Source organism: Eubalaena glacialis, chromosome 19 (genome assembly GCF_028564815.1).
Source record: "Eubalaena glacialis isolate mEubGla1 chromosome 19, mEubGla1.1.hap2.+ XY, whole genome shotgun sequence".
NCBI classification, from domain to species: domain Eukaryota; kingdom Metazoa; phylum Chordata; class Mammalia; order Artiodactyla; family Balaenidae; genus Eubalaena; species Eubalaena glacialis.
The window spans coordinates 46,060,462-46,204,640 of record NC_083734.1 but is presented as its reverse complement, the minus strand read 5'-3'; the positions used below and the strand labels follow the sequence as shown (position 1 = coordinate 46,204,640).

General features: G+C 39.0%; 2 protein-coding genes across 2 annotated transcripts in view; both read right to left on the bottom strand.

Moving 5' to 3' along the window:
* Positions 1-10,526, bottom strand: part of KPNB1 (karyopherin subunit beta 1) — a 24,669-nt gene extending 14,143 nt beyond the window's left edge. The window contains exons 1-9 of the mRNA XM_061174764.1: positions 10,144-10,526; positions 9,982-10,040; positions 7,597-7,779; positions 4,921-5,121; positions 3,865-4,017; positions 2,145-2,204; positions 1,497-1,586; positions 1,034-1,144; positions 175-276 (exon numbers count right to left, since the gene is read on the bottom strand). Coding sequence (XP_061030747.1) covers positions 175-276; positions 1,034-1,144; positions 1,497-1,586; positions 2,145-2,204; positions 3,865-4,017; positions 4,921-5,121; positions 7,597-7,779; positions 9,982-10,040; positions 10,144-10,183 — 999 coding nt within the window. The 5' untranslated portion in view covers positions 10,184-10,526. The remainder of the gene's footprint in view (positions 1-174; positions 277-1,033; positions 1,145-1,496; positions 1,587-2,144; positions 2,205-3,864; positions 4,018-4,920; positions 5,122-7,596; positions 7,780-9,981; positions 10,041-10,143) is intronic.
* A 24,821-nt stretch (positions 10,527-35,347) lies between these two features.
* NPEPPS (aminopeptidase puromycin sensitive) lies at positions 35,348-133,036 on the bottom strand. The gene is made up of 23 exons (XM_061174615.1): positions 132,643-133,036; positions 122,441-122,525; positions 77,414-77,491; positions 68,941-69,062; positions 66,226-66,333; positions 64,766-64,966; positions 64,216-64,312; positions 64,069-64,102; positions 63,098-63,212; positions 60,079-60,243; positions 59,163-59,267; positions 58,675-58,735; positions 56,736-56,845; positions 54,540-54,603; positions 51,918-52,057; positions 49,942-50,076; positions 48,450-48,669; positions 44,281-44,423; positions 43,034-43,090; positions 40,086-40,193; positions 39,447-39,602; positions 39,124-39,171; positions 35,348-36,870 (listed from the first exon to the last, which is right to left on the bottom strand). The coding sequence occupies exons 1-23, from the start codon at positions 132,898-132,900 to the stop codon at positions 36,718-36,720; spliced, it is 2,763 nt and encodes a 920-aa protein (XP_061030598.1). The 5' UTR covers positions 132,901-133,036; the 3' UTR covers positions 35,348-36,717.
* Positions 133,037-144,179: the final 11,143 nt, after the last annotated feature.

Below are 144,179 nucleotides of genomic sequence, written 5' to 3'. Positions count from 1 at the left end.
CTACTCAGAGCCTAGAGGATCCTACAGATCCAGCTCAGCTCTTCCCGAGGCATCTATAACAGAACATCAACTAGTTCAAGAGTTGCTGAGTTCCTTCGTGGCAACTGTTCCACAGCAAACCAACCGTTAACAAGGCTTCACAGCTCACCTGGCTAGATTTGGAAGGTAACTCACCTGTTTAGTTAGTGTCTGTGTGAGGATTGGAACCAGGTACTGTAGTGCTCCCTTGGCATAAAACTTGCTGGTGTGCTCAGGGGGCCGTCCTTGTTCTGCTGCCTGAGGAGAAACATAAAGCAAATTCTGGACAGCAGCAAACAAGCTATGATACTAAAGGCATACAGTGAGAGCTGCCCACAGGTCTGTACAGAAATACATGGAGCACATGGCAACATGCAGTGTGTGTGGTCTTTGGAGGCGCTCATTTTTGGGCTACTTCAATGAGATTCTTTTAGGCCATACATATAATCTACCTTAAAGGACCAAGGCAACCTTAAGAATTATATTCTTTTTTCACTAAGTGACCTCTGGATGAAGAGATGTATGAAGTTTACATAAAGATGCCAAAGATTGTGCTTTTTGTAGGACATAAAGACAATCAAGTTGGAAACAAAGCTTGAATTCGAATTTGCAAGTGCAGAATTAACCCCTTTCTCTGTATCTAATTCCTTCACCAGAGTTAGTAAGCTGTCAATTATACATCCCATGCTTGCATTAGGCCTTCCAAAAGAAAATAATTCAGCATCAGATGTCACCTGGTTAAGATGTGACTTCCTGCTGCCCCCTTGTGTTCACAGTACTAGTATTTTCAACAAATCCCGACTGGTAAAAACAGGAGATGCTTCATTCCTGATCTGTCTCCCTCATGAGGGCCTTTGGCTAGCAGAAAACCCAAAATCTCTACAAATGGAGATACCCTCTAAGCCCGGTCACAATAAAGCTCTCCCAGAGGAAAAATAATATCCACAAAAGACGTAAGTCCCAAAGCGCAGTCAGAATAACAGCTCTCCCACCACATGGACTCTCTCAGGCTCACCTCTGAAGCTTCAATGGCCAAGTCCATTTCCTCATCACAGACATTGGACCAGAATTCTATCCCTTGTAGGGCCACCTCATCAATGTCACTTTTCATTGCTTCAATTGTGATCTTAAGAGAGAAAACACGACACCCCAGGCCCCAAATGAGTGCTGGTTCAAGTTCGACCCCTCCTATAACCACAGATACTCAAGTTTCAAAAATGTAGATTTATGAAAGCTAGGTCTGAAATCAAAGGTAGGAAAAAGAAACAGATTTTTAAAATATACTCTTATTAGTACAAAGGTAGCAAAAGTTTTCTTGGCACACTGCTGATGAACTTAAATCTAATACGCAGACTCAGGGAATTTCCTTGATTTCACAACATTAAATAAAAAATTACAGAACAGACGAAACAGCAACTAAGAATAATGGACTTCTGCAATTAGCTCTATGCTCAACTACATAAAATAGAAATACTTACTGCAAAAAGAGCAGGACCCATATATGTCTCCATGTACTGATAATATAAGGACATTATCTTCACCAGATTCTGTAAGGCAGCCACTCGTACCTTTTGCAAACATCAGATTAAACAGTTTACTATTTAGTTTAATAACAATGCAATCTGACAAAGGGAAATAACCACTTCACTCAAATGGGTTAATAATCTATAGGGTCAATTGAAGTGTATTTCCTTTCCTTCTTTTTTACTTTAAAGATATCTGTGGAACCCTTGGCAGGACTAAACTCACTAACACCCTCAGACTGGACGTTACTCCCACCGGCTTCAAGGGTCAAGGTTTAGGTTACTGCAATAGGAAAGCTGTTTCAATGGCTACAATGGAAAACAATCACTTGAACAACCTACAGCAATTAAATAGCAAGGCTGATCAAAAACCATTTCTCCCTTAAATCTTTTTTAAGAGGGTGGCAACTTCCATCATGTTAGCTTTCCAAGAACTATTCTTCCCTCTTCTCCAATTCAGTGAAGAAAAATTCTTATTTAATAACAGTATTAGTCAAACCTATTTCTGAAGTCACCAGATTCCAACATTTCAAACTACTATGCTAGAGTTAGCATTTCCTAGGAAAGATAGAAGACAAATTTTTCACATGACCTCTCACTTACCCTTGTATCTGGACACTGTGTGGCTTCACAGACCACCTGCATAATAAAGTGCCTTTCGGACTGCAAAAGAATAAAAATAAAGAAAAGGAGAAGAGTATAAACCACATACATGAAGGTTACTAGACTATCCCTTCAAAGAAAACCTCTCACTCTCTCAGGGACCCACACAACCCTGGACCAATCAAGCAGGTTTTCCTGACACAGTAATGGGACTATGAAGGCTCTACAGAGTTTGCCCCCAGTGTCTACTATATGACCTGCCCTCTAAGGAGGTCCTTAATCTTTTAATCCCCCAAATGACCTTCACTAACAAGACTTGAGGAAGGAAGCAGACAGGAAAATGTAGGTCACAGGATTTAAATAAAGATGGTTAAAACAAAACAAAATACCCCCCTACATTAGGAAAACCCCCTTCCTTGTATTTAAAATTTAAGAGAGGGACTTCCCTTGTGGTCCAGTGGCTAAGACTCCGCGCTCCCAATGCAGGGGGCCCGGCTTCAATCCCTGGTCAGGGAGCTAGATCACGCATGACACAAGTAATATCCCACATGCCGCAACTAAGACCCGATGCAGCCAAATAAATAAATAAATATTTTTTAAAAATTAAAAATAAAAAAAATAAAATTTAAGAGAATTCAAACAAACCCAGATCAAATGTGGTAAGATACAGGAGAAGACTAATGAACTACATTTTCCAAGCAATTAGAATTGCAGTTTGCTTTGGTTTCTTAGACCTCCCTACTTTGTCCACTCTAAGGCCAAGAAAAGGCAAAAAGCCCAACTAAAGCATCAACAAACACGCAGAAATGCTTTCAAACTATATCATCCAGCAATCGACTTCTGGGTATATATCCAAAAGAACCGAAAACAACTTCTCAAAGATATATTTGTACACCCATGTACACAGCAACACTATTAACAATAGTCACAAGGTGGAAGGAAGCAAACCAAATGCCCATCAACAAACGAATATAATGGAATTATTATTCAGCCTTAAAAACGAAATTCTGACACATGCTATAACATGCATGAACCCAAGACATGCTAAGTGAAATAAGCCAGTCACAAAAAGACAATTCAAATACTGTATGATTCTACTAACATAAACTGTCTAGAGTAAACAAACTCATAGAATCAGAAGTATAAAGGTGGTTGCCAGGGACTGTGAAGGGGAAAATGGGGAGTTAATAATATAATTTGTTTTGCAAGATGAAAAAGTTCTGGAGATTGGTTGCAAAACAATGTGCATATACTTAACACTACTGAGCTTTACACTTAAAAATGGTTAAGATGACAAACTTTATTTTATTGTACATTTTAACACAACTAAAAATTAATAATGGGGGAAATACTTTCAGGCAAAATAAACTTTATTTATATATTAATTTTCAAAAGCACTTTCCTAAGAAAATATGAAACAGCCCAATTTGCATAACATTAAAAAAAAAAATCCCAAAGCATACTCACACTTTGGACTGCAAAAGGGAAAACCTAAACCTAGAAACATTTTAGATCACATTATTCCCAAAAGCCTCATGAGAAATGGCAAACACCTACTCCATGGCCGTTTCACACAGCACACATCTTAACTAGATGGGAAACAAATGCTTCTAAACAGGATGGTACCTTCTAAGTCATAAACTTAAAACAAAACAAAACTTTTATTTAACTCTCACGCCTCACCCTCTGAACCTACACCTTTTAATCAACAGACACTTACCTCTTTGTCAAAGTTTGCTTTGGTGAACTCCAGTGAGTTCAGGAGTGCATTAGTAGCCGCTAGCTTCACATTATTACTAGGCTCTTCTTTCCTCATCCCCTGGATTATGGCAGTCAGAATCTCATTGGATTTATCCTGTAGCTGCTCTGGGTCCTGAAACAGCAGAGAAGTGCAGTGAATATAATAATTGAGCTCATGACTAATCAGCAGTCCTTTCAACTGTAAAATCTATTTGAGAGAGTATCATGAGACTTTCCTGATCTTTTCCCACACACTTCCATTTAGGGACAAACCACCTGCAAAATATCCCAGGGTCTGGTAGTCCAAAATTGAACTGTAACAAGTTAAACTCATCAACTTCATCTCTGCTTCTTAGCATAATGACTCTGGGCATGAAGTAATGCTGGCTTTTTTTTTTCCCCTTCTGTGCAAATGGAGATGGCAGTCTGGTGTTTTTTTCCAGGCCATCTGTACCAACTGAAGTAAAGCTTCAGAACATCTGAGGACCAAGGATCAACACCTGGGCACATCTATGGAGTCTAAGTCCAGGTCAAGTGCTGTGGACTTCTTTGCTTCATCAAATCTGTATATCAAAACAGACACCAAGAGTAGTAACCTCAGCAGCAACAACAGTCCTAGGAGGGCTGCATTTAACATACTGTGTTGTGGCTCCAGTGGTTAAACCACTACAGCAAAAGCTGGCAAACTGTTTCTGTAAAATAGTAACTGAAAAAGTAACACAGCATCCTTGGTACACTGAGGATCTTCAGAAAGCGATCATATCAAGGAGAGGAGAGAATATCTATGCCCCTCCATACAGGGATTTCCATCTTGAGTTTGTAAACCTTGAGTCTCTTTCCTTTAGGGCATGCTTAGCAATATGAGGATAAATTAACTATCTAAATATAGAAGTCTAAAATAACAAATAAAGCAGCCCTACTTTCAAAACACTCTGCAATAGCTTGGTTTTTTTCATGATGATAAAGAATAATTCTAATACCATGCATGTTACAACTAGAGGGAATCAGAGATATATAAGTTAGATATAGCACTTACTATATCTTGGCAAATGTAACCAATAGCTTCCAATGTCGACTCTTTCATGTGCTCTGTGCTGTTGGGGTTTGTGACATTGGCCACTAGCTGAGGAATGAGTTCTGGCCATTGGTTCACTGGGATCTCTGCACAAGCAATACCAGCCACACACTGCGAGGCAGAACTAGGCCGGTAAGTTTCTGTGCCCAAAGTCTGCAAAACCTGTACGCAGGTACACACACAAAAAGACAAAAGATCCAAATTTTAATACTACTTGAATATATTTTGCCTACCAGCATACCTCTTACATCAGTCTCTGAATTTTCTATAATACAGAAAAGTAGGAAAAGGCATATACAGTATAGGCCACCTGTTGGGAAAACAGCCAGCCTCAATACCAACAGCAGCACAATCAACACTGCCCCAGAGCCTAGAAATGAAACCAATTATCTCCTACTTCCAAATGGAATCTCCAAAGCCAGATACCTCACCTCAGTGTTCACCATAAGGTAAGAAAGTAGCAAAGGCATAGGTACAGATAAAGAATGAAGCCACAACTGACCCTGGGTTAATCATTACCATGATCAGCTAATTCAGTCAATGAACTCACTAAGAATCACCAGTCCACTCAAAAGGCAAACAGTTAACTGTTCCTGGCATGAACACAGGACAAAGAGTAGCTGCCAGATATTCAGGCCAGCTCTGCTGACTAGGTCAGGTCACTTAGTATCCTGCTTTGTAGCTAATAATAATGAAATCCCCATCCTTCCCCCTTATAGGGTATATCATCATCTCTGCCCACTCCCAACAGCTCTACCCAGTAACAGTTCTGATTGATTCTAAATGAAGGTTTTGCTTCCTAGGGCTACCAGAGCTAGACTGGACTTTAACAAAAACTGTTATGGGGAAGGGGGCAGGGAGCAGGGATGAGATGAATTGTCCAAAAGGGCAGGGGCTGAACAGGTATTAATCCAAGCCTGACTAAGAAATCCAGGGTGCCTTTATACTATATTGCACCATCTCCTAGTACATACATGACCATAGTGAATCCCATTCTATCTTGAGCTTTTCTCCTTTAAATTGCTTCTAGAAGACCATTAATTAATATTACTTGAGGTGACCTAGAGACTACAAATGTCTAAATCCTGAGTACTGAAAGTTATTTTTTTAAAACTAGGGGTGATCCTAACGATAATAGTCAATTATCAGAAATAAGAGGAGTAAGAAATTAGCTCTCAACTGTGTCCAGACCCACATTTAAAAAAATAACCACCAGCACTGAGAAAGTATTACCAGATGTGCTATGAGGGAAAAAAGCCCAAGATAACTGCTATTTTTTTTCATGCATGAAAGCTCAATAATGCCTATACAAATTCTTACTCAAAAATTTAAAAAAATTTGATGTTAAGATTGATGTGCCCCCCGCCAAAGTCAACTACAGTTCCAATCATGTCTTCTCTCATTTACTATTGTGTAATTTGAGGAAAACGAGAAATTGAATGAATACAGTTAAGTATCAAGATTTCCAGTGATTATGGGACTTCCCTGGTGGTCCAGTGGTTAAGACTCCACCCTTCCACTGCAGGGGGCATGGGTTCAATCCCTGGGTGGGGAACTAAGATGCTGCATGCCACACGGCCAAAAAAACAAAAACAAACAAACAACAACAACAACAAAAGATTTCCAGTGATTAATGGAATAAACTTCATTTATATCAAATTACTGAGAGGAAGACTAAAATGTTATTATATAAGGAAACCCAATGTGGATAGAAATAGCTCTACATATTCCAAAGAAGATTCAAAATAAGTTGGCTTTTGTAACCTAGTTTCCTGTCATGAGTTCCTCCATGCAAGAGCGAAGAGGGAAGGAGGTACATAATTAGAAAGAGAAGTTACTGCCGTAAAGAGCACTAATTTACCTAATGCTGACACCCAGAACCAGGAAACAGAAGATTGATGTGCAGAACCACGACTAGCACAAGTACAGACGTAGGAATCCCCCCACTGGTTTCTCCTCAAATACCAAGGACCAGCTGATGACTGCACACATGTTTGACTTACTACCCTCTGTGCCTTATCCATGTAACAAAGACCACTAAAGAACCCAATTAAAAAAAAAAAAAAAAAGCATATACGTCCATATATTCTGAGTTCTTTGCTGCAGCAAGAATTATGGATTTCTAATTCAGCAAGCAAATCACAAGAACTCCATAATGCAGTGCAAAACGTGACATTCAATTTTCCTCAAATAAATAAATAAATAAATAAAAACTAAAAATCCATCAGCTCACTTTTTAAACACCTTGACAAAAAGCCAGATGTTTCTAGAAGTTTCTCATTATTTGCTAAGTAGATAAAAACACGATTAATTTCATAATCTTATTTCACAAACTCTTTGGGCTTTGGGCTTGAAAGCCTCCCCTTCTGACTCCACACAGTGCCATGCTTAAATCACCAAACATTGAGAACTATCTACAGCAGAAGTTCAGCAAGAGCTAAGTGCTAGTTAACTAAGGAAGAATCATTTGGAGAAAGACAGTTTGAGAAAGAAGACTTATATCAAATACATTTTTTACCTTCAACTTAAGTTTAAATCCCAGACATCTATTGCACTATCAGCTCTTTCCCATGTAGATGACAAAAGAACTGACATTCCCCAGGCTAGTATGACCAAAAGGAGATGAAAGCTACTTACATAATTTTTGACTTCCCGTCGAGCATTAGCATCAATAGCAAGCCACCTCTGCTGATACTGTGTCTTGATATCTGGATCTTTAGATGTCAAAGAATTCTTGATTTGTAGACCAGCTGCAACTCTGGCAACCTGACTGTTTCCTGGATTTGCCAGCACTCTGGACAGTTCCACAAGGAAAGTGGGCTGTTAAGATGTGAATGAAAATACCTCTTAGGAATTTCACCAATTGAGAATAGCACCAAAAAACTGGGGAAAACCTGAAATTTTTAGGACATATCATAATATTTCGGAAAATGCCAAAATATCTACTTCAAGATTCCTATAAAAATGTTATTTAGTACATGAGGAAGTCATCCATCTTCTCACACAGACTCCATTTAACAAGGAGTTACAGGTTTTCCTATCAACATCAACTAAGAGTGCCCAAATCTTCACATTAGGTCCCCCAAAATTAAAGCAAGCTTGACAATCTGGTAGAGGATTCTTCTTCATACCTAGAACAAAACCTGGTACTCAGTAAATTATATTTGTTAAATGAATATGTTATGACAGGGTAGAAAGTAAAATTGTTACTTTTAAAATTTACATTAAAAAAATCTTAGTCCAAAAAGAATGATACCCAGGGTGGCTTTTGATCTCACGGAAGCATGTATAAGAGAGGGAAGTCCTTCTAAATGTAAAATATAGACTTAGGAGGCTAGTGTTCTCTAGTTTAGTTTTTCAGTGTTTCAGCAAAATGGTTAACAGTGAAAAAAGATTTATAAGGAAAAAGTGATAACAAATATTTAGAAACAGGGGACAACTAAAAGATTAAAATGTCAAGGAAAATGACTTCATGTTTAATAGGCAACAGTTAACACACTAAAGGTTCCTATTCCTTGAGTTGTACCTACTCTTGAGTTGTTTAAACATTACTGTAGATTCTTGAAAAGTATACTCAATCTTTTGTACTGCTCAGGTCCCCAGTTTGGTTTAAAAATTTGGTTTAAAAATTTTAACACACATTAGTCTTCCCTGCAAAAAGCTCTCGCCAATGGAAAAGCTAACAGGAAAAACTAAAAGCAGATAGTTTACCACTAACAAGTTCTGCAATCACAATGGAAAGTAATTCTTAAAAGTTTTACTAATTATGTACCACTAAAGAATGTTAGGAATGTTGGGAATAAGATAAAATATTAGGAATAAGAGAAAAGGCTCCTTGCAAATTCAGCAAAAGAAGAAAAGAGAAATATATAGCAAGTGGAAATAGTATCAGTCTATACTAGTGGATAAAAATCTTTTCTATGGAAAGTGAAGGATAAAAATATTAGTAATAAAAACTAACACATGGAAAGGCAAAAAAAAAAAAAACAACAAAAAACACAAAACTCCACAAAACACAAAAAACCCAAAAACCATTCAAAGGCAGTTTGTATAAAATAAAAATACGCCTTGTCACTTTTTTCCTTGCGTTATTTTGCCTAGGTAACACAAAAGAACACATCTGGTTACAGTGTTATTTAGAACTATTACCTTTAAAAGATATCTAGTATCATTCACCCTTCTCTCTGCTCCCCATCCCCCCAACAGGAGGGAATCCAAAGAGAAACATTACTGGCACATAGGTTGTTTCAACCAATACATCTCACGATTTTATACAGAGGTCCAGTCTCTAGAGGACTTAACATTCACTTCTTCTGAACCCTTTAAATTTGAAAATATGAAAAACGAGGAACTTTCCTCTGGAAACAGGCCCGATCTCAAGGATGAGCCTCAGCCTGTTATCTGGGTGCAGATTTAGTCTCTACTGATCCGGGGGGGGCGCGGGGGGTAAATACAAAAACCCGGGTGAGAAATGCCCAGTCAAGAAAGGGAGAAACACTGCCGGAAATGGGTTAAGAGGCATTCGGGTGCAGGCCTGGCCATGAGCACAGACCAAGGGAGACTGGAAACGGTAGAGCTCTGGGAAGTAGGCGGACAATCACAGGGGCCATGGGACAGGAAGGAGAAGCCGGCCCCGGTACGAACAAGGCGGGCGGCGGGGTTCGTAGCTTCCACATGGCCCCTAGGCCCGGCTCCCCCACCCCCACCCTTGCTGAACACGCAGCGCCGCGCAACCTAACCTCCCCTCCCTCCCTTTCTCCCTCCTGCTGCACCGCCGCCCTCAGGCTGCACGCCGATTGGGTGGCAGTCACCCCGGCGCGCCGCGCCATTGGCCAGCTGCCGGGCCCGAGGCGGGACACACCCACCGGCTTCCCGATGGCGGGGTTAGGTTGGACGGGGGGGGGGAGGGGGACGGGATGGGGCGGGGTGGGTTCCAGAGGCCTGGGCCTCCGGGAGGGCGGGAAGGCCCGCATGCAGGGGATGGGGAGACGGCGGGATGGGGGACGGCGGGGTGGCACGCACCAGGTTCTCCACGGCCGCACGCTCCAGGAACTTCTGCGCCGCTTCCAGTTCCAGCCGATCTGGGGGGAAGGAAAGTGGGAAAGGGGACAGGGTCAGAGGGGCCAGGGATTCCCCTCCCCCCACCCAATCACCTCAGTTCGACCCCCGGCCCCCGCGTCCTACCGGGAGACACGGTCTTCTCGAGGATGGTGATCAGCTCCATGGCGGAGGTGGTGGCGGCGACTCCTCTTAAGACGACGGCCCGGCCTCTCGGGCGGCGGCTCTAACTGGGGATGGGGGTTGGGGGTCGGGTGGGAAGGGAGGGTGGGGTGGGGGGCGGGGGTCACCACAAGCCCATTCACCGGCTCCCTCTTGGTAGTCGCTCCAGCTCCCCTTCCTTCCTCCTTTCCGTCTTTCCTCCCTCCTAATTTGCTACTGGCGGCGGCGGCAGCTGCTCCTCTGACGGCGGGGGAGGGACCCCGGGGGCAGCTCAGAGCGCGGCTGGTGCTCGGGTGGCGGAGGGAGATAGAAGGAAAGGGAGGCGGTGAGTGAACGGCGGCTCTCAGGGAGGGAGAGAGGGGGAGGGAGGAAGGCGGAGGGATATTCGGGCCGGACCTCTCCGCGGCGGCACCGCGCTACATGTCGATTGGCTGCCGCTGTGGCCACGCGGAATCCCCAATTGGCCAGGCGGTCAGCGTTGAAGGGCCGCCCTGCGCCCATTCGCCCGCTGGTTTCAAGGCCCGGGGTTGGCTGGGCGGGCAGCGGGATGGGGGCGCGGATTGGCCGAGGGGCGGGAGATTGGGCTGAGGCCGGCCAGAGCCGGCCGCTGATTGGATTGGCCTGGTAAAGGCCGTTGAGCTGAGGCCGTCTGGGCGCTGGGAGGAGGGTGGACCGAAGGTAAGACTCCGGGCCCGTGTGATTGGCTGGGATACTAGACGTTGATAGGATAGGGCACCCTAAAAAACTGGGGAGAGGAGTTTGGGGTCGGGGCGTCGGAAAGGCGGGAGGTGCCCCGCCGCTTTAGAAGCCCGGCGCAGTGCACGACGGGACGCCCCCGGGAAGGGGCGGAGCCGTGTCCGGGCCGCGGTTGGGAAAGCGCCGTCACTCCGAGGGGCGTGTTGAAGAGGGTTTCGCGGGCTCGAGCGGGGGAGGGGGGACCGTTAAAACCCTGCACCGCGCCCACAGGAAGCTGCTTTAATGGCTAGGCCTACTTGGTACCAGGCTCTCGGCTGGGAAGGACCTTGAAGACCATGCGGTTCAACTTCCAATTTGCAGATGTGGAAACTGAAGCCGAGAGAGGGTATGCACCTTGTCCAAGGTTACACAGCCGGTTAGTGGCCTTATTGGGACTGGACTCAAGCGCTCCTGACTGCTCTTGGCCTTACACGCATCTCCTCCAAGGAGGTGAATGCTAATGCGGTTCCTTTAGACCTATTTATAGTTTGAGGCCTGTGCTGTTATAAGGTCTAACTTATGTGGTTTGGACAATTGGATTCTTCTTACACCCTCATTCTTAGCTATCAGGTACTTGAAAGAATAGAAATGTTTCATCCTGCGAAGGTGGCCCTTTTATAAAGGCGCAACCGTGAACCAGAAAGAATGTGTGTACAGGCATAAAGGATCGTGGTTCTTAGCCTTTTTTAGTTATAAGCCCTCAAAGAAACTAATGAAAGCTTTTCCTTAGCAAAATGCACATAAAGAAAATGTGCGTACAGTTTCTTGACTTCCCCTTACATTGGTACAGGGGCTCCAGGTGAAGAATTTCCAGAATTGTTACATTTTCACCATATTATTCTAGGGTTAATTGGATGCAGCTAGCTTATAGAGCTCTTTACTGTATAGCTTCAGCTTGTGGAAAAATTGCCCTACTCTAGCCATACTGGGAAAGCCTAAGAGCAACTCTGTCCTTGCTGAGAAGTTCCAACCAAGTTAGGAAGTTTCCTGGTGGTCTAGTGGTTAGGATTGCGCGCTTTCACTGCCGTGGCCTGGGTTCAATCCCTGGCTGGGGAACTGATATTCTGCAAGCCACGCAGCGCACACACAAAAAAAGAATTAGGAAAGGTTGGCCACCTACCTTTATTCCTTAAAGGAAGACGAGATCTTTCTCTGCCAGAAATATCTGGAGTTCTAAAGCTGGAAGTGTGGGGACACCGTTCCTTACCCATCCTGTGACTAGTTGATTTCCTGTGGCTTAGCAGTCCTTTTAATCTCAGCCTTTTGCTTCATCTATCAGCTGATGAATAACTGCCCTGTGTGTGTAACTTTATTAGGAATCAATGAAGGTTAAGTGAGATGACGTCCATCAAAATCTTTGTATTGTCTTTATGAGGATTACCCATACTACAAATGATCCGCAAGTCTGTTTCACTCCAAGCCAAGTTTCTCCTGTCCTCTTATCAGTTTGCTGAGACACCTCCTCTGCTCAACATCAGTCATGATACTACCAGTGAGGGGAAATGGATTTTTAAAGTAGCTGGAATAAAATGCTGGGAAAATAAATGTTTTGCAGCAAAGTTCTAGTCAAACATAAGGTCCTTACCACAGCCAACTGAAATGATTTTTTAGTTGAGCTAAGATAGGTGCTATGTAGTCCCTATCAAAAACAGCCAACACTGTCATGCATTCAGCAGATGCTACTGGGCGCTATAATGTGAGTGCTTAGCACTCAGATTCCAGAAACTGACTGCCTGAGTTCATAACCCAACTCTGCCCCTTCTTAGCTTGTGTGATTTTCTTTGCTTTATGTAAAGTGGGGCTAATAATTGTACCTGCCTCATACACAACTTTTTGGAGGTCTTAGTGAGTTGATACATGTTAAGAGCTAGTAACACTGCCTGGCATCTTGTGTATGTTGTATATACATTGGCTATTATCTATTTAGCATGTAGTTTGTACGAAGCGAGTGGTTCTTGGCCCTTGGCCTATTAGGGAAGAAAGACTTTAATCAATTAATCTCACAAACAGATGTAAAGTTGTAAAAGTGAGAGCCACCAAAGAATGACCCAGCCAGGAGGCTCAGGGAAAACGTACTTGAGAAAGGGAAGAGTTATTCAGGTGGAGAAAGGAAGAACAAACATGTGCAAAGGCCCTGTGGTGGGAGGGAGCTCGGGGGATTATAAGAAACTGCAAGAAAGCCGGCACACCCAAAATACCGGGAACAAGGGATTGAGATAAAGCTAGAGTGTTGAGTAAGGGAAAGACCATGTGAGAGCCTCGCATGCCATGCAAATGCTTTTGTCTGTATCCTAAGACCAGAGGGCAGCTACTCAAAGGTTTTAAAAAGGTCGTTGGTTGCAATGTGAAGATTAAGACTGGAAAGAGGGAAGAGCAGATGCAAGGAAACCAGTTAGGAGGCCATTGCAGTAATCCAGATATGAGCTGATACTTGTAGAAAGGAGAAAGGTAGAAGGAAGAGTGGAAATAGAGATAGGTATTGAACTTGGTAATTGATTGGAAGGAGAGGGAGGTGTCACTGGTGCCTGCTAGATTTCCGGATGGTGATGCCATTTGCAGTGTTTCCCAAGTAGGAGGAATTGGAGGCCATGTGGTTTAGTGAATGTGGAGAGGTACACTGGGGCTTCAGGTTGTATTTCTTGAGCTGTGTATGGAGTCCATGGGTTTTAATATGCTGTTCTCTATAACAGGGATATTCATGTCCAATGAACAAATTCTGAAATTAAAGAGAGAAAGTGGATTTCAGTCTTACTCTGCCACTTCCTGCTGTCTGAGCCTGAGCAAGTTACTTAACCTCTTAGTCTTGTGAAATGGGAGAATCTCTGCCACACCATTGGGTGATCTGAGCATGAATGGGAGTTGTGAAAGTGCTCGGGTGCAAGTGTCTTATGCCGGGAGTTGTTCACCACTATCTATTAAACAATGAATTGGTGAATGGATGAGATCAGATGGCATTCTCCAGCTCAGTCCCCCCACTAACCCATGGTGCTTATGTGTGAGGAGACTGGCTGCGAGGGGAGAAGCAGTCACGCTATGACCTGATGCCTTTTCCTCCTGAGCAAAGCTGGCTGACCTCAGAGGGGTACATGCAGCTTGTCCTTATGGCCCGTGAGAAGTGATGGTCTAGCTTTGTAAAAGCCGCTTTGAAACTTAACTTCACCGTCTTTTCCAGTGTTATCCACACTAGCACCCATGTGTACCATTGGTCAAATCAAGCCAGTCATATCATTTCATCCTGCATGAGTGCTCAGCACTATCCTAGGCCTGTCCCCTGCCTAGGTTCCCTCCTCGTCTCTCCCAGTCTTCAAGTCATGCACAAGTTTGTTTCTTTGTTCATTCATTCAACTACATGAATTTATTAGATGTACCCCCACCTCCCAGGTTATTTCAGGTATAACATGGGGATGTGATAAAGTCCATAAGAAAGGTTCAAACCAAATGCTGTCATGGAGCTAAAATATCAGAGAAGGAGGAGAGATTTTTTTCCTGGCTTGTGAGAGTAGTTAGTAGACAAGGGGGCTTTGAGCTGAACCTTGAAGGATTGGAGAACTATGTAAATATAGAGTTTGCAATGAAGCCTTCTGTAACTAAGGTAGTGCACATTTATATCTTCACTTACTAACAGTGTGATCTTGGGAATGCTTATTTGATATCTTTGTGTCTCAGTTTCCTCATCTGTAAAATGGAGGTAATAGTTTTAGCCAGGGTTGGCTTATAGGTGTGAGACCTATACAGTCACACAGGTGCTTAGAAATGCTGGCCCCTCACTTGGTTTAATGCTCTGCTGTCACCATGTTGAAATTCTTAATAATTTTTGAACAAGGGGCCCTGCAAATTGTGTCCTGATCTTGCCTTGTAGGATTATTGCAAAGTCCTAAGAAGTTAATACATGTAAATTTCTTAGAACAGTGAGGGCCTGGCATATGATGAGGGTTCAGTAAGTGCTAGCTGTTGTTATTGTTATTATCCTCTGAACTCTTATTACAGTGTAGCTCACAGTATACCTCATAGTTTATTTAGCATTTAAATAACCAGCAGATATTTTTGAGTGCCTGTTCTATAAAGGTACTGGATGGGTCACAAAGATGAATAGGACAGTACTTCCTCCCCTAGTTGGTGGAATAAAGCATGTATTTTAAGCATACTGATTAGTAATAAATAATAAAATATGTCATACGATGAGTATAGAAATTTTTAAAAGTAGATTTTTGGGCTCCACCTTCAGAGACTCTTAGTAGCTCTGGTGTGGGGCTTCAGAATCAGTCCCCCAGGTGATTTTATTTATTTATTTTTTCTGATGTGGACCATTTTTAAAGTCTTTATTGAATTTGTTACAATATTGCTTCTGTTTTATGTTTTGGTTTTTTGGTCACAAGGCACGTGGGATCTTAGCTCTCCGACCAAGGATCAAACCCACACCCCCTGCACTGGAAGGCGAAGTCTTAACCACTGGACCGCCAGGGAAGTCCCCCCGCCAGGTGATTTTTATGAACAGGCAAGTTTTAAACCACGGGCATTAACTCCAGGGAGGTCATGTGGAATAGAGGCAAAAAGCTTGGCATTGGAGTTGGTCAGGCTGGGGTTCAAGTTCACCATCTACTAGCTCTGTTACTTTGCATAAGTTACTTAGCTTCTCAGTTTCCTCATTTGTAAACATTAAAACCATACTTTAAAGATTAAATTTTAAGATGGTTGAAAAGCTGAGCACATAGTGGACACTTAATTATGGGTTTTTTCCTCTAGAAGGGGGAGATGGTATCCCAGGAAGGGGCAGTCAAAGAGGGCTTCCTGGAGGAGAGGATAATCCACCCCCATACAACCAGTATGGTTTGGATGGGGAGAAAATCCTCTGATTACACACTCTAGCAACAGCCAAGATATTAGGTGAATATTAGAGGAATGCTAAGTCACAAAATAATTGATGGGATTTAGCGGCTGATTAGAGACAGAGGAGAGAGAAGAATGAAAGGTGAGTCCTAGGTCTCCAGCCTTGAGTATTTTTTTTTTTTTTTTTACTCTTTCATAAAGTTTTTAATGAGCTATAATTTTCTTACATGTACACTAGTAACCTTAAAAAGACAAATACTACCAAATGTTAACTACTGTACAATTTATAAAAAATATAATTTTAAGAATTTGGAATAATAAAGGGAAGGTACCTACTTCAAATGGATTAAATAAGAAAATGCCACTTTTTAAGAAATTTCACCAGGAAATGGGAAATTTCCACTTTGTCTAAAGGAACACCAAAACCTTTTACTGAAGTCAGAGACCTTGCTATTTTTGTTCAAGACTTCATCTACACAGTTTCAAATAAACCCTAAAAAATATTTTCCAGTACATATAAGGCCGCTACACAGAGTACATGATGGGAAAAAAGGACTCCGTCTTAATGAGAAGTCGTGAAGAACAGAGATATATCTTGCTCACCTTTACATCTCCAGTGCCTAGCACAGTGCCTGGCTCACGGTGAAAATGCTTAAGCAGTGGTTGTTGCTTTGCACTGAACCAGGCAGATGATACACCCTTCTACCTCTGGTTCGATTTTCATTCCATATTAAGCACGACCTGAGCTGCAGTCCTGGTTCTTGGCCCTTGACGTTAAATTGAATAAAGTAAGCCCATATGCATACACTTTCTACATCAGTTCTTCTGACAGGATCCTCACAGCCTTGAGTATTTTTGAGAGTAATCATTTTAAAAACAAGATCATGTATAGGAGCTGAGTTGGTGCAGAAAGGTGGGGTAGAGGTTGGGGGAGGGGTCGTGTGTATCCAGTTTTAGAAACATTTAGTCTTTCAGGTCATAAGGGGACAATCAAGGGAAACTGTACATTTTTTTTTTTTTTGGCTGGGCCGCCCAGCTTGAGGGATCTTAGTTCCCTGACCAGGGATTGAACCTGGGGCCCCGGCAGTGGAAGCTCTGGGTCCTAACCACTGGACCACCAGGGAATTCCCAGAAACTGTACATTCTTGATTGGGATTTGGGAGAAAGGCTGGTGCTTGGGAAAGAAGAAGTTAGAAGTCAATAGATCAGAAACAATCACTGAGCTCCCAAGGATAAATTATGTCTTAACATTCTATAAAGAGAGAAAGAAAAGCAAAAGATTTTGGAACTGGAAATGGGGTTACAAACTAGTAGGCACTAAAAGTGAGAGGGAGAAAAGAAGGAACAGCAGAGGTAGAAAAAGAAGTGGGAGAGTGGACTGTTCATAGCTGTAGTGGTCTGAATAATGTTCCCCAAAAGATATCCACGTGCTAATCCCTGGAACCCAAGAATATGTTACTTTACCTGGCAAAAGGGACTTTGCAGCTGTGGTTAAAATAAGGATTTTGTGATGGGGAGATTATCCTGGATTGTCTGGGTGGACCCGGTGTACACAAAGGTCCTTAGAAGAAGGAGACAGGAGGATGAGAGTCAGAAAAGGAGATGTGATGGCAGAGGTAAAAGCCTGAGTGATGTGGGGCCATGAGCCAGGGAATGTTGGCAGCCTCTGGAAGCTGGAAGAGGCAAGGAACAGATTCTGCCTTAGGGCTTCCAGAAGGAACACAGTTCTGCTGACCCATTTTAGACTTCTTTCAGAACTGTAAGAGAATAAATTTGTGTTGCTCTAAGCACTAAGATTGTAGTAATTTGTTACAGTAGTGATAGGAAACTACTGCAGTGGTTAACAACTGAAAACAACCTAAATACCTAACAGTGATGGATTGGTTAAATAAGTTACAATACATTAGTATGATGGACTATTATAATTGTAGTTAGCCATTAAAAATTATGCTGTAGAAGATAATTTAATCGTGTGGGAAATGTTCATAGTAGATTGCCAAGTACAGAAAACAAGTTAAAATATTGTAGGTATTTATGTGAAAAATTCATCAAGAGGTACACCTAAGAGTCATGCATTTTTTGCACTGACTGTATGTATGGTATACCTCAAAAAGTTTTGCAGATTGCACATAGATGTCCTGTTTGGTTCAAAGAAGGGAAGCATGTATTATACCTGTGTATTCATGAATAGAGAAAAGACTGGGAATGTATAAACCAAATGTTAATAATGGCTGTCTCTGGGTGGTAGGATTACAGATGATTTTTATATTCATTTTTTATTTTTCTCTGTGTATTCCAATTTTTCTTCAGCGAACAAGTATTACTTTTTTGATCAAAAAATATATTTAAAAAATTAGTTTTTAAAAATCAAGGGAAAGGGGTAAGGAGAAAGTCTGGAGAAGGATTTGCAAGCTCAAGGGCAAGGGCCCTGCAGCACCTGGCACAACCAAGCCTCTATAAACAATTCTCTGAAAATAGGTGATTTTATTTTGGCGGGGGTACCGGGGGCATGCCACATGGCATGTGGGATCTTAGTTCCCCGACCAGGGATCGAATCCTCGCCCCCTGCATTGGAAGCGCGGAGTCTTAACCACCGGACTGCCAGGGAAGTCCCAATAGGTGATTTTTTAAAAAATTGTATCCCCCCCCCCACCCCAAAGCAGAAAGGCACTCAGTACTGGGGACATAGAGAGAAGGAAGAAGAAGAAAAAAGGCAATATAGAGATAAAAGCTTCCTGGATCCTGAGTTAGGAGGGCCTCCAAGAGATGCGAAGGAAGTGGAGCAGATTGTCTAGTCTTACCCCTGCCCCCTTCTGTGTTTGCCAAAGAGTCTGGAGACAGACCAGACACCCTCAGCCGTTTTCTCCTTTCATTTATTCAGTCCTCCTTTATTTTCTTCCTTTGTTCTTTTTCTAATTATCAAAGTAATACATGCTTCTCACTGGAGAAGTTTGAAAAGCATGAAGAGTTAAGCAGAAATCACCTGTAATCCCAAATTACATCCACCACTGAAATACTGGCATACTTCTCAACGTAGTTCAATTTTAAATGAAAATTGAAGTATTACTATGTAACATTTTTGTCAACCCCCCCCCCCCAAAAAAAATGTACTTTCAAGAATTTTAAATTGGTTCAGCTCATTGTCAGGTTGCGTTAAAAATTAGTATGAACTAAACATATTTGGACTGGCTCTGAATGGGTTTTCATACTGGTAGCGCAGTGGAGAAGTAAGTGAAGCCTTTTAACGTGACTTAAGCTTTTTAAAAAGTACCAATAGAATAAGGTAAAAATTGAAAATCATTGAAGTACACCCAGTGGGTCACAAACCCTGAGGATCACTGAGGCCTCTTTACCTGGCCAGGTGTTACAGGGAATCCTGTGTTCTGGGCCAGTGCTCCTCTAATCTTTCTGTTCTTTTTTTCTTTATTTAATTGAGTACATACTCAATTTTGATTATCTGCTTTGTTGTTCTGGGGAAAACCCAGCTCTCTTCCTGTTGTGTGTCTCCTTTATTCTCACAACAGTTTCTGACATCAGATATATGGGGATTTTCCCCCACCAAGCAATTCTCTGATACTGAGGGTCAATTTAACTCAATTCTGACGCTGTCTACCTGGAGATAGATCCCACAGGTTAAGGGCGCAGTCCCATGAGACTGCCCCCCACTTCAGATGCCAATTATAAGTAGCAGGCCCCCAGGTTACCCAGAACTTCTGTCTGACTTGGCTACAAATCTGAGGCCTCCATGACCTCCTCCTTGGGGTCTGTTTATTTGCTAGAGTGGCTCACAAAACTCAGGGAAACACATTTACCAGTTTATTAAAGGATATGGTAAAGGATACAGATGAACAGCCAGATGAAGAGATACATACATAAGGTGAAGTCTGGGAGGGTCTGAGCACAGGAGCTGCTGTCCCCATGGAGTTGGGGTGCATCACCCCCCAGGTGTTCACTCACCTGGAAGCTCCCGAACCCCCTACTATTAGGATTTCTATAGGGGTTTCCTCATGTAGGCATGATCAATTATTAACTCCATTTCCAGCGCCTCTGCCCTCTTTAGAGAAGCTGGGGGTAAGAGGCAGGGCTGAAAATTCCAAGCTTCTAATTATGGCTTGGTCTTTCTGGTGACCAGCTGCCATCTAGGAGCCCAGCCAGAGTCACCTTATTAGAACAAAAGATGCTCCTAGTATTAGCACTTGAAATTTACAAGGGTTTCAGGAGCCCTGTGTCAGGGATGGGGTAAATGTGCCAGGAACCGGGGGCAGAGATTAATATATATATGTTTTTTCTGTTATCTCACATTTGTACATTTTGTATACACGTATCTTTTGTCCCCTATTAGACTATAACTCAAGGTTTCTCAACCTTGGTGCCATTAGTATTTTGGACCAAATAATTCTTTGTTGTGGGGAGCTGTCCTGTGCACTGCAGGATTCTTTAGCAGCATCCTTGCCAATAGCACACCCCCTCAAACCCTGACAATCAGAAAAATCTCTCCAGACCTTGCTAATTTTCCCCTCGTGGCAAAAATCACTCTCCTACTCCTGCGGTTGAGAACCACTGCTCCTTGAGGTCAGATGTTTTATAAATTCCTATGTTCCACATAGTAAGTTTATTGTCCAAACAGTATCATTGCCTCATAAGAATAATAGCTAATATTTATAAAGCCCTTACTCTTTGTACTGTTCTAAGCTCGTTACATATATTAACTCATTTAATCTTCACAACAACCCTATGAGATAGGTACTATTATTATGCCCTTTTTATAGTCAAGAAACTAAGACTCAAGAGGTTAGGTAAGTTGTTCAAGGTCACCCACCTGGGAAGTAACACCTGGGATTTGCCTAACCCAGGCAGTCCAACTGCAGATTCTGGGCTGTCAACCATTTTGCTATCTACTGCTTATAAATACAAAGAAAAATATTAACTCATTAAAAAAAAAGAAAAAAGAAAAAAAAGGGGGGGGGGAATTCCCTAGCGGTCCAGTGGTTAGGATTCCTCGCTCCCACTGTAGGGAGCAAGGGTTCAGTCCCTGGTCAGGAAACTAGGATCCTGCATGCCACGTGGCCAAAAGAAAAAAACAGCCGAACATTGTCCCTCTGCCCACAGAATTTGCATAGGCAAACACATGGTAAAAATGAAATTTTCTATTCTGCCGTTTTCACAAAACATAATATAGCAACGCATTTTGCCATGTTGCTAAAATTTTATCAGTTGTTTGAATGGCTGCATCATATTCTGTCAAGAAGACAGACAATAACATGACCAGTCCCTTCTTACTGGGCATTTTGATTATTGCGGATATTTCATTTGAAACATTATAATCAATTTTTAAAGTATAATTTACAGACAATAAAGTGCATCCATTTTAAGGGTACAGTTTGATAAATTTTGACAAAGGTATAAACCCATGCTACGACCAAAACAAGATATGGGACATTTTCATCGCCTTTGTTTCTTTCTGTAGTGGCATGCTGAAGATGGCTAGTACCCTAGTACCAGCTCAGGAGAACCAATTTTATGTACATCTCTTCTCAAATCTACATTTAGTGATATCACATTAGTAGCTCAAAATTGACCATGGTGGTGGGCTTCCCTGGTGGTGCAGTGGTTAAGAATCCACCTGCCAATGCAGGGGACACGGGTTTGAGCCCTGTTCCGGGAAGATCCCACATGCCGCGGAGCAACTAAGCCCGTGTGCCGCAACTACTGAGCCTGTGCTCTAGAGCCCGCGAGCCACAACTACTGAAGCCTGTGTGCCACAACTACTGAAGCCCGCGCACCTAGAGCCTGTGCTCTGCAACAAGAGAAGCCACCACAATGAGAAGCCTGCGCCTCGCAACAAAGAGTAGCCCCCGCTCACTGCAACTAGAGAAAGCCCGCGTGCAGCAGCGAAGACCCAATGCAGCCAAAAATTAAATAAATGAATAAATAAATTTATTAAAAAAAAAAAATTGACCATGGTGGGAATATTTACACCACAAAAATTGGTAAAGCGCCACAAATCAGGGCTTTAAAAAATTTTTTTAGAACCAGTTTACCAGTACCACAGCTTATGCCCCTTTGCAGTCAACCCTCCATCTTACAACCACAGTCTGCTTTCTGCCATCTTTCTTTTGCATTTTTAAAGGATTCTGGGGACTTCCCTGGTGGTCCAGTAGTTAAGACTCCATGCTTCCAACGCAGGGGGCACAGGTTTGATCCCTGGTCAGGGAACTAAGATCCCACGTGCCGCTCAGCGTGGCCAAAAAATAAAAAATAAAAAAAAGAATTCTATAAATAAAATCATGCAGCATATACTCTTTTGTGCCTAGCTTCTTTTGCTCAGTGTTTTATTTATTTATTTATTTTTTGAGATTCATCAGCATTGTTGCACATAGCAATAGTTCATTCCTTTTCATTGTATTTCATTGTATGGATATACAACTTGGCCAGAGCCTTTATTTTGGTTTCCACAGGAAGGAACAGGTGAAGCTGGGTAAGCAGGCTTAGGATTGGCTAGTTTAATAATTTCAGTGGGCATAGGGACTGTCTCTAGTTGTCTGGTATCTGGCCCTGGGGTGATAGGGCAGAGGAATAGTGACTCTGATTGTGAGAGCCTGATAAAGTAGGTGGTTGGAGTAAGGGTTTTGGATCGGTTGGTTTATACATAAAAGGTGCACTGGCAGGAGAATGGTTTACTATCTCTAAGAATTGGCTAGTGTTGGGAGGGCCAGTCTGTCCAGGGCTAGCAAAGCCCCAATATGTCAAATACAGAAAATTTTTGAAAACACGATTAATACACCTTGTTGAAAGGTTAATCTAGGGACTTCCCTGGTAGCGCAGTGGTTAAGAATCCACCAATGCAGGGGACACAGGTTCGAGCCCTGGTCCAGGAAGATCCCACATGCCACAGAGCAATTAAGCCCGTGCGCCACAACTACTGAGGCCGCGTGCCACAACTACTGAAGCCTGCATGCCTAGAGCCCGTGCTCCGCAACAAGAGAAGCCGCTGCAATGAGAAGCCCGCGCACCACAACAAAGAGTAGCCCCTGCTCGCCGCAACTAGAGAAAGCCCGCGTGCAGCAACGAAGACCCAACGCAGCCAGAAATAAATAAATAAATTTATTTAAAAAAAAAAAAAGAAGAAGGAAAGAAAGGTTAAACTAATCTAGAAAGAATCTGAACTCTGGGATGCTAAGCATAGCTGAAACAAGCCTACATAACAGATGGTGCGACCTGGCCCCCTTTGTCACACTTGGCCCTAAGATTCTCCTAGCCAGGCTAATACCCTACAATCAGTAGATTGGAGGATCCTTTGGGAAAACTGACCAGCTCAAGAAGAAATACCTATAGATACTATATTAGTCTCCTAGGGCTGTTATAACAAATTACCAAAATCTTGGTAGCTTAAAACAAAATAAATTTATTCTCTCTCAGTTCTGGAAGTCAGAAGTCTGAAATCCATCAAGTCTGAAAACATGTCAGCAGGGCCACATCCCCTCTGGAGCCTCTAGGAAGCATTTCTTTCTTTGCCTTTTCCAGCTTCTGGTGGCTCCAGGTGTTCCTTGGCATGTAGCATCATCACTCCAGTCTGCCTCCATCTTCACATAACTTTCTCCTCTTCTCTCTGTCTGTCCTCTGTGTATCTCTTATAGACACTTGTTATTGGGTTTGGGGCCCACCCAGATAATCCAGGGTGGTCTCATCTCAAAATCCTTAACTTAGTTAACATTTGCAAAGACCCTTTTTCCAAATAAGGTCACATTCACAGATTATGGGGATTAGGATGTGGATATATCTTTTGGGGGGGACACTATTCAACCCACTAAGAGCTGAGAGTCCCAAGTGAAAGTCAACTCGCTATAGTAATGTCCAACTGCGAAGCCCTGTCTCAGAACACAGAGCTTCCAGAAAACTTTAGTGCCTCAGTCTTAAACATGAATGGACTGTCAAAGATTACCAGGTAGCTGAAGAAAATCTCTAACATGAAAGACAAAGACCAAACAAATAAACAAGAAAAAAGGAACTTAGAGGATACAGAAACAGCACAGAGACCAGAACAAAACAAAGTATAACTTAAAAAGATGATTGGGGGGGGCGGGCTTCTCTGGTGGCGCAGTGGTTAAGAATCCGCCTGCCAATGCAGGGGACACGGGTTTGAGCCCTGGTCTGGGAAGATCCCACATGCCGCGAAGCAGCTGGGCCCGTGAGCCACAATTACTGAGCCTGCGTGTCTGGAGCCTGTGCTCCGCAACAAGAGAGCCCGCGATAGTGAGAGGCCCGCGCACCGCGATGAAGAGTGGCCCCCGCTTGCCACAACTAGAGGAAGCCCTCGCACAGAAACGAAGACCCAACACAGCCAAAAATAAATAAATAAATAAAGTTAAACACCCTCCTCTCACCCCTGCTGATCCATCTCCTGTCCCTATAATTAAAAAAAAAAAAAAAAGTGATAAGGGACTTCCCTGGTGGTCCAGTGGCTAAGACTCTGAGCTCCTAATGCAGGGGGCCCGGGTTCAATCCCTGGTCAGGGAACTAGATCCCACATGCATGCCACAACTAAGAGTTTGCATGCTGCAACTAAGACCCAGTGCAGCCAAAAATAAGTAAATATTAAAAAAAAAAAAAAAAAGATGATAGGTACTTCCCTGGTGGTCCAGTGGTTAAGACTCCACATTCCCAATGCAGGGGGGCCAGGGTTCGATCCCCGGTCGGGGAACTAAGATCCCACATACTGCAACTTAGCCCACACACCATAATGAAAAGCCCATGTGCCACAGCGAAGACCCAGCACAGCCAAAATAAATAAATTTATAAAAAGATAAATATTCTCAGGTATGGAGATGTTACGTCCAAGAAATAAGAACAGAAGGGTATGTATATTAAAAAGGAGTAAAACAGGGGCTTCCCTGGTGGCGCAGTGGTTGAGAGTCTGCCTGCCAATGCAGGGGACGCGGGTTCGAGCCCTGGTCTGAGAGGATCCCACATGCCGCGGAGCAACTGGGCCTGTGAGCCACAACTGCTGAGCCTGCGCATCTGGAGCCTGTGCTCTGCAACAAGAGGTCGCGATAGTGAGAGGCCTGTGCACCGCGATGAAGAGTGGCCCCCGCTTGCCGCAACTAGAGAAAGCCCTTGCACAGAAACGAAGACCCAACACAGGTAGAAATAAATAAATAAATAATAAAAATAAAGGAATTCCTAAAAAAAAAAAAAAAAGGAATAAAACAGATCTTAAGAATATGATAACCAATAACTTCAATCAAAGGGTTGGAAGATAAAATTGAGAAAATATCCTTTTTTTAAAAAAACGCTGGGGAATTCCCTGGCGGTCCAGTGGTTAGGACTGCGCTTTCACTGCCAAGGGCCCGGGTTCGATCCCTGGTCGGGAAACTAAGATTCCACAGGCTGTGCAGCCTGGCCCTCCCCAAAAAAATAACCTGGAAAATCGGCATGAAAAGATTTTTAAAAGCTAGACGTAGCCCAGGAGGATTAACATTCAACTAAGAGGAGTTACAGAGAAATAGAGAAAAGTGGAGGGAAAGCAATCATTGAAGGAATAATTCAAAAAATCAAGTCAAAACTAAATGGCCGGGCTTCCCTGGTGGCGCAGTGGTTGAGAATCTGCCTGCCAATGCAGGGGACACGGGTTCGAGCCCTGGTCTGGGAGGATCCCACATGCCGCGGAGCAACTGGGCCCGTGAGCCACAATTACTGAGCCTGCGCGTCTGGAGCCTGTGCTCCGCAGCAAGAGAGTCCGTGATAGTGAGAGGCCCGCGCACCGCGATGAAGAGTGGCCCCCGCTTGCCGCAACTAGAGAAAGCCCTCGCACAGAAACGAAGACCCAACACAGCCAAAAATAAATAAATAAATTAATTAATTAATTTAAAAAAAAAAATGTACTGACCCTACTTACCCTCTATAACAACAACAACAAAACCCAGAAACATGAATATGTTTACTTAAAAGCAAAGTAAGAATAAAGAGGACCTAAGGATTTTCAAAAAAAAAAAAAAAAAACTAAATGGCCTACATCTCCAGAATGAGAAGCCCACTAAGTTCCCAACATAATGGATGGAAAAGAAATCATAAATTTCAGGTCATCGAGTAAATAGAGGAAGGTTACTAAAAACTTCCGAGAGAAAAAGCGGTTAACATTCAAAGGAACAACCGTCAGAATGGTACCATGCTTCCCATCAGCCATGCTGGAAGATGGTGGAGGAATGCTTTCGAATTATTTATAACCTATAACTTTATGAATTAGCCAAATTGTGAATTCAGTAAAGTAAGCATATTTTCAGATGCGTGAAATCTTAAAAAATTTTACTTCCTACCCATGTGCCCTTTCTCAGGAAACGTCTGGAGGATGTGGTACCCCAAAATGAGAATAAACCAAGAAACAGGAAGACGTGATCCTGGAAACAGAATATTCAACAGAGGTGAGAAATGAAGAGAATCTTCAAGATGATGATGAAAGGAAATCCCAGGGTGACATAACCTGGCTGCCGGCCTTTGAGAGTAATCAGGACTGGGGCAGGAGGACAGAAGGGACGTCTCCAAGAAATCAGATGAAATGAATAGAGGAAAAATTTACACCTCTGGTGATGGTGGAGAATAAATTCATTATAGGGACATGGAAAACTAAGCAAAAAAAAAAAATTTTTGTTTTGTTTTGTTTTGTTTTGAATTAATGATTAACTCCAGGAAAAAAATGTTTTAAAAAACTGAGAAAGAAACAAAGCTTAATCATAGTAGACTAGCTTGGCTGTGGATAATATTTATGGAGGCGTAATTGTGTCAACAGAGTATGGATGTTGATCCCCACCAACCCCAGCACTTGTGGGCTTTCCTCCTTGTAGACTGCATTCCGGCCAGCAGGAGTGCTCTTTGTTCCAACTACCCAGGGCTTCTTTTATTTAAATGGGAGTTAAGTTAATTAAATTCAATTAGTAAATTAATACATTAATAGATTAAATTAATTGTTGAATTAAAATATCAGTAAAAAATGAGTCTAAGCAATACACACACATTTTTTTTCTTTTTTAGACTAAACACCTTGAAAAGACTATCAAGCTTTAAACTTGTGTTCTAACTAATTTGAGACTTTTGATTTACCCAAACAACATGTAGTGTATACCCAACCTTCATCCCATTAAATAGGGAAGTTAAGTTGTATGTATTTGAATCTGGCATATGTTAGGCTGACCTGTGACACATTATATTGTAATTTTTTTTCTAGTTCTGTTTTTATTTTTTCCACTAGTGAGCAGTTTGAGGGCAGGCTCTTGTTCTTTCCTCTGTAAGATTCTGGCACTTGACACAGACCTTCGATTTTTTTTTTTTTTTTAATCTAATTTTAAGTCACCACAAGAGACCACAGTTTGAGTTGATGACCACATCTAATACTTGCAGAGCGTTCCGTTGCTCACACAGCACTGTCACATCCGTCTGCCCCATACTGAGGTTGGTGTTTTTAGTATTCTCTCTTCTACCCTCGCATTTTGCAGACGACCTGGGTTCCAGAGAGTGCCTTGCCGAAGGTCGCACAAGTCAGCGTTGGAGCCTCTAGCAGAACTCAGGTCTCCTGACACCCAGTGATGCATTAAAATACTTTTTTAAAAACTGTGGTTAAAAAAAATTACCGTCAACCATTTTTAAGTGTATAGTTCAGTAGTGTTAAGTATAGTCACATGGTTGTGTAACAAATCTCTAGAACTTACTCATCTTGCAAAACTGAAACTTTATATCCATTGAACAACAACTCTCTACTTTCCCCTCACCCATGCCCCTGGCAACCACCATTCTACTTTCTGTCTCTATGAATTTGAGTACTGTAGATACCTTCTGTAAGTGGAATCACACAGTATGTGTCTCTTTGTGATTGGCTCGTTTCACTTAGCATATGTCCTCGAGGTTGATACGTTTCCTCCCTTAAGGCTGAACAGTATTACATTGTTTGTAGCACATTTTGTTTATCCATTCTTCCATCAGCGGACACTTGGGTTGCTTCCACCTTTTAGCTATTACGAATAATGCTGCTCTGAGCATGGCTATACACGCATCTCCTTGAGATCTTGCTTTCAGTTCTTTTGGATATATACTTGGAAGTGGGATTCCAGTAATGCATTTTTTAAATTCTCCATCTCATTCCAAAAATGATTTGAGGCCACTGTCCCAGCACCTTCATAAGTATTAAAAAAAAAAAAAAAAAGTTCTGAATTTCTAATGAATGAACAAAGGGGCCAGAATGGAACAGAGGAGACAACAGAAGGGAGTGGCCTATGAGAAGCCTGGTAGAAAAAAGCTTTTTACCTTTACCCTCGGGAAGTAGCTGCAAATAATTAAGATCCACCAGAGATGGACTTGAGTGGCCAAGGCTTGTTTTCTCATTTACATAAAGGTCTCCAAAACATTCCCAAAGTTGCATTCAAACAGAGTAAGCTCTGTGCATATGAAAGGGTCGCAAAGGAGGGATTCGGTATTCATGATACCTGGTCTGTACAGGGGTGGGTGCACAAACTCAGATATTCTGGGCCTGTCATGGGACCTTCATAAAGGATCTAGTCAGAGTGGGGACTGTGGTAGAGTATGCTGGTCATAAGTCTGTACTCAGCTCCAGACATTGATGTCAGATCTTCTGATTTTTCAAGAAAAACTAGATACACCTGAAACTAACACAACATTATAAGTCAACTATGCTCCAATAAAAAATTTTTTAAAAAAAGAAAAGCTGGAAGTCTGGATTTTTATGTGAAATATCATGATTTTTTAAAGCTGGCATTTAAATTTTCAAAAAGATTTAAAAGGCATTGTGTAAATCAAAGACAAAATACAAGTTTGCAACCTCTGGTGTGTGGTACTGTGGCGCATTTATGGTAGTTAAGTTCTCCTGGTAGCATATCTGTGCCGGTCAGACAGGAGAGGAGGGCCCCCAGTTTCGCATCATTTCTGTGAGATTCGTTTGTGCCTACTTCACAGAACCGCTGTAAGAATAAAACATCACAGATTTGGAAAGGTGTTGAATTTCTCGTAAAATGTAATGCAGGTGCTTACTGGGATAATTATCTTGCCTTGAAGAGCTCAGAAGAGTGTAATGTTTTGGGAACAGCTTCTACAAAAGCTGACCTAGGAGATGCTGGGCCCCAGCTGTGGCTGGAAGAAATGAAGGGGAAAGAATGTGTCAGCCGGTGTGCTCTGGTGGGTTTGAGAAGGAGGCAGAACACTGATCTTTCCTGGAAGTGGCATTGAGGAGTCAGTGCGGAGTTGAGAAATACATGTGGCCATAAATGGCATGACCCTGCTCCAAACAGCTCAGCTCATGCCTGGCTTCGTGAACCTCACACTGGAAGTTTCAACTGAAATAAACTTCTGACCTTTCCATCAGTTCCTTTAAGTCAGAGTTTTATATGTTATAGACTATTTCAGGGACTTCCCTGGCGGTCCAGTGGTTAAGACTCCTCACTTCCACTGCAGGGGGCACGGGTTTGATCCCTGGTCGGGGAACTAAGATCCTGCAAGCTGCATGGCACGGTCAGAAAAAAAAAAAAGACAATTTCATATTCACACTTAGAAAATTTGAACTGTTACTTCTGTTACTTAAGAAAGCAGCACTGCTTATTACTACTACTAATATCATAATGTTAGTAATATTCCTATCATGCTTTATAACTTACAAGACCTTTCACTTGCATTCTTCTCATTTTGTTTCCTGGTAACTCTGAGATTATTATTTCTCACTTTACAGGTAAGGAAACTGATGGTTTCCCATTGTCCTTTAGCTAAAGTTTAGAATCTTCAACGTGACCTAAGTCCCTCCCTAGTCTGGGCCTTGCCTACCTCTCCAGATCCCTCTTTCACTACCTTCCCAAGACCTCTCTTTGTTCCAGCTATTCTGGGTTTCTTTTGAGTTCCTTAAATAGGTCAGGTTCTCTCCAGCCATAGGCCTTGCGTTGCATATGCCGTTTCTTCCGTCTAGAACACTTTCCCCTGTCCTCTTTGCCTGGCTAGCAACTACTCATCTTTTGGGTCTCAGTTTAACACCATTTCTTCACGGGAGCCTTTCCTGAACATTGAGGCTATGTTGGACTCCCCAGTAATATCCTCTTATACCCCCTGGCACTTCCCATTCCAAAGACTCATCACACTTCAAGTTACTCATTCAATAATTCTTGTTCCTGCTGGACTGTAAGCTCCATGAGGCAGAAACCAAATCTGCCTTAATTGATTCTATAGTCTCAGTGCCTCGTATAATATACTTTTGCTCTGAAAGCTTTCGTAACGAGTCTGCTATCTGGATTCCATAGCCATGGAACTAATGCATCAAAACCTTGCCTTCAAGTCCAGTGCTGTGGGGCTTTTCTGACAGGCTTCTTCTGATATTTCAATAACCAACGTCCTTTGATTAGTGACCAAAATGCACACCTCCCACATCCAATAGCAGGTTGTAAGGTTAGAACACAGTGACACTGTATTCTTTGTTAATGACTAGAAAAGGCTGGTGCTGTTCTCACCTCTTCTGTTGTTTCTGTGATGCTCACATACCAATGAGAACCTTTGCCCAGCATCCTTTTGGAGCGGTCAAGGGTGGATCACAGATGACAGGGACATTAAAAGCTATTCAGGGCTTCCCTGGTGGCGCAGTGGTTAAGAATCCGCCTGCCAATGCAGGGGACACAGTTTCGAGCCCTGGTCCGGGAAGATCCCACATGCCGCAGAGCAACTAAGCCCGTGCGCCACAACTACTAAGCCTGCGCTCTAGAGCCCGCGAGCCACAACTACTGAAGCCCGCACGCCTAGAGCCCGTGCTCCGCAACAAGAGAAGCCACCGCAGTGAGAAGCCCGCGCACCACAACAAAGAGTAGCCCCCCTGACCCCGCTCGCCGCAACTAGAGAAAGCCCACGTGCAGCAACGAAGACCTAACACAGCCATAAATAAATAAATTAAATCTATTAAAAAAATTTTTTTAATAAAGGATTATTTTAAAAAAATAAAAAAACGAAAGCTATTCTGACTATTCGTATCTCAGGTCTTGGTTTGGTGCACACCTGGGTCATTTATAGTTGGATGGCACATTTGTTTTACTTGTTGGAAGCAGTGAGGTATAGTTACCAAATTAATGGTGCAAGCCTAGGAGTGGAAGTAATACAGTTGCTCAAGCTGGCGGGGCAGGCGTTAAGCAGGTAAGCAGGGTCCAGTGGGAGGAACGCATGGCCTCATTTCAACAGCTGCAGCAAGCTGAAGTCCCTGAAGTTTTTCAAGCCAGCTACATCTCTCCTCAGCACAGTCTTTATGAAATCTGTCACCATATAACTTCCTCAGTCCAGTTCACAGGGATCAAAACTTGTGGCTAAATACCCAGGCAGTGGCGTATAAGGTTGCAAATGTTAGTTCCAAATATAGTGCAGTTCACGTCGCCAGTAAGGAAAGAACATTGAATGAATTCATTACACGAACTGCTTAAACTAACTGAGCCCGAGAGCTTAAAGCCACATTCCTCAAATATGTGCACTCCAGAAAACTGGCACTTAGTGTCAGGCAGTCAGGCTGGAAAACAGTCGTGAACCAAAGAATCTGAACAAGGAAGAAATGCTCTCAAGGTATGCATTTGCCATATGTTGCTTTGTTCTCACGTCATCTTTGGTGATGAGCTCCATGACTTAAAGCATGACATCAGGCAGGTCTGAGCCTGGCACACTTGGCTTCATGAGGCAAAGACTGAAAATGTGTGGTACTGGTTACAAAGGGGAATAGGCAAAGGGGGCACAGCCTGTCTTTGTTACCAAAAATAATTAAGTGCATAAACTAGAGTATAAAAACATAGCTGGAAGAATATGCCCCAAACTTATCTATTAATCATGATTGTCTTTGGGAGGTGGGTTTATAAGAAGGGATAGTCACTTTGTAGGGTTTTTTTTTTTTCCCCTTCAAAATTTGGAAAATGGATCTGTATTACATTTTGTGAACAGAATTAACATTTTAAGTGGATACAGTATTCTCAGATGACTAGCAGATTGTTACAATGAGGTTGGTAAAGAAAGGCACAGACTGTAATTATTTTCTACCATACACAAAAAATACACTTGCATATACTAGATATAGAACAGTTCAAATAGAACTTTCTTTGGTGATGGATATGACCTATATCTGTGCTGCCCAATATGGTAGCCACTAGCCATGGGTGGCTACTGAGCACTTGAAATGTGGCTAGCGCAGCTTAGGAACTTATTTTTTATTTAATTTAAACTTAAATAGTGCATATGGCTAGTGTCTACTGCATTTGGACACACAGGTCTAGAACCTTCCATTTACAGGAAATAAGATTGTCAGCAGGGGCAGGGAGAGACCAGATTTGGTAGCCAAGAGATCTTCTGTAAGCCATGTTCTGTTATGCTGTCTATCCAGTAGAGTCTGTGTACTCTAGGATTGTTACAAGAATAGAGAGGAGGCACTTCTTTACACTTGTAAAGGCCACAGCATTAACTTCATCCTACCACACCCCTTCACATTCTCCTGAGTTTAACTGCTCCATTGATAGACGAATGAACTGACCTATTAGAAAAGCAACAATCATCTCACCCATCCTCATTCATCTCAAATATTTTAAATGTTTTGTATTTTTTTCTTATAAACTGTTTCTTTTCACCTCTCCTCCATTATCTTGTATTCTATGTTGTCTTGAGACTTCTCCCATTAAACCATCAGCCATTCAGTATACTGTTTTCTTCTTAATTTCTTTGTCAGTCTAATAAGCATTAAGAGTATATCCATAAGATTAGTATATATAATACAAGGTAGATAATCAATCCCCAAATAAATTAGAGTGCATTAAAATTGCAGTGTAATGTAATATACCTGTAGAGTTTGTCAAATTTATGATAAAAGTTAAGGTTGTTTGGGGGTGAGAGGAGGCGGCCGTCTCAGAGGACCATACTGGTATGATCAGCCAAACCATGGCAAAACTTAATTTTTATTTCTTTCTTGGTTGTCATTTTAATTGGTGTATAGCATGTCTGCTGGCAGCTGCTGGCAGCTTCCTGAGAAAGCACAGATTATGATAGTAAGCTATGTTCCTTCTCTGTTGCTAATCCCACCCCAGCGTTGGACCAGAAGTTCAGTAGTGAAAGCTACAGCTGCCAGGTATCAGCAATGAAATCAGAGGAGCAGAGTTCTTTACAAATGGCAGTAAGAACCCAATTGACTTTCTTTCCTGACACTGCCATCTATCACAGTTTGCCGTCAATCGTACTGTTAGAGCAAACTGATTTGGGTTCCTAGGGAAAGCAGTTGTTTGGCCCAATGTTTCATTAACATCAGGGTCTCCTGTCTCACTCTTGCATTGGAAACCAAACACCCTAACCACTTTGCTTGCACTAGGGTTGGTACAAGAAGGCATGGTCCATCTTGGGTGGGTATTTTCCATTACCACAAAAGATAAGAGAGTCCTATTAAAAACAACAACTCTGAGATCCTAAAACTAGTATTTAGTAAGAAGAGATTAAATTCTCATCAGCTGATTTTATTATTCAGTCAAAAATGATGCTGTAGGGCTTCCCTGGTGGCGCAGTGGTTAGGAATCCGCCTGCCAATGCAGGAGACACGGGTTCTGGTCTGGGAAGATCCCGCATGCCGCGGAGCAACTAAGCCCGTGCACCACAATGACCGAGCCTGCACTCTAGAGCCCGCAAGCCACAACTATTGAAGCCCGTGTGCCTAGAGCCCGTGCTCCGCAACAAGAGAAGCCACCACAATGAGAAGCCTGCGCACCACAACGAAGAGTAGCCCCTGCTCGCCGCAACTAGAGGAAGCCCATGCACAGCAATGAAACCCAATGCAGCCAAAAATAAAAATAAATTTATAAAAAAAAATGATGTAAGTATAGATTCAAAATTATAAATTTATTACCAAAAGCTTGTTTTTATTTTCTTGCTGAGAAAAAAATTACTAACCCTACAAATGTGGCTCCAAGTCCAGGACTCATTTGGATAATAGAGTTGAAAGACTTGATTTAAAGCTATAAAACCCCTCCTACCCCCCCAAATTGCACACTACAGAGAGAGACATTCTTTTCAAAGGGGTTCCTTGCTTCCTGAAATTCCTCCTTAGAAAATGCAAGATAAGAATTCACCCACAACTGCCTACTGTCCCAAAAGGCTTTACTGCTTCCCATTAATAAAATATAAAATAACATTCTCTGTAAGGAAATAACAACACATTCATCTTTCTTTCCAACCTTCTGATTTCCACTAAAAATTTTAACCGAAGAATATTAGGGAAAAGGAAAATGATTGATTGAATATCTTTAAAGCTATTGCCTGGGTCCAGTGTGACTGTATGATCTTCTAATTGTGGAGACCTAACAGTTAGCTGGGAGAACACAGGTTTTTGCAGACTGGCAAGCTTGCGTTGATCAGTAGTACTGAGAGTTATTTGCTGTTTAACTACTTTGCCTAATTTTTCGGTGCCTGCTTTCTCATCTGTAAGATGAGTGTATGACCTAGGATAAGGAGCTATTTGGAAGACAAATTAAAACATCTGACAGGGAATTCTCCGCCGGTCCAGTGGTTAATGTGCTTTCATTGCCGAGGGTGCAGGTTCAATCCCTGGTCGGGGAACTAAGATCCTGCAAGCCTCGTGGTGTGGCCAAACAAAACAAAACAAAAAAATCTGACATGCAAAATGTCGGATTAAGACCTTTAGAGACCAAAGCATCAGGACTGTGGTGCCCAGATCAATCAAGATATTAGTAGAAAACAGAATACACTAAAACTGGGTAATTTGAGAAAGGTTTAATAAAGGGACTGTTTACAAAGACATGGGCAGAGTTCAGAGAAACCAACAAGGAATAATGGAGTTATCCAGAGCTAGTAAATGAGTGGTCCTTTCTATCCCTAGATCTGAAGGGCCGAAGAGAAGGAGCGAGAAGCTAGAGGCTGCTTGATAGGAGTCGCAGTCCTTGGTTGAGGGACTCAAGACAACCTATGTGACCTGGCAGTTTAGAAGCCAGGGGAATAAATACTCTAGCTTCTAAATATCCATTCCTCAGCCTTTTGATCTTCTGAGGGTGTTACTAATTGGATCAACACAACCTGAAGTCAGAGGGCAAAGGAGCCTGTTAATGCAGTCCATGGGGGTCAATACCTCCTGGGACGCAGAGCAGGATGAAAAGCAGTTCTAAAGAGGAAGCGGAAGATACCTAGCGCAACCTCTTCCCCAACATAATTCAAACGGCTAAACCAGTATACACAAAACTTGCATGTATGCTGAAAGTAAAATAACTTCTTTCCAGAATTTGATTGTGAGTTCTTTAACTAAAGCAGAATTTCTTTTTGATGCCCCTGCTTTGCCGATGGCACATGCCTAGATAAAAGGAAGCCTCAATAAATGGGAACTGGCAGGCTCAAGTTAACTCCCGAATGCTGACTCTAAGAGACTTCTGAGTTAACCCAGAACTAATTTAGGAGGAATCTTAGGATTTTTCTGGTTAGGTACTATTCATTAGGAATTCAGCAACTGGATTTTCTTAGACTCAAAAAAATCCTATGGTAGTAAAACTTCTTATAATCCTACTGAATGACAGGAAAGGTTTTAGTTGCTTATCAGAGAGAATAAAGGACATCAGGACATCTATTTCACATTGACATTTTTATTAACGCCAACTGTTTTTTAATTATTATTTTTTTTAAAACAATAGCACAAAAATGTTTCAAGGAAGCAGTCTCACAATCTGATGACCTTCTGAAATACAGTTAAGCCACACCAAATATGAATTCCTGTTAATAACACACAAAAATATTTTTTTTTAAGAAAAAGAAAAGAAAAAAGGTAGAGAAAGAGGAAAGGAATGAGATTTAGACTTAAAATTTACTGGATTAGGTTGGTGAGGCTTGTTAGTAGGATACACTGTGGAAGCAGAGTGGCACACACAGGCTTATAGTCTTTGTTGTTTTTAAAACCAGTTACCACTAATATATAGGCCCTGCAGCAGTTACCAATGACTTCTTACATGCCCGAAATGAACCAGAAGAAGCCAGTGTTGATACTGTCATAAAGAGATTCAACAGTTGGCCTGTCAGACAACTAAGACCATTTGCAGCAGAGTAACTCCTTCAGAAAGGCCTGGATGAAAACCTTTCATTTCTATTGTCTCACCTATATGCATTTCAGGGTTCTTAAAAGTCATCTTAAAAAAGAAAGAAAAAAATAATGTATATCAGTTTCTCTTATTTAATGTGGCTATAAAAGATGTTTCCTTATTATTTCTTTATCTCTAAGAAGGACACCGGGGTGGTGGGTTGGGGATGGAACTAGGGGAGGAAAAAACCCAGACCAGGATAGGTTGCTTTTTTTAAACTTTTTTTTTTTTTTTTTTTTTTTTTTTTGCCAAGGGGTCACACAGAAGGGAAAGCAAGGAGGAAAACTACAATCCTTGGTTCAGATTGAGTTATGCAGGAAAATATATCTTCCTGATCAGTCCCCATGCCAAAAAAAAAAAAAAAAAACCCACTTGAGATTATGCACAGACTCTATGTTATACCAGCTATCAGCCTTTCATGTTTAACATCCCCAGCAATGGACACTACCCTTGGCTTGTAGGCTGCTTGTAGAACCCATTTCACAAAAATCCTCTTTACCCAGAAGCCTCTAGTTTCCTTTTGGTAGGTTATAAAAACAGAACATCTGTCATTAACAGGAGAGTGTTAAATACTTTTAACCACTGACAAGGCTTCAGGAAGTTTCACAGTTTCGTTATGCTCTATTTTATTACTATCATATTTACATTTTTTTATTTTTTATTTTTTTTGCTGAATTGCTGATTTTCCTTTTTCAATAGAATTTAATTCTGGAGTGTGAGCAGGAACCAGTTAACTACATTCATTGTCCAACCCCCACTGGCTTGAAAGAAGACTCCAAATTCTTGGCATATGAATCAGCTGTTCGCTTGCTCCACCTTATCCCTGCATGAAGCAGCAGAACCGCAGTGGCGGCATACTCCGGGTTCACGCTGTGGGTGGTGACGCCTTTCGCTGAAGGAGGTACTGGTGGATGCTCTCAGCATCACGCTTTAGCCAAGCAGCATTCAGCAAGATATTTTCACAACACTGCTGGATGGTACGCTCAGCTGAAGGAGCTGGGTGACTCTCGAAGAAAGCCTGGTAAAAACAACCCAGAATGTAGGATCATTACCAGCAATAGTAAGAAGCTAATATCACAGGCTATGAAAAAATACCCACTGTCTATAAAGGGTTCATAAGCTTCACTCATGAAAATTTACCACTGCCACCTCCAGGCTAAAAGAAAACAAGCAGCTCCTTGTACCTGCCTACAGGAATTCTCCTCCAAATATATTACATGCTTACAACCTAATCAAAAGTTAACAGTAAAGAGACAGAACCTACGGCCTTTCTTTTAAGTTCATTGTCCAACCAGCAAAAGAAAGTAAAAAAGAACTAATATCAAGGACCTACTCTGTTCCAGGCCCCCTGTGTTAGTTACTTCATCTAAACGACAATCTTATCACTTCATTTTACAGATGAAACTGGCTCACGGGGGTTAAAAAACCTACTTGAAGTCTGGGTTTTGGAATCAGCCTTGGGACTTGATCTAGGCTCCATCATGTACTAACCTGTGACTGAGTAAATTAACTGCTCTAAGTATGTTTTCTCATCTATGAGAAAATATTTACTCCAGAAGATTAAAGAGACAACCCATATAAACAGTTAGCATAATACTTGGCACAGAGTAGTTAAGGACTCAACACATTTTGGCTGCTTGAAATAAAGATTAATTTGTAAGGGTTGATAAAATTAAGAAGCTTAAGTTGCTTCTATATCCTAATAATTTAAAATTTTATAGACTCACATGTTTCATACAGTAAAACTACTTCAGAGTTTCTTGTAATTATCACAATGCTTATTGATTAAACGCTGAATAAACCATTTTCTAATGAAGTACACCTGGTTCCATAGAAAATACCAACCAGCAAAAGGATAGGGGTCTTTCCTTTGAGCTAGTCATCACAGGTATATAAGAGAGAATGACTAATTCATCAGATTAAGTCTAGACGTTTTAGAAATCAATAACTTTATTTACATGGATGACAATGGCTCCTGCTCCAAGGCTCCTATCACAGTTGGGTTCTTAGGGCCTGAGTAAGATACAAGACTTCCTCTCATTTCACCTCAAGAAACAGCACCACTATTTACATACCAGAAACCTGGGAATTATCCTTGACTCTTCCTTCTTCCTCCCCAGATACGTTCACAACACAGAGAAGCCACTCAGTAAATACTGGCTGAATTAAAGTTTAACAAAATCAAGCCCCTGACTTTCTTTCTTACTCCATCTTCTCCAAGCTACTAAATCATTTTTGCTTGGCGAGTTAGCTTCCCGACATCTTCTCTTCTCCTTTCCAAATTATGCATTCTCCACACTGCGGCCAGACTGAAATTTTTATCATATAAACAAAGGAGTGACTTGATCTGGTTTGTAAGCCATTCAAGGGCTTCCCATTCTTAGGAAAATTTTAATATGGCCTACAAGGCCCTCCTCGGTCTGGCCTCTACCTACTTTACCAGCCTTAGCTTAACCACTGCCCTCCCCTCAAACTAATTATACATATTTCTCCTTCAGGGTATTTATTACCTTTACAATAAAGTAATTATTTACACAATACAATACACAATGTAAACTAAATGAATCTTATTTCTAACAATGGCTCATAAAGTGAATCAAACATTATAGCTCTCAGAATTTCCAAATTCACACCTGATAACCCCCTTGCTTTCAAGAATGAAGGTGGAAGTGACACTTAAAAAATACTTTGCAATTAAATGCAATGAAAGGCCTAAAGTTAAGATTTTCCCAATCAGTGTAGATTTGTCCTCCAAACGCTGAACTGCCACTAAACTGATTATCAGTCTTTCTAAGAGCTAAGAGGAGAGTCCCTACATAGTCATCTTGTCTCATTGTGCCTACAAAAGACCTATGAAGGTTTTAGAAAAGGAAGAAGAACTAATATCAAGGACCTACTATGTTCCAGGCCCCCTATGTTACTTAATCTAAATAACAATCTTAACACCTCATTTTATGGATGAGGAGCCAGGCTCATAGAGGTTAAAAAAACTTGCTTGAAGTTACACAGCTAACAAGGGGCAGAGCACAGATTTATACCCAGGTCGACTGACGTCAAGTTCCACATTCTTTCAACCACACTTCAATGCCCCAAAGATGATTCCAACTCTTAAATTCTTCAAGCATTAAAGATACAACCTAACCTGTCTTTCTCCAAGCAAGAACATGGAGACCCTAAAGTACAACATCACCCCAACACTCTATCATTACAATTTGGTTAGTGTTTTTACTTACTGGATTGAAAAGTGAAAAGTAAACAGTCCTTTCCTTACCTTAACTTCTCCAGCCATTTTATCAACTGCAAATCCCTCAACTGATAGCTGAAAAAAAAATGGGTTATAAATAGTAAGAACAACTAAGAGTTTAGGAACAAACTTCCATTTACCATAAAAACAAATCATTCCATTCTTTCCCAACTTCAGTTTATTCTAGAGGGTACAGGATGGGTTATGGAGAAACTCTTTAGTAAAGCTAATAACTACTTAAGGAAACTCTTAAAAAGCAAAGGCCATAATCTATGGGTCTAGTGAATCATGGATGTCTCTCAATAATATCCATGATAAGCAAGCTACTCAAAATAAAAATTTTCACCTACCTTTATTAGTCTAGATATTAAGAATCCTCCCTGGTATCGATTATAAAGTTCTTCCCAGTTGTCTTTTATGAATTTCCAAGCAGCCTTCCTTCCATGCTTACTGCCTCCAGCCACTCCACCAATTACTGATACAGTGTCCTGTGGACGTACCTCTTCCTAAAAAGAGGAAGAGAACTAAAAGTCTACCATATCCAGAACATCGTCTGCTGCCAGAAAGGGCAAATGCTGTTGAGGTACCCAAGCAATCCCACGGAAGACACTTATTATTTTAGGAATAACTGGCACCAGAAGCTTCTAACAAAGAGGAGCATGTTTAACCTAAAGATCAGCCAAATTGAGAATGAAGCAATGGGATGGGTACAAACAGGCTGCTCAATAGATACTTGCTCTAGGGTAAACAAAGGGAGAGACAGAAAGGCACAGGGATGTGTCAGCTTTCCAGTTTATTTCCTCTCCCAACTATTCTGATTCTCACCACTAGAGGGAGAAACAGTGATTAGTAACAAAAGCTTATTCCAGTCCTCCAAGAATGAGGGAGCCTTTAGTCTAGGGTTAAGGCAGAGAATACTGAATCAAGGACACTTGCTACAGATCAGTGGGTAACAATTCCCTCTAAAAGCAGTTTTCATTGTAACTTACTGAAAGTGCAAACGTGAGGACTTTTTGAATCAATTCAGGTGAAAGAGTAGCCCCAAGGACTCTTTCAATCCGGTTTTTCTCTTCCTGCATATCTGCTTGTTTGTGAAGCTATAGTGAAAAAATACAGATAGAGATAATTAACTTCTCCCCCATTAAGGTGAAACTTTTGCTCTACATTCTTATTGGCTAAGACTGCAGGATATGAAATTAACAAAAGAATATTTTTCAAGATGTTTGGGCACTAAATTTGTCGTGTGCCCCCATAGTAAGACACTAGGTGTAAGTGCTTACTGTATGAATAGCTTGTCATCAGTTCTGAGCAGTTCAACATCAAGATCTAAGGCATCAACCTGTCATGACCAAATTCTTTACTCACTGATGTCTGACTAATGTTCTATGTTAGATGAGCAAAATAATAATTACTAATACCACTTCAATTTGTAATATTTTTCACTATTTACAATAGTGAAAAATATAAGATGCATTATTGAAAGTAATATTTTAAGAATATTTGATGACATAAACATGCTCTTGATATATTAAATGAAAGAAGAGAGACAAAGCAAAATGATTCTAAATTTTTAAAAAGTTAATGTGAAGGGGAAAAAAAACCTGAAAACACATCAAAATGTTAACAATAATAATGGTCTCTGATCAGTGGGATCATCACATTTTTTAACTGCAAAAGCAGCAGATGCTGAATGAAGAATATTAAGAAAACAGAAAAGCATAAAGAAAAACCAAATCAGGAATAAGATCATATTATACATGCTATATTTGTGACGTTTTTAAAATTACAGGTAAGTTCTGTTTTCTTCTTTATACTTTTCTAGTCTCTAAATCTTCCATGGTGAGTATACCAAAATCTTTTTTCATAATTAGAAACAAAATATTATTATATATATTTTAAAATTAGAACTACAAATGTATATGAGATACTTCTCTAGGACAACTTAATTTATAGACTCTCTTGACCTTTTTTCCCCTCTGAAGATTTAACACTGACCAGTGTCTGGAGACCCCATCACAGCTCCCAGTTTCCTCTTCCTTTCCTTTGGACTCTTTTGAGCAGCAGTGTAGTAAAATAGATAGGAGGTCAGAAGACCTGGGTTCTAGTCCCAGTTTTGCCTCTAACTAGCTGTGTGATCTTGACTAAGTCCTTAACCTCTCCGGGTCTCAGTTTCCCCATCTGTAAAATGAGTGGGGTGGACAGATGATTTCTAAGGTCCTTCTCAGCTCTAACACTCAAGGTCTGAACTCTGGCTTTTAGGAAGCATTCCCCACCCCACCCCCCTGGAGAACCTGTTACAGGAGTCCACTAGATGGCACCATAACACCACATTTCAAATACACTTTGAATTAAAGTTATTTATCCTGCTTCATTACTCCTAAATTACCAACAGAAAACAGTCTTCCTCATCTCTCATCAACTGGTTTCTTTGTTTTTTTTTTAAATTTATTTTATTGAAGTATAGTTGATTTACATTGTTGTGCTAGTTTCTGATGTACAGCAAGTGATTCAGTTATACATACATAATAATAGTTTGCATTTGCTAATCTCAAACTCCCAATCCATCCCTCTGCAACCTCCTCTGACTGGTTTCTTGAAGAACCCTGATTCTGCCTTCATTAGAGCTCTTTCCATAGTAAAGCTGAATCACTGTGAGCTCCCTTGTGTTAGATGCAAACATTTATTAAATAAACATACTAGTATAAATTCTTAAAAATATGCCATGACATGAAAATGTCAGAGTACCTCTCATGAAGATTTCAGAACCCCTATTTTTCCCACACCTTTATGGAATAGACAAAAAATACCAAGTACTTCATTTCATATGCAAAGAAATACATGATTTACAGTGCATAGGTTCACAGAATATTAAGAATGAGAAGGGACCTTAATGTCATTTAGTTGACAGATAAACCCAAAGTATATTTTTTTATGTTATTATAAAGGAAATCCTTATACAAGATAGGTAGTTAAAGCAATACAGTTTGAGATGTAGTTTCTTAAATAAAGTTTATAATATATATTTTTTAAAACATTCTAATCATTTAAATAGGATTTGTTTAGAACTAAAATACTAGAAATTAGATTTACAATTCTAATCCACTTGGGATAAGAAAAGTATTCTGATTAAGGGTAGAAGTATTAAAGCACATCCCATTCCCATCCTGTTTGTCTCCCTAAGTGCGGATCATTTAATAAATGGGTCTGATAGATGATTTGGGTATTTGGGCACATTTTGCACATTTTATTTAATGGTAATAAGTAGAATCAGCTCTCTCCACCTCTAATGCAACCAGATTGTCAAGTTATTTCTTAGACTACTAACTGCACGGACAAGGACTGGAGATAGCACTTGTTCCACAGCATTAGGACTTTCAAACAGATCGCTGCCGTTATAAGGACATGGAAAGTTTTACCTATATTTTTCTAAGTCGGAGTTTAATTATATGCCAACCACCCTGGGAAACTACAGAGGCTGTGAAAGCAAGTGAATTAATTTCCTGTCCATTCATAAGAGGCACTGGCATAGACCAAACCCTTGAGACACCTAATCATCTATCCCTTTTCTAAGCACAGAAACAAACCTTTTGTATAAAATGGGCAGAACCCCAAGTAAATTTGCATTGATGGGAAAAGTTTTAAGAACTTGACTTTTTAATCAAAATTAACATTTCGGTATTAAGATTTAAGATGCATAAATTCGTGAGTAAAAAAAAAAAGTGAAAAATTTAGATGACTTTTGGCACTTGTATTGGTAGTACAGATAAACAGATATTATATATTTCTCCCACAGTTTCCTAATATTTGCATGTCTACAGTATGCATATCAGCATGTATTTCTTTTGCCAGGACTTTTTTTTAACCACTCAAGCTCATACTCTCTATGTTAATTCAACTTAAAAAGCAGAAAATGGGAGCCCTTTCTAAATTTACTCACCTTCAGCATAATGTCTAAGGTAGTGCCATCACCATGCTTCAAAACAGTCAGATAGACCTACAAGAGAATACAGGAACAAAAAAGAAGGCATCTGATTAAATGTATCTTGTTCCAAATATTCTAATGTTCAGAAAAGACAGAAAGCAAGTCAAAAAAAATTGTGTGGATATTACATATTAATACAAATTGTGGCAAGGATCTAAGAGCCCACACGAACAACCAGAAAGGCAGATGGCAGGTAGTAAGTAACAGCAGAACACACCAGTCTCTCAGGAGAATGTGCACGGATAGTCAATCACCTTTCAGTACCCTAGTGCAGACTGAGAAGCTTGACATCAATGAGAAGCTGCCTACAGACCTCATAAGTGGTGTATATTGAAAGAATCAGGAGGGACTTCCCTGGTGGCACAGTGGTTAAGAATCTGCCTGCCAATGGAGGGGACACGGGTTCGATCCCTGGTCTGGAAAGATCCCACATGCCGTGGAGCAACTAAGCCTGTGCACCACAACTACTGAGCCTGTGCTCTAGCGCCCACGAGCCACAACTACTGAGCCCACGAGCCACAACTACTGAACCCACGTGCCACAACTACTGAGCCCACACACCACAACTACTAAGCCTGTGCGCCTAGAGCCCATGCTCCGCAACAAGAGAAGCCACCACAATGAGAAGCCCGCGCACCACAACAAAGAGTAACCCCCGCTCGCCGCAGCTAGAGAAAGCCCATGCAAAGCCAAAAAAAAAAAAAAATTGTAATAAAATATCTTAAAAAAATAAAAGAATCAGGGGACTTCCCTGGTGGTCCAGTAGTAAAGAATCCGCCTTGCAATGCAGGAGACGCAGGTTAGATGCCTGTGTACCACAACTACTGAGCTCGCGCGCCTCACCGAAGGAGCCGGTCTGCTGCAAACTACAGAGCCCACGTGCTCTGGAGCCCATGTGCCACAACTAGAGAGAGAAAACCCGCATGCCACAACTAGAGAGAAGCCTGAGTGCTGCAACGAAGAGACTGTGTGCCTCAGTGAAGATCCCGCATGCCGCAACTAAGACTCAACACAGCCAAAAAGTAAAAAAAAATAAGTAAGTAAAATAAATAAATAAATAAAGGAAAAAAAATAAAGAAAAGAATCAGACATGATTTGTGAGTCAATACTTAGGTCATTTTTGGTTACTATTAAATACATTCCACACTACACAGAATGATGCAGTCACCTAGAAATCAAGGTACTTTTTTACGAAAACCTACCGGACTCCTCAAATCAGCGGAGAGAATCTGTTTCCCTTCCACATGGTCCTTAAACCGACGACGGGCTTCTTCTAACGTTGCCTTATGTCCTGCCTTCCCTAGTTTGCCCAGAACCAAGCCCCTCAGGAGTGCATCTAGATGACCTGATTGAGAAGTAAAAGAGATACAGAACTACTTAAAAAGCTTATTTTTACAAATACGCCACCTGGATATCTTATAATTGTGTTATACCGTGTCTACAGTCTTGAACAAACAAAATCAATTACCTTAGTACTCGAGAGAACACTTGATTTAAATTTATCAAATAAGAATGAAATGAAGTGCTTAACACACTAGACAAGCAAATATGATGCCTCTGTCTATAGTTACAATGCCAACTGGATTTACTAAATGTTCACTCCATCTAGGTAATTACACTAATAAGAATTATGTGTGAAAGGAACAGACCTAGATCATGCAATTTTGACCCAAGATTTAGAGAAAGGTCACATATAGAACTAGTATGCCGGGTATATTACATTGAAATCTTAGATTTTTAAAATCAAAATCTGATAGATTACTCCAAAGATATGCAGATGGCCAATAAACTATCACTGGCCATTAGGGAAATGCAAATCAAAACCACGAGATACCACTTCACACCAATTAGGATGGCTAGAATAAAAGAGACAATAACAAGTGTTGGCAAGGACGGGGAGAAATTAGAACCCTCATACATTGCTGGTAGGAATGTAAAATGGTGTGGCCACTTTGAAAAACAGTCCAGCAATTCCTCAAAAGGTTAAACACAGAGTTACCGTATGACCCAGCAATTCCACTCTTCGGTATATACCCAAGAGAAATGAAAGTATTTGTCTATACAAAAACTTGTATACATATGTTCATAACAGTATTCATAACAGTCAAAGAGTAGAAACAATCCAAACATACATAAACTGATAAATGAACAAAGAAAATGTGGTATATCCATATAATACAATGGAATATTATTTGACTATAAAAGGAAATGAAGTACTAATACATGCTGCAACATGGATGAACCTTGAAAACATACTAAATGAAAGAAGCCAAATATAAAAGGCCACACAGGGTATGATTCCATTTATATGAAATGCCAGAACAGACACATCCATGAGACAGCAGATTAGTGGTTGCCTGGGACTGGGTTGCCAGGGAATAGAGAGTGACTGCCAATGGGTATGGAGTTTCTTTTGAGGGTAAAGAAATTGTTCTGGAATTAGATAGTGCTGGTGGTTGTGCAACATTGTGAAAAAAGACTGAATTGTATATTTAAAAGAGTGCATTTTGTGGTATATTGATTATACCTCAAAAAAAAATAGTTAACCTAGCATACAAACTGATGGACTGCAACAGCACAATGGACAAATAAATTGTGCTATATTCATACAATGAAATAGCACTCAGCGATAAAAAGGATGTATCTCTAGAACATTATACTGAGTGAGACAAGCCAGATAAAAGAACAGACTATATAATATGATTCCATTTATATAAAGTTCTAGAAGAGACCATATTAATCTAGGGTGAAAGAAGTCAGAATAGTGTTTGCCTGCAGGGGATGTGAGGGTTGGTGGGGTGGGTAGAGTGGCAGGGACTGGGAAGTGGCCTGAGGGCAACCTCCTGTGGTGATGGAAATGTTGTATGCATTTGTCAAGTCACTGAATTGAACATGCACATTTTGCCATATTTAAATAGTAACTCCATAAAAAATAAGTTTAAGAAAACCATAAGAAATCAATAGATAACACGACGCTAGTGAAGGTTCTTATAAGAACCAATTTATAATTCTGGTGCTGATTTGCTGTGTTGATACAGGCAATAATTTTATTATTTTGCTATGTTTGATTCTTCCATCTATAAAGCTGGGAAACTAATGACATTCTCCCTCTTTCAAAAAGGCGTTTTTTAGCCCCCAAAGTTTCACATATTATCATCATGAAAGAAAAGTGCAACATCCACCAATTTACCTGCATCTGTGTCCATATACTTCCTGTCTTGTTCTTATGGATCTGCTGTATTCCTACCTAAAGCCAACTCCTCCACTTGTGCAATGGATCCTGACTCCTCTCGATTATTCAGCCATCACTCCAGCAATTACCTCTCTTTCACATCATGAATTTTTCTATTACTGCATCATTTTCATCAGCACAAAAACATATTATAAAGTCTCCCACTTTAAAAAAAAAAAAGCCCCCTTGACCTCACATCTCTCTCCAGACTATCCCCTTTTATCTGATCCTCTTTTTAGCAAAACTCCTTTAAAAAGTTGTCTAAAAGTGCTGTCTCCTTTTCCTCTCTTCCCATTCTGGTGTTGTTCATCACCACGCCACAGAACTTGGCCAATGCAATCATCAGTTCTTCATCATTCTGCCTGACTTAGAGCAGCATTTGTTACAGATGATCACTTCTCCCTCTCTACGGCTTCTTTAAGGCTTCTGGGACACTCCTCTCCCTCCTGTCTCTCCTACCTTATTGTCCAGTCAATCTCCCTTGCTGATTCCTCCTCTTCTACCCAATCTCTAAATCTTCAACTGGCCGTGCCCTCATCCAATCTTATGGCTGTAAATACCATCTACACATTAAATGTATCTATTCAGCCTGGACCTCTAGGCATGGGACTCCCCACTTGGATGTCTAAAAGGACCTCAAATTTAAGATGTCCAAAACCAAACTGCTGATTCCCTTTTGTACCCAAATCTGCTTCTACAGCAGTCTTCCCCGTCCCTGTATATGGTAACTTCACTCTTTCAGTTCTTCAGGCCAATATTTGATGACTCCCCTCTTTCTCTCCACCACACAGGCCACCACCAAGTATTTTCAGTTCTACCTTCAAAATATACCCAGAATTTACTACCTACAAGTGCTACCTGCAACCAACACCTAACTGGATTACTGAAATAGCTTTCTAACTTGTCTCCCTGCTTCCTCTTTTGCCTCCCCTGCTACAGTCTGTTCTTCACACAGCTGAGTAAATAAGTCATGTTCCTCTGCTTTAAACTCTCAAATGAGTTTCTCATACCACTAAACGTGAAAGTCCCACGGGTTCTATAGGAGCTGATATGCTTCCACCCTCCTCTCTCCCTCAGTTACTCTGTCCTGACTTTACCAGCCTCCTTGTTATCCCTTGAACATCTAAGCATGCCTCTGCCTCAGGTCTTTTGTACTTGCTGTTTCCTGTTTGGACCATTTTCCCACTAGATATCCTCACAGTTCTCTCCTACAGGTCTCTGCTTACGCTCAAATATCACCTCACTAGTTTTCCTGCATTTTCCTGTCCACTCTCCATAAAATAGTGGCTTACTACTCCTTTTACTCCTGATCTACCTTACCTAACTGTATTTTTCTTCATGATACTTGCTGCCACCTAAAATATTATCTATTGAACTGTTTGCTGTGTCTTCCACTAGAATGTAAGCCACACAGGGCGATTTTTTGTTCGCTGTTATACCACCAGCTCCTAGTATAGTACCTGGCATTTACTGGGTACATAAATATTTGTTGAATCAATAAAAGAAAGACATAGAGCTCTAGATAATTGTTACTATTGTTCTTATTGTAAAAGACTCCCAGAACAAGAAGGGCAGGAGGAAATACCACCTTCAGTTATTAGCATATGGTAGAAAATAATTATATTTAAAGCCCTGTAATCACTATTCCCAACATTTAAATGACAGCAAAAGAGTAAATACATGATTACAGAAATAAAGAGGAGAGAATACATGTAGAAAGCAAATAACTCCTTTAATTCAGAAAACTGGCCCCCTGTGTCTCTCAACACCTTTTCAAGTTGTACATAAGGTGCCTGGTATTTATGGTAATAATAAATAAAATAATCCAAAATTCCCTTTAGCTTTTCTTTACTAAAAATGGGCCTTTGGAACTTTGTGAAAGACTTTTATTTCCACCATTTGCTCTGTGCATAAATCATATTTAGCAACGAATACACATAGCCACCACTGTTTTTATGTTGGTTACCCACGTAACTTCACCAGGAGGCTTAAAAGTCCTAAGTCTTACTTTCTAGTTAGCTGAATACATAGTAACATCCAGCAGACACAAAGATGATGTTATTGTTATTGTTAACCACAGCTGAGTAAAAAAAGGACCAATTTCTGATCAATTCTTTCCCCATTCAGTACATCCATTACCTTCTCCAGGCTTGGGGTCCCAGCCCAGTCTCTCCCCTATAGGTGAAAAGACATCTTTCACAAACTCCTGGATTTCCTCATAGAAGTCTGTGTGGGACAAGAGAGTTGAGAGAATCCCCAGGTTACAGCTCAGGTCGCTCCATACAGTATAATTGGGCTCATTCACAAAAGCCTCCATGACTTTTAGAACCTCTACAGTGCTAATGATTCCAGCTCGAGCCTGGGATAGGAAAAAACATAAATTAATCTAGTCTTCAAACAAAAGCAAAACAAAAAACACAAGCATGTATTTTTGGCATTATCTTCTGCTAGTTAGTCATCCCTTAAGGAAGAGACTAGACTATATAAGCTCAGACCACTATAGAATTTTATAAAATAAAAACTGTATTATGACACCATTCCTTACTTTTTTGCTATTTATAGAAGAGCCACTTTAAAAAATTGCTAAAATTCCACCAATTTAGAAAAAGAAAGAAAACAGTTAACTTCCTATTTCTATTCAGTTTCTGGGGTCTTGGCATTTTTTTTTTTTTTTGGCATTGTTTTTTATTTTGAAAATTTTCATACTTTCAGAAAAGTTGCAAAAACAGTTGGGGCTTTGGTTTTTGACAGAGGCGCTTTCAAAACTAGACCTGCAAACTGTGTCAACGTCAGCCTGTCCTTTACTCATTTCTAAAAGAAGGCAAACTGGAAGGCACTACAAATTCAGTCCTTTCAAAACTGACTAACAGAGTTAGGAAAAAGAACTTCTGTTACAGCAGCCAACTGCACAAACACACCACTCTCCTGGGACAGGTCTCTCTCAGCAATGAAATCAGCAGATGTGAGGTTTTGTGCATCAATGCTAATCTGTGTTTATACAAAGGAGGAATCCAAAACCAGTTACTGCAGAGGGGAATGAAAATTTCAAGTCCAATTAAAGGAACACTAGGAGGAATCTGACAATTTTATCACAGAGACATCTAGAAATTATCTAACCTATGTTTTGGGGTCATAAAGATAATACTACTAATTGCTCCTTAAAATTTTTTCTGGAACAAAGCTAAATATAAATATAATTCTAAAGCTAATGGGCTATTATAATTTGAATAGTAACGGAATGTTAAAAAATTCTACTAGACTTCCCCTGCAAAGTACAACCACTATTTTAGAAAAATATAAATCACTCTGAATTATTTTAAAAAAACACATAAGTAGAGAAATTTCTTCAAGGTTCATATCTATGTCTGTTGAAAAGAATTTTTGCCTTACAAAGGATAGTTTAAGTATAGTTGCAAAAAGCTGGCTTAGGAGTAATAAAATGAGATTTGTTTCTGGTAAATTATATAGGTTCAATCTTGCCATGTTAATTAATAATTAGTCATTTGCTTTGGTCCTAAAGGCATTCAACCTTCAGGAAGAACTATATTCTTCTAGTTATGTTTCAGTCAGGCACTCCAGGAAACACAAAATCCTTTAATCAACAAAATCCATCATACTACTGGAGGCTCACCAAGGAGAAGAGGTCATTCTGTAATCCAAGTCGATCCACAGGGGGCAGAGAAAGGTCACGAATGCCTGGTAATAAACTTTCCAGCATGGCTGAGCTGTACTGGGTCCGATAAAACCCAACGGTTCCCAGGTTTAACTGAAAAGATATCCAACAGGTATTATTAAAGAGCTGCATTTATTTTTTAAATCAATTTTTTGTAGGTATGAAAGAAGTTCTAGTTTTAGTATATCTGGATGAAAAACAACGAAGATCATTTATGCTAACAGACAAGTATTAAAATGAAACAACATATAAAGATAGTAATCAGTTGTCAAAGATGAATACAGAGGCAAAAGAAAACAAACTTGGCATAGTGGGAGCCAAAGTGAGCGACAGTGAAAAGAACATGGCTGAAAAGGAGGATATAATGTGGCTAAGTTTCTATTTCTAATTTCAGTGAATGGTTTTCAGTTTACAGAAAACATTTACTACAAAATAAAAATACATGGACAATAAAATCTCTGAGGAAGACTAAACCTTTACAAATACTGATCTAATGAGCCCAGAGCCTCAATAGAATAACAACTGTCAGGTCCTAGATTTTAAAGAATTACATGGAGTTAAAAGGCAATTTCATATGATTTTTGGAGTGAGGTAATCGTTGACTATCATTATTTTCTATAGGCTATTTACCAACAGTCAAAAATATTTTTGATAATATTTATATGCAAAATATTTTAATGATAAAATGACAGTATAAGATATAAATATTTTGGGCTTCCCTGGTGGCGCAGTGGTTAAGAATCCGCCTGCCAATGCAGGGGACACGGGTTTGAGCCCTGGTCCGGGAAGATCCCACCTGCCGCAGAGCAACTAAGCCTGTGCGCCACAACTACTGAGCCTGCGCTCTAGAGCCTGTGAGCCACAGCTACTGAGCCCGCGTGCCACAACTACTGAAGCCTGTGCGCCTAGAGCCCCTGCTCCGCAACAAGGGAAGCCACCGCAATGAGAAGCCCACGCACTGCAACGAAGAGTAGCCCTTACTCGCCACAACTAAAGAAAGCCCGTGCACAGCAACGAAGACCCAACACAGCCAAAAATAAAATAAATTAATTTTTTAAAAAAGATATAAATATTTTACTATTTATATAAATTTAAGTCACTTCACATTTCTAATACAGTAATTATTTTATTGATTCCCTTTATCTTTTACTATAGGAATAACACCTTTATTTACCTAATTACAATCATAGTGTTTTTTCTTACAGGAAAAATTTCATATTGCTACATATGTTCCAGATTGTAATTTCAAATGGTAATATAATATTCCACTGGGTATATTATAAAAATATATTAAAAAAATTAAAACAGAGGGAGAAATAGTTCTGCAAGCACAAAAGCCTGAGACAATGTATAATTCCTATTAGGAACCTATAATTGGGAGAAAAGTTTGTAATAGATACTTTCATTATGAAAGGCAGAGTACAGAATAATGAAAAATAATATTTACTGACTCTTATTTTTGTGAAATGGCTTTAAAACACCAGCTAAAAGGAATTTCACATTTCAGTGACACAAACTGATTATTGTATGTCTGATCTCACTTGATTATAGTTGTACATGCACAATGACAACACATCACTGAAGTTAACATGTCATTACAATGACAGGGCAGTTTGAAGTTGCAAGACTACAAATATTTTGGTTAATGTGACTTTATACATAGACTACTAGTTTTTTCCTGTTTAATCCTATCCCTTTGTAATTGCTTATTGACCACTCCCTTACCTGACACAAAGGCAAATATCTAGACAATACTATTTGAAAGTTGGCCCTATATTTCACACAAGAAAGTTCAGAAATGTTTTTTTCTTTTCAAGTCCTAGTCCAAAATGAAGCAGTAGAATTTAGAGCCAGCCATAAAATGCATAAAGGAAATGAAAGAAATAAATCAATTTAGGTAAGATAAAAAAAAGCCATGTCATTTCTGGACTCACCTTCACCCACTGGTCTGGTTTGACATCTTTTAAAACTACATTCATCTCTGGCTTGTCCATTAGAATCTTCATTTTGGCATGGCTGGAATCTTCACTAGTAGAGATTGTGATAGGAACCATCCACTGGGGACAGTCTTCTCCTTAAGCAAGAGAAGAACAAAGAGGAAACTTGAAAAATAATTTCTCACTGGAAGAAACAGAAGGTAAGGTAGAGAGAGAGGACTGGTGTCCCATGCATGGGCTTGAATCCAATTGTTAAGCCAATAGCTCATTTTTAATGGTACATGAACTCTTCCAGGTAACCTGAATAATAATAAGGAAGAGAGAATTTACTAATGAAATCACAATAGCCTATAAAAAAGAGAACATTGTGTTTACTTGTAGAATCACAAATACAACAATTTTAATTTAATTGTTGTTTTCCCTTTTCAGAGCAAAGGAGATAATAAAAGACATTTCGAGTGGGTTAAAGCTCTCACATAGCACTTAAAAACAAATTCTAAGGTGCAATTCTTTTTTTTTTTAATTTAATTTTATTTATTTATTTATTTATGGCTGTGTTGGGTCTTCGTTTCTGTGCGAGGGCTTCCTCTAGTTGTGGCAAGCGGGGGCCACTCTTCATCGCGGTGTGCGGGCCTCTCACTGTCGCGGCCTCTCTTGTTGCAGAGCAAAGGCTCCAGACGCGCAGTCTCAGTAATTGTGGCTCACGGGCCTAGCTGCTCTGCGGCATGTGGGATCTTCCCAGACCAGGGCTCGAACCCGTGTCCCCTGCATTGGCAGGCAGATTCTCAACCACTGCGCCACCAGGGAAGCCCTAAGGTGCAATTCTTAACAGGTATATACACTGCTGAGAAACTGAAGGGCTGATTTTATTTCTGCGACAGACAGGATACACCTTGGGAGCTGCTGGATTCGAACACTGAGGAGTCACATCTAAAAGCCAAAGCTTTTGTAAGGCAAATACATACGCTCTCTTAGGTATTATACAGCAATATAGATTTTTGCATCAAGATGCCAAACAGAAGAGAGTCATTGCCCAGTACATTAATGAAACTATCTTAGTAAGTTATATAGCTTTATGCTATCAGGCTAAACCACAAATGAAAATTCCCTCCTGACACTGGGATAATTCAGGTTTTAATAATGCCTATAGTGGTCAGAGAGTATTGGAAAGACCTGCAAAACCTGTCAGTCCTACTATGCAGATTGCAGATATGTCCAGAAAACAGCAACTGTGACACTATTTATTTAGATAATAAACATGTCACCTCACTTGTCAGACATTTATTAAGAGTAACTCTCAATGCTAAGGAAGGCAAAGGGTTGAAGGCTGTACCTCTTAAACCTAGTAGAGTGCATCATCATTTGGTGGGTGGAACATGAAAAGGCACTGGTGATTCTGATATACCCTTCCCCCTGTTGGGAAATACTATTTTAAAGGAAGTGAGAAAGGTGCAGAAAAACAGTTTACTTCTTGATTTTTCAATTCATCTTTAATTCCCTGGGTAAAAGAGTCTATTGTCGGGCTTCCCTGGTGGTGCAGTGGTTAAGAATCCACCTGACAATGCAGGGAACACTGGTTCGAGCCCTGGTTCAGGAAGATCCCACACGCCGCGGAGCAACTAAGCCCCTGCACCACAACTACTGAGTCTGCACTCTACAGCCCGCAAGCCACAACTACTGAGCCCAAGTGGCACATCTACTGAAGACCACGCGCCTAGAGCCCGTGCTCTGCAACAAGAGAAGCCACTGCAGTGAGAAGTCCACGCACCGCAACGAAGAGTAGCCCCCGCTCGCCACAACTAGAGAAAGCCCATGTGCAGCAACGAAGACCCAACACAGCCGAAAATAAATTAAAAAAAAAAAAAAGAGTCTAATGTCATGTAGAAATATTTGAAAAAGCAGAGTTGAGTGATAGTTAAGGGTATAAACTTAAGGATTATAAACTTATATAATCCAACTATTTTGTTTGAATTCCTACTCTTTGACTTATTATATAGGTGATCTTGCACAATTTAACTTACTTAGTTAGCTATGCCTCAGCTTCCCTATTTGTAAACAGAAATAATATGACCTACCTAATAGGGTTGCTGAGAGTATAAAATAAGGGTCAGTTATAGTGCTTGGCACAATGACTGGTACATAATAAATCTAAATAATCATTGGGCTTTATTTATTTGCTTAGTTACTTACTACACCCAAGAATTTAAAACAAAAAAAATTAGCCACAATGTATACACTTGGTACACAAGTATACCAAATGTACTTAGTACACAAGTGCATAAGACTTAGTACACAAATGCATACCGAGTCTTCTTTTAGGGATTAAGGTTAGAGACATCACTTCTTGAGTGTTCCTATACTTCTTCATTCATTACAGCCCCCAATAACACACAGAGACATGGACTCTCAAAAATCTAAGAATATGACAATACTACAAATACCCCATGAATCTCCTGTTTTGATTTCCTAGATTTCGTTTTTATTCTATTACCATTACCTTGTTTCTGTTTAATTCTATTAAAAATATTTTTAAATGGATAATTATTTCTTATTAGTTGGAACACTATGGTATGGTATCCAAACTCACTGATCAGCTCCCACTCATAGCCATTTGCTTACCAACATATGGTCCACTGGCACAGAACTTTCTTTGGGACAACCTCAGTAGTCTGTCATCTTCCATCTAAAGAAGCAAAACAAAACAAAAGCTGTAGTAGCATCAACATTTTATTCTTTGGAGGGGACGACATCTCTGTGACAAAGTAGAGGTGAAACCATATAGCCAAATAGCTCCTGAATGTACAAAATGCAATGGTGATAAAGAGCATGATACTACAGAATGGAAGAAAAGTCACCATTTCTCATTAAGGTCTCAAAATAACAATACTCTAAAAATTAAAGGCCAGGTTCCATGAAATATTGCTCATGAGAGGAGATATGTATCCAGATAAGAACTTCAAAGTGTTAAAGTTTTCAAAAAGGATACATAGTTAAACCTTTATGGAGGAAGGTTATGTCTTCAGCCTTTTCTACTTCCAAAAAGTGGCAACATTAAATTAGCATGTGGACTCAATATTCAGAATTCAAATTCTGAATTCAGAATCCAAAGTCATTTTTAGAACAACTGACATACATGAAAGCAGCACACACCTTGTTTCAAAGGATGAGCTTTGCAATGAAACACAAAAAAAAGTCGGGGGGAGGTACTTCAAAAAACTAAAAAGCCAGAAGCAACAAAGGCAAGTACATATTTTTAAAAAAATACTTCAACAATATGCAACCTTTTGTTTTAGTTATCATTTGTTACTATGCCCTAGACATTTTAAATAATGCAAGATACAACAATTTTCAGATCACTTAAATCAAACACTAAATTGGGTCAATGACGTTTATAAAGGGATAAACTGACTGCAAGAGACAGAAATGAAAAACTAAAAAATTTGAGTGAGGAAGCAATGGCCACTTTGATGCCATAAAGAAACTACTAATGAACTTAAATACTGATACTACATCACTGATTAATTTTGTATCACACAGATTTCCTTGAAAAAGTTATTAGGTGACTTTTAAATTGATTCAGAAATAAAGCAAAAATATTTAAATTTAGGGACTGTAAAGTGAGATACAGATCATAATCAAGATACAATGTTGCAGAGTTCTCCTATTTGTAAAAGAGTTGAGTCATAGACAGGCTTTTTATTGTAATGTAAAATGGAGGATTAGTTTGGCTGTGCTTGGAGACAAAAAAGATGCACAAAAAGTAAGATCTTGAAAGTAGCTTGATGGAAAAGTTCACTGAGTCTCAATAACATTGGGAGGAAGTGGGGTATTAGTGTCCTCTCTTCTGATAAACTAGAAAGAAACAGAATGGTCACAATGATAGCTCACTGAAGTTTTAGATATCCTTTCTCACCAAATATGATTAATTGTGTTCCCTAAATTGCCTTTTCAAATTCTTGCAGCCAATCTAACTGAGAGGTCCTCCAATGTGTATACTTTATTTAAGATTGCCACATCGAACCTTTGTAAAATATTAGCTTCATGGACAATGCAGAACCACAAGGACAAACACATACCTAAAAAAGAGCTACGAATCTTCCTCCCTAAAAAAGAATGGAATTAATTCCCTATGGAGCTTATAAAACCATGGCAAAGAAATTTAAGAGAATGATTTCATAGTTTCATACAATTAAACTAAGTTAAGACAAACTTTCTGGTATGCATTATAGGTTGATGTGTAATTCTCAGTACTGTTCGAGGACAACTCATTTTGAACTACACCTGTCTCAATTCAGATAACAGTTCAACTAATATGAATGCAATTCTAATCAAAATCACAATGCCATCCAACATTAAAAACTAATTTTAAAGAATGATATTATAAACGGGTGTTGAATTTTACCAAATCCTTTTTATGCATCAGGTGAGGTCATTATGTGGTTTTTCTAATTTGATTCTGTTAATGTAGTGATTATGAGTCAATACATTGACTGTTTTTTAATATTAAACCAAACTTGCATTCTCAGAATAAACCTCATTTGGTGATTTTAGAACTATATCAACAAGGTTACAGTGTTTTCCTTGGGGACAGTAAGGGCAGACAAAATTTTGTTTTCTACCATAAGCATGTATAATTTTAAAGACATGGGGGCAAACTGTTTGGTATAGACATAATAAATCATTGAGAAAAGAGTATAAGGGCTGGCTTAAATCTTACCTAGAATACTTAAAGGACAGAAAAGCAAATTTGATAACACTGACTGAATTTCATTTAATACAATATCAGAAAAATTGAAGGACTTTTTATAAGTTTACCTGTTCCGCTTCCACGTAAATGAGAGGGAATCCCATTTGTTTGGTCCAGGTATTCATCACAGCGGCTATAGGTTTACCACTGGCATTTTCTAAACTTTCCCAGAGATCCTCTAGAAGATAAATACAAACAATGAAAATCTAAAATGTTTGCATTTTTATTTTCCTAAACAAACCAGAAATTTTATATAACTCTTGGCACTGCAACAATGACCAATTTTGTGGTTCTTTCAGGTTCAGGAACAGTAGGCCAAATTAACGTTCCCCTTGCCTTCCCATTAAGTGAACTCTATGGTCTTATATTCTAAGATGTTCTTAATTGTTCCAATTTATTAAAAAATTACAAGTTATAAACAAAAGACAAACAGGTGAGTTCAAACAAGAAGAAACAGAAACAAACAAATGGAAACATATTCAAGGTCACTACTAAACAATCATTCACAAACTTAAAACTATTATACCCATTCAATTAACAGAAGTTAAAAAATACTCAATGCTGATGCTGTTTTTGACCCATATGGTCAAACAACTCTGGTGGTAGAATAAGCAAAACAACAATACAATGTGGTACATACTATAACAGGGGCAAGAACAGAGAAAGAAAAATCCAAAGAATAAAGGCTTCACAAGAGGTAAACTTTTGGTCTGCACCTTGAAGAGGAGTTGTTCTTTAGACAGAGGGAAAAAGGGCATTCCAGGTAGACAGAATAAAGGTACAAAGAGGAAAATAAAAAGGAATTCGCTGGCGGTCCAGTGGTTAGGCCTCTGAGCTTTCACTGCCGTGGGCCCGGGTTCGATCCCTGGTCAGGGAACTAAGATCCCATAAGCCGTGCAGCACAGCCAAAAAAAAAAAGAGGAAAGTATAAGAAATGACAGAAAATGTCAGTAACAGCAATATGTTCAATAAGCTGAAGACAGAGGCGCATGTGTGGGAGTAACAGGCCATGAGGCTAAAAAAGTAGGCAGGGGTTGAACCGTTCAAGACTGTATGGCTTACAAAGAAGTATAGACTTCATCGTGAAAGGAATGTGGCATCTCAAGTGTTTTTAATCAGTAGCGTGATGTAATTAGATATTCACTTTAGAAAGATAACCCTAGCTAGCCTCAGAGTGAGAGATGAAACTGAAGAGAGTGGGAGAAGGCAAGTAGTAAATTAGTAGTGAATTCCAGGGGAGAGATCAAGAAGGCATAAATTACGGGAGGGGCGGAGACAGTAGACAGAGAGCACTACAACTGCTACAAGAGGATAAAAACCATGGATGATATCAGAATGTATTTGAACTGCCAATTGTCTTTCATAAGTAACAAAAACAAACCAAAAAAAGTTACATGGTACACCCCGTACCAGTTACACTTTGGTGAGCTGAAGTACCGCCCATGAACTAGGAGCCCTGGCTTCACCTGGGAGTCTGTTAGAAATGCAGACTCTCGGGCCCCACCCCAGACCTATACTAATGACATTACACAAATCTTGTTTTTTAAACTATTTTTGTTCACTAAGGAACTCAGCTTCATATTCTAATATCTAATAGACCATCATAAAATCTTAAGAATTTACTTCATTGAAAATCTGTAGTTCCACAAGTTCACTCCTACAAATGGTTAATTTGCAGCTATTTTAATGGTCAATGGTCAACGAAGGGCAACAAAACCCACAAATCATCAAAAAGAACAAGCTCTGGTAAAGTAAACAGAACTTTTCAGACTCTTTTAAAGTGGCAAAACATTGAGCTGTGGAAAGCAGACTACTGGAGGATGACCAAAAGGATAATAGGTCCCGATTCATGCTGTTGATCCATGATGTAACACATCTTCAAATAAGTCGACTCTATTTCCTATCCATCACATGGAAAATTAAGTATTTAGAAAAAATAAAATGTCACACTCTGGAGAGTATGCCAACACTTTCTCTCCATTTCTATCTCAAGCTATTAAAGATTACCTGTGGCAGCATTCTTTTGTTGAAACTTGGTTAAATACATGTTCATTCCTTTCTTAAAGTCCTGAGAAAACACAATTTTTAAAATCCAGGAGAGTCAGAACTCAGAATTATAGTATATTTTGAGTACATAGTACTCAAAAACTAATTTACTCAAATTACTTGACTGTTAGATTTACTAAAACACATGTATCCCCCTAATGTCTACTACCTTGTGTTTAAAAATGCATACTCTTTGCCTTCTACTTTTGCTTTTAAGTTTTATACCAGACTTCCACCAACCCCCAAAACATATTTGCAACATCATTCATCTGAGAGACCAAAATAATCAGCATAAAAAGAAATAAAGACAAGCCAGAGTACTATCCTTATAGATTCTAGAAAAATTACTTAGGAACTTAACCTAAATAAAATCAAACTTTTTTTTTTTCATGCAAAACTCTATGGTTTCACCATAAAAGAATGGAAGATTTTTTAAATTGCTTTTTTACCTTATCCCCAATGTAGTCATGTAGCATTCGGATGACAGATGCACCTTTGCTATATGATATAGCGTCAAATATCTCGTCAACTTCAGAAGGATGGCCCACACTGACCTAGCAGACAGTGTGATTCAAGGTTATGACAGGAAGCAGACAGCCTGTAATACTGAATTACATAAAAAGCTTTCTAGGAAAACCTTTCTAAATCATAAGATACTTTTTGCCTTTAGGTGACTCATAATGTGTAATTGTTTAAAAGGATTTAATAACTAATACTAATAAAATAGAATATGTAACACAATCCCCATCATCTCTTAGGACCTGGGTTCCAATCTTGGCACTGCTTTGCTGGGAGGCAAGTCACTATTGATCTCTTTGTGGGTAGGGAAGTGAGGGTAAGGAAGGGAGAGATGAAAAACATTTGACTTCTTGCACTAATTGTAATGGCTTACAGTTACATAGGACCCTGGTTAAATATGTCAAAGTAGACTCTAAGCCTAGCTCTTTAGAGGCAAAATTTATACAGATAAACTAGCTGAAATAAGGACAGGGTAAGTCAAAAGAATTAAAATATTTATATAAAAACAGACAACGACAACAATAAAGAGTATGTTCAGAATTCTCTCTGAAACAACAGAATCACACTACCCAACAGCTATGGTTCCCCCACACTATTCAATAAAAATCTATTTAGTGAATGCTTATGGGTACAGAGCACTTGCTTCTACAAAGATCACAGATGTTTAAAAAGAAACTTAATTAGAACTTAGTATTGCTAGAATTTCAAGAATGGAAATATAAACTACAGAAGTAAATGACATCACCCATGCAATTTTCTTTGCAGAGTCCTAAGTACCTCTATAAACAAATTATATATTTTATTGAAAATGAGAGCAAAGGCCAATGACTGAAAATTATGTCTCACTTCAATAGGATGGCTGTTATCTAAGGCATCAAGCTCCTGGGCACGTGTGTAATCAGCAGAAACAAACTGAGTCCAGATATCATACTCTGGGAAGCAGTGGTCTACACACAGATATTCAATCCATGATGCGAAGCCTTCATTTAACCAAAGATGAGTCCACCATTCCTAAAAACAAAAGATGGAAATATATAAAGAGAACAAGATGCTTGTCACTCCACTAATTTAAAAAACTCATATGTCCCTTCCACTATACTCTAAAGCTCTTAATGAACTGAAATTCATTTCAAAACATTTAGTAAATAACTCACATCCCTGAACAAAAGAAATGCCAAGAAAGGCCAACCTGGTGACACTAGCATTATCACCACTGCTAAGTAACTTTCTGGTACTAAAGGTAGAAAAGGAGGAAGAAGGAGGATGAAAAACACCCTAAATATGGAAAAGGGGAAGAGAGCGCGTAAATATAGGCAAGAGCCTACACTGTCATATAAAATTTAGTTTAATAAACAGTTCTCTTAAAAAAAACAGAAAGCTTATCAGGACCAAACAAGGAAAACTGGAAACTATTTCCATAATGACAGGGAAAAATCATTGTTGATTGAAAAGTTAAACTTTCTAGATAAACAGAAAAGCAGTACTGCTTATATAAGAATTATGTGAAATTAACAGAAATGTCATGGCAGTAAGTAGTTCAGTAACGCATGGTGTTTAAACATTTACGAAATATAAAATTCTCATCTGTTAATAAGAATTAACAGTGGAGTGGACAAAGAATATAATGGGTCACAGACAAAATCAACTTTTTGAAAAAGAAATCAACTTTTTAGAAAGAGATTTCAATCTAATTTTCATTAAAGTTGATTAAGTCTCAAAACACTTGTCAGTGGAGGAATTATGTAGCTTGGAAAGTTCTACTGGAAACAAAATCACCAGTTGCCCATGGAGGTGCAGATTCAAAGCCTTGGTTTATGGATGAGGACCTGATTCACCCTGAACAGGGAGTGTATGCCTGTGTACGGACTGGCTTGTAACAGGATAGTATAATGTCCTTTTAGAACCTTTTTATTTTTTTTATTTTTATTTTTTGAACTACATCAAGCCTAGCCTAACTCTTTTTATTTATTTATTTATTAAACTTATTTTATTTTATTTATCTATTTTTGGCTGCTTCGGGTCTTCGTTGCTGCGCGCGGGCTTTCTCTAGCTGCGGTGAGCGGGGGCTACTCTTGGTTGTGGTGCACGGGCTTCTCATTGCTGTGGCTTCTCTTGTTGCAGAGCACGGGCTCTAGGCACATGGGCTTCAGTCGTTGTGGTTCGCGGGCTCTAGAGTGCAGGCTCAGTAATTGTGGTGAACGGGCTTAGTTGCTCCACGGCATGTGGGATCTTCCTGGACCAGGGCTTGAACCCGTGTCCCCTGCATTGGCAGGCAGATTCTTAACCACTGCACCACCAGGGAAGCCCCAGAACCTTTTTATTTTTAAATAGTCCTTTTCAATTTGAAAGCCAAACTGAATGTTTTTGATATCACAGTAATAAACCCTCAATCCAATTAACTCATTAGAAAAAAAAAAAAAAAGTTGATTAAATCTCTTATGAAAAGAAAGCAATACTATATGAATTCAGGACAAAGGACTAATGCAATGGTGAAAAACAAAAGGGCATTTTAAAATTCTGAAAAGATCAAATATTTTCAATATCAACTGATAAATGGCTATCTGTCTATATGCTTTGTGCACTTATTTAACTAAAAGCCTCCACTGGGATAAGCTGGTACAAACCTAGTAATTTTCCAACTACCTCTAAGCCTTTGAATTTTGGTTAATGAAACAACTGACATCTAATAACTGTAAGTTGCTCCAATCCAGTAAAAAGCTGTTTAAAAGCAAAATGAGAATGCACACATTTCCCCTACTAAAATTTATTACTGGAAGTTTAAAAATAAAATCATAAAAAATAAAGTCTGCTCAACACTGAGCAAAAAAATTGTTTGGTAGCAACAAACTTGCTGCATTAGGAGAAAAGAACGTTTCTGACATATTGAATACAGGTACTAGTATACTTACTTCCGCATAAAATTATATTTCAAAATTTTTTTTTACCCCTAAGCAAAATTTTAAACATCCAAAGCAAAAAGGACAGGATTTACTTTCAAGGGCTGACTTTCTTTAGAAACTCTTTCAAATATGTAAGAGTTGCTAAATGTTTTCCTTTCTTGCTTATTTTTGTGACATGTGGACTCAACTAATATCCAAATTGGGCTCTGCTCTTTGGCAGCCTAAAATGCCATCAGGGAATTTGGCTGGCTCCAGAATCTCCAGCTCTTTCTTTGCAGAGGCACTTCTAGTTCACTTATTAAACGCTGGGCTCCCAAGCTCTAACACAGTTGGCTGCTATAGATAGTACTTATTCAGAGTAAGAGGGAAAGGTCAAGACTAGAGGACAGAGATCATTCACTGCAAACATTATAATAAACAAGAACTTCAATAGGACAGTTGGAAATTTTAATATACTTCACAGTTATTCTGTTGTTTCTTTGCCTTCATTTCTGTCCAATTTCAACTTAAAATTTCAGGAAATGAAGAAAATGACCCTTAAAAACATTTCAACCTAATCAAGGATAGTTTGTCATTTATCAGGTTACTTTACAGCTAGTGAGCTACATAATATATATGACACAAGAAACTACAGTTAGTCTGAATCTCACTGCATGGAATCTCTCTACCTAAGTGGAATCTCTTCCTTTCACCCAAATTAGTATCATGACTTCCCCCACTTGCAGGCAGTATTTAGAACACTTTAGGAAGTATTTTCTGTTGAATAAAGATTATCTACATGCTTTTGATCAACAAGAATATTCTGATAAACACTTTTCAAAGTGGACCTTTTAAAATAAAGTTTTTCAATCAAAAAACTACTTTTTTGGTACAACATTCCAGCCAAACCTGAAATACTATGTAGACAAAAAAAGGTGCAGCAGGAAAAAAATAAATATATTTGAGCACTTAAAAATATTAAATACCATAGTAACAAGATTTCCAAACCATTGATGGGCGAGTTCATGTCCCACAACCAGGGCAACCCACTGGCGTGATGAAGAACAGGAGTTTTTTGGATCAATAAGCAATGCAGTCTCCCTGTGTTTAAAAAAAAAATTTTTTTTTTAAGTATTACAATCAAAGCAGGCATGCAGAAGTGGGGGAGGGAGATTCAAACAGTAAATAAGATGGTCAAGTTAGGCTTTAAAGATGTCAAGAAAACATTTCCTCAGAGTACACAGGATAGAAAAAGTTCTGGGAAGATTAAAGACACCACTCCAATAGAATTCATAACAGAAGATCAAAGATGTGACACAAGTTTAATTATCAGTTTGTTTATAGGACAGCTGCCTGAAATTTCAGAAAAACTTTGTCTAAAGGATTAGGGATTATTGTGCTAGACAGAGAGAGAAGACAGTCCTTCCATTAAAAGAAGGGGAGCAGAAAGTGGGGGGAAGATGCATTCCACAGTCCTAAAAAGAACACTGAGTAGGCTGTCCAAAACTTAGCTCACTGAAGAAGGCAACTGAAAGTAGAAGACAAAAACTTGTTTACAGACACTGCTTTTAAAATTATACAACCTACATGTTTGTATTGTGGTGACAGACATGTAAAAACTTGGCCAGAAGATATTAAATCAGGGAAAGTTCTTCAAGCTGGATATATAACTATATAACTATTAGAAGGAAGAGAAGGCACTGAAATGAGAAACTCAGCCAAAAATACATCTACAAATGCTACTAATGCCAGATGCTCACTTTAAAATCTTATACTCCCAGAGAGTAGCACCAGAGGGTGTTCATCTGCATTCTTGAAATGTTCAAGGAAGTGGGGGGAGGTAGGAAAATTTATGACAGATCATAAAGCAGAAGCTACTGAACTGTACTTAGGAGTGAAGCTCTCATGAAATCAGCGATTTAAAAAGATAAGGCAGGGTAATACATCATTAACATACCTATAAGTAACAAGGCCCCAGTTCTCCATGGCACCTTCATAAAATAAATATAAACATTTATTGATATTTATATATACTTCTTCTTGAAAAATCATAAAATTCAAAAAAAGTTATTACAATTCATCAATAAAATGAAATTTACTTTACCAGCTGCAAAGTCTGCAATAGCAATGAGATCAATTTTAGGTAGAGGATAAGGAACATTGAAGTAGTCCTTATAAAAAGGCAGAGTTTTAGCAGCAACCTATAAAAGTATAGACAAAAGAACCATCTGATAAATCTTACTGTCATTCATATAGAAATCCACAAAGGAATCCTGTTGCAAGCCAAGTATCTCAAGTTACTAGAAACCAACCCTGGGGAGCCCCACCTCCAAAGAGTGCTTTAGCCCTAAGCTTTGTATGTCAGCCAAACTTTAATCTATTTATAATTCAGTATGAAAACTATAATTACATATTTTCCCACCCACTCTCTGGGTAAATAAATTCTACTCTAATATTTTCTTAATCATTATCTTGTAAAATGTTAATAAAACACCAAAGTTGCTAGTTCCCAGATTCTATTAAAAGTAAAACCAAAGTAGTACATGAAATTTCAGATTAAATTATAAATAATTGTACTAATAATTGATCAGAAATGTAAATTCCCCAACCTGGAGTTATGGACTGTTGGAACAATCCTCTTCAAGTACATTTACCTCTAACGCAAATTTTCCTTGCTCTGCTTTGCCAACAGGGGTGTAAACACGGACACATACACCATCTTTTGACCTTGTTTCTACAAAGTCATATTCACCCACAACAAATGCCACCAGATACGTAGACATGACAGGTGTGCGAGCAAACTTCACTTCCACTACATTTTCATCATCAGGATATGGTTTCCGATCAATTACATTCTTAAAAAAAAAAAAAAAAGGAAAATTTAACAGATTTACATTAAATACCTTAGAGCCAACACTAGCCAAAAACTCTAGGCTTTGGGGCCTTTTCTTCCCCCTTTCCAGCACTGCTTACTTCTCTATCCTAATTCATCCAGTGCTATTATGCTGTCAAGATCTTTCCTATTAAGAAGGAAAGTCACCTGATAAAGCATTCACACTAAGAAACTGGAGCCTAAAGTGTTAAAACTTCCAAGGATTTGTAAGAAAAAAGAAGCAACTTTTCTTGAATACCCATTAATATGCCAGATACTGGGATGTTTTAAGACCTCAATACTTTTCAAGTGAATGAAGGAAAGGAGACAACAAATATTTATGAAAATAAAATGTAATTGTGGAATCAGACATTTCAAAGGGTACAGGTTTCTAGATTTAGAGCATTCTCTGTACCAAGGCTGGCTCTAAACAAATTTGTCACAAAATCTCCACTTTACCTTTGGAGTCCCCTAATTTCCCTTTGGTGTTCTCCCTCTTTTTCCTATTCAGGCTCTCAGTTTCCTCAAGGTCTCTCTATTCTTTCTTCCAAGTAAGACTTATTCAAGAATTGATCCGATAAATTCATTCATACTAAATTGTAAATGAACATTTCAGTGTAATATATTAGCTTCCTCTCTGAGAATATTTGAGAAGAGAATCTATGGAATTCTCTCCACCAATAAAGGAGGCAAAAGCCAGTTATTTTCAGGTGCAGCAGGCATTTCCAAGTTCCCTAGACTCCTATTATAAGCCACAAGCTACTCTATGTCTTAAGTAAGGCAGTCTTAGACAATACACTTCAAGTAGTGAATGCTTACTCTATTATGAATGAGGATCAACGACATCAGTGAAGGGAGCACATTCCAAGAATACAATCAGCCAAAAACCTAAATACACTTCATTATGTGGCTATATCTTTTGGCATTTAATAAGAATATCAGATTTTTTTTCTTTCAGGTAATATTTATTAAACTCATTTCTTACTTAGATTTCCAAATTGAAGGAATTAGATGATCTTGTTAATATAGTTTATAAAGAATTTCTTCCAGGAGGGGGGAAACTCCCCAAATAAGGCAATAAAGAAAAAGAAGGCTTTTCAGAAATTAAGAGAACTAACATTTGTGTTCCAATTATGTGTCAAGCACTGTGCTGGGTGGTTTCATGCTATCCCATCTAATCAGCAAACTAAATATGCTAAATGCTTATTCAAAATATGAATATACTCACAAACACAAACATACCATGTTTGATAAAGCTACTCTGTCTTTAGGAACAACCAGTGAGATATCAAAAGTTGCTTTGATGGCAGGCTCATCCCAGCAAGGAAAAGCTCTCCGGGCATCAGTAGCCTTAAGAAAAGAATATGAAATATAAAATATCACAGAATTAACCTACCAGACTATTTCATGAAATAACAGACATTTCTTTCTTTCTATCATTTGTTCATTCACTTTTTCAAATATTTATTTTCTACTCAGTGCCAGGCAACAAGCTAGGCGTTGACCACAAAGAAAACACAAGGTTTACTATCATTGCCACATCAGCAATTATCCAAGAACTAGGTCTGCTATAGAGCTTAATAATTTATAGTATTAGAATAATTGACAATTATATTTTTGTTTTTATTAAAATATTTCAATATTTCAAATTAAAGGCAAATGGCTTTATCTATAATGTCAACACAACACAGAGCACAGGAAGGTTAACAGTATACTACTGTAAGGATTCAACAATGGGAAAATATGACTGGTTGCCTCTCTGGCTTTGATTTCAAAATAAAAATAAAAATATCTTCAGAATTTTTGATGTGCTTTGTTCTTTATCTGGAATGGTAGCAATAGGAATAAAGACAGATGCTGTATCAGTTCCAAACAGGTCATTTGTTTAAAGGCACTTCCATATACAACACATAAAACTGTCACCATTTGACCTACCTTTTGAAAGAGATCTCATTCTTTCTTTAAAAATAAAAAAGAGCAAACTTGTTAAAGCAAAATAAGACTAGTGGTGCAGTAGAATATCAGTTATAAAAGAAAAAATCTTTAATAAAATAGAAATAGAACCATTGACAAGATTCTGTATCTTAAAAAGAAGTAACAAAATATGCAAAGGTAGAGGAAGCACATACTTCTGAAAAAGGATTTCTCCAAGGAAAAACATAAGATGGCTGATTGCACTCTCAAAGAAACTAAATAAATTATGAATTCTACTAAAGAATAAATAAGACTAAAGATGTTTAAAAAAAGAATAAATAAGACATTTGGAAAAGTAAATAGAGTGTAAAGAAAGAAATGCACAGAAAAATTCAAATTAGGAGCAACAGCAGTAAATAAATGTATTTATATTAGAGGAAATTAAATGAATGACATAGATAGTAAGATTTAAGTTTCCAAAATATCCAAAGGACAAAGTGATAAAAGCAATCAAAGGTACATTTGGGGGATAGACACTAGAGCTAAATCTATTATTAAATGATGTTCCTGAAGAAGAGATCAGAACAGAAACCATGATGAAGATGCAATAGAAGAAAATACTGCTACACTGAAGAAAGCTCTGAATATGAACATCAATAGGGTTCACCAATTATTAAAAGTTAATGAAAAGTGAACACCTGGTGAAAATTTTTAATTTTTACGTACAAAGAAATAATTTAACAAGCAATCAGGAAGAAAATAAAACAAAATTTTAAAATGTGTTACCCTAGAAAGAGAGAAGAAACATTCTAGTCTGACTCCTCCCCCTCGACAAAATGAGATGTGAAAGACTTTAGAACAATATTTATGCACCTTTGAAAGAGAAAAATTGTAAGCCAATTGTACCACTCTTATCACTGAAGAAGTTGGGCTTATTACTCACTGTAGCAAGGGAAAAACTCACATCAAAAGAAACCATGGGGTATCTCAGTAAGAGTCTAAGAAAGAAACAATTATGTGATTTTGGATTTGGCTGAATGATTTGGAGGAGGATTTAAGAAGAAAGGATTCATTCTAAGTTGGGTGCTATCAGAAAGTGGAGGCAATTTTATGAGTGGGTATCTCAATAACCATTATTTATCTATGGAGAGGGCAGACTACATCAAGCCTAAAGCTGCAACTGGTAAAGAAGCAGCAGTCACTCATTTTAACCAAGAGAGAGAGTTGTTTGTCTTTTGTGATTAACAAAGTGAACTTGTTTTTGTCTATGCTTGGATGAAATTATGAAGTGCCCTTGTTTTGTCTCACTTTATCATGGTCTCGGAGTAACCTTGTCTGAGGTTGGCATTCTATGATACTGTTTATGTCCAACAGGAAAACAACATGGACTAGCTTTCAGTGCTAGGACAACTTCTGGATGTCAGGGGCTGCTCTTTTTTTCTTTTTCCCCCCAACAAATCTCTTACATGCTCAGTAAAACTGGTCATGTATAAAGGCAAATGAAAGATTTTCAGATATGCAAAGACTCAGGAAGTATACCACTCACATACCCTCTCAAAAAAAAATCATTTGGAGACACACTCCAGCCAACCATTCCAGGATGAAGAAGTGCTCAAAAGGGCTAGAGATAAGCATTGGAATCACACTCACACTCATACACACACACATACAGGTAACAAAATTATATTTAAATAGATAGGTCTATATCTATATATATCCATATATAACTATATATACAGACATACAGGTAACAAAATTTAAATACCTGGATTGCTTTTATACTTTGTACCTCTTTTTGTACCTGTGGCTTTTCCTACTAAATTAATAGTGGTACTGTTATAAATAAAATCATTCCCCAGCCCACACCCCTAATTCTCTCTCATATAACAGAGATAACTGGCTGAATATAAAATAAAAATTCCAAAATCAATAATACAATTATGGCCAAAGGCACCTAAGCCTCAAATAATCACGCAAATAATAGAATTAGACCTTTGTCAGAATGTCTAATTTAAGATCATAATATATTAAAGAATACCATACCTCAAACTGTGTGACAGCAGCATAGCGCACCTCTCCAGAAGGGGTAGTATATTTACTTCTATAGAAACCTTTCATTTTATCATTCAGCTCTCCAACAAAATCTATCTTTAAAGTTCCTGTACCTGTGATTGAAGATAAATGAAAACATTTTCATGGAGATATTAAGTACAAGTTATCAAAAGTGTGTCCCTAAAACACTAATTCAGCTGGCTATTGACAATGTTCAAATCATTCCTTCCTTTCTCAAATACTCCTCCTGGCAATGGAGAGAATACAGTATTTACTAAAGTAAATGGCAGACTAATCCTAAAGTAAACCTTAAAATCATGTTTAGGATGACTGCTTAGAAAGTTCTTTAATTTTACTAACTTAGTCTCAAATTACCAATACATGAAGATAAAAGCAGGAAAAGAAATGAACATTTATTATTAAATGTATGACAAGCTATTGTGCATTGGTGCTTTAAAAATATTTAGTTGGGTAGGTATTGTCTCCATTTTTTCAGATGAAGAAACTGAGCCTGAAAAGTTAAATAACTTGCCCAAGGTCACACCATTAGTAAGTAGCAAGAATAAGATTAAAAACTTAGGTCTGTTTAATCCAAAGTTCATGCTCTCTACCAATTATACCATGTAAATTGGTCCTTTTAGATGACTTCATGCCAATTATTCTATTATTAAGACAAGACACAGATGTTCAATCCAAATGGAACACTGATTCCATACATTTGTAAGGAACTATAGAGAAGACCAATGATCTGATCAGCAACAGGGCATAAAACAAACTTTTACAGTTACCTCAATCATTTGAAATCTAATAATATTAAAGAAATAAATTTTAATCAATAATTATTAAATGCAAAAAAAAATGCAACCTGAATACATATACTATTGTTATATAAGAGCAAAATCAATTTAGACAAAATGGGAGTTTCTGTTTTGTTTTGTTTTTTACTGAAGTGTAGTTGATTTACAATGTTGTGGCAACCTCTGCTGTACAGCAAAGTGACTCAGTTTTACACAGAGAAGTTCTTTTTTTTATATAAAATGTGAGTTTTGGACTTCCCTGGTAGTGCAGTGGTTAAGAATCCACCTGCCAATGCAGGGGACACGGGTTTGAGCCCTGATCCAGGAAGATCCCACATGCCACGGAGCAACTAAGCCCGTGCGCCACAACTACTGAGCCTGCGCGCTAGAGCCTGCAAGCTACAACTACTGGGCCCATGTGCCTAGAGCCCATGCTCTGCAACAAGAGAAGCCACCGCAATGAGAAGTCCACGCACCATAACGAAGAGTAGCCCCCGCTCACCACAACTAGAGAAAGCCCGCACACAGCAATGAAGACCCAACGCAGCCAAAAATAAAATACATAAATTAAAAAAAAGAAAAAAGAGAGACAAGAAAATGTGAGTTTTTATGAGTATATATACAGTTGACCCTTGAATAATGCAGAGGTTAATCCACCTATAACTATACAGGGCCCTCCATATCCGCAGTTCCTCCATATCTCCTAATTCAACCATCCTTGGACTGTGTGGTACAGTATTTACTACTGAAAAATATCTGAGTATAAGCGGACCCGTGCAGCTCAAACCTGTGTTGTTCAAGCATCAACTACGCTCTCTTTCGCTAACAGAAAAAAGATTATCACTATTATCTAGTAGTCGTCTACTAAATTCAGATGCATGACAAAACAATAATCCCATTCTACATTTTACAAATCCAGTCACCAAAAAAAAACCCCAAAATGTTGACTTTGTAATAGATCCCTTTAAAGTGTCTATTTATAAAAGAATCTAGAGCATGGGAATCTAACAAGTCAGATACAGTATGACTATAAAGTAATTAGCCACTTATATCAAAATTTTTATATCCTAATGTTTCAAACTGTCATTTTGGAATGCTGTAGAGCAATGACACTGACATTGTTCGAAATGTTCTTGACTCTCTCTCTGACATATCCTTTTGGATGTTCTCAAAGTCATGTCTTCACCTTCCAAAACTGAACTTGCTTTTTGGAAAGGTCCAAGTCATGAAGAGTTCAAGTCTACAGAATATGTGAGTGACAAATTGCAATCTATTTCTAGACAAAACACTAATTGTGTCTAAGAAATAATTAAACTGATTTTCTTATGTGCCTCAAACTGGCTCTGAAAATAATTTCAAGTGAAAATTTCAGAACTTTGCAGCAAAGTCACCACTAAAGAAAGTGCCACATTCTTAAATTAATCGTGCTGGGAAAATAAAACAAAACAACTCAATTGAAGGTCCGATGAATAGACATTTGTGATAATTTTTTTTTTTTAAACCAGACATTCTGTCTGAAGGGGTCAATAAATGCTTTTTTCTTTTTTTCTTTATATTTATTTATTTTATTTATTACTTATTTTGGCTGTGCCAGGTCTTAGTTGCGGCATGCTTGTGGGATCTAGTTCCCTGACCAGGAATCAAACCCAGACCCCCTGCATTGGGAGCACAGAGTCTTACCCACTGGACCACCAAGGAAGTCCCAATACTTTTTACTTTTAAAGAGAATGATAGATTACTGGGACGGTAAATAAGAATACAGTAAAAGAATCTGAAAGAATTCTAAATGATTGATACTAAAGAATTTAGCTATAAATAATAAAAAGTTTCTCTGTATTTTCATTAGGAATTCACTGATTTTTTTTTTTAATATTTATTTATTTTCTTTATTTTTTTGGCTACGTCAGGTCTTCGCTGCGGCGCTCGGGCTTCTCTCCAGTTGCTGCATGCGGGCTTCTCTCTAGTTGTGGTGCGCAGGCTCCAGAGCATGCAGGCTCTGTAGTTTGTGGCATGTGGGCTCTCTCGTTGATGTGCGCGGGCTCAGTAGTTGTGATAAGCGGGCCTAGTTGCCCCACAGCATGTGGGATCTTAGTTCCCCGACCAGGGATCGAACCTGCGAACCCTGCATTGGAAGGCAGATTCTTTACCACTGGACCACCGGGGAAGTCCCTCACTGATTTTTTTTTTAAAAAGCAGATGTGTTCACATTAATAAAGTTTACAAGGAATATCTATTAGATCACAAAAACCCCTTTAAAGATAACTGTTTGATGGAACTTTATGTTACAATTCCATAAATGGAATTGGCCAGTCTGTTTTCCCTAAGTCAGCTGTTAAGATGTCTTTTATATAACTCATATTCCACAGTAAATCTACTTTTGACTTTTCCTATTTGGAATAAAAGTGGATTTAAAACTCAAAACTAAATAAGAAAGGCTGCTTACACTTTTACTTGGTTTTAAATCTCCAAGGTCATCCTACTATAGCAAGATATTGACAGTGACCACTTCCAAAAAGTGGCATACTAAACAAAATATAAATTATTGGGAAGGGCTATTACCTGAAATTCAAACAAAACACAAGTTTACGTTTTTTTAATATATTAATAAATTTAGTGTCACATTATACAATACTAAGTACAAAGTATCTGCTGTTGATATAGTAGAATTTTAGGGCAAGAACAGGAGGAAAAAGGACTTCATGATAAATTTCATTTGAAATTTATACCATATTGACAAACCAATTGCCAGAAAGTCTGATTTTATACCTATTTTCACACATAATTGACACTGCTTCCTCAAATTAGATACCTTATTTGAATATCCAGTGTATGCAATATTTATCTGCTTGGGGTACTAAGCCTCTTAAAATATACAATAAGCTCATTTATTAATTAAACAACTGAAAAATTAGGACCTCCTCCAAAAACCTAATTTGTTTATTAAAGCTTAGGAGAGTATAATGATTGTTGTAAAACCTGAAGTAATAAAATTATTAAAAATTAAATTATTAAAAATTTAATGAGCCTACCAAACACTATGAAATTTAAGACAGATTACTTTACATAAAGAGAAAATAAAGGTCTCTGCCTTTCTGTCACCATTTCTTATGATCCTGTTTTCCACTCTTCAAAATGTTAACATCTTCTAGTGTTTCTCCAAATGAACGTCACTCTACAGGATCCTTAACCATCGATTCTGAGGTTGTTAGGCCTTACAATGATCATGGTAAGTTAACCACTATTCTAGAATGGTGCCAATTTCAGAAAAGAAGATATTTTACTTAGCTATATAATATTTGGCATGACTGTTAAGTTTGAAGAGGCTAAACACAAAGGTTACTAATATCCTCCTGATATATGTTCAATATTTACTCCATTACCAGAAGAGAGACCACTTAAAATTTGAAAAAATAAGGACTTTATTCTTAAAGCAAAGAATGACTGGGTAACTTTGACCCAGAGAATCTTGGGAAAATGTGAAAGCCAGTGATTTTTTGAACAGATATTTATAGATATTCAATAATTTAATATAGTCACATCTGCAAATAAGATAATTTTTTAATTCTAATATTCATATCAATTACTTATGTATATCGTTATATTAGCTAAAAATCTCCAAAACTCTGTCAAATGATAGTATACTAATGGTCATAACCTTCACTGACTTGTTCCTGCTTTTATTAGAAATGACTTAATTTACCATGTCTACTGTAAACAGTCCTTATCAAGAATGATGCAGCTCTTATATACTGATAATAAATGAACTCATATATATAACGGGAAAAGAAGAAGGGTACAGAATATGTATGACATGCTAACTTCTGTGTTCCTAAATGGTACATACATAAATGCTTATAAAAGCACGGAACAGTTTTGAAAGGATACATAGGAAACTTATCACTTCTGAGAAGTGGAGCTGAGAGAGGAAGACAGGATAGAATGACAAACAAATTATCACTATATATCATTTGAATTTCAAACCATGTCCATGTATTACATTTTTTAATATTTAATTTAAAAAATAAAAAGAGCATAATGTGGTGGTTAGACGTGCAAAGTTTTTAGTTAAACTGCTGGTGTTCAAATTCAGACTCCGCCTGAGTTTATTTAACTTAAATAACTTGCCCAAGGTCAATAGCTACTAAGTCATTTTTATTTCATTAATTTCTGCTTTTAAATCTTTATCTCTTCTACTTTCTTCAAGCTACCTATTCTTTTTGTCTAATTTTGATCTTGATGCTTACTTAGCTAATTAATTTTCAGTCTTCCTTCTTAGCTAAATATACTCTCTGAGAATGTTTTACCTGCATCCCACATGCTTTGTAAGTAGTAATTTCATTATTCAGTTCTAAATATTTTCTAATTTCCCTAACAAATATTCTTTGACTCATTAATTTTCAGAGGTATCATTTTTCCAAAGAAGGAATTTTTTTGTTTCTCTTTTGCAACTAACTTTTTTATCTTTTCACAGTGTGAACATAGAATATAGTCTGTAATGATACAGATTTAAAATTTTTTTAAAAGTTCATGTTATTTCTATCAAAATAATATTTCATAGTTTAAAACCTCATATAGTTCTACAGGCTTACATATATAAGCTGCAGGCACCTGCCCAATGCCACGTACTCCCTACACTTGCCTTAGTAGCAACGCTGTGATTTCTAAATACCTTGCTTATTTAGCTATTTTTTCATTTTACAATTTTACACACTCTTTTCTTCTTACTATAAAAAGTGAAGTGGGGCTTCCCTGGTGGTGCAGTGGCTACAAATCCACCTGCCAAAGCAGGGGACACGGGTTCGAGCCCTGGTCCGGGAGGATCCCACATGCTGCGGAGCAACTAAGTCCATGCACCACAACTACTGAGCCTGCGCTCTAGAGCCCACGAGCCACAACTACTGAAGCCCACACATCTAGAGCCCGTGCTCCGCAACAAGAGAAGCCACAGCAATGAGAAGCCCGCGCACCGCAATGAAGAGTAGCCCTTGCTCGCCGCAACTAGAGAAAGCCCGCGTGCAGCAACGAAGACCCAACACAGCCAAAAATAAAATAAATAATAAAAATAAATACATTTTTAAAAAAAACAGTAAAAAGTGAAGTGTAGCTAAACTACATCTCCACTCCTACATCTTTTACAAAGAATTAAATTTTCTGTAACCTTCCAAATCTGAAAATATTTTATTCTCTTTAACTTCACAGTTTGGCTAAGCACAGAATTCTAGACTGAAAATCAGATTCACTCATAATTTTGAAGGAACGGCCATACTAGAGTCTAGTTTCCACTGTTCCTGATGGTAAACCTACTGCTATTCTGATTCCTGAACTTTGAAGGTAATCTGTCAGTCTTCCTTCCTTCCTCCCAAGTCCCTCACCTCAGGTAGAAACTCTTTGAGAGTCTCACTTTACCCCTGAAAGTTCTAAAATTTCCTTTGATGTGGGACTTTTTACATTTGAGTCAGTCCCTCTCAGTACTGTATTTTTTTCAAACCTAAGGCTCCTGCCCCATCCATTCAGAGAAATGTTCATGTTTTGTGTCTTTCATCATTTCCCCTTACCATTTTCTCTGTCCTCTCTTTCACTAGATGGATGCCCAGTCCTGCTAGATTGGTCCTCCAATTTTCCTAATTGGAAGATGCCTCTATTTCATCTTCTACAACTTCTTTTGGTTTTTTACTTCTAATGTATTAAAATTTCCAAAAGTTTTCTTACTCTATTCCATACTGTCCTTATTTAATGAATGTAATATTAATAATACTTCTAAGGATATTAATCTGTTTGGGTTTTTTGAGGCTTTCTTTTCATTTGTCTTTGCTTCTTCCAAGTTCCTATATTTCTCTTATACTTATTGTTTTGCTTTTTGCTTTATGTTTCATATTAGAAGTTTTATCAAATGTCTGGTAATTGTTGTGACTTTGGGCTTGGCCATGCTATTTGCTTTGGCCAATGAAATGTGAATGGACATCACCATCCACGCAGAAGCTTTAAATGTGTCTTTGTGGTTTGGCCCTGTCCCCATCCCTGAGCTTCTGCCTTCTGCCATGTGAGAGAACAGCATGCTGCAGATAGTAGCTACTCACTACAGAGCCTGGAATGAGCAGACTTGTGAGCTTAGTGGGGCTCAGTAAAGTTGGCAATATGGCTGCAGATTATCAGCAGTCCTCAGGGCCATGTGTAAACAAGAAATATTTGTTGCAAGCCACTGACATTTGTGATCCCATCTGTGGGTTAAAATGTACACATACACTTATGGAATATTTCTAGAAAGAAATAGAATATTTCTGGAAGGATTAGTAGACAATGGAAGTAGAAGGGGTCAGAGAGAGGGAATCTCAATTTTCAGGTTATATTCTTCAGTATCTTTTAATACATGTTCATGGCAAGCATTTGTTTTTATAATAATTTCACACAAAAATAATCTTAGTTAGAAAAAGACAAAATGAAAGGTCTTTAAGAGTATCAAAATAAAAGACAAAATTTCTCCAATTTAAAATTTTTCTTAAAATACTTTTATATTAAGGGAATATATTCTCAATATAAAAATTATGGAAACCAGAGAAAGGTATGACTAAGAATAAAAATCATCAATTATGTCAACAACCAGACATATAATTTCATTTGTACCATTTTAGAGATCTGATTCATCACCTTGTATATGTAATTTTGTATTCTGCTTTTCAATTTTACATTATAATAAGTATTTTACAGTGTTAAGAATTCAGAAACCTCACTTTTAATTGCTATATATATTCCACCATACATATATGTCATAATTAGCTTAATTATTCCCTTAGTGTTGGACAAATGTATTAATTCTAATTTTTTACTACCTTAGGTAATGTCTCAATAGACATTTCTAGGCATAAATTATCTCCTGTATTTATGACTTTTCTTTAGGATATATTCCTATTACCAGATTTGCTGGGTCAAAGACATGAACATGTTTAGGCTCTTAATACATACTGCCAGACCGCTTTCCAAATAAATTACATGGATTTACATTCTTACCAGTAATATGAGGCAGTCACATCATTGAGAATCATTTTTTTACTTAAGCTTATATGACAGGCAAAAAATGATATATCAGTAGCTGTTGTTTTAATATTTCTCATTACTAGGAGGGCAAATATCTTTTCACATGTTTATTATTTATTTGCATTTTCTTTCATACAAATTATCTGTGGCTTTTCATTTGCTCACTAATCAAAGTCTTAGTGCTTTACCAATTGATTTGTATATAATTTCTTCCATTATATTAAGCTCAGAACATCTAGTTTCTTTGTGCTTTTATATAGCACATATAGTAACATATCAACGAATCTTTCCATCCATACCCTCACTAGCATAATAGCTCTCTAATCTCTGGTTGTATCTCAGAATCATCTGTGGGACATTCATCTCAGAGATTTGGATTCAATTAGCAGAAGATGGAGCTAGGTAGATATATTTTTTAAAAACTGAAAAGGTGAAAACAATGCATTATGTTCTATGTTTTTTATTTTTTCTGGTGGCCCAAAAGTTGAAGTGCACCTGACTCTGTCTAAAGCTCTGTCTTAATACTTAATCTCCTTAAAACAATGAGTTAAAAAAAAAAAAGGGCATACGATAAATTTTTCTGGAAGAAGATGTCACTATTCATAACAGGATTTTACAAAAGCCATTTCTCCTACCTGGTTGGAGAGTACTAGGAAAAGACAAGGTGACTTTTTCATCTTCATTCTGATAGTTAAATCCTGTAGCATGTATTTCTGGAATGGAAAAAAAAAATTACTTCACAAATCTGACTGGACTGATAAGACCAAATCCAGATGGCAGCAATTAACATTTTCAAGAGCAAAATCTCTACTAAAACTAAATATTCTTAATTTAATAAATTAAGTTCCTATTAACAAGAGTATCATTTCAAAGTAACCTATTTTAGGCTATGTAACCTAAGTTAAATATGCTCCTTAGAAACAATTACACATCCTATATTAATTCACAAAACTTTTATGATATAAGGGAAATAGGGCTGCTATAAATATGAAAATGTTTCCTACTGGATTCCCAGACACGTTTCATTCTCATCTTTGTGTGACTATGATACTGCTTTATATGTTGCAGTCTTACTCATGAACATTTGAACTACTGAGCAGATTGCTAAGATTTCGGTGTTAAAGATGTATCAGTGAAAGTTCTGTCCCCCACCCAAACATAGGTAACAATTCCAACAAGATATAAATCATATTTCCAGTGAAATTCTTTGTTGTTACATTTTACAGAAATAAAGAAGGTGAAAACAGGTGTGTGGATTAAATTAAGACTTTGATTTATTCCCTACCAGGAGTGACAAGAGTCTGCTTGTTTAACTGATACTTCAGAATGCTTAGTTGACACTTTAGGAAAAGAGCTAAGTAGATCAACTCCCAACCACATCATATCCCCATTCCAAAAGAAAAACTGCCCAAAGAGGTAGCCTTAATAAGCACTTGAAAAGATGTTCAGCATCTTTAACCATCAGGGAAATGCAAATCAAAACCACAATGAGATACCACTTAACACCCACTAGGATGACTATAACCAAAAAGATAGACAATAATAAGGTTTAAGGGAGGATGTAGAGAATTTGGAACCCTCATACATTGCTGATAGGAATGTAAAAATGTTTCCAAATGCTATGGGAGGGACTTCCCTGCTGGCGTAGTGGTTAAGAATCCGCCTGTCAATGCAGGGGACATGGGTTTGATCCCTGGTCCGGGAAGATCCCACATGCCATGGAGCAACTAAGCCCGTGAGCCACAACTACTGAGCCCGTGGACCTAGAGCCCGTGCTCCACAACAAGAGAAGCCACCACAAGGAGAAGTCCGCGCACTGCAACAAAGAGTAGCCCCCACTCGCTGCAACTAGAGAAAGCCCACGCACAGTGACAAAGACCCAGCGCAGCCAAAAAAACAAACAAACAAAAACAAATGCTATGGGAAACAGTCTGGCAGTTCCTTAAAAGATTAAATACAGAGTTACCATATAACCCAGAAATCCCACTCTTAGATTATATCCAAGAGAAATGAATACATATGTCCATACAAAAATTTATACACAAATGATCTTAGTAGCCAAAAAGTAGCAACAACCCAAATGTCCAACAATTGATGGACAGATAAAATGTGATATACAATGGAATATTATGCTACAACAAAGAGAAACGAAGTGCTGATATATGCTACAATATGGATATGCCTTGAAAATATTATGCTGAGTGAAAGAAACCAGACACAAAAGGCCACATGTTTATATGAAATGTCCAGAATAGGCAAATCCATAGAGACAGAAAGTAGACTAGCCGTTGCCTAGGGCTGGAAGGTCATGCAGAAATGGGAAGTGACTGCTCACGGGTACTTTCTTTTTGGGATGATGAAAATGTTCTCAGGGACTATCCTGGTGGTCCAGTGGTTGAGAATCCGCCTTCCAATGCAGGGACGCAGGTTCGATCCCTGGTGGGGAACTAAGATCCCACATGCCGCGGGGCAACTAAGCCCATGCGCTGCAACTGCTGAGCCAGTGCACCTCAACTAGAGAGCCTGCATGCCACAAAGTACAGAGCCCACGCACCACAACTACAGAGCGCACGTGCTCTGGAGCCTGCACACCACAACTAGAGAGAAGCCCTCGTGCCGCAACTAGAGAGAAGCCTGCATGCCGCAACGAAGAGCCCACATGCCGCAATTAAGACCCGACGCAGCCAAATAAATAAATAAATTTTTTTTAAAAAGGGGAAGAAAATGCTCTAATTGATTCTGACGATGGTTGCACAACTCTGTGAATATATTAAAAACCACTGAATTGAACTGTATGGTGTGTGAATTATATCTCAATAAGCTATTATTAAAAGAGAGGTAGCCTTCCCAGTCACAGGCTTAAGTTTGATATGGGTAACAGTGATTCAAATTTAATAATATTCCATGAACCAGGCAAGATGCCCACAATTCACTTTTTTTTTTCAAATGAGTCACCCAAAGATTAAATTTCCAATGTTTCTTTTTTTTTTTTTTTAATATTTATTTATTTATTTAGGTTGCGCTGGGACTTAGTTGCGGCATGCAGGATCTAGTTCCCTGACCAGGGATCGAACCCAGGCCCCCTGCACTGAGAGCATGGAGTCTTACCCACTGGACCACAAGGGAAATCCCTCCAATGTTTCTAATACGATGGTTCAAACATGTCTTTATAAAGCCAAAATCTTTACAAAACCAATAAGAAACTATAACTTCAGTTTTTAAAAGAACTTTAATCAATTATTCTTCATTTTACAGATGAAAATGAGGCATATAAAGTTAATGATTCACCTAAGGTCACAGAGCTGGACTAGAACTCAGTTCCCTTCCTATTCCTGTTGCCAAAATTCTTTCTGCTATCATAAGCTAGCTCCTAAATTTGAACAGAAACTCAACACTTGGTATATATACATAATATTAATGAAATCTCTACTGAAACAATGACTTTTGCTGGCAAAAATCTGAGATTTGCTCTAAGTTGATCCCCAAGAATAGAATCTTACTTTGCCTATAGGGAAGCTAAGAAGCACTTCAAGGCTTAAGAATGTACCTTTCAAAAAAAAAAAAAAAAAAAGAATGTACCTTTCTAACTAATATATGAAGTAGTATTATGGTACCTCTGAGGTACTATGATCAAAGACCATCTCCATAAAAGTTTACTAAAGCTAACTTGTTTTTATAGATGCACAAAAAAGCTTCAAAATGGTAAGAAATGAAGCTAGAAAAACAAAAGAATAGCAGTTTTTAAATTGAAATAATCAAGTACTGTATTGTTAGATTACATTCTACAAAATATGCTTCCAAATGTACATATCAACTATACATGTGTACCAAAAAAAGAGCAAAATTTCCGCCAAAATTCTTTTAGTAAAAAGGGAGTAGCCATATATTTGAATTCTTTAAAAGTCTATTGTATTACGGGATACTCTTCCAATTACTTTATATTGGACAACATACTACTTGGCAAATGTACATTAGAGTTTGAAATAACCTCGGTCAATTGCAGTTTTGTATATTCTGTATATGACACCACCATTTATCCAGTGGCTCAAGTCAAAAATACGAAATGATCCTAACTGCCTCCCCTCCATGTCTGCCTGTCTCTTACACCATACATCCAACAAGCAAATTCAACACCCTTAATCCCAGACTTTTCAATGTCTCCACCACTACAGCCCAGTCCAAAGTACCATTATTTTCTCTCCTAGACCACTACAATAGCCTCTTAACATTGTTGACCAGGGGATTTTTGCAGAAACTGTGGCCGGCAATTTGTTACATAAGGGAATATTGAAACACCCAAGTTTGAGTAAATATCAACAACTTTTTTTGCACGTAATGTACTTATTTGAAACTTTGTACATGTCTTACTAAAGCATTCTAATATTTTGTTAGAGTGTGATACGCAGTACAGCAGGCATCTCTGTGCAGGGGAACAGAACATCTATTACAAATATACTGTGTTTCACTATGCTTTCCCCTGGAAGAGCAGACTCTATGCTTTCTGGCAGCATTTTTTTTTTAGTCCTGTGTATATTATTTCCTCTAGCATATATTCTTTTATTTTACCTGAGAGTCGACAAGGTGGATCTTTGCGAAACGCCACAAGAAGGACCAGGTTCGGGACTACCACTACACTTACCAGAATGGTCAGTTACCCATTCTCTAGCTACTGCTAAGAAAAATTGCTTGTAAGTCATTTTATTCTGTGCATTAAGGTTACAGTAAAATTTTAAATGCATTGAATAAACCTCAATTACTCAAATAGAAACTTACTTTCTTACACCATTTTCAAGTTTTCTGGAAGATACTGAAGTTTGCCAGATATTGATCAGACTGATCAACTCCTTTCATATATTTATTATACTCTAATACAGGGGTGCCCAACCCCCAGGCCACGGACCGGTAGTGGTCCGTGGCCTGTCAGGAACCGGGCCGCACAGCAGCAGGTGAGCGGCGGGAGAGCGAGCAAAGCTTCATCTGCCGCTCCCCATCGCTCGCATTACCACCTAAACCATCCCCCCGCCATCCGTGGAAAAACTGTCTTCCACAAAACCAGTCCCTGGTGCTAAAAAGGTTGGGGACAGCTGCTCTAATATATAAGTGGTCTTAGTTATCTGATGGCCAGTTCTCCTGTCTTCCTTCCTGTAGATGTTATGGATCCATGCTATGGAGAGGCTATGGATGTGTCATGAATAGTTGTCACCATGTGGACCAGCCTCTTGTCTTTCCATATAAGAAGAGTCACTTCTCCCTTCCGTAAGAATGTCGTTTCTCCCCTCTGCAGATATTTAGATTTCTCCTTTAATTGGTTTGGTAGACCACAATTCTCTCTTATAGTCCCACAAACTCTGGTTTTATTTTCAACAATATTTCAGATGTGGACACACTGTTGTAATAACTGTCTTGGTAAATATGGTGCCACGAACCAAGATAACGTTGTAGGACCAATAATATTGTTTCTTGTAGTTTCTTTCCTTCATCCATGTAAATCTCAAGGTTGCATATATATCCAGTTTCACTTTCACCAACCATCCTGACCAAAATTCCATATTTTGTAAGTTTTCTGGGATTACAGGTTTTGAATCTGAGTCATCCTCTCTACTTTATCACTGCCTCCACAAGTGACAGCTCTTGTTTGGTTATATAGATTGATTGAAATTTTGGTAGTGGGACTTCCCTGGTGGTCCACTGGGTAAGACTCTACGCTCCAAATCCAGGGGGCCCAGGTTCGATCCCTGATCAGGGAACTAAATCCCACATGCATGCTGCAACCAAGAGTTTGCATGCCGCAACTAAGACCCGGCGCAGCCCGCATAAATAGATAGATAATAGATAAATAAATAAATAAATAAATAAATAAATAAATATTTTTTAAATTTATTAAAAATTTTTGGTAGAAAATAATCCAAAAGAGGTTTAACTTTTGAAATTCTGTCTGTAGGAAGTGGAGTTCCTGAGTTATCATTAAAGTGAAGAAATGTCATTATTTGTTGGAACCTTCTTCTCGTCATAATCTTTGGAAAGATAGGTGTTTCAAGTAAGGTATCAGTCGACCAATGTTCTTTCCAGTGTGACTTCCTTATTTGTCCCATCAAAGTTATTAATCCAAGAAACTTCTTCATGTCACTATTGGTTACATTAGAACTTTTTAAAGCCTCATCATACTTTTTATATGATTTTTCATTCTGTTGGTGATACAAGTTTGTTTGAGAAGTGACCAACTCAAAAAAGTCGTTACCAAAAATTGTTATTTCACTAACATTTTGCAGGTTATTACATTCAATAGTTAAACCTGGGCTTTCCTGGTGGCGCAGTGGTTAAGAATCCGCCTACCAATGCAGGGAACACGGGTTCGAGCCCTGGCCCAGGAAGGTCCCACATGCCGCGGAGCAACTAAGCCTGTGCGCCACAACTACTGAGCCTGTGCTCTAGAGCTCGTGTAACTACTGAGCCCACGTGCCACAACTACTGAAGCCCGCACGCCTATAGTCCATGCTCCACAACAAGAGAAGCCACTGCAATGAGACGCCCGCACACAGCAACGAAGCGTAGCCCCCGCTCGCTGCAACCAGAGAAAGCCCGCACACAGCAACAAAGACCCAACGCAGCCAAAAATATAAATAAATAAATAAATAAATAAATTTATTTTTTAAAAAAAGTTACACCTGACACACCTGTAAAGTCTTCTAATTTTTGTGAAATGTTGTCTTCAACCCACTCTTCTGCAGAAGAAAAGGATCATTCTCCAGCACCATGGGTTTCATTTTCACTTCCCATATCAGAATCAATCACTAAGGTTTTTTGTCTTTTTGTTGGTCTAATATTCACATTCGTCTGAATCAGAACTATGTTCTGAAGAACTATCATCTTCTGAGACACTAGTATATACATCGCTCAGACAATCAGAGAAAGCATCTGGATAAAATTTACTGAAATATTCTTCTTCACTCAAAATTTCAAAATGCATCATTTTTGAAAACTTTACGATAATAAACTTGCGTTTATAATATACACAAGGTTGGAACAAAAACCTAATGGAGCAAAATGTGAATGATAACGACAATCATAAGTTGTATAATGAACCCTTGATCAATTTTAAGCTCTAACAACGTCTCATGGTGATATTAATTGTATCGGCTAACAAAAGACGTATTAATATGTCTCCGGTCAATAAATTGTTAACTGGTCTGTTTCCACTTTTGCTGCCTTATAATCTTGTCTTCACACAGCAGCTCGAGTAATCAGTGAGATCTAAGCCTCTAATGGAGTCCCAAATGTTCAGAATGAAAAGCTAAGTCTGCTTAAGATGGGCAATTATTTCTTGGAGAGGACCAAAAAAAGCACTCACCATAAAAGAAAAAAATTGATAGATCAAATTTCATTAATATCCTACTGTACAGCACAGGGAACTATATTCAATATCCTGTGATAAACCATAATGGGAAAGAATATGAAAAAGAATATATATATGTAAAAAAAATTTTTTTAACTTGTAATTATCAAAAGACACTATTAAGAAAATGCACAGGCAAACCACAGACCAGGAGAAAATATTTTACTTTGTATATATGACAAAACACTTGTATCCAGAATATACATAAAAACTTCTACAACTCAATAAAAAGACAACCCAAAACACGGGTAGAATCTTCGACACTGGTCTTACCAATACAATGTCTTTCTAGATATGCTTCCTCAGGCAAGGGAAACAAAAGCAAAAGTAAACAAATGGGATTACATCAAACTAAAAGGCTTCTGCACAGCAAAGGAAACCATCAATAAAACAAAAAGACAACCTACCAAATGGGAGAAGATATTTGCAAATGATGTATCTGAAAAGGGGTTAATCTCCAAAATATATAAACAACACATAAAACCAACAACAAAAAAAACCCTGATTTTAAAATGGACAGAGGAGCTAAATAGACATTTTTTCCAAAGAAGACATATAAATGGCCAACAAGCACATGAAAAGATGTTCAACATCACTAATTTTTAGGGAAATGCAAATCAAAACCACAATGAGATATCCCCTCATGCCTGTTAGACTGGCTATTATCAAAAAGACAAGAAATAACAAGTGTTGGCAAGGATCTGGGCAAAAGGGAACTCTCATACACTGTTGGTGGGAATGTAAACTGGTGTAGTCACTATGGAAGACAGTATGGAGATTCCTCAAAAATTTAAGAATAGAATTACCGGGACTTCCCTGGTGGCACAGTGGTTTAAGAATCCGTCTGCCAATGCAGGGGACACGGGTTCCAGCCCTAGTCCAGGAAGATCCCACATGCCGCAGAGCAACTAAGCCTGTGCGCCACAACTACTGAGCCCGAGTGCCACAACTACTGAGCTCTGCAACAAGAGAAGCCACCGCAATGAGAAGCCCACGCACCGCAACAAAGAGTAGCCCCCGCTCACCACAACTAGAGAAACTCCGTGTGCAGCAATGAAGACCCAACACAGTCATAAATAAATAAATGAATGAATGAATGAATGGATAGAATTACCATATGATCCAGCTATCCCACTTTTAGGTATTTATCCAAAGAATATGAAAACACTAATTCAAAAAGATATATGCACCTCTATGTTCATCACAACCTCATTTACAATAGCCAAGATATGGAAACAATCTAAGCACCCATCAACAGATAAATGGATAAAGATGTGGGATATATACACAATGGAATATTACTCAGCCATAAAAAGATGAAATCTTGCCATCTGCCACAACACGGATGGACCTTGAGGTTATTATGCTAAGTAAAATAAGTCAGATAGAGAAAGACAAATACCATATGATATCACTGATATGTGGAATATAAAACAAAACTAATTTTAAAAAAGCAAAATAAATGAACAAACTAAATCAAACAAAAACAAACATGCAGATACAGAGAACACAGTAGTGGTTACTGGGGGTGGAGGGTGCCCAGGAGAGGGCAAAATGGGTAAAGGAGATCAACTGTATAGTGATGAATAGAAACGAAATTTTTGGTGGTGAGCACACTGTATGGTATACAGAAGTAGAAATATAATGTTGTACACATGAAACATATAACAAAATGTCATTGACGATACGGAGCAATGACTAGAACTCAGTGAGGCTGGTGCCTCACTGTTGTTCCTCAAAGACTGCAAGCATTCTCCAACCTCAGAGTTTCTGCAACTTCATGGAAAATTCTTTATCCAGTTACCTACACATTTTATGTCATTCAGGTCTCTACTCAAATCACTTCTTCAGAAATCTGTTCTATCACCTTAAACAACAATCTTCATTCTATATGCTCTTACTGTGATTTTTGAGTACTTATCACTACTTTACACCACATATTTGTTATTGTCTTTCTTTCCAGATTGAATACGTGTATCTGGAATGTTGATTCTTGGTTTTGTCCACCACTCTACCTCCAATGCTAGAACGGTTTCTGGCACATAGTAGGTTTAGTAAATATTAGCAGCACAAATAGATCACTTTAAAAAGCAACAGGGCTTCCCTGGTGGCGCAGTGGTTGGGAGTCTGCCTGCCAATGCAGAGGACACGGGTTCGAGCCCTGGTCTGGGAAGATCCCACATGCCGCGGAGCAACTAGGCCCGTGAGCCACAACTACTGAGCCTGCGCGTGTAGAGCCTGTGCTCCACAACAGGAGAAGCCACGACAATGAGAAGCCCGTGCACCGCGATGAAGAGTAGCCCCCGCTCGCCGCAACTAGAGAAAGCCTGCGCACAGAAACGAAGACCCAACACAGCCAAAAATAAATAATAAATAAATAAATAAATTTATAAAAAAATAAAATAAAAATTAAAAAAATAAAAATAAAAAAAGTAAAAAGCAACAGACTAAGTGATTACATCATAGAGATCATCAATACAATCCATATAAAATACATTAATAAAAAAACCCTGGGACTTCCCTGGTGGTGCAGGGAATAAGTTGGCGCAGGTGGATAAGACTCCACGCTCCCAATGCCGGGGGCCTGGGTTTGATCCCTGGTCAGGGAACTAGATCCCACATGCATGCCACAAGTAAGGAGCCTGCCTGCCGCAACTAAGAGCCAGTGCAACCAAATAAATAAATAAATATTTAAAAAAAAACACCTTTACTAATGTTACATGAATGGGGATTTATGGCTAGAGAGAAATTTTCCAATTAAAACATAATACAGTGATTCAAAAAGGGATCTATGTCAAATACTTTAGAAGATAATATTTGCTCTGGAACAATTAGATTGTTCAAAGTGTGGAAAGCCATTAATACTAAAACACATATGAAAAGTCTGAATAAATATGCTTCATTGAAGTAGAGAAGAAGAGGTAATATTTCTAAATTAATGTTCATATTAATTTAATACTAATGTATCAATAACAGTTTATATTAACATTTTTATAATTTAAAATATATCTATGTAAACTGAGCATTATAAGTAGAAACTTTCCTACATCATGTATAAACAATAAAATTAAACTTAACCAAACTTAACCTTGATTAAAAAACTTTTTTAAAAAATATTTTAAGTGGGAGAGTAGGAATATTATAATCAGGCATATATGGTTATTCAACTCTCCGAGCCTTCAGTGTCATACTTGTAAAATTAAAATCATTACCTACTCCTTAGTTATTTGAAGATTATATAATATACTCTATGCAAAGTGCTTAGCATAGTGTCTGGTTATGACCATTAAAAAATAAACACTCTTTTCTAGATCATAATATATCTAACAGTTCTTTATTAATTCAACTACAACTAATCCATTATACCCGTATAAATAAGGACTCTCCCTGAAATTACTTATCATGGAGTGCTACATTTCAGAAAAAAATTAAATGTAATTGGCATTTTCAAATCTATAGATATAAACATACATATCTGGGAATAAGCATGCATGTGTTAAGTATGTATTTTAGTAATCAAATAAACAGAAGCAAAATTTGAATATAACCATAGCATGTATAAAACCGTAACAAGAAAAATCTTATACTCAAAACTACTAACAATATTCACTTTGACTATAAAAGTTTACTCATGACAATATATACCTACAAAGTTCATAACAAGATAGACCTATAAATTGGATTTTAAATGTCACGTTTTAAAAACCAATTAAGATATAATTTTGACTTAAGTAAAAAAAATTTCAGAACACAGTATGCTATCATTTATGAGCACACACACATTACATATGTATATATAGAAATATAGACACACACATATCCATATATCTATAGATATCCATAGATATATAGACACACACACATGAACATATATACACATATATGTCTGTAAATGCATAGAACAATCTGAGGAAGGATACATACAAACCTGACAACTCTGTCTCCAGGCAGGAGAGCTGGAAGGCTGGAGAGGGGGAAAGCAGGCTTACTTAGTACTGCATATCTTTTGAATTTGGCATCATGTGTACATATTAACTATGAAAAATTTTTTAATTGTTTAAAAAAATCTTTTTAAAGATAGTCCTTTTGAGATCTTGGTCAAATTTTTATAGGAAGCCCATTTATCAAACAAATCTAATGAATATGTGTTCTCATTCTGGGTTTTCCAAGTGTGGCTTATTGACAAGGAGGCACTCTTGCCTAGGTCTTTAGGACTTTGGCCAACCATAATTCAAAACCCATACTCATCTTTAGAAAACACAAAAGGTGAAGTGGCTCATGCTCTTTGTACAATCAGCCAGTGCAAAACTCTCTAACTATAACCAAAAGAAGGCAGACACTCTTAATCACTGTACCACTTAGTCTCTGACAAAATTTGAGAACCTCTCTCACATGAGTTCTTCTAGAACAAAGAGTTTGTTCAATATTTGTGCAGGTATCCTATCTGGTCCAATACCTTTCCTTTAAATTACCCTGCTTACTTCCACAAAGAATACCAGGATCCTCAGGCCCCTTCATGAATCTGCTTTACTTCACTGTAATTTCCCCCCTCTCAGCTGGCCTTTCCCACTTTGTCACTTAATATGTTAATTCTGGTTCTCTCTTCTGCCATAATAGGCCTCATGAGGGATACAATGCCTTTTATTTAGTAAACACCTACACCGCTATAAGGGAACCTACTGTTGCTGTTAAAGCCAATTTGTGTTATCAATGAATAACACAATGAGTAATTATAAGGTAACTCCTGCTCTCCTTATTAAAAAAATCTAGGTCAGGGACTTCCCTGGTGGTGCAGTGGTTAAGAGTCCGCCTGCCAATGCAGGGGACACGGGTTCGAGCCCTGGTCTGGGAAGATCCCAAATGCCACGGAGCCACTAAGCCCGTGTGCCACAACTACTGAGCCTGCGCTCTAGAGCCCGCGTGCTGCCCGCGCACCTAGAGCCCATGCTCTGCAACAAGAGAACTACCACAATAAGAAGCCTGCGCACCACAACGAAGAGTAGCCCCCGCTCACAGCAACTAGAGAAAGCCCGCGCGCAGCTACAAAGACCCAACGCAGACAAAATTAAATAAATAAATTTATTTAAAAAAAACAAAAAAAATCTAGGACAGAGTTTCTCCTAAATGAAAATTTCTAAATATGTCCACATGCACTTACAATCCTGTACTTCAACTTAATCTTTTATTCAATCTGTACTATGCTACATAAAGCAATAAATATAAAAAATAAAGAATAAATAAACAAACAATAGTTTCCTTCCTGTGAACCACAGGCTTCCTGTAGGGCCTCACTGATTCTTTGATCTCTTTCTTGCATTAACAACGTAAGTATAAAACATTACCTAGATACTGAAGTGTCTAACATTTTTTCAAATTTAAATAATACTAGTAGTCATAAAAATAAAATCTATTTTAAAGTACTATTAAATTCACAGAAGGTTGACCAAAAACTTAATCAACAGATACTAAACGTATCATTTCTACCATGTGAACTATCAAAAGGAACACTGCATAGCAGTGGGGAAAGGATCATGTTCTAGTAAATGGTACTGGGACAACAGAATTCCCATTAAGGGGTAAAAGCCAAGCTGGATCTGGATTCACACCATACCTAAGAAGTAGATTATGAAAGTCAAAACAATAAAGTTTTCAGAAGATAATACAGGAAGATATCTTCATGATGTTGGAAATAGGGAAAAAAATTTTAAGGACAAAAGAGCAATAATCATAAAGCAAAACAATGATAACTTTGACCCAATGAGAATTAAGAACGTCTGTACATTAAAAGGCACCATTAAGGGACTTCCCTGGTGGTGCAGTGGTTAAGAATCTACCTGCCATTGCAGGGGACACTGGTTCGAGCCCTGGTCCGGGAAGATCCCACATGCCGCAGAGCAGCTAGGCCCGTGCACCACAATTACTGAGCCTGTGCTCTAGAGCCCACGAGCCGCAACTACTGAGTCCGCGTGCCACAGCTACTGAGCCCGCGTGCCACAGCTACTGAAGTCTGTGCGCCTAGAGCCCTGCTCCGCAACAAGAGAAGCCACCGCAATGAGAAGCCCACACACCGCAACAAAGAGAAGCCCCTACTCGACGCAACTAGAGAAAGCCCGCGTGCAGCAACGAAGACCCAACACAGCCAAAAATAAATAAAAACAAAAAACAAACAAAAACAAGGTAACTTGTAAAAAAAAAAAAAGAGGCACCGTTAAGAAAGTGAAGATGCAGAAGATATTTGTAACACAAAAGGGGCAAAGAACTTATATCCAGAACATAAAAAGAATTCCTTTAAATTCTAAGAGAAAGACACAGAACCCAGTAGAAAAATGGGCAAAAAACTTTTAACAGATACATCACAATAGAGGAAATAAATATGTCCAATATACATATAAAAGGTAACCAACCTCATTAAAATCAGGAAATAAAAATTAAAACCTCCATCAGATACCCACCAAGTTAGCTAACAGCAAGAAGTCTGAAAATATCAAGTGTTAATGAGGACACAGAACAGATGGTATCCACTCCTGGAAGTAGTGTAACTGCTATAACCTAAAGATATGTATACCCTATAACCTAGCAGGACCACTCCTAGGCATATATTTTATGGAAAAGTGTGCTTATGTGCACCAGCCTGAACATTAAGTACATAGCAGCACTGTGCACAGTAGCCCCAAACTGAAACAATCCAGATGTTCATCAACGCCCAGTGGGAGAATGGATAAATACATTCAGTATATTCCTATAATGGAATACAGGGCACTGCAGCTACACAAAATGACATGGATAAATCTTTAAAACTTAATACTGAATGAAAGCAACCACACAGTATTTACTGTGATTCCATTTATATAAAATACAAAAAAAAAAAAAAAAAGGGTAAATTAAGCTATATTGCTCAGGGATGCACACTTACATTGTCACACTATAAAGCAAATTAAGAAAATTACTGAGGACTTCCCTGGTGGCGCAGCAGATAAGACTCTGCATTCCCAATGCAGGGGGCACAGGTTTGATCCCTGGTCAGGGAACTAGGTCCCACATGCATGCCGCAACTAAGAGTTCGCATGCCACAACTAAGGAGCCCATGTGCCACAACTAAGGAGCCCACCTGCCGCAACTAAGGAGCCCACATGCTGCAAGTAAGACCCGGAGCAACCAAATAAATATTTTTAAAAAGAAAAAGAAAATTCCTACCTCAAAAGTCAAAGTAAGGTAGTCTCTTTGGGGAAGGAGAGGATGTGATCAGAAGGGGGCATGTGAGAGGTTCTTAGGGTTATAGCACTAAGCTGTAAAATTGTTATATGCATTTTTCTGAGGTAATGATAATTTTCACAATAAAAAGTTTATAATTTTAAGGAGAGGGGGTCATACTAAAAACAGACGGATACCATCTACCCTAACCCCAAAACATTTCTTATAGTGTTTTAAACACAACTAAACCAATTCAGTAAAACAGATTTAAAAGACGAAAATTGTTTACTCCATAGATGCTGAAAACACCATAAAAGTTCAGTAGCCACTCTTGATAGAAACTCTTAATAAAATAGGTATAGATAAAAGTTCAATGCTTGCAAGTGATAAGACTATATGTCAGGAAAATCTAAAAGAGTCAACTGAGAAACTATTAGAAATAAAAAGAAAATTTAGTAAGGTAGCATAATACAAAATTAATACAGAGGGATCAAGAACCTCGTATATCTCATAACTAGAAGATATAATGGAAGATAAGACCCCATTCATAATAGCAACAAAAAGTATAAAACACCTAAGAATATATTTAATAAGAAATATGTAAAATCTTTATGAAGAAAATTTTAAACACTACTTAAAGACACAGAAGACAAACAATGGAAAGGTAAATAATATTCTTAGTTGGGGATATATCTTAAATATTGTTAATTCTCTTAAGTTACATATCATATGATCCCAATAAAAATACTAACAGGATTTTTTTCATTTTATAATTATGCAATCTGACTCCAATGTCCATATGCAAAAATAAATAAGAGGAACTAAATGAATTCAGAAAAATAAGTGTAACGAGAGGACTTGCTCTACCAGACATTAGAACATATTACAAAGTTACAGTAACTATAATAAGTATGGAACTAAACTCAGGAATACAGAGCATATTCAAAAAGTAAGAAGAAGAATCAAATACATATATAATTTAGTATATGATAAAGGTGGCAATTGGATGTGGGGAAAAAGATGGATTATTCCATAAATGGTGTCGGAGCAAAACTTTAAGTTGTATTCGTACCTTATACCTATTAGGAAAATTCCAGATGGAACAAAGATTTATATGTAAAAACAGGAACTACTAAAATACTGATTTAAAAAAATAATCTCTGGCTGGCAAAAGCCTTTCTAAATATGTCTTAAGCACATGAAAAGATGCTCAACACCACTAATTATTAGAGAAATGTAAATCAAAACAACAATGAGATTATCACCTCACACCTACGTCAGAATGGCTATCACCGAAAGGTCTACAAATAATATATGTTGGCAAGGATGTGGAGAAAAGGGAGCTCTTGTACACTGTTGGTGGGAATGTAAATTGGTGCAGCCGCTATGGAACAGTACGGAGGTTCCTCAAAAAACTAAAAATAGAACTACCATATGATCCAGCAATTCCACTCCTGGGTATGAATACAGGAAAAACAAAAACACTCATTCAAAAAGATACGTGCACCCCAATGTTCACAGTAGCACTATTTACAACAGCCAAGACACGGAAGCAGCCCAAGTGCCCACCAACAGACGAACAAATAAAGATGTGCTACAGGGACTTCCCTGGCGATCCAGTGGTTAAGACTCCATGCTTCCACTTCAGGGGACACGGGTTTGATACACACACACACACACACTCACACACACACATATATACACACACACAATGGAAAATTAGCCATAAAAAGGAATGAAATTCTGCGATTTGCAGCAATATCGATGGACCTAGAGAATATTATGCTTAGTGAAATATGACAGGCTGAGAAAGACAAATACTGTATGATAATCATTTATATATGGAATCTAAAAAATAATACAAATGAATATATATGCAAAACAGAAAGAGACTCACAGATATAGAAAACTAGTGGTTACCAAAGGGGAGACAGAGGTAGGAGGGGCAAGACAGGCGTATGAGATTAACAGATACAAACTACTATGTATAAAATAGATAAGCAACAAGGATATATTGTATAGTGCAGGGAATTATAGCCATTATCTTGTAATAACTTTTAATGGAGTATAATCTGAAAAATACTGAATCATTATGCTGTACACCTGAAGCTAACATAATATTACAAATCAACTCTACTTCAATTAACATTTTTAAAATTTGTTTTAATAATTAAATGTCTTAAGATCTAGAAGTTATAAAAGAAACAAATACATTTAATACAAAAACACCTGGGCATTATAAAAATAACCATAAGCAAAAATCAAAAGACATATGACAAATCGGGGAAAAAATACTACAACCCATACTATGGAAAAAGTTAAATCAGTAAAAAAGGGCAGCACCCAAGTAAAACGGACAATGACTTGAACAGATTACAGAAAAGTGAAATACAAATGGCTTTTTAAATATATGAAAAGATTTTAATTTTACAATATAAAGAAATGCAAAGTAAAGGCAGTGCAAAATAATCATTTTTTACCATCAGATTAACAAAGATCAAAAAATTTGAGAAGATATGCTGCTGAGCAGGGTGTCTGACTAACAACCTGGTAGATGTTGATACAATCTCTATAAAGTGCAATTTGACAATATCAATCAAAATCACAAATATAAATACCTTCGGACCCAGCAATTCCACTTCCAGGAATTTATCCTAGATAAATGATGTGAGATATGTACAATACTATTCATTGCAGCATAGATTCTTAATGATTTATGATAAATTTATTCCATTTAATTATAAAAAGGGGACTTCCCTGGCGGCGCAGTGGTTAAGAATCTGCCTGCCAGTGCAGGGGACACGGATTCAATCCCTGGTCCGGGAAGATCCCACATGCCGCGGAGCAACTAAGCCCGTGCGCCACAGCTACTGAGCCTGCTCTCTAGAGCCCGTGAGCCACAACTACTGAGCCCATGTGCCACAACTACTGAAGCCCGTGTGCCTAGAGCCCGTGCTCTGCAACGAGAAGCCACTGCAGTGAGAAGCCTGTGCACTACAACGAAGAGTAGCCCCCGCTCACCACAACTAGAGGAAGCCAGCGCAGCAATGAAGACCCAACACAGCCAAAAATAAATAAATAAATAAATAAATAAATAATTTTTAAAAATCATAAAAAGGAGGAAGCTCTTTTTTTTTTAATATGCCACTTTTTTTTTTTTTTGGCTGCGTTGCGTGTTCATTGCTGCGTGCAGGCTTTCTCTAGTTGCGGCGAGCAGAGGCTACTCTTCGTTGCGGTGAACAGGCTTCTCATTGCTGTGGCTTCTCTTGTTGCGGGGCACGGGCTCCAGGCACGGAGGCTTCAGTAGTTGCAACACGCAGGCTCAGTAGTTGCGGCACGCAGGCCCCTAGACCGCGTGGACTTCAGTAGTTGTGGTGCGTGAGCTCAGTAGTTGCGGTGTGTGAGCTCAGTAGTTGCGGTGCATGGGCTTCAGTAGTTGTAGCATGCGGGCTCTAGAGCACAGGCTCAGTAGTTGTGGCATACGGGCTTAGTTGTTCTGCCACATGTGGGATCTTCCCAGACCAGGGATCGAACCCGTGTCCCCTGGATTGGCAGGCAGATTCTTAACCACTGCACCACCAGGGAAGCCCCGGAAGCTCTTTATGTACTGATTTATAACAAGCTCCAAGATAAGCAAAGTACAGAACAGTTTTTCAGAAGATGCTACGTTTATATTAAGAAGGAGTTTACAATTAACTAAAGTTGTTATTTCACCAGTAAAATTTAGCAGAAGCAATCAGATATTGTTAATTAATTTTTATTGGAAGAAGCAATAAGTTTTAAGTTTAGAACAACACCTCTTCTTCCTCACTTCATTTAACATTTTAATGTTAGCCCTCTACATACACATATACACTCTCTTTCTCCCTCTCTCTGTATCAAAAAAGCCTTCTTACATTAATATTTGAGCATGATTGGGACTTCCCTGGTGGTGCAGTGGTTAAGAATCCGTCTGCCAGTGCAGGGGACACGGGTTCAAGCCCTGGTCTGGGAAGATCTCACAGGCCACGGAGCAACTAAGCCCATGCGCCACAACTACTGAGCCTGCGCCCTAGAGCCCGTGAACCACAACTACTGAGCCCACATGCCACAACTACTGAAGCCGATGCGCCTAGAGCCTGTGCTCCGCAACAGGAGAAGCCACCACAATGAGAAGCTCCCACACCACAAAGAAGAGTCGCCCCCGCTCGCCATAACTAGAGAAAGCCTGCACGCAGCAACAAAGACCCAATGCAGCCAAAAATAAATATATAAATAAATTTATTTTAAAAGTATTTGAGCATGATAATCTTGGATTGAAAGGTAATCATTAGTTGAGCCATGATACACTTTTCTCCCTCTTTATGTTTAAACATGGTGAAATTTAATCACAGAAAAGGAAGTACAAAGAGAGAACTACAAGGTGGTACACTCAGGAGGCCACATTTTTTAAAAGATTGAAATAGGAAAAACATACAAGGGCTTCCCTGGTGGCGCAGTGGTTGAGAATCTGCCTGCTAATGCAGGGGACACGGGTTCGAGCCCTGGTCTGGGAAGATCCCACATGTCGTGGGGCAGCTAGGCCCGTGAGCCACAACTGCTGAGCCTGCGCGTCTGGAGCCTGTGCACCGCAACAAGAGAGGCTGCGATAGTGAGAGGCCCGCGCACCGCGATGAAGAGTGGCCCCCGCTCGCCGCAACTGGAGAAAGCCCTCGCACAGAAACGAAGACCCAACACAGCCAAAAAATAAATAAATAAAATAAATAAATTTATTTTAAAAATAAAAATAAATAAAACAAATGAATTTACGTAACAAAACTCACAGTTATAAAGAATTAGTGATTGCCAATGGACAGAGAGAAGTGGGGAGGGGCAAGATAGGGGTATGGAATTAAGAAATACAAACTACCACGTATAAAGTAGATAAGCAACAAGGATATCTTGCATGGCACAGAGAAATAAAGCCATTATTTTGTAATAACTTGAAATGGAGTATAATCTATAAAAATGCTGAATTGCTACGCTGTACACCTGAAACTAATACTGTAAATCAACTACAATTAAAACAACGTAGGAGGGCTTCCCTGGTGGCGCAGTGGTTAAGAATCCGCCTGCTAGTGCAGGGGACACGGGTTCGAGCCCTGGTCCGGGAAGATCCCACATGCCGCAGAGCAACTAAGCCTGTGTGCTACAACTACTGAGCCTGCGCTCTAGAGCCCGCATGCCACAACTACTGAAGCCTGTGCACCTAGAGCCCATGATCTGCAACAAGGGATGCCACCGCAATGAGATGCCCGCACACCACAATTAAGAGTAGCTCCCACTCGCCACAACTAGAGAAAGCCCGTGCGCAGCAACAAAGACCCAACTCAGCCAAAAATAAATAAATAAATAAATAAATAAATAAATTTATTAAAAAAAACAATGTAGGAATTCAAAATGAAGGAAAAAAAATAAGGTAAAGCAAAGATATGCTCAAAGAAACAAAAACAGACTTTGCCATCAACAGACCCACATTAAACATTACAAAGGGTATTCTTCAAACAGAAAAAGAATGATTCTAAAAGGATTACTGGAATAAAGAACAACAAAAATAGTAAATATTTGGGTAAAGCTAAATGAACATTATACTATATAACAGTAATAATGTCTTTATTATTTAACTAAATATACATACATACATAAGAAAATTAAACTACACCACAATAATACCATGTAAATCAGAGGGAGATAAATGGAGATTAAGTGCTCTAAGATCCTTGTATAATCCAGGAGAAGGGTAAAATGATCAATTAACACTGGATCTTTTTTTAAGTCAGGGATGGCTGTTATAATTCCTGGGGTATTGACACACATCCAAAAAACAACAACAATAAAAAAATTTTTTTTAACTTTTCTAATTAAGAGAATGTGAGAATGTACATAAGAAAATGGTAGATTTAAAGCCAAATAACAGTAGTTACATTAAATGTAAATGGATTAATAAATGCTCTATTTAGAGGGCAAAGATTTTCAGACTGGATTTAAAAAGAAAAAAAAAGTACAATGAGCTGTTTATGTGAGATATACCTAAAACATAAAGATTCAAAAATAGTGAAGGTAGGGCTTCCCTGGTGGCGCAGTGGTTGAGAATCTGCCTGCCAATGCAGGGGACACGGGTTCGAGCCCTGGTCTGGGAAGATCCCACATGCTGCGGAGTGACTAGGCCCGTGAGCCACAATTGCTGAGCCTGCGCGTCTGGAGCCTGTGCTCCACAACAAGAGAGGCCGCAATAGTGAGAGGCCTGCGCACCGCGATGAAGAGTGGCCCCCACTTGCCGCAACTAGAGAAAGCCCTCGCACAGAAACGAAGACCCAACACAGCCATAAATAAATAAATAAATAAATTTTTTTTTTTTAAAAAGTGAAGGTAAAGAATGAGAAAAAAATTATATGCAAAGGTTAACCAAAACAAGCAAGAGAAAAAAAATCAGTAAAAATGAAAGATTTAAACAAAATTAACAAACTTGACTTAGTAAGACATACATAAAACATTACATCCAACAGCTATACTCTTTTGAAGCATGCACAAGCATTTTAAAAGTTGACCATATCTTGGGTCATAGAGCAAGTCTTAAAAGTCTAAAGGACTGAAATCGTATGTTTCCTGACCATAATACAATTAAACTAGAAAATCTCCAGGTACATCTAAACATTCCAGATCAAAAATCACAAAATATTTTGAATATAATGATAAAAACACTAAATGTCAAAAAATGTAGAGGCAGATCAGTGCTTGCCTGGGGATGAGGAGAAGGGGAGAAATGGATTACAAAGAGACATGAGGAAACACTGTGGGGGAGATGGATATGTTCATTACCCTTGTTGCATTCATAGGTCAAAAAGTACCAAATTACACATTTTAATATATGCAGATTATTGTATGTGAATATTGAATATACCTTCACAAAGCTATTAAGGGGTGTGGGGGGGAGGAGAGGAGTGAAGGAGGAGGAGCAGCAGCAGCAGCAAGCAACAAGAGCTACAGTCACTGCCTGGAGAATTTCCCCCAAAACAAACAAACCAAAAAAAGTGGGTGATACAGCTAAAAGCAGTATATGTTTAGGAGGAAAATTTACAGCTTTAAGTGAATATACTAGAAAAGCAATTAATAAGCCAAGTATCCATCTCAAGAAGTTAAAAAAGGGCTTCCCTGGTGGCGCAGTGGTTGAGAATCTGCCTGCCAATGCAGGGGACACGGGTTCGAGCCCTGGTCTGGGAAGATCCCACATGCCGCGGATCAATTAAGCCCGTGAGCCACAGCTACTGAGCCTGCGCGTCTGGAGCCTGTGCCCTGCAACAAGAGAGGCCGCGACAGTGAAAGGCCCGCGCACCACGATGAAGAGTGGCCCCCGCTCGCCACAACTAGAGAAAGCCTTCGCACAGAAACGAAGACCCAACACAGCCAAAAATAAATAAATAAATAAATAAATTTATTTTTTAAAAAAAAAGTTAAAAAAAATAACTACAAAATAAACCCAAAGTAGAAGGAAATAATAAAGATAAGAGCAGAAATTAAGGAAATAGAAAATAAACATTCAGTTGAGGATTTAAAAAATCAAAAGTCAGTTTTTTGAAAAAACTAATAAGGGACTTCCCTGGTGGTCCAGTGGTTAAGAATCCGCCTTCCAATGCCGGGGATGCAGGCGGGGGACGCAGGTTCGATCCCTGGTCGGGGAACTAAGATCCCACATGCTGGGGGGCAACTAACCCACGTGCCACAACTACTGAGCCCACCTGCTCTGGAGCCCACACACCACAACTAGAGAGAAGCCCGCATGCCACAACGAAGATCCTGCGTGCTGCAATTAAGACCCAATGCCAAATAAATTAAATTTAAAAAAGACTAATAAAATGGACAAATATCTGGGGATTAAGGGGAGGAAAAAGAGAAGGCACAAATAAATAAAATATATAAATATAATAAGTTTATAAAATTATTATTTATAATAGAATATATACATAGAAAAATAAAATAATATTTTATTTTAAGGGATCTGGAAGCGAAGATCCCTTGTACTTCTAAAAATTTGAAACTATTTACAGCGGAGGTTTTCCAAGCAATATTCTGTGGCAGTTCCAACTATGAATTACAGGCTTGCCAAAATATTGATTTCCTTGGCCCTTGTGGTAGCCAATAGGTATTGAGCAATGAGAGGCCTCTGACACCCTCCTCGTGTGAGCCTCTTCTTTCCGGTGTACCAAGAAAACATCCTTTTCTATTAACATCTTGGGGAAAAAAAGGTTAAGAAGCACTGATTTGGAGAACTAACTCTTCAGTTTAGCATTTAAGAACAAGCATATGTATTATGAAGAAAGACAAAACATACTAAACAAGTGGTGGCAAGGATATGGAGAAAAGGGAACCTCTGTAATACTGTTGATGGGAATGTAAATTGGTACAGCCATTATGGAAAACAGTACGAAGGTTCTTCAAAAAATTAAAAACAACTACTTTATGATCCAGCAATCTCACTTTTGGGTATACAACATAAAGGAATGAAATCAATATCTCCCATGTTCATTGCAGCATTACTCACAATAGCTATGATATGGAAACAAACTAAATGTCTGTCAGTGATGGATGAATGGATAAAGAAAATATGTTATGTTTATGTGTGTGTGTGCACGTATATATATATATATGCGCACACACACACAGACACATATATACACACATACATACACACAATGGAATACTATTCAGTCTTAAAAAAGAAGGAAATCCTGCCATTTGTGACAACATGGATGAAGCTGGAGGACATTACGCTAAATGAAATAGGCCAGACACAGAAAGACAAATACTGCATGATATCACATATGTGGAATCTAAAATAATCAAACTCACAGAAGCAGAAAGTAAAATGCTGGCTGCCAGGAGCTGGAGGGAGGGGGAAACGGGGAGATATTGGTCAAAGGGCACAAAGTTTCAGTTACGCAAGATGACTAAGTTCTGGAAATCTAATATACAGCAATGTATCTATTGCTGTACTGCATGCTTGAAATTTGCTAATAGGGTAGATCTTAAGTGTTCTCACCACAAAAAACAAAACAAAACAAAAATACGGAAATGGTAAATATGTGAGGTGATGGACATGTTAATTAGCTTGTGATGATTATTTCACAACGCATATGTATATCAAAACATCAAGTTGTATACCTTAAAGATATATAATTTTTTGTTAATTATACTTCAATAAAACTGGAAAAAACAATAGCATATAATATTATATAATGCTATGGAATCAGTTTTTCTCTCCATTTAATCTAAAAAGTACGTAATTTACAATTTTTACACTCTGCATTTCCTTAATATTTAAAACACTGTACAGAATCTTTACAATTAGTAAATATCTTGATTGTATTCCTCAAAGGGAAGTAAAATACAAATTAAAGCTAATGAAAAGTAATCCCCAATATAATTTTGTTTGTTACACATAAAGTCAATAGAATAAGCATATGAAGAAATTCAGGGGACTTCCCTGGTGGCACAGTGGTTAAGAATCCGCCTGCCGATGCAGGAGACATGTGTTCGAGCCCTAGTCCAGGAAGATCCCACATGCCACGGAGTAACTAAGCCTGTGCACCACAACTACTGAGCCTGCGCCCTAGAGCCCACAAGCCACAACTACGGAAGCCCGCGTGCCTAGAGCCCGTGCTCCGCAAGAAGAGAAGCCACTGCAATGAGAAGCCCGCGCACCACAACAAAGAGTAGCCCCAACTCGCCACAACTAGAGAAAGCCCACGCACAGCAATGAAGACCCAACGCAGCCAAAAATAAATAATAAATGAAGTTAAAAAAAAAAAAGAAAAGAAATTCAGGCCCAAAATATATGACAGACTTATTACTCCATTTCTTTACATTTTGCTTTAGTTCACTCAATAAATATTTATTGAACACCTACTATATGTCAGATACCATGGAAGACCACAGGTGAAAAAGAATGAATTACGGCTCTTAGTCCTTAAGGAACTTAGATTCTAATAAGAAGTAGCACAGACACAAACAGATAATTAAAATATGGTGTGGAGACTTCCCTGTTGGTGCAGTGGTTAAGAATCCGCCTGCCAATGCAGGGGACATGGTTCTATCCCTGGTCCAGGAAGATCCTACATGCCACAGAGCAACTAAGCCCAGGCGCCACAACTACTGAGCCTGTGCTCTAGAGCCCACGAGCCACAACTACTGAGCCCATGCACCACAACTACTGAAGCCCGCACACCGCAACAAAGAGCAGCCCCCGCTTGCCGCAGCTAGAGAAAGCCTGCACGCAGCAGCGAAGACCCAACACAGCCAAAAATAAAATAAATAAATTTATTTTAAAAAATATATATATATGGTGTGGTTTTTAATGACAGGCAGTAGACTGTGTGATGAAGTGCATGGACCCAAGGAGCTGAACTGTCTAGGTTTGAATCAGTTACCAATTTTATGACCTATAGTAGGTTATATAACCTCTCTGTACCTAGGGATATCTATATGATTATGTAATGCATTTAGTGCCTAGCATACACTAAACAATGAATTCATTTTTTTTTATTATCATCACTATTAACATTATCATTATTAAGAAAAATGATACCCTTGGTTGGACCTGGTCTGAAGGTTAGGAAACCTAACTTAGGAAGACAAATACACCTTGTATAATCAAATGATAAGTCATCTAAATTCTTAAAACAACAGTCACTAAAGCAATCCATATCAGCTTAAAGCAGTTTAAATAATATTTTAAAATTTGCCAAATACAAATAAAATTTTAAAACCATTACACACTCATACACTTTATATTTGTACATAGCCATATGGAAACTTAACTATTCCTCATCAGCGAGTCTTTCACTATCGCTCAAAACCAACTAAAGTGAAAGTGAAAGAATGTAAGTACGTACAATTGCAAACTTCATGTTCTTTCTCTCTGACCTGTACTAAAAAGGAATAAAAAGGTTGGCTACTGTTATCAGTTGTTCCTTCTAATGCAAGGATTTATTCAATGTGACTCCAGTTTTATTTTGGCCATGACTCACGTCTTGCGGGACCTCAGTTCCCCAACCAGGGATTGAACCTGGGCCACGGCAGTAAAAGCCTGGAATCCTTAACCACTAGGCCACCAGGGAACTCCCGAAGATTACTTATTTTAAAATGGATCCATTCCGGGAGTTCCCTGGTGGTCTACTAGTTAGGATTAGGTGCTTTCACTGCTGTGGCCCAGGTTCAATCCCTGGTCGGGAGCTGAGATCCCACAAGCCACAGTGTGGCCAGAATTTTTAAAAAAAAGGATCCATTCTGCATAGAAAGCACAACACAGTTCACAGATAAACTCAGAAATCCCAACAAGATCAGGAATTAAAAATGTGAGGTTTTGGGACTTCCCTGGTGGTCCAGTGGTAAAGAATCCGCCTTACAATGCAGGGGACGCAGGTTCGATCAGCGGTCAGGGAACTAAGATCCCACATGCCGCGGGGCAACTAAGCCTATGTGCCGCAACTACTGAGCTTGCACGCCTCAACTAGAGCCCGCGTGCCACAAACTACAGAGCCCACGTGCCCTGGAGCCTGTGCACCACAATTAGAGAAGAGAAAAACCCGCACGCCACAACTAGAGAGAGGCCTGCGCACCACAACGAAGAGCCCGCGTGCAGTAACGAAAGATCCTGCATGCCGCAACTAAGACCTGACACAGCCAAAAATAAATAAAATAAATAAATAATAAATAAATCTTTTTTTAAAAATGTGAGGTTTTATCTTAATGTTAATACTATGTATAAATTCTTCCCTTGAAAAATATGTCTTCTGTTTGTCTCTACTGTCTTTGCAATTGGTTTTAAGTTTCTTATAGATAAAGGATACTTCAGACATGCTTTCACACTTACCAGACTACCACTTAAAAATGGATATTGGGACTTCCCTGGTGGTTCAGTGGTTAAGACTCTGCGCTTCAGGACTTCCTTGATGGTCCAGTGGTTAAGACTCCACACTCCCAATGCAGTGGGCACGGGTTCAATCCCTGACCGGGGAACTAAGATCCCACATGCTGCCCGGCGTGGCCAAAAAAGACTCTGCACTTCCACTGCAGGGCGCATGGGTTCGATCCCTGGTCGGGCAACTAAGGCCCCACATGCCACGCAGTGTGGCCAAAAAGAAAAAAAAAACTTTTTTTTAATGGAAATTAAATAAAAACTCCTTGAATTACTACACAAATGACCACTTAAGCAAAAAAAAAAAACAAAACAAAAAACTTTGATATGGGGAGGGGAAGGCTTCAAATAAATAATAAACTAAACTTCCTTTAGCTAATTTATCTGAAAAGTGAGCAGACAGGCAGAACCTGGGAGATAGAGGGGAACATTCTGTACAATATTACTTGCAGTTCCACAATAATCAAAGGTACTTGATTCTAACATTAATTATGATGCTTACATAAATAATCATTTATGTACACATCAATAAGACTTAAATAAGGAATTCCCTGGCAGTCCAGTGGTTAGGACTCGGTGCTTTCACTGCTGTGGGCCCAGGTTCAATCCCTGGTCGCAGAACTAAGATCCTGCAAGCTGTGTGGCCCAGCCAAAAAAAAAAGACTTAAATAAACCAAAATGTTAAATGTTCATAAAGCAGCCAAATAATGTAGGTTTGGGAACCAGTGCTTAAATGTTAGAATATATATACCTTCAGAGTAAAGTTCCATTAAAATGGAAAATAGGAAAATGTGGGGAGGAAAAAAAAAAAACAACCTACTCATCAAAATTGTCACTGAATTGTTTACGGTTGTCAAAGCATCTAAAGACACAATCTGTAGGGGATTCCCTGGCGGTCCAGTGGTTAGGACTCCGGGCTTTCACTGACAAGAGCCTGGGTTCAATCCCTGGCCGGGGAACTAAGATCTCACAAGATACACGGTGCGGCCAAAAAAAAAAAAAAAAGTATCAACTGTTAATATATCTGGATTAAAAGATATGAGAAAGTTTTAGTTTCTATTTGAAATGGTCTCACTTTCTTCTTTCCAAGGGAGAGCGGGTAGAAGAGTAGACAACTCATACTCAGTATAAGTAATATAAATCCTATTATGCGTTATTTTAAGGCAAGTTCTAAGATTTCTGGATAAGTCTCAAGTGACTGAATGGTCACAGGATGCTAATTAGAAATTTTAATTTGTAGACTCATAATACCACAGACTGAATCAAGTCCAGAAACATTAACTAGAATATAAAAATCTAGAAAGACACGACAAAAGAGAATTCTAAACCAAAATGCGAAATCAAAATAGCCTTTCAGTTAGCTGCAGATTACCAAGGAGGGAGAAAGCTAACTTAAAAAATTCACTCAACTGACAGATTTAACTAGTATGGCAAAGTTAAAACACAAAAGACAGACCCAATGAAATTTTGCAATGATAGATAACAAAGGGTGTACCTACAATATATATCATGTATGTTCAAAGCAATACAAAAATAGGCCAAAAAAATTACAAATATAAAATTGTTACCAAAAAAATTAAAAGGCCAATAGTATATGAAAAGATATTCAACTCTATTAATAAAAAGTTCAAATGTAAACAATATATTTATCATTTCTCAGATGAGAAAAGAATAGAAAGATTCATAATAACATCCAGTAAAACGTCAATACAGATATCCAAAACCTGTCACACTGGTTCACAAAAGATGTCTTTTGCACTACTGTTTATAACAGCCAAAAAAGGGAGGGATAACTAATATGTGCAACATTTAAGAAATGGCTTTGTAGGGGGCTTCCCTGGTGGCTCAGTAGTTAAGAATCCGCCTGCCAATGCAGGGGACACGAGTTCAAGCCCTGGTCCATGAAGATCCCACATACCACGGAGCAACTAAGCCCGTGCACCACAACTACTGAGCCTGCGCTCTAGAGCCCGTGAGCAACAACTACTGGGCCTGCGTGCCACAATTACTGAAGCCCGTGTGCCTAGAGCCCGTGCTCCGCAACAAGAGAAACCACCGCAATGAGAAGCCCACGCACCGCAACAAAGAGTAGCCCCCTCTCGCCGCAACTAGAGAAAGCCTGCATGCAGCAACAAAGACCCAACACAGCCATAAATAAATAATAAATTTTAAAGGGAGATAACCTTCTTAAAAAAAAAAAAAATCAGTTGCTTTTCCGTACTCTAACAATGAACAATCTCAGGACTTCCCTGGAGGCGCAGTGGTTAAGAATCCACCTGCCAGGTTTCCCTGGTGGCACAGTGGTTGAGAATCCACTTGCCAATGCAGGGGACACAGGTTCGAGCCCTGGTCCAGGAAGAACCCACATGCCGTGGAGCAACTAAGCCCATGTGCCACAACTACTGAGCCTGCACCCTAGAGTCCGTGAGCCACAACTACTGAGCCCACGTGCCATAACTACTGAGCCCGCGTGCCGCAACTACTGAGCCCGCGTGCCACAACTACTGAAGCTCACACGCCTAGAGCCCGTGCTCCACAACAAGAGAAGCCACCGCAATGAGAAGCCCACACACCACAACAAAGAGTTGCCCCGCTGGCTGCAACTAGCAAAAGCCCGTGCACAGCAATGAAGACTCAACACAGCCAAAAATAAAATAAATTAAAAAAAAAAAATTTATATAAAAAAAAAAAAGAATCAACTACTGAAGCCCACGGGCCTACAGCCTGTGCTCCGCAACAGGAGAAGCCACCACAATGAGAAGCTCGCACACCACAATGAAGAGTAGCCCCCGCTCGCCATAACTAGAGAAAGCCTGCACGCAGCAACAAAGACCCAATGCAGCCAAAAATAAATAAATAAATAAATAAAGTTATTTTTAAAATAATGAACAATCTCAAAAGGAAATTAATAAAACATTCTATTTACAATAGCATCAAAAATAACATAAAATACTTAGGGAAAAACTTTAACCAAAGAGGTGAAAGACTTGCACACTAAAAACTACAAAATGTTGCTCAAAGAAGTTAAAGAAGATACAAATAAATGGAAAGACATTCCTTGTTCATGGATTAGAAGACTTAATATTGTTTGATGTCCACAATAGCCAAGGTGATCTATATGTAGATTCAATGCAATCCCTCTCAAAAGCCCAACAGTGTTTTTTGCAGAAATTTAAAAACCCATCCAGAAATTCAAACAGAATCTCAAAGGACCCTGGAGAGCCAAAACAATCTGGAAAAAGAACAAAGTTGGAAGTCTCACATTTCCTGATTACAAGGCTACAGTAACCCCAAAGAGTGTGGTACTGGCAGCAAGACAGACATATAGACCAATGGAATAGAATGGAGAGCCCGGAAATAAACTCTTGCACATACAGTCAAATGATTTTCAACAAGGGTGCTAAAACCATTCAGTCAATGGGGAAAGAGAAGTCTTCAAAAAATAGCATTTGGAAAACTGGATATCCACATGCAAAAGAATGAAGTTGAACCCTTTATACCATATACAAAAATGGATCAAAATGTGGGAATTAACACTACAAAAGGGACCTAAATGTGGGAACTAACACTATAAAACTCTTAGAAGAAAATATAAAAGTTTCATGACACTGGATTTGGCAATAATTCCTGGATATTACACCAAAAGCACAGGCAGCAAAAGGAAAAATAGACAAATTAGACTTCATCAAAATTTAAAACTTTTGTGCATCAAAAGATACAAACAGGGAATTCCCTAGCAGTCCAGTGGTTAGGACTGCCGAGGGCCCAGGTTCAATCCCTGGTCAGGGAACTAAGATCCCACAAGCTGTGTGGAGTGGCCAAAAAAAAAAAAAAAAGAAAGACAATCAACAGCGTGAAAAGGCAACCTACAGAATGGGAGAAAATATCTGCATAGTATGTCTGATAAGGGGTTAATATCCAGAATATGTGAAGAACTCCTACACTCAACAACAAAGAACCAGCCAACCCAATTTAAAAATGGGCAAAGGACTTAAATAGACATTTCTCCAAAGATGTACAAATGGTCAGTAAGTGTATGAAAAGATGCTTAATATCACTAATCAATAGAGAAATACAAATCAAATCTGAAATGAGATACCACTTCATACCTATTAGAATGGCTATTACCAAAAAAAGAAAATAATAAGTGGTAGCAAGGATATGGAGAAACTGGAACCCTTGTGTACTATTGGTGGGAATGAAAAATGGTGGAGCCTCTACAGAAAACAGTATGGCAAGAAATAAAAAACAGAATTACCATATGATCAAGCCATTCACTTTTGGGTATATCCAAAAGAATTAAAAGAGTCTCAAAGAGATATCTGTACACTTATGTTCATAGCAGCATTATTCACAATAGCTAAAAGGTGGAAACAAACCAAGTGTCTACTGACAGATACACAGATAAAATATACGTACCACATTTCCTTAAAAATGAAACATGCTACAACATAGATGAACCTTAAAGACATTATGGTAAGTGAAATAAGCCGGTCATAAAATGACAAATGCTGTGTGATTCCACTTATATGAAGTACCTAGAGTAGTCAAATTCATAGAGACAGAAAGTACAATGGTGGTTGGCAGGGCCTGAGAGATGGGGGGAAATGAGGAGTTATTGTTCAATGGGCACAGAGTTTTGGTTTTGCAAGATAAAAGAGCTGTGGAGATGGACAGTAATAATGATTGCTCTACAGGTAAATGTGTACCAATGAACTGTACATTTATAAATGGTTAAGATGATAAATTTTATGTTATGTGCATTTTACCACAATTAGAAAAAAAAAAAGATGAGCTGGCTATACTGTCTGCAAAAAAAAAGAAGAGAAGGGGAGGAGGAGGAGGAGGAAGAAGAAAATTAATTCCTCTCTAGAATGAGCTAAAATCTGCTGAGAGAAATTAAAGAAGATCTGAATAAATGGAGAAATAAATATTCTTCATGAATGGTAAAGCTCAATATTGCTCTCCCCAATGGAGTCAATGCAATCCCTATAACAATATCAACAGGCTTTTTAGCAGAAATTGACAAGCTGATTCTAAAATTTATATGAAAATTAAAGGGACCTAGAACAGCCAAAATCATTTTTATTTTTTATTTATTTATTTTTGGCTACATTGGGTCTTTGTTGCTGCGCACGGGCTTTCCCTAGTTGCAGCGCACGGGCTTTCTCTAGTTGCAGCGAGCGGGGGCTACTCTTCGTTCCGGTGCGCAGGCTTCTCACTGTGGTGGCTTCCCTTGTTGCCGAGCACAGGCTCTAGGCGCGCGGGCTTCAGTAGTTGTGGCTCATGGGCTCTAGAGCACAGGCTCAGTAGTTGTGGCGCACGGGCTTAGTTGCTCTGTGGCATGTGGGATCTTCCCGCACCAGGGCTCAAACCCATGTCCCCTGCGTAGGCAGGCGGATTCTTAACCACTGTGCCACCAGGGAAGTTCCCAAAATCATTTTTAAAAAGAACAAAGATGGAGCACTTAACTACCTGATTTCAAGACTTTAAATACAGCAGAAAGAGTGTAGAAATTCAAAGGGGAAAGAATAACCTTCATAACAAATGGTGCTAAAAAAAGTAGACAGCCATATACCAATAACTAATTAATTAATTAACTAATAACAGAACCTCTACCCTTATCTCATACCATGTACAAAATTTAACTCAAAATGTATCAAAGCCCTAAATGTAAAAGTTAAAATTATAAAACTTCTAGAAGACAACTGTAATGTTCTTAAATTGTGCAACATCTGAAATAGGTCAGGGACTTCCTGGGTGGTCCAGTGGTTAAGAATCCGCCTTCCAATGCAGGGCACACGGGTTCAATCCCTGGTTGGGGAACTAAGATCCCACATGTCGCGAGGCAACTAAGCCCTTGCGCCGCAACTACGGAGCCCGCACACTCTGGAGCCCATGCACAACTAGAGAGCCTGCACGCTGGAACTACTGAGCCCACACGCCACAACTAGAGAAGCCCACATGCCGCAACGAAGAGCCCGCGCCCCGCAACGAAGAGCCCGCGCCCCGCAACGAAGACCCAGCACAGCCACAATAAAAATAAATAAATAAATAATAAAATAAAATAGGTCATAAGGGACTTCCCTGGTGGTCCAGTGGGTAAGACTCTAAGCTCGCAATGCAGGGGGCCTGGGTTCGATCCCTGGTTGGGGAACTAGAACCCACATGCATGATGCAACTAAGTCCGCATGCCGCAACTAAGAGCCCGCATGCTGCAACAAAAAGATCCTGCATGCCGCAACTAAAGATCCCGCATGCCACAGCGAAGATCCCGCATGCCGTAACTAAGACCTGGTGCAGCCAAAATAAATAAATATTTCAAAAGTAACAATAATAAAAAAATAAAATAGGTCATAAAAACCCATGAACTGTAAAAGAAAAATTCAATAAGCTGGAATTTGTTGAAATTTAAAACTTATGTTCTTCAAAAAAGTAAAAATATAAAGGCAAGCCACAGACTAGGAGAAAATATTTGCAAAACATATGTCCACCAGAGGCTTATGCCTGGAATATATGAAGAACTCTTAAAATTCACTAAGAAGATAAACAACTCCCCCCAAATGGCAAAAGGTCTGAATAGATACTTCACCAAGGAAGATAATACGAATGGCAAATAAGGACACGAAAAGATGCTTGACATCATTAGCCATTAGGGAAATGTAAATTAAAACCACAACAAGACACAACTACACAACCACTTGAATAGCTAAAAGTTAAAAGATGGAATATAAGAAACGTTAGCAAGGATATGGAGCAACTGGATCTCACACAGCTGATGGGGATATAAAATGGTACAACCATTTGAGAAAACTGGCAGTTTCTTTAAAAATTCTCCATTTACCATATTATGCAGCCATTGTATTCCTAGGTATTTTTTTTAAGTGTTTTTATTCATTCATTCATTCATTCATTTTTGGCTGCACTGGGTCTTGGTTGCTGCGCGTGGGCTTTCTCTAGCTGTGGTGAGCAGGGGCTACTCTTCTTTGCAGTGTGCGGGCTTCTCATTGCAGTGGCTTCTCTTGCTGTGGAGCACGCGCTCTAGGCGTGAAGGCTTCAGTAGCTGTAGCACGCGGGCTCAGTAGTTGCGGCATGCGGGCCCTAGAGTGCGCGGGCTTCAGTAGTTGTGACTCGCGGGCTCTAAAGTGCAGGCTCAGTAGTTGTGGCACACAGGCTTAGTTGCTCTGCAGCATGTGGGATCTTCCCGGACCAGGGATCGAACCCGTGTCCCCTGCATTGGCAGGCAGATTCTTAACCACTGCGCCACAAGGGAAGTGCCTATTCCCAGGTATTTACCCAAGAGAAATGAAAGCATATGTCCACAAAAGGGCACATATTGCTTTTATATTTTAAGAATGCAACCTTTTATATTGGAAATAAAAATAAAATCACTAGGAGGATTTATGATATCTGGTCTTACATGTAAGGAGCCTAGAAGTTGCCACTCCATCCTAACAACACAAGTAAAAAGCTGGAGAAACTGAAAAATCAACAACTCTCCTTAGATCCACCAGAGAAGTGAGGACAAAGAGCAAACCACTGCTGAAAAAACTGGAGACAGGCAGATACAGAAAATCACAACATACCAGGGCAGAAACCCACAAGAAGAAATCACCCCTGGCAACTAGTGCTGGGGTAGGAATACCTGAACTGTAATTGATGAAGTGCTGGAGGCTCAGTGTGGACAAGCTTGAGAGTTTAAAATTCCAGGAGGACCCAGTCATAGGGGGACCCTCATGCTTTTTGTGAGTCTTACCTCCAGGAGCTATACCAGGTCCTAAAAGTAAATATCAGAGAAAAATCCCCTCATGCTTCTGGCAAGGGGAGGGGAAAAGAAACCATTCTGAAATATGCTAGAATATTCTGTTCTTAACCCCTCAGGAGAAACTATTTTACCAGAGTTTAACCTGCTGGGGTTCCATCAGAGCCTAACCTACCTGGGGTAAAGTAAATGCCCAACTCCAGTCCCTCCTAAGGGGGCTACCTAAGGGGATAAGAAATATCCTACCTAAGGGGGTAAGAAAACCTGAGAAGCACCAGTGAAACTCACAGACCAGGAGCACAAGCTCACGGAAAGACTAAGATTTAATCATAGGACTAAAGAATGCTTCCGCTCCCCTCTTACCTTACCACTGCATTATTAAAGTCCTATTTATTGCAGTTCCTTTTACCTAGTACGTCATGTCTGCCTTTCAACTAAAAATGGCAAGGCACACTAAAAGGCAGAAAACACCGCTTAAAGAGACTGAACAAGCATCAAAACTGGAATCAGATATGGCAGGAATGTTGGAATTATCAGACCAGTACGATTAATATCTAACAATGGATAATGCAAGCAGAGACATGGAAATTCAGAGAAATAAAAAGAAATGCTAGAGATCAAAAACACTGTAACAGAAAATAATGTCTTTAATGGGCTCATTATTAGACACAGCTGAGAAAGGAATCTCTGCGCTTGAGGACTTGACACTAGAAACTTCCAAAACTGAGAAGCAAAGACAAAAAAGACTGAAAAAAAACAAAAACACAACAAAATATCCAAGAACTGTGGGAAAAGTACAAGAGGTGTTACGTACATGTAACAGGAATACCAGAAGGAGAAGAAAAAGAGAAAGAAACAGAAGCAATATTTAAAGCAATAATAACTAAGAATTTCCCCAAATTAATGTCAGAAACCAAACCACAGATCCAGGAAGCTCAGAGAAGGATAACGGAGGGGAAAGAAAAAAAAAACAACAATTACACCTAGGCATATTAGAGTCAAAATTTAGAAAATCAAAGCTAGAGAAAAAAAAAAAATCTTGAAAGAAGCTGGAGGAAAAAAGAAACACCTTACCTACAGAGGACCAAAGATAAGAATTACATTCAACTTCTCAGAAACCATACTAGCAAGAAAAGAGTGGAATGAAATCTTTAAAGTGTCAAGAGAGAAAAACTACTAACCTAGAATCCTGTACCTTTCAAAATTGAACTTCAAAGTGAAGGAAAACCAATCTTTTTGTGAACCTAAACTGCTCTTAAAAAATAAAGTCTTATTACATGAAATTTCTAAAAATAAAAAAAAAGATACACTGTAAAAGAAAAAAATAATAATAAAAAATAAAGTCTTTTTACAAAGTGAGGAGAAATAGACTTTCTCAGACAAACAAAAATTGAGGGAATCTGTTGCCAGTAGACATGTTTTACAAGAAATGTTAAAAGTTCTTTAAAGAGAAGGAAAATTATATAGGTCAAAAACTCAGATCTACAATAAAGAAAGGAAGAGCATCAGAGAATGAGTAAATGAGAGAAAAATTAAAATGTTTACTTCTCTTACTCCTAATTGATCTAGAAGATAACAGTTTGTTCAAAATAGTAATAGCAGCAATGTATTTGATTATGTTGGCTTCTGTGTGGATGCATATGTATAAGGGAAATGAATGACAGCAATGACACAAGGAATGGGAGAGAAGAATTAGGAATATTTTGTTATTGTAAGGTACTCACACTACCTGTGAAGCAGTATATTTTTATTTGAAAGTGGACTAGATTAGTAGTAAATGTATACTGCAAACTCTAAGGTAATCAATAAAAAAACTTAAAAAAAGAAATATAATTGATGTGCTAAGAAAGGAGAGAAAGTGGCATCATATAATGTTCAATTAAAACCATAAAAGGTATCAATGGTATAAATACACCAATGAAAAAACAGACTGTCAGAGTAGATCAAAAAACAAGACCTAACTACATGGTATCCACAAGAAACCCACTTTAAATATAAAGACACATATAAATTAAAAATAAAGAGATGGGACTTCCCAGGTGGTGCAGTGGTTAAGAATCCACCTGCCGGGCTTCCCTGGTGGCGCAGTGGTTGAGAATCTGCCTGCCAATGCAGGGGACACAGGTTCGAGCCCTGGTCTGGGAAGATCCCACATGCTGCGGAGCAACTAGGCCCGTGAGCCACAATTACTGAGCCTGCGCGTCTGGAGCCCGTGCTCCGCAACAAGAGAGGCCGCGATAATGAGAGGTCCGCACACCACGATGAAGAGTGGCCCCCACTTGCCGCAACTAGAGAAAGCCCTCGCACAGAAACGAAGACCCAACATAGCCATAAATAAATAAATAAATAAATAAAAATTAAAAAAAAAAAATCTTTAAAAAAAAAAAAAAAAGAATCTGCCTGCCAATGCAGGGGACACGAGTTCGATCCCTGGGCCAGGAAGATCCCACATGCCATGGAGCAACTAAGCCTATGTGCCACAACTACTGAGCCTGCGCTCTAGAGCTCATGAGCCACAACTACTGAAGCCCATGCTCCACAACAAGAGAAGCCACAGCAATGAGAAGCCCGCACACCACAGCAAAGAGTAGCCCCTGCTCACCACAACTAGAGAAAGCCTGCACGTAGCAATGAAGACCCAACGCAGCCAATAAATAAATAAATAAATAAATAATTTTTTACAATAAATAAATAAAAGAATTTTAAAATATATTTCATAAAAAAAATAAAGAGATGGGGAAAAGATATATTATGCTAACATTAATCAAAAGAAAGTGGAAGTAACTATATTAATTTCAGACAGAGCAGACTTCAGAAGAAGGAAACTTATCAGGGATAAAAAAGGGGAATTACATAATGATAAAAGGGGCAATACTCCAAGAAGACATAACAATCCTTAATATGTATGCCTCTAACAGCAGAGTGTCAAAATACATGAGGCAAAAACTGATAGAATAGTAAGGAGAAATTTATGAATCTACTATTACAGTTGGAGATTTTAACACCCTTCTGTAAGAAACACGCAGATCCAGCAGCAGTAACTCAGTAAGGTTACAGTTGAACTAAACAGCACCATCCATCAACTGGATATAATTGACATCTATAGACTATTTCATCAAACAACAGCTGATTATACATTCTACTCAAGCTCACATGGAACATTCACCAAGACAGACCACACTCTGGGTCATAAAACACACATTAACTAATTTAAAGAATAAAAAATTATAAACTGTCTGCTCTCAGATTACAATGGAATTAAATTAGAAATCAATAACAGAAAAATAGCTTGAAAAAATACTAAAATACTTGGAGATTAAACACACGTCTAGATAAGACACAGGTCAAAGAAGAAATAACCTTCCAAAACAGAAAGCACCAGGCCCAGATGGGTTCACTCGTGAATTCCACCAAACATTTAAGAGAAATTATACCCGTTTTCTATAATCTCTTCCAGAGGATAGAGGCAGAGGGAACACTTCCTAACTCATTCTATGAGGCCAGCCATTACCCTAATATCAAAATCAGACAAACACATTACAAGAATACTACAGACCAATACCTCTTATAAACATAGATGCAAAAATTCTCAACAAAATATTAGCAAATCAAATCCAACAATATATAAAAAGAATTATATACCATGACCAAGTGGAATTTATCCCAATATGCAAGGCGGTTTCAATGTTCAAAATTAAATTAATGTACTCCATCACAGAAACAGGCTAAAGAAGAAAAATCACACAATCAAATGAATAGATGCAGAAAAAACATTTGACAAAATCCAACATCCATTTATGATAAAAACACTCAGCAAACTAGGAATAAAGATGAACTCCTTCAACTTGATAAAGAATATCTACAAAAACCCTACAGTTAACATCATACTTAATGAGAAACTCTGAGCTTTCCAGCTAAGATGAGGAACAAGCGAGGATGTTCCTTCTCACTTCTACTTTTCAACATCATACTGGAAGTTCTAGCTAATGCAACAAGACAAGAAAAGGACAGGAAATAAAAGGTATACATACTGGAAAGGTAGAAATAAAACTGTCTTTGTTCACAGATGATATGGTCATGTAGAAAATTCAAAATAATCAACAAAAAACTCCTGTAACTAATAAGCGATTAAAGCAAGGTTTCAGGATACAAAGTTCAAAGTTGCAGGATACAAGGTTAACACATTAAAGTCAATTGCTTTCCCATATACCAGCAATGAATAAGTGGTATCTGAAATTTTTTAAAAATTATAATTTAGGGACTTCCTTGGTGGCGCAGTGGTTAAGAATCCGCCTGCCAATGCAGAGGACACAGGTTCGAGCCCTGGTCCGGGAAGATCCCACATGCCGCGGAGCAACTAAGCCCGTGTGCCACAACTACTGAGCCTGCGCTCTAGAGCCGGCGAGCCACAACAACTGAAGCCCGCGCACCTAGAGCCCATGCTCCACAACAAGAGAAGCCACCGCAGTGAGAAGCCCGCACACCGCAAAGAAGAGTAGCCCCCCAGTTGCCACAACTAGAGAAAGTCCGCACGCAGCAACAAAGACCCAACACAGCCAAAAATAAATAAAAAACTTAAAAACAATTATTATTTACATTATTACCCCCCAAAATGAAATGCTTAGGTATAACTCTAACAAAATATGTACAAGATTCATATCTGATTAAAGATACCAAAGAAGTAAATGAATAAAAAGATATTTCATGTTCATGGATAAGAAGACTCAATACCGTCAAGATATTTCTTGTTCCCAACCTGATCTACAGACTCAATACCAATCCCAATCAAAATCCCAGAAAGTTATTTTGTGGATATTTTAAAATTGCCTCTAAAGTTTATATGGAGAGGCAAACAATCCGGAATGCCCAATCAATACTGAAGGAGACAAAGTCAGAGGACACTACCCAACATCAAGACTTACTATAAAGCTACAGTAATCAAGATGATGTGGTACTGGAGAAACAAGAGAAAAATAGATCAATGGAACAAAACAGACAGCCTAGAAATAGACCCACATAAATATAGTCAACTGATCTTGACAAAGGAGCAAAAGCAATACAATGGACCTATCTTTTCAACAAATGGTGCTGGAAACTGGACATCCACATGCAAAAAAAAAAAAAAAAAAAAATCAATCTAGACAGACCTTACCCTTTTTATAAAAATTAACTCAAAATGGATTATAGACCTAAATGTAAAATGCAAAACCATAAAACTCCTGGAAGATAACATAAGAGAAAATTTAATTGACCTTAGGTATGGTGATGACTTTTCACATACAACACCACCAAAGACACAATCCACGAAAGAAATAAATGACAACCTGGACTTCATTAAAATTAAGAACTTCTGCTCTGAGAAGGACAACATTAAAGAGAATAAGAATTCAAGGCACAGGGTAGGAGAAAATATTTGTGAAAGACACTCCTGATAAAGGACGGTTATCCAAAATGTACAAAGAATTCTTAAAACTCAACAATAAGAAAAAGAACAATCCAACTAATATTGTGCAAAAGACCTAAACAGATACCTCACCAAAGAAGATATATAGATGGCAAGTAAGCATATGAAAAGATGATCAACATGAAGTTATTAGGGTCCTGCAAATTAAAATAATGGCATACCACTGCACACCTATAGAATAGCCAAAATCCAAGACACAACAACAAATGCTGGGGAGTATGTGGAGCAACAGGAACTCTCATTCATTGCTGGCTGGAATCCAAAATGACAGTCACTTTGGAGGACAGTTTGGCAGTTTCTTACAAAACTAAACACACTCTTTTATCATAGCATCCAGGAATCATGCTCCTTGATATTTAGCCAAAGGAGTTCAAAGCTTATGTCCTCACAAAACCCTACACATGGATATTTACAGCACCTTTATTCATAACTGCCAAATCCTGGATGCAACCAAGAGGACCTTCAGCAGGTGAATGGATAAAAAAACTGATACATACAGACAAGGGAATATTATTCAGAGCTAAAAAGAAGTGAGCTACTGAGCAATGAAAAGACATGGAAGAAATGCATATTACTAAGTAAAAGAAGCCAATCTGAAAAGGCATGACTCCACCTAATTCTAGAAAAGACAAAACTATAGTAAAAAGATTAGTGATTGCCAAGGAGAGGGATGGGTAAATAGGCAGAGCACGGAAGATTTTTAGAGTACTGAAAAACTCTGTACAATACTATAATGGTAGATACATGTCATTATACATTTGTCAAAACCCATGGAACGTATCACAGCAAAGTGAACTGTAATGTAAACTACGGACTTTAGGTGATAATGAGGTCAATGTAGGCTCACTGACTATAACAAATGTACCACTCTGGTTTGGGATGCTGATAGTGGGACAGGCTGTATGTGTGGGGACAGGGGCTATATGAGAAATCTCTGTACTTCCTACTCAATTTTGCACTGAACTTATTAAAACCCTAAAAAATAAAGTTTTTTAATTAAAAAAATAAAATCAACAAAATTTAATTCAGAAAACAGGCAGCTCTGATAGTTACCAAAGAACTGGGAAAATATTTGGTTCCTCAATGTATCCTGGACACTATGGTTAGCTTATGCATTAATTCATCTATTCTTCAGAACAGTAATAGCACATAAGACTTTATTTTCAAAATTCCCAAAACTCGGGAGTTCTCTGGCAGTCCAGTGGTTAGGACTTGGGACTCTCACTACCATGGGCCTGGGCTCAATCCCTGGTCAGGGAAATAAGATCCCACAAGCCTCACCGCAGGGCCAAAAAAAAAAAAAAAATCCCAGGGACTTCCCTGGCAGTCCAGTGGTTAAGACTCTGCCCTGCCAATGCAAGGGACGCAAGTTCGATCCCTGGTTGGGGAACTAAGATCCCACATGCCGCGCAGCATGGGCAAAAGATTTAAAAAAAAAAAAAAAAAAGAACATCCCAGAGAATCTGGGAGTTCTAAGTAAAATAAATAAATAAACAAACAAACAAATAAATAACTAAAATCCCCAAACTCAATACACTTGGGAATAGTAAATAAACGAGAGACAAAATAAAAACAAGTTCTCAAAAACAATGCCATTTGGGGCTTCCCTGGTGGCGCAGTGGTCGAGAATCTGCCTGCCAATGCAGGGGACACGGGTTCGAGCCCTGGTCTGGGAAGATCCCACATGCCACGGAGCAACTAAGCCCGTGCGCCACAACTATTGAGCCTGCGCGTCTGGAGCCCGTGCTCGGCAACAAGAGAGGCCGCGATAGTGAGAGGCCTGCGCACCGCGATGAAGAGTGGCCCCCGCTTGCCGCAACTAGAGAAAGCCTGCGCACAGAAACGAAGACCCAACACAGCCAAAAATAAATAAATAAATAAATAAATAAATAAATAAATAAATAAATAAGTGAAATTCTTTTTTAAAAAAAAATGCCATTTTAGTGCTTGAAAAACTAAAAGCTACCTAAAAGAGCTATTATGCTAGATTCTGAATTTTTTACAAGTACATACCACTGGAACTCATATAGCAAACTAAAACAATTTGCTTAACATATTTAATAGTAATATGGCATAATATACATAATTTATATCAGTTTCAATTAAGAACTTAGAATCTCATAAGGGTTTTTCCTCTTTTTTTTTTAAAAAAAACTTTTTCTTTTTTTTTTTTCCTTTTTCTTTCTCTTTATTTTTGGCTGCATTGGGTCTTCGCTGATGCACCGGCTTTCTCTAGTTGCTGAGAGCGGGGGCTACTCTTCGTTATGGTGCACGGGCTTCTTATTGTCATGGCTTCTCTTGTTGCAGAGCACAGGCTCTAGTCACACGGGCTTCAGTAGTTCTGGCACGCAGGCTCAGTATTGTGGCTCACGGGCTCTAGAGCGCAGGCTCAGTAGTTGTGGCACACGGGCTTAGTTGCTCCGTGGCATGTGGGATCTTCCCGGACCAGGGCTCGAACCCGTGTCCCCTGCACTGGCAGGCAGATTCTTGACCACTGCATCACCAGGGAAGTTCCTCTCTTTTTTTTTTTTTTTTGGGCCTCACTGCGTGGCATGTGGCATCTTAGTTCCCCGACCAGGGATCTAACTATGTTCAAGTCTTATCTTCATGTCCAAGTGATAAAGAATATGCATAACACACCACAGTTCTCTGGAATCCCTCTTCAGAGGTTGCAAAATCAACAGAACTCAATATGACCCACAAAAATGTTCTGTTTGGCCAGAAAAAGTTCTTTAAAATGTTAGTAGATTTACGTGAGACATGGACTCTTTGGTTCAGCCTTTGCCCCAACACTATTTTCCTACATCCAGCCCAATTCATTCAAGGTTGTTATTTGCTTAACCCCACAGTAACTTTGGTTTTAGGCCCCTACCCTATATTGTTATTTGTGTAACTAAAGTTATACTCAGATTTCTTTGAAAATTTCCTTATGAAATACGATATATTTCAATACATTTGTATTAGAAAGGGATATATTCCCTTCTCTTTCAATCCTCCTGATTTAAGGGCTAGCACTTAATTAGTCACATATATATTTTCAGAACAATGCCATGAACAATTCTATTGCAAAGAGAAGATGGTTTATTAATGTTTTTACTAATCCACACATAATTGTATGACAGAATATAGATTACTAACAGTTGGATAAAAGCTTATGATCAAGTGTGAGGAACCTTTCCTGTTTTTGAAGTGAATAGTTTTGCTCAGAATTAATATTTGGCAGTATTTCGAAGCTGTTTGTTTTATCCTTCCATTAAACACACACGCACATATGCGTAACACTGAAATATACAATCCTACTTTAAGAATAAATGTGTTAAAATTTACATGCCTTCTATGGATAAACCAAAGTGATGCTGGTGGATCTGAAACTATATATTAGAACTCTGCATGAAATATGATGTAACCAATGGAAAAACTTTTTCTTACACAGCTAATTCTGCAAACACATACCTGACAGAGTATACTAAGGCAAAAGTTGGTACAAAACTTTCAAGTGATCATTCTCTATGTGGTTACGCCCAAGCCATCAACTATTAATGATAAATTAAAAGACTCTTTACCTGTCAGGACCTGAGTTCAGGCACTCAAAAGTTTCGTATTTCTCTTGCAGAAGCTGATGACAATACTAATCCCTGCACTGTGTAGGGAGGTGCATTCCTTGCACTGGCTTAAGTGCTAATGATTTCACCAACCCTTGAAGTGCAGAACAGTAAAAAAACAGTTTTCAGCCGTTTTTCTTACTGATTTCTCATTTTAAAAAAATATTACAAAGATTTCAAATAGGTTTTTAAATAAATTATTTCTGTTTAAAAGGCAGTGCCTTAGTTTAAAAAAGACACAAGCCAATAGATCTTTCTGGGTTACTGCACATATCACAAGATGGCCTTTTTCATCAATTAAAAACTTACACAAAGAAGCAACAACTTCACGCCTTCAAATAATTTTCTGATTTTACCTTAAAGCACCAAGATTTTGGCTACAGATATGTAAAACAGTCTTCCAGAAGGCAATCATAAATAGGTACTAGATGAGATTAGCTGGGTTAAAAAATGGTATCTCTCCTATTAACCCATTTATCACCCTGCCACCAGCATACAGCCCTGGAAGGAGCTGACAGTCAAGTTCACAACTATTAGTTTCTAAAGAAAAAATGTTATACTCTCCTAATAAGATAAAAATCAAGAAATGCTTCTCTATCTAAGGGCAAAATTAAGCTATGTATATATCTGGAAGGCCAAATCTATCTGTTCTGACTCCTTAAAACACCAAATTAATACAACTCCGCATTCTCTTATACTCTAAAATTAAATGGGTTTACACGACTCCAGGTATTTCCTACTGCTATAGGAGAATGAATTGAGAAATGTACCTTAGCTAGTTCTGAAGAAAATATTTTATGTATCTAAAAAAATTTAATGTTTTATATGAATCACTCTCCAAATCCTCTCTACTGTATGAATTTTCATTGAGAATACTAACACTGCTTCCTTAAGATTCAGATCATTATGAGCTTGGCACCATTCAGTTATGCATATTCAAACATTTAAATTCTCTGAATTCTTTCCTGGCATTTCAGTAGAGGAGGATAAAAAAACACACCTGAGCTGAAACCATGCCAGCTGGAGGGTACACACTTATTTTACTAGTTCTACCTATCTAAACTTGACAACATTTTAAAACCCTATATTGAATTTAAATGTTCTCTATCTACAACAAAGAAAGCTTGCCTTGATATGCCTAGCTAAGGTGCTCCCATTTTTCTTCAGCTAAAGAAATTAAACAATCTCTCTTTCATTTACCAAACAATTTTTTTAAAGTTGGCACTCAATCAAAGTCCATTTGAAGGATCTGTTCCTCTAACTTAAAATGGCAGCAGCTGATCTCAATTACGATCAACTGAACATAAGTACTTCTTGGCAATAATATGCTCAGCTGCTACTTACATTTTTTAATCTTTCTATGGACAAGATATTTTAAGAAAAATCCACAAAATAAATATAGCCAGGCCTTAAAATGTTACTTGTATGCTTATTTTCAGTATAATGTAAAGAAGGGAAATAGCAATACAAAATGTAAATTAAAAGGTCAAATTTCTAACTTAATTTATATCAAATGAGAAGACTTTCTAAGAGGAAAAGTCTGAGTAGTAGAGGCTAACCAATAAGCCATTTTAACAAGGAATGTCGAGAAGTCAAGAGTAAAAAGTAATTCAGATCCAATATTAATACACTTGTGAGTTTATACCAAACTTGATAACTTTTTAAAATGCAGTTTATGTGGGAATAAGAATTCAGGCCAAAACTGATTATCCAATTTAATTCTTACTGTAATTACAAGGTCCAAAATATTTCTTATTTTAAAGATGCTAACTGAGTTCCCTCACATTCTATACCATGTTTCTTTTAAACATATTCTTCTCCTGTAATTAACTCCATCATCTAGTTTCTAACCTTCACATTTGATCTCATAAAGCAAATATTTTTCTCCCAATTATGAGTAACACTATCTCAATTTTAATCTATTTTTCAAGAGAAAAAAAAAAAAACTTTAAGAAAACCCCATATGAACTAAGCCTGCTTGAGAAACTTTTCATGTTCAAAGTACTTAATTTTTAAATAACTCTTCAGCTTTATATGATTGGTATTATATTTATTTTACACTCATGAAATGTGATCTGTCTAGGGTCACAAAATAAGTTAATGTTTGAAGTAGAATTTAAATTGTTACATTTCCTTTATCTTACATTACTCAAATATCTCCTATGAACATCTAAAGAATTTTCCTATTTCAAAAGTAACAAACATTAATACCTTAATTTGCAAGTGTATATATTATGTATACACACACACAAAAGCACATACAAGTACATATTATACATAAACAGAGACAGCAAATTAAAAGGGAAAACAGCGATTACCTTCATCTCCTTCTGGTACATATGAAGCTGTAATAATGTCAATATCAGCACAATTCATCACAATCTGATTGGTTGCCTGCCTCACCTAAGGTGGGAAAAAAAAAAAAATCGGCAATGTCAGAAATAGCCTAGGTTAATAATATGTACATCTTCATCTCGGCCTAAAATATGACATAGGCAATTTTTAAAAACCCATACATCAGCGGTTCCCACCCTTTTGGCACCAGGGACAGGTTTCGTGGAAGACAATTTTTCTATGGATGGCGGGGGGCGGGGGGGGCAGGTTTCAGGCAGTAATGGGAGCGATGGGGAGCAGCAGATGAAGCTTCGCTCCCTCATCCGCTGCTCACCTCCTGTTGTACAGCCTGGTTCCTAACAGACCGGACTGGTACCAGTCTGAGGCCCGGGGGTTGGGGACCCTTGCCATACATCACTTAAACCAACACTAAATATATATGCATCAATGGTAGAAATTAATGACTAGTTCTAAATAGATTATATTATAATATCTGGATTATATTAAAAGCAATAATAAATACTTAGGTATTTCACAGAATTCAAAGATCTGACCAATGAGCTAAATAAAAACCATTTTTTTCTACTTAAATCTTGATTTAAAACAACTTAATTAAATTTTTTAATTTCAAAAAAATTTTAATTAGGAAACATTTCTTATATGTTGCAATTAATCATGTATTTCAACCTGCACATCAAAACCATCATGAGGGTCCCCTCTTTTTGTAAGGATAGAGGAAGAAATCTGGTATCATAAACTATGTCAGAACTTCATAAAACACTCTCTAAATTGTTTTCCCAAAGAAACATTTTGAATATAACAGACACTAATGACTCACCACCAAGATTAAATAAACTTTTAAGACTTTGTCTTACTTGATTTAGATCCAAAAAATAAAATACAGATATAATGAAAGCCCCTTCCTCTCTTCCTCATTCCCTAGAGATAACCACTATCCTAAGGCTAATGTATATCTTTCTCATGTATGTTTAGTACTTTTGTTACATATATAAAGATCAGCAAACAATGTTTTTAATCTTACACAAATGGTATCAAAAGTGTGTATAACCTTTTGCAACCTGTTTTTTTCATTTAACATTGTTTCTGAGATAGGTAAATGCTGATAGATGTAAACCTAACTCATTAATTTTACTTCTGCATAGTAGTATTCCATTCTATAAATAAACCACAGTTATTTATCCATTTCCTTCCTGAAGGAAGTTAGGTTATTTCCACTTTTTTGTTATGTAAAAGAGTACTATAATAAACATCTTGGCCCATGTTTTCTTGTGCACCCATTTTCTTTACCAAGAATTGCTAAAATTATCCTCCAGAGTAGTTTCAATGCACGCTCCGATAAGCAAAGAATAAAGAAATCCCAGTTTCAGCAACCTCCAAAAAACTTAAAAATTTTTCGACAATCTAGTGGGTATTAAATGGTATACCAGGGACTTCCGTGGTGGCGCAGTGGTTAAGAATCCGCCTGCCAATGCAGGGGACACGGGTTCCACCCCTGGTCCGGGAAGATCCCACATGCCATGGAGCAACTAAGACCGTGTGCCACAACTACTGAAGCCCGAGCGCCCTAGAGCTGTGCTCTGCAACAAGAGAAGCCACCGCAATGAGAAGCCCGCGCACAGCAACGAAGAGTAGCCCCCGCTCGCCACAACTAGAGAAAGCCTGAGCACAGCAACAAAGACCCAATGCAGCCAAAAAATAAATAATAAGTAAATTTATTTTAAAAAATGGTATTCCATTATTGTTTTAATTAGAATTTCTCTGATTATTAGTAATATTAGTTACCTCTTTTCTCCTTCTTTCTTTCTTTCTCCTTTCTCTGTCTCTCTTCCTCTGCCCCCCACCCCTGCTTCCCTCCCTCCCTCTTTCTTTCTTTTTTGACCCTTAAGTTTTTCCTCTCCTACTTGCTCATTCATAACCCTTGCTCATTTTCCATTTGGTTGTAACCTTGTTTTTCTATAACTGTTGCATTACACAAAATCTCAAATTCATTTTCACACATTTGAATGGTCTAAATCTAAAATAACAAAAATACAGATGTCTTAAATCACAAATGCCTACAGAGGCCAACGAAACAGATGAGTACAGTAGGCCAGGTGAAGGCTATGCATAAAGGAAAGCTATGTGTAAAGGAAGGGGGAAGTAGACATTTCTTGGAGCTAACCAATTATTGCTATATACAGTAAAAAACAGACTCAGTGTTGACAGATCTTCCAATTAAAAAAAGCCACAAATTCAGATTTCATGTACAATCTCCCAATTTCTAATTGATGACAACTAATTCAAAATTTTCTAAAACACTGTATAGACCAAACAAAACCCAACAGTGCCTTGAGTGTCACTGAACAGACGACAGAACTAGGTAAGGACACAGAGTAATATAAAATCTGTATGAAAAAGCTATACCTAAGAGTAATTATTTTATTAATAACCAATACATAAACAGGATTAACATTAAACTAAAATTACCTGACCTAAATTACAGATAGTATGTTATTAAGCCTGTAACAGACTGTCAAAATCTCTAACACATAAAGTGAAACTATTCTGGCTTATTTTAAAAAAAAAAAATTCTTCTCATAAATCTTCCTGTTTCTAAACAAAAATGCCATTTAGTGAACAGTTTTTTTGGTTTTTGGTTTTTTTGGGTTTTTTTGTCAGTGGTAATATTCCTTCACACTGTTTACTTCAACAGAACATACCTAAACAGCACTAAAACTTTTACATCCCAACTGGCTGTTTACAGCACTATGTTTGAACAAAAAGAAAAAAACAACGCTTTGCCTATTCACAAACTGACTTTTAAAAAAATTTTCAGAAACACAGAAATGAAGCACTGGGGTGTGCTCCAAAGGGTAAAATGAATAAAAACCTTCCAGAGTTTGACGTTTATGCCAACAAAATTATTAATAACAGTGGCTTAGTTACATGTTTGTTGTTTATTCTTTTTAATATTTATTTATTTATTTGGCTGTGCCGGGTCTTAGTTGTGGCACACGGGACCACCACCTTAGTTGTGGCACACGGGATTCCCTGACCAGGGATCGAACCCAGGACCCCTGCATTGGGAACACGGAGTCTTAACCACTGGACCACCAGGGAAGTCCCTAGTTACATGTCTTAATCTTTACCTAGGCAATCCTATTTTCATCCATCAACATCTACAATGAATTTAATGGTAGCCAAGCAGTTAATCTACCATGTCAAGATACCTGTACTACACTACATATGCCAAATGACATTTATCTCACTACTATTGTACCATTTTGAGGGAAAGTGTTTGTTAACTTTGGAAAGGTACAGGGCACAACATCTAGTTACAAGCACATTCCAATTCTTCCTGGGTTTAGGGAAAACCCACCTGTTTATACTAATGAATTAACCTGCTTATTGAACAGCAATTAATTCTTTTTTTCAGGGTATTGCCATTTCTGGAAGGGTGGAAGGGGAGAACTAAAGGAACAAAAATACTTATCTTAATAATAGAACTCCACTCAAACTTTAAAAAACAGACAGTATATTGTCTCATATTAGAGATTTTTTTTTTTTTTTTGGCCGCACCTTGCGGCATGCAGAACTTCCCCGACCAGGGATCAAACCTGTGCCCCCTGCAGTGGAAGCGTAGAGTCTTAACCACTGGACCACCAGGGAAGCCCCTAGAGATGCATATTAAACAACAGGATAATTCATAGAAAGGGTTTTTACCACTTAGTGCCTGATACATAGTAATCACTTAATAGATGACATTATTAAGACACATGCACAGAGGGCTTCCCTGGTGGCACAGTGGTTAAGAATCCACCTGCCAACGCAGGGGACACGGGTTCGATCCCTGGTCCGGAAAGATCCCACATGCCGCGGAGCAACTAAGCCTGTGCACCACAACTACTGAGCCTGCACTCTAGAGCCGCAAGCCACAACTACTGAGCCCACATGCCACAACTACTGAAGTCCGCGTGCCTAGAGCCCATGCTCCTCAACAAGAGAAGCCACCGCAATGAGAAGCCTGCACACCTCAACGAAGAGTAGCCCCCCGCTGGACGCAACTAGAGAAAGCCGGCGCGCAGCAACGAAGACCCAACACAGCCAAAAATAAATAAATAAAATAAATAAATTAAAAAAAAAAAAACACATGCACAGAGACCAAGACTAAATGTGCACCTAACAGTCTATAAAGTACCTAATCAAAATGCTATAAAATTTAAGAACTATGTGCTGTATTACATAGCACATATTATATCTTATATTGGATATCAGCATACTCTATGTACCAACCAAGGACTGTAACTTAAAACATCCGTGTGGACTTAAGCGTATGCTTAAGTACTCAACCACCACACTGATCTTTTTGATGCTTTCCCAACAAGAGCACTGACCTAATGATTCAATAAGATTTCTTACACACTAACATCATCATGTTATTGAATACTACCTGTATGTTCCACTGTCAAAAATACAGGTAATAATGTAAGTCAACTATACTTTAATTAAAAAAAAAACAGGCAATAAATCAAAGGAATTTCAGCATTATCATCTTCACTGGACTTCCCTGGTGGCGCAGTGGTTAAGAATCCGCCTGCCAATGCAGAGGACACGGGTTCAAGCCCTGGTCCGGGAAGATCCCACATGCCGCAGAGCAACTAAGCCTGTGTGCCACAACTACTGAGCCTGTGCTCTGGAGCCCGCAAGCCACAACTACTGAGCCCACACGCCGCAACTACTGAAGCCCACGTACCTAGAGCCCATGCTCTAGAGAAGCCACCGCAATGAGAAGCCCGCGCACCGCCACGAAGAGTAGCCCCCGCTCACCACAACTAGAGAAGGCCCACGCGCAGCAACAAAGACCCAACACAGCCAAAAATAAAATATAAATAAATAAATAAATTTTTTTAAAAAATCCTTTAAAAAAAAAAAGTCTTCACTTTCCAAACTTAAAATAGAAGCAGAATGTTAAAACTGGCATATAAATTGTGTTGATAACAAGCTTATTTTCAACTTTTCCAGTTGGTGCTATTAATGAATGGAACGTTAGCGTATCCTTTCTTTGATTCAAACCCAGGGTTATTTAAGTCTTCTTGGAGTCCCATACAGACTGTACTTCAACTGAACCAAATGCTAAGTAATGGTTCTACTGAAGAGACAGCTTGACCACTGGTAACAATTTTACAATGGAAGTTTCCTAAGAGCTAGGAAGGCGGCAATCTGAGACAATTTTTTTCCTGAATAAGTCTTTACTACAATCACTCAGGAACACACCTTACATGTACTAGAAAGACTCAAAAGGGTTTTTTCCTGATTGCTAAAATCCTGAGATTTTAGTAAAAGGAAATCTCCAGTGTGATAATTCCAAATACCAGTCAGTCTGAAGCCTGAGTCACTTCGCCTAAAAAGCGATTTCATCATTAAAATTTTGTAATAATCATTGCCTTTGTGGAATAGGGCTATAATTTCTAAAGACAATAAGGATCAAATAATTAGTAAACACAAATTGAGCTGAGTTTTCTAACAAAAGAGACATTAAAAAGAGCAAGCTGCAGAAAGTCAAACATAACACATCAACATACAGAACATTACTATTTATTGTTTGTAGCTACTTTTGTACACCCTAAAACTTTAAAACTATACATAGGAATAATACCTACCAAAAAAGAGAATTTACCTCTCAGGGTGAGGGTGAGAAGAGATGGAAATGAACTTTAGTGGTATCTGTGACATTTTATTTTCCAAAAAACATCATGTACACGCTAAAACAAATGAGGCAAAACATTAATATCTGCTAAATCTGGGTGGTGGTTACCTCTCTGTATTTAAAATGTTTCCTAATTTAAAATAAAATTTTAAAGTGATTGCAAGTGGCGAAATAAACTGAGAACTACATACTTGTATGGTGTTCAAAATGGAATCTCCAAGATCTAGAGAACTAATCTCAATTAACAACAAAACAGCTATCTGAAGACTCAGTCCTTTGCCACTGACTCAAATACAGATTAGAATAAGATTCACTTTACAGTAAGAACAGGCTCATTTATGTAGCAAAGTTCGGAGAAGTTTCATAGATAATTTACTACTCAAGACTGCATTTATCCAGGTCGTATTGTTGTATTGGACAATATCAATTATCAAGAACCAGGAAGTTCAAAAAAAAAAAAAAAAGCCTTTATGGAAGCCAGAATAGATGATACAAAGTCCATACAATAAAGCTCATACCCTTCACTCAGAAGAGAATCCATCAAACCCTCACTTAGAAAAAAATTTTAAGCTCAAACAAGCTTGTTTATTTGGTTACTCAGACCTCTTCAGATCAAGTTCAGTAAAATAGAAGACGGAAGAAATTGCACAATAGGGAGCAACAAGGCACAGTAAGCAGCAAGTAATAACCTGAGAGTAAGGAAAACAAACAAAAAAACTTTAAAGATATGAAACTAATAAATTATAGTACACAGTTTTCGGTAATCTATGGTTATAAGTATCAATGACATGTTAGAAGGCTGTCCAGTGTTTAGAAAAAGAAGAAAAGGGGCTTCCCTGGTGGCGCAGCGGTTGAGAATCTGCCTGCCAATGCAAGGGGACACGGGTTCGAGCCCTGGTCTGGGAAGATCCCACATGCCGCGGAGCAACTAAGCCCGTGTGCCACAACTACTGAGCCTGCGCGTCTGGAGCCTGTGCTCCGCAAGAAGAGAGGCCGCGATAGTGAGAGGCCAGCGCACCGCGATGAAGAGTGGCCCCCGCTTGCCGCGACTAGAGAAAGCCCTCGCACAGAAACGAAGACCCAACACAGCCAAAAATAAATAAATAAATAGATAAAAAAGTGAAATTCTTAAAAAAAAAAAAAAAAAGAAAAAGAAGAAAGGAAAGAAACCTAGATTATGAGGAATTATGGAGCTTAAAAAGATAAACATTTCCATCAAAATATGAAGTCTGAGTGCCTCAAAGGGTAAGCTTCATTTATCTGGAAAATTCACTGCAAAATTCATTGCCAGATGATACTGGATAAAACTTACCATACAAAAGTTTCTTATACTCAGGTGTTTCCTCATAGATACATTTCAAGAAACAGAATAGAAAATCTGAACAAATTCAATTCCTTATGACCAATCTTTCAAATTTAATTTAAGACCATTTAGTGATCTAGCACAATGCTGTACAAATTAATTAACTTTATCTGTTTTAAGTAATAAAAAACTACTAAAATGACTGCATAGAATATCTGCAAAATTTAGGCAGAAAATTCCATAACACAGGGTGACAATAACATCCATTTAGGTGCCAAGTTTTAGCCTGCCAAACAATCTACTGTATCTGTAACTCTCCTCTACGTGCCAATTTAGTCATCACCATCATGAATATTTTGTTGGCGGAGGCCAGGGATTGTTTAGTATATCCTGACTTCTGGCCTTGAAGGATAAAGTTAATTTCTCTGGCACAGGTGAAATATTTCCATAAGAGAATTACTGTATAAACCACTATACACTCATAACCAGGAACTGTAGCCACTCACATAAACTTGTAATCTATTTTTAAATTAATTATCCACAAAGCAAGAGAGTCAGAATTTTAAATAGCTACGAAGTCTGTTCCTCTCAAATATCCTAATGTAAAAGGAGAGGAAAGGGAATGTCCCATTTTTCTAGGCCCATGATAACACATTTTCAAAACCTGCTGAATTAGACCACACTCACTTACATAAAAGACAACTACTTTTAAATCACTGCACATTGACTAATTTTCATCTTCCCCAGGAGTCCACACCCCAGACCAGGTTAAAAATCCACTAAGTTTCTAATATGTAACCTGTACAAATACTCTGAGCTTATCATAAAATTTTGCAACTAAAGCTACCAAGCAACTTGCATACTTTGTGCAATGTAATTCCAAACTGTTAGGGAACTGACACAATACCAATTATCAATCTAGGCTTCTAGAGATATAATTTTGTCCACATTTTTATATTTCCATAATCAGATACCACCTAATGCCACAAATTAAACTTATTGCTCCAATCTATGGATTTCAAAAACATCAATATATGCTTTTTACTACTAATGTTAACTTTTTACTAATGTTAACTCCTCTTTACACTTCCAAAGGTGGCAAAGCATACAATTAAAAAGTCCAATCATCCTTTAATAAAACCTGTTAGAATTCTCTATCATGCCATCTTTCATTTGTGTTGCCACCTTGCCTGAAAAAAATTTTCTGAAAAGCTCTGAGAACTTAATGTTACAAAAAAAAAAAAAAAAGATTCACTTATTTCCTTGTATCAAATTAACGAGTCCCTGCTAATACCTAGTACATTACCACATGCTCCTTCATTGGCCCAAACCAGTTCACCACCTATTTCTCATTTCTTTCCAAAAGCAAGCAGAAAAGGGGTAAGGAGAAGCATGTCACTGCTTGTTGTTATACCCTAACACAAATAAAACTGTCATTTCCCAATAAAATAATCATTTGAAAATCTTTATTATTGATAATATTTTTTCTGAAACTTTTCCCTAAATATGTATACCTCTCAAAATTATGAATGCATTATGGGGTACACCAACTATTGGGGTAAAGAAACAAATGATTTTTTTTTTAATGTTAGTCTTTTCACATAATGCAAACTCATTCATTGCTAGGTCCTTCTTCCCGCAGGTCTGCCAAGTCACAAGACACACTACTGTTTACAATCCCTCCCATCTGCCCACAGCCAATATATATCAAACACTCTAGTCACTTGGCTTAAATAAACAGTCTCCCAAATAACCCTCTCAAATCCTAATTTAGACCCAAGATGCACTCATTCTGATTCATATTCTTAATGGAAAATTTTTAAATCACCTGACTTTCACAGGGGTAAGTTTTGCCTTTTGATGCAGCCAGACAACAGAGCCCTCATGCTTTCATACAAGCACTCCAAATCTGACAGTACACTTTTTAATTCTACACCTTTAGACATATTTTCAATCTGAGTACTCGGCTTTCAAAAACAACTGCCAACTTTCAATTCATTCGAACGCTACGCTAGTCTACATTTCTTTCATTTCGCTGCTACATATACCTTATTCTTTAAGGTTGAGGCCTACTGATTTTTTCCCCCTGACTGCAGTAGGAAAAGAAATGAAGCAAAATATATTTACCATCATTCTTTTTAAAGGTAACTACTAAACAGTTCCCATTTTTCATTACAGACTTCACATAACACATCATATAACATGGTATCACAAATGTCTATTGTTCTGGATCTTTGTAGGGCATCAATACTAATGATCTCCAAAATCAAACAATACTTTAGATAATCTGCGGGGGGAGGGGCGGGGGGAGCATGATTCACCAAAAACTGCAATGAAGAGTAATGGAATATTTTCACCGGTGGTATGCTAAAACTAATAGCTTCTTTCAGAGGAGGGTACTGCTAAGCAACCATCGCTGTAGCAATAAATCCACCTGCTTTAAAGGCTGCAAAGCTAGGAAGATGGAAGGAAAAGAGGAGATGGGGGTCCTCCTTCAGCTTCTCTAGAGGTTAGGAGAGAACAAAGTCAATGCTGCACTGTCACTTGAGGGAAAGGAGAAGGGGGAGGGGGCGGATCATCTTAGAAACCCAGCCCCTGGGCCGGAGCAGGCGGGGAGAACTCAGCAAGGCTGCCCGGGATTAACATTCTCCTTCTCACCCTCTTCCCCCTTCTAGAATCTCCCCTCCTGGCTAACGCGAGGCAGCCGGAGTCCCAGATGACTGCCCCTTCCAATGTGTCCTCATGGGGCGTAGGGAGAACGAGAGAAAAGAACTGAGTCAGTAGGCTGAGCATGGACTCCGATGACCCCTCTGGCCTCCCCAACACCCTCCAGCCTCTCCCAGACCACGACCAAGCCCGGAAGGGCCGGGGTCTGGGGGAGGCTCCACACAGGTGTGCTGGCCCCGAGGGGCACACGGGCCGGGCCGGCCGGTTCCCGCGGCGCTCCCTGCAGCACGGCCCGGGCCCCAGGCCGGCAGGGCAGAGCACAGCCGCCCGGGCGCCCCGCGGCCGCCCCAGAGGGGCGCGCCCGTCCCCGAGCCGGCCCCCCCAGCCCCAGGTCCGCAGCGCCCAGGCCCGCGCGCCCGCTCGCCCGGGCCCCCAGCCCAGCCCAGCCCGTGGGCGCGGCCTAACTGCTTGCCCGGCAGCTCGCCCCCGGCGCCCGATGGTCGCCGTACCTGGGCGGAGGCCTCCAGCTTGCCCTCGAAGGTGAAGTCCAGCAAGTCGGGCTTGAGGCAAAGGCTGTAATTGATGGGGCAGACGTCGGCAGGCAGCCGCTCGAAGGGCCTCTTCTCCGGCATCGCGGCGAGGCCCAGGCTGTGGAGGCGGCGGCGGCGAGAGGAGCGGCTGAGGAGGAGAAGGAGGAGGGGAGGAGGCGGAGGGCCGAGGAAGAGCAGGCGGCGAGCGAGGGAGGGGGCGGCGGCTGCCAGCCACATCCACCGAGCGCCGGCGACCGCCTGAGGAGAGCGACCGGGGGAGCCTGGGGGCGGGGGAGAAACCCAGCCCGAGCGCCAGGGGCCGGGAGGCAGGCAGTGCGGACGCGCGGGCTGCCGGGCCGGCTGCCTACAGGGAAGGGGGCGGAGGGGAGGGAAGGGGAGGAGGGCCAGCAGGGAGGGAGGGAGGGAGGGAGGCAGGGAGGGAGGGAGGGAGGGAGGAGGTGGCGGCGGCAGCAGCAGTTTGCGTGCGCGGCCCCGCCGGACGGGCGCGCCTCCGCCGGTGTGCGCGCGCGCGCCGGGTAGGGGGCGGAGCGGCGAGGGCGCGGCCAGCTTGGCGGGATGTAGGGTCGCCGACGAGCCCTGGGGGTGGGAGGCGGCTGCCGGCGCTGCACCTGTCTACGCCGCTGCGTGGAGCAGGCCGCCTGCGAGCCGGAAGAAGCCCGGAAGGGTTTGAGAAGCACAGAAAAGGCGTGAGGGCCCCCACCCCCTACACACACACGCGAACGCGCGCACACACACACACACACACACACACACACACACCCCCTCTCTCTCTCTGTCACCCCCTACACACACAACACACACACACACACCCCTCTCTCTCTCTCTCTGTCTTTCTGTTTCTGTCTCTCTGTCTCTGTCTCTGTCTCTCTCTCTTTCCCCCCACCCCGCTAACCCCCGGGCTGTCTTTGGAAATAGAAGCCTATGTAGTTGGTCAGTGCAGTCAGGGCAAAATGTTGAAATATCAATTCAGAGCAAAACCGCAAACTAGACCAGCAGAAAACCCTGATAGGAGGCTCTTTGGCCGTAATTATTCCTGTTATTTTAAGTAGTAACTTCAAGGGATGATATGAAAAATTTTGTCAGAAAACCTTTAATAATTCAGGTTACTTAAACCAATAAGATTTGGACCTTTGAGGGTGTGATTTCAGAGATTAGAAGATTTTTGTTTTCATGATTTAATGTTCAAAAGTAAGATGTGTTTCACCTTTTTTCTGTTTTCATCTTTGTTTCTGCTTTTTTAAAAAAAATAGAAGACCTGAGTATTCCCTGGCGGTCCAGTGGTTAGGATTCTGTGCTCTGACTGCCAGGGCCTGGGTTAGATCCCTGGTTGGGGAACTAAGATCACGCAAGCCTCGTGGTGGGGCCAAAAAAATAATAATAATAAAATAAAAGACCTTTTACCAACTGTGGCCTCTTTAAAGGTAAATTAGCTGTGGCTCCCTCAGTTTTGTAGGTATCTCGCAAATTGAGGTATATATATTTTTAATATAAATATATATTAATTACATATAAATGTGTGTATATTTAAATATATGTTTTAAAGTGTCAAGGACAAGGAGATTTTATCTATAATTCCCCATATTCCTTTATAGAACCTTCTCATGTAGAACCGTTTAATTTTTAAAACTCAGTGCTGAACGTTGTACTGGACCACCGTTGTTCAATAGAAATATAATGCAAGGGACTTCCCTGGTGGCGCAGTGGTTGGGAGTCCGCCTGCCAGTGCAGGGGACACGGGTTCGATCCCTGGTCTGGGAAAATCCCACATGCCGCGGAGCAACTAAGCCCGTGCACCACAACTACTGAGCCTGTGCTCTAGAGCCCGCGAGCCACAACTACTGAGCCCACCCACCTACAGCCCGTGTTCCACAACAAGAAAAGCCACGGCAGTGAGAAGCCCGCATACCCCAACGAAGAGTAGCCCCTGCTCACCGCAACAAAGACCCAATGCAGACAAAAATAAATTTATTTTAAAATATATATATATATAATGCAAGCCAGCTAAGTAACTTTAAATTCAAAAAAAAAGAGAAAAAGGTGAAACTGATACATCTTATTTAACCCAGTATATCCAAAATATTATCATTTCAACATGCAATCAACAAAAAAGTTTTAATGAGGGAGTTCCCTGGTGGCCTAGTGGTTAGGATTCTGGGCTTTCACTGCCACAGCCTGGATTCAATCCCAGGTGGGGGAACTGAGTTCCCACAAGCTGCATGGCCAAAAAAGTAAATGTATATGATTTTTTTTTCTATAATAAGGCTTTGAAATCCAGTGTGTATTTACAGCACATCTCAATTTACAGCACATCTCAATTTTGACTAGGCATATTTTGGGTTTTCAACAGCCCCATGTGACTAGTGACTATCATATTGATCAGCACAGTCTTGGACACTAGGCCTGCCCTCCTATCCTCTGAATCCTACATACCTTTTAGAACAGACTGAAAAGCTGCAATCATTTCAAGGTAAGATGTGAGATGGGGCCTTTTGTTACATGGATGCATTTCTATGACCACTTTTTGGTCATAAAATAATAATATAATACTAATATATTAATAATGTAATTAATAATTGCATACTAATGTATTGAGTGCTTACTAAACACTTTTCATGTATTAATTCATTTAATCCATTCAACAATTCTGTTAGGTGGACACCATTATCCCCATTTTACAGATGAGAAAACAGGCACACAGAGATTTAGTGACTTGCCCAAGGTCATATAGCTAATAAATGGCAGAGCTGGCATTAGGACCCAGCCATTTCTTTTCTCTCCTGGAAAATTTTGCAGCATCTCCCCTATTTTCTACTTCTCCAGTTTTGTTTTATTCTAATTCATCTGTACCTCAGCTTCTTAAAAAGTTATTTTCATTATGCAAGAACCTTTGAGGCTCCCTCTTTTCTGTTAAAGCAAATTTGATATATAACCATTTAAGGCTCTTCATGCACTGTCCTTACCATTTTCTCCGACTTGTTTCTCCTTACCCTTTAATATAGATTCTCCAGTCTTAGCAAGCTAAGCTGTTTACCACTTGGTCCTTAGAGCTTGCTCACTCTCTTCTCTACCGTTTCTCATGCATTATTGCTTGGAAAGGCCTCCTCATCCTTCTTCGCAAACCCATGCCCCTCCCTTCCTTCAAAACTCACCTCTTCCAGAAAGTCCTCATTGACTAACTCCACCCAACTGTAACCCATTTCCCATCAGCTCTCAAGTACTGGCTTTTGCTGACTTACTTGTACTTGTTCTGTTTTTCTGTAATTGTATTTTTGTCTTATATGGATATCTTTTTAAGATGTACTATTAGCAAAAGCTTGACTTCTTATTCTTTTGTAACTGTCAGTACTGAGCCCTGCACAAAGTACATCTCAATTTTTATTGACCCAACTAACCAACTGACCAAGAGAGAGTATTTTACCCAGTCTGTAGCCTTTCCTTTGTATACAAGCTGTGTGCTCCACAGAGAACCTATGTGAACCTAAGGCTAGAAGAAAGCTTCTTTTATAAAATCACAGAAATGATTTAAAAAACAAAAAACCTACGAGGGCCATAGTCTTCACGGCAACAGTAATAAGGAGGAGAATCTTACTTGGCCACATCCCTAGTCCCATGACCCACGAGGTTCCAATGCAGCAAGTCAAGATTGAACCCAGGCCTACTTGGGATAGAGGAATGGAAGGTAGCATATAGTTCCCATTAAGAAGACTAAGGATCTAACATATGCTCCAGGCAGTCTTCTCTGGCATAATTTAAATGAAGTTTAAGGCTCTTGGAAATTAATTTCCCTCCAATGGGGCTTCAGAAAGAGTAGGGAAGTCAGTGATATCTCAAGGTCATTAGCGGTACTTCTAACAGATTTCTTTTTGTTAACTTCTCTGTTTAACAAAGCCCTTGAAAATCTGCAAATGAAAAAAAACCTATGCAAGTTGTATCCTTCAATAAAGAGAAAGCAAAAAACCAAGCAAATTCATTTTGATCTTAGTCCCTTTTGTCTTTAGTTTTAAAGCACTAGTCTGAGAGTCTGAGGACATAGTCCCAATTTTTATATATGACCTAGAGCAAGTCTTATAATTTCCCTGCTTCAGTTTCCACATTTGTAAAGCAGATAAGTACATAATACATACTTTTCTCAAAGAAAAGTATTATTATTTTACTTGTGGCTTGGGAATTTCTTTTAAAAAAAAGTCTGTCATGTTCTTTTTTGTTTTTTGTTTTTGCTGCGTTGGGTCTTCATTGCTGTGCGCGGGCTTTCTCTAGTTGTGGCGAGCGGGGGCTACTCTTCATTGCGGCGTGCGGGCTTATTGCGGTGGCTTCTCTTGTTGCAGAGCAGGGCTCTAGGCGCGTGGGCTTCAGCAGTTGTGGTGCGCGGGCTCAGTAGTTGTGGCGCACAGGCTTATTTGCTCCGCGGCATGTGGGATCTTCCCAAACCAGGGATCGAACCCGTGTCCCCTGCATTGGCAGGCAAATTCTTAACCACTGCGCCACCAGGGAAGTCCTATCATGTGCTTAATATCAGAATGATCTTCACAGCACGAGTTGTAGATAAAAAGTTGGAGTAAAGGATATACAGTTGGTCCTTGAACAACACAGGTTTGGACTGCGCGAGTCCACTTATACGTGGGTTTTTTTTTTAATAAAATACAAACTATAGGACTACATGATCTGTGGTTGATTGAATCCTCAGATGCAGAGACTGACTGTAAAGTTATACATGGATTTTTTTGACTGGAGGGAGTGGTCAGTGCCCCTAACCTCCATGCTGTTAAAGGGTCAACTGTATAGAGCAAATGTAAGAAATTGAAAGAGATGTTTCAAAGCAAAGAGAATATAAAGGAATCAGGTTAGGAAGCCAAAATATTCAGGCAGAAGGGCAAGACACACTGGCCATGGAACATTGAAAGGGGAAGAGAAACAGGTGGAAGAGTTTGGGAGGCCATTATAAAACCCACCACGTTAGATGAAAACAAAGCACTACTGTTACTATTTAGCCTCAACTTAGAAATTATAGCCTTCAATGTCAGTTTCAAGCATGTAACTCCGGTTCCACTAACATGAGTCTTACCTGTGGAAGATGGTGAAGGGGTTCCAAAAACCAGGGAAACAAAAAGTTGGAGAGTAATCCATAGGAAGCTGATGCCATGAGATCCCAGCTTCTCTCTTTTCTCTAACTTAAAATGGCTGTTGGAATGACCGTTGGAAATGTGGGGAGTAGATGGAATGTTGCCTACCCATCCTGTGTTCTTCATGAAAGAGAGTAGATTAATTCCATATGCTTTATTTAAAATGTATACTATACTGATGGATAATAACTATATTTGATGTAACAGGTGATATATGTATGTGTGTGTATATCTGTATGTGTTCATTTATTTATTTATTTGAGAGTGGCAATATGACATTATATACATCCAAATATGGCCAAAGAAAGGTCCTCAGAGTCGGAAAGAGTTTTATTTCTCTTGGATCTTTCCATCAGGAAGTTGAAAAAGTCATGCATTTCCACCTGTCTTACTTCCTTTCTAGACCCTCCCCCCCCCACTTTTTTTCAGTACTTCTGCTTCCTTTTTCACTACTACTACTCCAGGATTATTTACCAATCCCAAGTGACTGGGCAACTACATGACTAAACCCAGGCCCTTTGCTGGTGATCTTCAAGTTGAGATGAGCCTGTTTGACCCTGTCCTTTTTTTTTTTTTTTAACATCTTTATTGGAGTATAATTGCTTTACAATGGTGTGTTAGTTTCTGCTTTATAACAAAGTGAATCAGTTATACATATACATATGTTCCCATATCTCTTCCCTCTTGCATCTCCCTCCCTCCCACCCTCCCTATCCCACCCCTCTAGGTGGTCACAAAGCACCGAGCTGATCTCCCTGTGCTATGCGGTTGCTTCCCACTAGCTATCTATTTTATGTTTGGTAGTGTATATATGTCCATGCCACTCTCTCACTTTGTCACATCTTACCCTTCCCCCTTCCCATAGCCTCAAGTCCATTCTCTAGACCCTGTCCTCTTATGAAGGATCAGCCGCTGGACTCTTGAGGACATCACTTAGGGAGTAAGGCCAACGCCCCCTGCTGCAGGGAAGAATGCATATGTCTGTGTCTGATGCGTGGGTCTCTGGAATGCTGCTACAACATTTCCCACGGAATCCCAAGTCTTTAAAGGTTACAGTGTTCTGGAGCTGGCATGCTGGAATTGACTTAGCAATGGTGTTGCCTTGACTTCAAATCCAAAAAAAAATAGTGAGGGCTTAGGTTGAACCAGACCAGTGAAGTAGCCAAGAGGATTAGTCTCAGCAACTTGGCAACAGTCAGATAGCCTCAGTTTCTCCACCCTTGGCTCTGTTTCTATTTGTTTTTTAAATCCCTGACAAGAAGAATTTACATCAGAATTAGTCTTCCTTCAAGACCTGACCCCATACCTAGCAAAGAGAATAATCTCACCTCTGTCCAACCCTAGGTTAAGGGTGGGGTGAAGAAAAGATACTCAAAACACTAAGGCCTGCCAACCTGGTGAAATCACGTCTTACAGGATGTGATTTTATGAGAGCAATTTGCCTTTGAAGTTTTAGCCACATCTTAAATAACTGAGGATGAAAATCTGCTGCTGCCAGCCTCCCTACAGGATTTGCATTGGAGTCAAGATTAATAAACACTTGAAAAGCGTAGGGGGAACTAGAAATTGGCTTGTGGCCTGCTTACGCACAGGACTGAACTGAAAGTTATCTTGTCCTCAATAAAAAAAATAATGCCAGAGCTGAAGAGAGACTGAAAAGTAGGCATCTAGGCCCCTTTCCTTTGCAGATATTCTGCATTTACTAGGAAAATAGTCTTGGTATGGAGGCTAGCCTTTGGGATCTGATGCCTTTTTTTTCCTAAATAAAATCTAGAGGGTAACATCTCTGTATTGTGAATTGACTCAAGAAGAAGCCACAGACACAAAAAACAACTCAAACTGTTCATATTCTTTAGTCCTTGGGAAGCTGTACCAGCAGATTTCTAGATATGGTCTATTTTAGTTCAAAGTGTGATCACACTGTATAAAATATACATTCACTGAGAATGAGGCAGAGCACAGATACCCTGGGGACCTGACATCAGGAATTAGGGCAGGCCAAAAAAAAAAAAAAAAAGACAAAACTCTTCAGGCAAAAAGGCACAATTCCAACATTCAGGAGAGATTTGTATTTTTCTTGCCCCAAACCTACATTAACCACTTAGTGGGAACCACAGTTTTAGGAACTTTGCATCAGGAAATCCTGAACTCTTTCTGCCCTGTCCTAATGTGTCTCAGTGCCAAGCGATGCCAAAATATGACATCTTTGTTTGGCCCTATGTACTTTTACTAACGTGATTCATCACTATCTTATCTCAATTTAAGAGGATATCATATGTGGAGGGGAGGCTGACAGGATCAAAGGAATTGAAAAGGTAGAAGAGAGAAAAAGGAGTCACTGTTTTACAGATAGTGCTATTCTTATTGTCTGACAGAGTAAATCACTTTCTTTAGTTTACAAGCCCCTTTTATTTTTTCCGGGAATTAGAATACTATAGTTCTATCCAGCTTGGGTTCAGACTTGAAGTTTACAAATTGCAGTCCTGAAAGCAGACACTTGTTTTATCCTCCTAAACAAGAAGTTAAAATTAAATGGTAAAGTCTTTAAGGCCTTAGTTTTCCCTAACTTTCCCCACCCTCATGGTAAATGGACAGAGGAGCCAAATATGCTGTATTACAAACACTAGGATTCAAACTTAAATTTTAAGGATAGGCAGAGTAAGTTGAAAATGAGTTCCTTTTGCTTTGTTCTTTTTAATTATTTTTATAAGGGGTTTCAAATAAAAAGGATCAGAAAGTGACAGAGATACACACAGTAATTTGCCTAAAATTAACTGCAAAGCAGTGACGAAAGCTATGAAGAGAAGAATTTCTGATTCCCAGTCCTGTCTCCTTTCCAAATACCCATGCCGTCCTAAGTAACTGTAAGAGGACAAGTTTTGAAATATTAGGGGGACTACATGCCCTAGATTTTACTGGACGGTCCTGATTTCAAATATTCTCCACTGTTGTCATAGCCATGTAAATGTCCTAGAAATTCCAATATTCTAGCATATGAGTTTAAAGACACTGAAAGAAGAATTGTGGGCCTGGGAGTCAAGGCAAAGTGGGCACATGATAGCTGGTGTCAAGGCCGGGTAACAGGAAGGAGACAGAAAGATCTGATTGCTAGAATAACCAGGCAGCTCAAATGAAGGGAATAGAATCCCACGCTGCAGAGCATCAGCTGCTGCTAGAAAGAATGCTCCCTCCATGAGCGTTCAAAACAGACTCAGAGCAATGTTGCTGTTTTCAACCTACCTCTGGAGTACTAGTACTCCAGCCTCCATTAAAGAGGATGAGATCTGACAAATAGGGAGATCTGCCACAGTAACAAGTCCTATAAAAGCAGAACAATGCGGGTAATCCTTTAGTGAAAGAGGTGGTGGGAATAACTTCATTAGAAAATATTTTCATGCAGCAACTTCGAAGACTTCCAACTGCTTTACAAAATCAGGTCTGTTCATTCCTCACTAGGACTAGCAAACCTAGCAAGAGAAACAAGTTCTCTAGGTTCATAAATCCATACGGTTAATCCTAGTCTCTTAGCCCCTACACAAACAAAGCCTAGAGATCCAAATGAAGTACACTCTTTATTTAGTACAACTAATCCATTACCACTCTAAATAATTAGAAATACATTGAAATGCTTTTCACAGTATTTCTTCAGTGTGAAAGAGAGAGTAGAAATCCATGGAGCAGAAGAAAGGTTCAGTTCTTTTCCTTTTACCATGACCATTGCTAACATTGTAATTCCATGTAGTAACCCTAAAGGCACATTCTCATCAGCCAGGTGGGGCCTCATGTTCTGCAGAGGAGGCCAAATAACTCTCCCCAGTACTAGGGTTGCCAGATAAAGTACAGGACGCCTAGTTAAATTTGATTTCCAGATAAACAACAAATTTTTTTAAATAAATTGTTTATTAGTATAAACATGTTTCAAATATTTCATGGGACCTGCTAATACTAAAATATGCAATATTTGGGGGGGGATACTTATACTAAAAACTATTCATTGTTTATCTGAAATTCAAATTTAGTTGAAGATTCTGTATTTTTGTTTGCTAAATCTGGCAACTCCACCAGTAGTCTTTCAGATTTTGAAGATGGCAGACAATGGTTTTTGATTTTATTAAAGGGAATTTTAAAGTAGCTTTGTGTGTTTACAAAAATCTTTCTCTTGAGAGTCACTGCCATTCTGTCATGTTTAGTTTTTTAGGTTATGAAACCCCTAAAAGGATTCTCTGACTCTCTTCTTCTAATTTTCATACTTCCCAGGGTATTAACTTTAGTGGAAAACAGCATAGGTTGATATCAACCAGCTCCATAAAAATCAACTTGTCTCTTCAAATATTTCAAATACCTTAAATAGTTTTTCTGAGATTAAATACCCATGTTCAAAATAGGGTGGCGATTGTGCCATATTTTATAAGAGAAATTGCTTTGAGAGTGATGTTGGCAAGATTATGCAGAATAGCAGCCAAATGCTGATCTACCGCACTGGGAAACCAATGATGGTTTTTTATTTCTTTCTCTCACCACTGTAACTATCTTAATATCCTTTTAGCATTTCCACTCACCTGCAAATGATGCAGGCAGACATTATAGACCTGATTCTGCCACTTTGGGAGAGATCAAAGCTTAACCATTTTAATGCGGGAGGGGAAAACACCACTGTGAAGAATAAATATTCAGAGTTTTAATCAAGGAATATCCCAAGAGAATCACATTTTACTACAACCCAGGAAAGGGAAATCTTTTCCATAATCATTAATAATTTGGTTCTTTAGAAAAGTCATCTCCTCTTCACTTGTTTATTAAACATTTACTTAGTGCCTAGAGCAATTCATTGTGTGTGTATGTGTGTATAAGCTTTGACTGAAATATAATTTTCATACAATGAAAATGGAGAAATCTTAAATGTTCAGGTCAATGCATATTGACAATTGTAACCACTGTGTAACTACTAGTCAAAACAAGATATAGAATATTTTCATCACCCCAGAAAGTTTCCTCATGGCCTTTTCAGTCAATCCCCACTCCTGCCCCCACTTCACCCGAGCAACCCAACTACTTTCTGATTTCTGTCACTGTAGATTTGTTTTGCCTGTTCCTGTACTTCATGTCAATGGAATCTTTTAGTATGTGTTGTGTGTGTGGGGGGGGGTGTATGTGTGTGTACGTGTGTGGCTTTATACAACATGATTTTTTTTGTTTGTTTTTAAATTTATTTAATTTGTTTTTATTTTTGGCTGCGTTGGGTCTTCGTTGCTGCACGCGGGCTTTCTCTAGTTGCAGCGAGCGGGGGCTACTGTTCGTTGCAGTGCGTGGGCTTCTCATTGCAGTGGCTTCTCTTGTTGCGGAGCACGGGCTCTAGGCACGCGGGCTTCAGTAGTTGTGGCTTGTGGGCTCTAGAGCACAGGCTCAGTAGTTGTGGTGCACGGGCGTAGTTGCTCCGCGGCATGTGGGATCTTCCCGGACCAGGGCTTGAACCCGTGTCCCCTGCATTGGCAGGTGGATTCTTAACCACTGCGCTACCAGGGAAGCCCCAACATAATGTTTTTGATCTACACATGTTATGTGTATCAGTACTCCATTCCTTTATATTGCTGAGTAGTATGGTAGGACTATACTGTAATTTATTTATTCCTTCTCTTATTGATAGACATTTGTATTATTTCCAGTTTGGGGCTACTATAACTAAGGCTACCTATGAGTATTCTTGTTCAATTTTATACAAATATGTCTTCATTTCTCTTGGCTACACACTTAAGAATGGAATTGCTGTGTCACGGGTTAAATATATATTTAATTTTATAAGAAATAGCCAAACAATTCTCCAACATGGTGGTACCTTTTTACACTCCCACCAGCACTATATGAGGGTTCCAGGTTTTCCACATCTTCACCAACATTTGGTGTTGTCTTTTTTTAGCCCTTCTAGTGGATGTAAAATGGCATCTCCTTATGGTTTTAATTTGCATCTTCCTGATGATTACTGATGTTGAGCATTGTCACAGGTTGAATTCCCTTGGAAGCAGACTCACTAGGAGATTAGTTGGCAGGAGGTTTTTTAGGGAGTGCACTTGGGCTCAACATCTGTGGAAGAGAAGAGACAGAGCATGATTGAGCAAGGGAAGAAGTTGAGCTGTTATACAATGTAGTGTCAGAGGCCTCAGCTGACCTTACAGAAAGCGCTGAAACTGGGATGAGCCGTCAAAAATGTTCTGAGTTTGGACAAGTGGCTGGGCTTTTGTACCCCCATGTTGATTAGTCACTGGATGTAGGCCACTTCAAGAAGAGGCTCTTGTTTATTAAACATTTACTTAGTGCCTGGAGCAATTCATTGTGTGTGTATGTGTGTATAAGCTTTGACCTTGGGCAAGTCAGGCCTCT

Coding starts and splice junctions, on each gene's coding strand:
- NPEPPS (XM_061174615.1), bottom strand. CDS start 132,900: ATGTGGCTGGCAGCCGCCGCCCCCTCCCTCGCTCGCCGCCTGCTCTTC. Junction 43,091..44,280: donor CCGCTGATTTGAGGAGTCCG/GTAGGTTTTCGT, acceptor ATTCTCTTGTAG/GTCTATCTGACTGTTTTGAA. Junction 36,871..39,123: donor AAATGGCTGGAGAAGTTAAG/GTAAGGAAAGGA, acceptor TGTTTTTACCAG/GCTTTCTTCGAGAGTCACCC.